This window comes from Oreochromis aureus, linkage group 9 (genome assembly GCF_013358895.1).
Source record: "Oreochromis aureus strain Israel breed Guangdong linkage group 9, ZZ_aureus, whole genome shotgun sequence".
In the NCBI taxonomy this organism is placed as follows: domain Eukaryota; kingdom Metazoa; phylum Chordata; class Actinopteri; order Cichliformes; family Cichlidae; genus Oreochromis; species Oreochromis aureus.
This window is the reverse complement of record NC_052950.1, coordinates 9,817,401-9,925,059: the sequence shown is the minus strand read 5'-3', so window position 1 is coordinate 9,925,059 and position 107,659 is coordinate 9,817,401. Positions and strand designations below refer to the sequence as shown.

The window sequence follows — 107,659 nt, the reverse complement described above, 5'->3', positions numbered from 1 at the left end:
GAAGTGGAAACACCTGGGGAACAAAGCTGACACAAATGAACACGATGCTACAGAGGAAGCAAAACTAAACACACTGAATATGAAAACACCAAAATCTCCAACATAAAACAGGAAACATAATGAGACGTAGACATGACAACACGAGCGTTGGTGGTTCTCAGTGTCCAGTGCTGGGTGCTAAGGGATGTACCGGCTCACTCCCGGTGGCTGCTTGGCGGGGCCGGGTGCCTGTGGCTCAGTCGGGCCCCTTCCGGGGGCTGGGGGACCCATGACCTCAGGCCTCTGGGCCTGGGGCTTGTCCCAGGCCCAGAGGCCTGTAGTGACGTGCCCATCCACTCTCGAGTGGATGGACACGTCACTACAGGCCTCTGTGGCTTCTGCACCGTGGCTGCTGGGTGACCCCACGTCTGGGGCTCTCAGTTCTTTCCAGGAGGGTGGCATGGTTGTCCCTCCGTTGGTTCTCCTTGGGTTCTCGCACTCTGGGGGACTCTGGATGTCTGGGGCCAGGATCTCCTCCATGCCTGCTTCATGCCCTGTGGAGAAACCTTTTAAATACAAGCGCACTCATCCACACAGGTGCACACACAGGTGTACACACAGGTGTTCGCAGATACAGACTACACCATTCTTGACTGCTACCTCAAAGCACATTGTGTGCTGTCGGTCTTGCATGCTGCATATTTACTGTTACTTACATATATTTAGGTTATTGCAGTGATGTTGTGTGTATTGTGATCCTCTCTTTTTGCTTGTTTTCTCTTTTTTTCCCCTCTCAACAGGTGATCCAGGTGATTTTTTTTAAGTGTCCTCTCTCATTCTCCCTCTTCCCCCTTTATTTTTCTTTCCCTCCCTCTCTTTCTTTCTTTCTCCCTTTCCTATCCCCCACTCATGTCTGTCCCGTCTGTAATAACTTGAAATAAAATAAAATAAACTCTCAGAGATGAGCTGCTCGTTACTAGTCAGGATATTTTGCAGTATGATTGACATCATATCATCTGCAAATGAAATGAAACCCAGTGGAGCCTTCCTTGTGGACAGGAATCAGGTTTTGGACCACCTTCAAGGGCAGAAAGCAACAACAGGGAATTGGGGCTGAAATTAATAACACTTCTGAGAGAGGAAAAAACCCCAAGACGGTTGCCTGGGATGTGATTAAAAATAATAAATAGCTTAATAACTATGACAGTTATGCTAATTACATTTTGTCTTGAACCCGGGAGAAATTAATCTTGACTAACTCTGGCCCTGTCTTAACACACACGTCTGGCTGCATGCAACATTTAAAGTCTGATCATTGTAAAAAACAAACAAACAACAACAAAAAAACTGCATTGTCTTGTTATGATAGATTACAGTTCAAAGTTATGCCCGACCTGTTATCTTTCAGCCTGTATGTCTCAGCCCAATCTGACAGCAAAATGCGCAAAAGCTAGGTCAACAATACACAGCATAGCATTTTCAATTTTACAATTTTACAAGCTGTAAATTATGAGCTGGCTACATTTTTTAGGGTTTGTATAGAAACAGACCCATCTTTATGAGTTAAATTTGTAAAATGTTTTGCAGTGTTGTGAAAGGGTATTTTAAACCATTTAAATCCTAATTCAAGGTAGTTTGGGAGGTAAAAACTTTAAAAGCTTTAGTAAGACTCTTACATTAGCTTACTGTGTGCTGCAGCTACAGGGGGAACACACTCTTTAGCCTCATTTGGAAATTCTCTGCCAGTGTACTAGAAAGAAGAGTCCATCTATTAGTCATCCCCATTGTTGTGGACCATTTGATCGCTGTGCAGTTGCAGTGAAAGTTTGGGTCATAACTCTGCTAGAGCTGCCCTTTGTCACTGATTCTAGTTATAATTTTTATAAGCAGAATTTCTAGGCCTACCCAAGCAGTAGAGGGTTTCTGTTATGGTGGGCTCAAAAACTCATCTCTGCTTTTTGCAAATGATGTTGTACTGTTGGTACAGTTACCAACCTCCAGCTTGCACTGGAGTGGTTCACAGCTGAGTTTGAAGTGGCAGGAATGAAAATCAAGACCGATGGATTGATTGGTGTGTCGTCCCCAGTGGTGTGGATGCTGTAGTGGTCTGCTGTGGTGAACAGAGAGAAAAACATGAAAGCAAAGTTGTCAGTTTACTAGTCGATCAATATCCCCACCCTTAGCTATAACCACAAGAGATGACCCAAGAATGAGACTGTAAATACAAGCAGCAGACATCAGTTTTCCTCATGGGTAAGGTGAGGAGCTCGGTCATTCAGATTTAAAGTTACTACTGCGCTACTCCTCTACAGTTAATGTGCATCAGGCATTTGTCCAGGATGCATCCTAGTCAGAACTCTATTTCTTTGTTCATATAATTGGTAGACCACAGTAATTTTAGCCTGCCCCTTTCTCCCCCAACACTATTAGTCTCATGCTGACACTAGTAGTGTCAAAGTCAGCTAGCTGGTGGGTACAGTCATTCCAAAATTCATGAAACCGACAGAGGGACAAAAATAGGGATGCCCATCTGTTATGAACTTTGCCATTTTTTTGTTCAGCCAAATTAGGAGTAAAACATTGCGGCACTGAAATGAATAAATAAATAAATAAATACTTTTTTTAAAACTCCTGCTCTCATTTTGTCAGTGTTTTTATAGTTACACAGTGCAATTGCCCACACTAATGTAATTTAGCCATTTGATTACAAAGCATGGCATTGCAGAAGAGCACTGGATGAGTTCAGCAACCTTGTGGCTGGTCTTTATCGCACTCATAATAACAGAGGAGAGAGTAATTCCACTGATAATGAAAAGTGACTCAATATATTCACCATGCTACTTGCCATTCTGTGCACACTTTGCTCCGTGTGTCACTTTTTGGAGTAAATTAATCATTCCAGCTGTTATTTACATCCAGTGTGTCCACTTTTGTATCAGCCAAATTATTGTCATAAATCTCACTAATTCTGGAGACTCTCCAGCTTGGAGAAGTCATGGGTCTGCATGAGCCCAACCTCATCAAAACTTCAAGTCTAGAGATGTTTTCTCTTCTTGTTTGCCTTGATAAAAGCCAACAGTATTGATATAAGGCTTTACATGAGTTTAATGAGCCCTTTGTTCCTGTGAAATATCCCTGATGATTAAGCACACAACTAAATAAGCTTACCGAAACACTATAAATGCAAATTTGGGTGGCTACAATGCAAATAGTGTTCATTTCCTCGTGTAGAAAGCCACATCCTAACTTGTTTCTTTCTTAATTAGAAGAGAAGCCTGATATTTTTCTTTTCTAATTGATAGAAGCAAACAAAAGTTCGCAGTTGAGAACACAGGAAAGGCTCCCTGACAAACATGTCTTACATTAGACACATGCCCTACTTGCTTACTGCATATACCAGGCCAGGGCAGGTAGTGCGGGTCTCCAGCTTCGATTCTTCTGAGCAAACCTTAATATTTTGTACACGTTTGAGAAATATTTAGTAACAGATTTACATGCATCCAACCTACTGCTGCAATCTGCATGTAATTAGTATAAAATTTACTCAGGCAGCAGCCAAATTCACAGTCAGCCACTGGGACTGCCCTCTAGATGCATTCTTAGTAAAGGAGAGCTCAAATGATGCCGATTAGTGCTGGGAATTGACTGAGATCAACAATGTCAGAAAAAATGATAATGGTGGTGCTGCACAGTGGTAATGATGAAATGAAATTCACGAGTTTTCAAATTCTTTAAAAAAAAAGTGACTTTTTTTCTTCTGTCTTGTGTTTATAGAAGGATACTTTAAAAGCATAAAAAAGTCAATAAGCGTCCAGTTTTAAATATAATTCCTGTAAAACTGTTTTGATGTCAAGGCTGATCCAAGCAGCTAAAATATATCATTAAAATGTAAGAAGAATCTTTGAATCCTAGAAATCTTATTTTCGCAGTCATCTAATGCCCAATAAAAAGACATTGATGTAGCTTTAAACTATAGTTAGCACTACCCATATGAATAAGAAAGCAGAAAAAAATGTTTTAAAGTTGATATTTTGATGCATTTTATAGTAATGGTAAAAAGAAAGCACATCATCTGTCAGTTTCAAGGATTTACACTTCACGACATAGTAACAACAACACTTAACATATTGCACTGTGTCATTACTTATTTAACAAAAATTAAGCCAAAAAGCAGAAGCTGTGTGTGAAAAATACAGTACATGCCATCATGCAGTAGCTTGTAGAACCACTTTTAACAGCAATAACTTGAAGTAATTATTTATCAGCATCTCGCATCATTGTGGAGGAATCCTGGCCTTCTTCTTTCCAGCATTGCTTAAGTTCACTGAGGTTTGCAGTTTTTCATCTATCCACCGCTCACAAGGTCTCTCCACAGGATTTCAGCAGGTTTGAGGTCTGGACTTTGAGTGGGACACTGACACACATTTCCTTTTCAGGCCTTCTGTTGTAGATTTGTTGCTGTGCTTGGGATCACTGTCCTGTTGCATGACCCCAGTGTCAGCCACCCTTAGCTGGCAGACAGATGGTCTCACATTTGAGTCTAGAATATTTTGATATACAGAGGAGTTCATTGTTGACTCAATAACTGCAAGATACCCGGGTCCTGTAACTGCAAAACATACACAAGTCATCCATCACTTATCACCGTGCTTATCAGGTGTTTACAAAGATATGCTGTGTTGGGTATTCACCGAACATGATGTTGTGCATTATGGCAACACATAAGGGCGATTGTAGCTCAAGAGTTGGCAGTTCGTCCTGTAATCGTAAGGTTGCTGGTTCGAGCCCCGGCTCGGACAGTCTCGGTCGTTGTGTCCTTGGGCAAGACACTTCACCCGTTGCCTACTGGTGGTGGTCAGAGGGCCTGGTGGCGCCAGTGTCCGACAGCCTCGTCAGCACGCCCCAGGGTGGCTGTGGCTACAATGTAGCTTGCCATCACCAGTGTGTGAATGGGTGAATGACTGAATGTAGTGTAAAGTGCTTTGGGGTCCTTAGGGACTAAGTAAAAGTGCTATACAAATACAGGGGGGAAAAAAAAAAATCTCTACTGTAGCCTCGCCTGTCCAAAGGACATTGTTCCAGAAGTCTTGTGGTCTGTTCAGATCCAACTTTGCAAATCTAAGATGTGCTGCCATATTCCTTTTAGAGAAAAGAGGCTTTCTCTTGGTAACCCTTCAGTTCAGTTAAATTTTATTTTATTAACATAGCATCAAATCACAACAATGTGCTTTATATTGTAAGGTGCTTTATACTGCAAAAACAGAGTAACAACAGAGAAAACTCCAATAATCAGATGACCTCCTATGAACAAGCTTTTCGTGACAGTTTGAAGGAGAAACTTAGTTTTACCAAGAAGAAACCTTCGGCAGAATCACAGCCAGTATTCAGGGTCACCTGATCCAGCCCTAACTATAAGCTTTATCTAAGAGGAAAGTTTTAACCCTAATTTTAAAAGTAGAGAGGGTGTCTGTCCCCTGAATCCAAACTGGGAGCTGGTTCCAAAGAAGAGGGGCCTGTAAGCTGAAGGCTCTGCTTCCAATAGGCTATTATTTACTTACTTTTACCCGAGGACTATGCATGGCATTAAATCTTTCCAAATGAGCTATACTTTTTAATGTCTTTTTCTAATTGTACTGGCATGAATTTTAACATTCTAATTGAGGTTTTTAAAGTTTGAGATTTAGATCTTTGGGTTCTTTCCAATTTGTCATTGCATGGTCTACCCTGAGGGTGAATTGTTCTCCGATCTTTGTTAATGTCAATCATCGCTGGCATTGTGTTAACACACACCTGAATGCTCCAGACGAAGAAACTGCAAGCTTTTAGTGTTGGTACCTTTGATCCACTTTAAAGACCTGCAAAGCCCAAGTTAGGAGGTTTGATGGGTATCAAGAGTCAGTCAAGAGACCATGGTTTGTCCCCTGGTTGGTGCTCTGTTTTACATTGAGATTTTGCTTGGTTCCAATCCCTGATTCATTTTATTTTCACTTACTCTTGATTTTGCTTCTACCAGCTACTTTGATTTAAGCACTAAAGAGTACTTGGTTAGAGTGTGAGAGAGGGAAAGATTTGATTTGAATTCACACTAGAAACCTTTTAGCATTCATGAATGACAAATTGGGAGTGGCAGCCTTGCCTCACTAATGCCATGACCTGCGTATTTCATAGTTAACTAAAAACTGGGTAGGCCACTGAAAATATTCAATGGCTATTGTAACATTTCTCTAAAACCGTAAATGTCTATCTGACAGTGTTTGCAGAAAACATTAAGAGAAAAAAAGTAGTTGGATTCAATATTATGAATATGAATGTCTTAGTTACGGTGAAACTACCGTGGTTGTTTCTTTTCAGATAAAAGGAGTGGATCTGAGATTGTTATCTACAGAGCCACACACACACACACACACACACACACATATGTATATATATATATATATATATATATATATATATATATATATATATATATATATATATATATATATATATATATATATATATATATATATATATATATATATATATATATATATATATATATATATATATATATATATATATATATATGAGGAGAGTACACTGAGGTGTACTCTCAGTGGCAAGGAACAATAACAGAACAGCACCACCAAGGCTGGAGGCGGAGCAATACTGGAAGAGCATATGGGAGAAGGACGCAACCCATAACGGCAATGCTCAGTGGCTAGTGGATCTGAGGGCAGACCATAGCGACCTCCTGAACAGGGTCCAGTAACCATCACAGTGGCAGATATCCAAGAAAGGGTCTCCAGTATGAAGAGTTGGACAGCACCAGGGCCCGACATGGTTCACGCCTACTGGCTGAAGAAGCTGACTGCACTCCACGAGGCGTCTGGCAGCACAAAATAACCAGCTGCTAGTTAACGAGAGACACCCGGAATGGCTAACCGAAGGTCGGACGGTCCTGATCCCCAAGGACCCCAAGAAGGACGGTCCCATCCAACTACCGACCAATAACCTGCCTCAGTACTACATGGAAGCTCCTGTCAGGCATCATATCGGCTAAGATGAACAGGCACATGGGTCAATACATGAGCGGGGCACAGAAAGGGATTGGCAAGAATACCAGAGGCGCAAAACACCAGCTACTGGTAGACAGAACAGTCAGCCGAGACTGCAAGACCAGACTGACCAACCTGTGCACAGCCTGGATTGATTACAAGAAGGCCTATGACTCAATGCCCCACAGCTGGATACTGGAATGCCTAGAATTGTACAAGATCAACAGGACCCTAAGAGCCTTCATCAGGAACTCAATGGGGATGTGGCGTACAACACTAGAGGCCAACCCAAGCCCATAGCACAAGTCACCATCAAGTGCGGGATCTACCAAGGAGATGCTCTGTCCCCACTGCTGTTCTGCATAGGCCTGAACCCCTCAGTGAGATCATTAACAAGACTGGCTACGGATACCGACTACGAAACGGAGCTGTTGTCAGCCACCTCCTGTACATGGATGACATCAAGCTGTATGCCAAGAGTGAACGAGACATCGATTCACTGATACACACTACCAGGATATACAGCAATGACATTGGAATGTCGTTCGGACTGGAGAAGTGTAGTCGGATGGTAACAAAAAGAGGGAAGGTAGTCAGAACTGAGGGGATTGAACTACCAGAAGGCAACATTGCAGACATAGAGGACAGTTACAAGTACCTGGGGATCCCGCAAGCAAATGGGAACCATGAAGAGGGCGCTAGGAAAGCTGCAACCACCAAGTACCTGCAGAGGGTCAGGCAAGTCCTGAGGAGTCAGCTGAACGGTAAGAACAAGATCCGGGCCATCAACACCACGCCCTGCCCGTGATCAGGTACCCTGCTGGGGTAATAGGCTGGCCAAAGGAGGAGATAGAAGCCACTGACATAAAGACAAGAAAGCTCCTTACCATGCATGGAGGGTTTCACCCCAAGTCCAGCACCCTGAGGCTGTATGCTAAGCGGAAGGAAGGGGCCGGGACTGGTGAGTGTCAGCACCACAGTCCAGGATGAGACAAGAAACATCCACGAATACATCACGAAGATGGCCCCAACTGACAGCGTACTCAGTGAATACCTCAGGCAGCAGAAACCCAAGAAAGAGGAGGAAGGCGAGGAACCATCATGGAAGGACAGGCCCTGCACGGTATGTACCACCGGCAGATAGAGGAGGTGGCTGATATCCAGAAATCCTACCAGTGGCTGGACAAAGCTGGACTGAAAGACAGCACAGAGGCACTAATCATGGCAGCACAAGAACAAGCTCTGAGTACAAGATCCATAGAGGCTGGGGTCTATCACACCAGGCAAGACCCCAGGTGCAGGCTGTGTAAAGATGCCACAGAGACAATCCAGCACATAACAGCAGGGTGCAAGATGCTAGCAGGCAAGGCATACATGGAGCGCCATAACCAAGTGGCCGGCATAGTGTACAGGAACATCTGTGCCGAGTATAACCTGGAAGTCCCGAGGTCAAAATGGGAGATGCCCCCAAGGGTGGTGGAGAATGACCGAGCTAAGATCCTGTGGGACTTCCAGATGCAGACGGACAAAATGGTGGTGGCTAACCAACCGGACATAGTGGTGGTAGACAAACAGAAGAAGACGGCTGTAGTGATCGATGTAGCGGTTCGAATGACAGCAATATCAGGAAGAAGGAACACGAGAAGCTGGAGAAATACCAAGGGCTCAGAGAAGAGCTCGAGAGGATGTGGAGGGTGAAGGTGACGGTGGTCCCCGTGGTAATCGGAGCACTAGGTGCGGTGACTCCCAAGCTAGGCGAGTGGCTCCAGCAGATCCCGGGAACAACATCGGAGATCTCTGTCCAGAAGAGCGCAGTCCTGGGAACAGCTAAGATACTGCATGAGGACCCTCAAGCTCCCAGGCCTCTGGTAGAGGACCCGAGCTTGAAGGATAAACCGCCCGCAGGGGCGTGCTGGGTGTTTTTTTTTTTATATATACATATAGCGAGAGAGAGAGAAAGAGAGAGAGAGATTAAAAACACACACATACACACAATACTTTTTTTCTCTGAAAACAAAAACCTTTGAACTGTTCTGCATGCATCAACTCAGAATGATGTACAATAATGCTGGACTACCTAACATGCTGAAGCATTACATCTCCCTAGGCTGTAATGCTGTCATTGTGAATCTAATCCAAAGATCCAATAGATGTGAAGTCAGAGTCCATAATTGTATTTATTTGTGGAAATCAGCTTGAAACTTCGTATGCATGTGTGTAACTTTCCTGTATCAGTACTGGATTTGGACACCATGGCCCAATGGCATCCTGTGCTAATTCTTTAAAGTCCTTATATGCCGAGAGACTCGTTAAATGCTTTGACTTCCAGCCAAAATATGTCAATCACCTGAGAAGCCTGTTGAAGGCATTTTTCTACTCCAGCCCCTCAATCTGTCAGAAGCGGGTAAGGAAACACTCTATCTTCCTGTGTCCTCTGTCTCCACAAAAAGCACTTGTCCACAGTTTTCATTTCCATTTGAACAAGTAGAACAAAGTGCATATCAAGGCTATTTGAGTTATTCTTACACATCTTACCCACTACCCCTGATAAATACTAGAGTTTAACATTCAGTGCATGCCTACATCACGGTGTTGTGAATCCTCTTTATTCAGAAACCTATCTCATTTATTCTGCCAGCACCACCCATCAGCCAGAGCTTGATGATAACAATTTCAGTGACAAAGCCCCATTATTAAGATCCCCACAGGTATGCAAATAAGACAGAACAATAGCACATGTGAAACAAAGAAGAAAGTTCAAAAGGTAACATGCTGCACTGGACATAACATTCTGCATGGTGCAAAAGTCCAAGAAGCAATCATAGCTTCTTCAGCTGAAACCACTATCGTATAAAGCACTATCATCACGATTTCTGCAAATGAAGGTAAAAGGAGATTCATTTTGTGGTTTAAGTTCAGGGGCTAATGTGCAATGAGCTCACTGAATCAGATCAAATCAACAGAGTGACCCACTGTAACTTTCTGAAACACAAAAACTGTCGTTATGAAAAAGCATAAAAGATTTTTACCACAGTCACATTTTTGCTATTATTTAGAAAAACGCAAAAATCTGGGTGTACAAATAGTCGCAAAATTGCATCATATAATGAAGGTAGCTGCTCCAAACTAGCCTTTCTATGATCAAAGTTTAAAGTTGCAATGGTTTTGATTGGAGACTTGGGGAAGCTGTAGCACAAGCACTAATAAAACATCCACAGTTCCAGCTGTATGTTTTGTTCTTGTGGCATGTTTCTCATGTATATTCTGGGTTTCTAAGAACAAAATCACTTGACTTTGGGTCCCTGTATTGTAGCATTTGCTTGTAGCCTGTCTTCATCAGCCTGCTCCTCCCACATGCAGTACAGAAATAGTGAAGCATTCTAAAAATCACTTGCTCTCCTGCTTCGATTTGTTTAGAGCAAGGCTTCCTCCCAAACCGCAACCACTTCGATTACACTAACCTCTGATTTAACAGCTTTGACCTCAGTAAATGTTATGACAGCGAGGGTTGCTGTATACTGTACAGGCAGGCAAAGTTGGAAAGCTTTGCCCACAATGTGAAAATACTAAACTGACCCTCTCTGCAACAAAAAAACATCATCCAAGTATTTGGACTTGACCTGTGTCTTATTAAAAGAGATAAATAGGCTCAAAACATACAGATTCTGACACTAGAGGGCTTTTAAATAATGAAATAATAAATGTGATCTCATCTTTACAGTTTGTGCTGCAGATTTTATGTTAGAAAAAAGCTGCAAATAAATAAGCTATGGAAACATAGAAACGCAATGAAGACTGTCCGTTAAAACATGGAATAGGGGGAGTTTGTCCATTTTTAATAGGTCTGTTCATTCGCTTACTAGTATAGAACATGATGCGGTGGGCTGTATAATTTTCTTGTTGCAAACGCCTGTGTTTTCAGCAAGCTCATTTGCATTCATGTGTGCTACAGCAACAAGCTATGGTTTACCAAAGAGCTCAGACAAGAGAAGACACACTGAGGGAGCTCACAAGGCAGAAAATTGAGAGGAATATAGAGCAGCAAGCATCCAGTTCAACAAGGAAATAAGAATACAAGGACTCTTCTCTACCCAAATCAAACCACAGACGCTATCTGCAGGATGCACTTTAAGGGGGCGATTAATACTGTTTTGTCTTCATAATAATATTTCCATGTCGTGCCGTCAATGATTGTCAGTATTTGCCCTCTGAATTTAAAGTGCCAAAAGAGTTTCTGTGACAAATATGTGTTCAGTAGTAACAAGGATTAGGAGAGTGCAACGCTGCGGTGTGAGGTCCTAAGCTGTGTCCGGCTGTCACTCTTACTATACTCTGCAGGCTCAGAAAGGATTTATGACAATGTAGGAAACATAAAACAACATCACAGATTGTTAACGGTTTGATCTTTTAGCCATGCTCATGCCCATTCTAGACATTTTGGCATGGACATAATTGCCATTATACAAGCCTTACCGTCTTTCAAATCTTACTGGATCCATAAAAGTTTTCTTTTAAAACCGCAGTAAAAAGCCAGTGTACACCCTTTGCCAGTCTTTTGAGCTTTGGTTCCTTTTTGAACGGCCTCAGATCTTCTATTTTCATTTTTTGCGTTTTATCTATTGAATTGAGTCATTAAGCTCACAGGGTATAGCAACTTAAGTTTGGTATTTTTACAAATGGGAAAACATGGAGTGAATTTAGAGGACTGCATTGTATTTCAGCAAGCAGTGATAGGGATGGTCTCAAAAATGGCTATTGGTTATCAGAGCAGCAGTTTTGTGTCCCCATGCTGCTGCAACACAACAAAAGTTATCAAATGAATCTAACTGAGACGTATCAGAGAATCTGAAATTTAACTGTACCAACCCACTGTGTGCATGGCTCTGCGTCCTCACTGTTCTGTGGAAAACATGAGAATAAGGATAAAAAAAGAACTGGTTGAAATTATCCGGCTTTATACAAATTCCAAGGACGCCTGCTTGTTAGTATGAATGCTATTGTACGACATACTGTAATTATAACAACTGTGAGTTCTGAGCTACAGAAATTATACTGTGTGAATGTGGTGCTGTATATTCTTATGTCTTAAATAGATTAAAAAGATTGGCAGTATATCTGTGGATTCTGTGATAGTCAACACCTATACAAAAAAAATGACGCTCTCTGTTTGAACCAAAAAGAACAAAAAGGCTCTCTCACTTGTGTACGAGCACAACAGACTACTGCTGTGCCCGGCACTTCTTTGCCTTCACCTCTGTCCCTATCTCATTTCTCCTCCTCCTCTGCCACAAAACAACCCAATTGTGAAGATGCTGGCTCGAACAAAAAGACCCGGGGCTCAATAGAGGTTACGCAGGTGCTGTACCAGCTTTGGTATTCTAAAGGAATGTCTAGACCATAAACATGAAAAATTCCCGTCAGCTTCCAAGCACTCGCGGCCTCAATCTCTAATAAATATAACGAGATCACAGGCTGTCTGTTGGGCTATGGACCTCAGGTTAGGGTTTACAATAGTGAATCCTCTCATTCCTCACTGAATTCCTCAAGCTGCCATATCTCATCAGTCTGGGATCCTCAGTGCATCCCAGAGCTCATTTTGTGATGAAATGTTGTAATTTACTTTCTTGGTTGGGCCACATTTTTACCCCACCTACCTCATCTACTTCTATTGCAGTTCCTGATTTCCTATATTCTCTCAAATTACTTCTCGGGTCTCCATGATAGAGAGTGATAGCAAGTTCTTCTCTGTGTAGAAGAGAAGTGATAGTGAAAAGAGAAAAAGGACACACAGTTGCAGCAATTTGTTTGAATTACAAAGAAAGCTGCTGAAGAGTGTTTGGTTTTTCACATGCTGATGATAACAAAGCACAGAAAAAGTTGCTGCGAATGCATATTTTATTTTAAGATGTCAACAATCACAGTTTCACCCGTGGGGAGCTAGATGAAGAGGCGCAACCATTTTTTTCATTCAATAAAAATAATTTCATTATTGTTTACGTGATATTGGCTAAATTTAAGACCTATTTTATCTTATCATAAACAATTTAAAACTAATCATATTATGCCCCCTAAAATAAAATGAAGTCCAGTGGGAGTCATTCTATTAATCTGGACTGGAGTGGTGGAGCAGCCCACTTAGAGCAGGTGCTTCTTTAAATACTGATGGGTGCTCAAAAAATTCATTGTGTCACCCACCAGTATGATTCAGCCTCCTCCCAGGTAAGACTGTGGAAGCAGTATTTAAATAATTTTTATGTTAGTCTGCTCAGAGCCGGCCGTAGTCAAACATAATAATGATGACAGGAAGCCAGAAGTGCCAAACTTTTGTTTGTACTCGAGCATTCCTGGGACCTGTAAACTCAGAGCGTGAGCTTTTCTTAGAGGATGCAAAAATATGCTGATCTGAGGTAGCTGAGCAGCAAACTTTCTGAAAAAAAACGGTAAAATACCTGCAGTTTGCAGAAATTCGCCTGATATTTCAGTTTTCTTCACACTGGAAAATCCACAAGATCTTGTAAAAAATTGCTATCTGGCCTAGTGCTCCTGTCCTTTCAAATGTTCACGACATTCAAATTCTTACAAGTGCTTACAAGGCACAGCCTGCATTTCAAACTTTAAAAGTTACTTTAAAATAAATGCTTATTGTGCATATATGTTTCATTTTGTCTTGACTCATGATTGCTGAATGTTTTACAAAAGTAACTATTTTCAAATAATGACTCAAGTGACCTTATCTTTCTTTGAAAGCTGTTTTTTTTTCAACATGTAGTATCATTTTTAACAGTTTTATTGTCAGTAACTCAGATTTAAAGGAGAAGAACCCCAGTTTGACAATGGTAACCTTTTAGGGGTTAATTTAGTGACACTGACAAAATTAAAGTAATTAACTGAAGAGTTTATTTAATGGGAGAAAAAAAAGCAGAGAAGTTTTTCTCTGCTTTTGTTTGGGACTTTTTTTTTTTTACTTTTTATTGCTAAACTTTCATATTAAACTTAAGAATCCCTGATATATATTTTAAATTTGTGAATTGTAACAGTTAGTTTTTTCAGTATCTGGATGCTGTTAGCTGAATGTATTGAACAGAAAGGCTGGACTTGTTTTTTAGTGTTAAATAGTTGGCTCGTTAGCGAAACTGTTGTTTTGCTGTCAGGTATTTGCTCTTTAAACATCACTTTGATATTCAATTGTTACAAACAGTAATATAGTAATAGTTTTGTATATTTGGTTTATAAAGATCACCCATCATATTCGTAAAGATGAAGATTTTCTTTCAAAAGACTCCCTTTTCTTGCTAACTGTGGTTGCATCAGTGTGGCATCATCCCTTCCCTGCTGAACCGTCTTCCTAACAACACCCATGCTCTTCCTAAACTGAGGAGCTGACAGTCTGAAGTCACTTTCATGACTTTTTTTTCCCAACAGTATCGGCAGGTTGGTGACTGTCGGATGTTGAGAAAAAGAGACAATTCAAAAAATGGCAAAATGTCATATGTTTCATGCTTTGAAAGAGTTAAGCATTCAAAATCTCCTTGATCTTCACATATAACCCAGAAAAAACATACGAATTGACTTAATGATGTGCAACATTCATGCCAGTACCACAATGACTTACTAACTTCCTTTGACTTTAAAGTTTTGCATTGTCCTCACTTTTAAACAGCACATCCTGTCTGCAACACACCGCATGCAAAGCTTTTTAAGCTTTCTGCTGCACCCAGTGTTTCAGTGTTATGTAACTGTTCTCCAGTGTGTCAGCATTTGGCACCAATTAACCAGGTTTATTTGTCCGTGTGTCTATTGTGCCTGGTGAGTAAAAGTGTTTCTGAATCCACTGTGGAATTGTGAGTGGGTTTATGGAGTGTGAAAATTGTGATTCCAGTTTGATCGTTTAACATCGCTGCATTAAATGACTGCTGTGACTTTTTATGATAATTACAGGATTGTGAAATTTAACACCCACTATAGAAGTGAGACACCTATGCAAGATGTTACAATGGGCTTTTCAATAAATGGCTCAAAAAAGCTCTCCTAATGTAACAGTTTACCACTATGTGAGTTGTTAAGAAATGTTAAGTGGTGAATCGCTTGAGTATCCTTTATTTTATTATCTATTAGACTGCATTTGTGTGCGATGTGATGCATTTAGCATTGTTTTTCTGATTTATAGGCATCTTCTGATCAGCAAGGAGGGCAAAACATTAATTTTCAAGCTAAGCTTTGGCTGATAAACAGAGTTGATGAGGTCTTACAAAGACCGAGTACTTTGAAGGCCCTGGCTTATCAGCAGCAGGTAAAGCAATGACAAATATTTCTAAAATAAAACATTTTAAAGGACATTTTACAGACTGAATTTCATAAAATGCTTCCAATTTGATTACATTTTCTTCATATAGCGTCAAATAACAACAGCAGTCGCCTCAAGGCACTTTCTGTAACTACAGTAACAGAAAAAACACCCAAAGAAATCAAGCAACACCCCCCTCCCCTTGGTCACAGTGGGAAAGAAAAACTCCTTTTTGAAAGGAAGAAAAAAAAGAGTACCTCTTCTTTCTGCTGCCATCCCTACTCATGTTTATTGTCGCTTGACAGACTGTTTATTCTTGTAACAGATCTGATCTTGAAATGTGTGTTAAATTAAATCCTAAGCATTAAATCCTGAGGTCAAACACTCAGGTTAAACACAAACTTAACAACGTAATGTATGCGGTACAGTGCAGTGAGGAATGCTCAGACTTCTATATTGGAGAGACCAAACAGCCACTCCATAAACGCATGGCACAACATAGAAGAGCCACCTCCACAGGACAAGACTCAGCAGTCCATCTGCATCTAAAGGACAAAGGCCACTCTTTCGAGGACGCCAATGTTCACATTTTGGACAGAGAAGATAGACGGTTTGAAAGAGGAGTGAAAGAAGCCATCTATGTCCACCGTGAACGACCATCTTTGAACAGACACCAACTGTCTGTCATCTATAATCCAGTTTTGAGATCCCTTCCCAGACGCCTTAACGCCCACTCACATCCTGGGCCAGCTGACCTCAGGAAATCACATGATAGGGTGGGGCTAGGTTTCACAATGGTTTCACCCCAAACCTTGGCTGATTGTGACCTACACCCATTTTCACTCCTTGGCTCGTGTGATTAGGTAGAGGATCAATAGGAGGTCCATGAACCCCTTGGGGGACACTCCCATAGAGCTTAAAAATCTGGGACTTTGAACCAGTTGCTCTTAGAACTGAAGAAGCTTCTCAGATGAGAGGTGAAACATCTTCAAGATAATTAAAGGAGTCCAGACGCTTTTCTTTCCAAGCTTCTTAGACTGTATATGATAAAGTGACTGTGACATTTTCAAATATGAAATTACTGCAGTTCTAAGGGTTTCTTATAGAGGTATTCCAGCTTTGACCATCAAAAAAGAAAAGAACGAGTCTTGTATTGCCTTCCATCCAAACTTCAGTGGACTCACCTTACATCGTATGCTTCCTGCATTAACCAAGATAGCAAGTTCAGTGACAGAGCTGCACTTCCAGACTTACAGAACAAACAGTAAAGCAAGCAAAGGCCAGTAACAGTTTAAAAAAAAGTTAGCCCATATACACACCCAACTCCAGATCATTTATCCAGGAATTAAATAAACACTCCACCGCCTCTGCCCATCTTTTCAGTCTGGTGGCTCATTCTATCCATTTCTGTTACTTGCTACATTTTGCAAGAATGCACTTTGAATGGAGTATATGGCAATGAAAAATACAGTTTGGTATACCTTTGAGGTGCATATTGAGCAGTTACAGTAAAGATCACAGCACAGGTTTTGAGGACTGAGCTCAAGGGGCAAAGCAGCATATGTGGTCCCAAACAGGGTATATGGGGAAATCGAACAGCCAGCCTGCTCAGTATGAACGTTATCTTAAAGTGCCACTCCTCCCTGATTATTATGGAGCTGAGACTTTTCCCCATAAGATAATCTATATGCTGAAGATTGAAATGACTGAGAGAATTGTGGGCTGAAGTGACATTTTTAAGGGTCAGCCATAAAAGAAGAGGAATTTCTGAGCTAGAGAAAAATCATTACTCTCCTGGTCTATGCTCCCTTATCATGCTACAACAGCCACACGGCTTAGAAAGAGAAAGAAACAAATGCAGAGTTGGAGAAAGACCCTTCTTGTGTTTTTATGCACGTCAGGTGTTGAGGCTGTAGCTCAAATTTCATCTCACCAGTCCTCCTTCTCATATAAATGACTAATTTAAGCCAAAAATTTAGAAGCTGCTAGTACAGGAAAATAAATTTGATGCCACGGATACAGCTGAAATCATCAGAAATTAACATCTACAGTAAGTTAAGCAGTGTGGGTCATAGTACAAACTCCATTTGTAAGCCAAAAAAACCCCCCAGTATGTATATTTATGCATCAGAGGCCTCAGGAGTTACTACATCCCATATCATGGATTTCAAAAAACAAAAAGAAAAAACATCTCTTCATCTTCCAAGCTAATAAATCACCTGTGTAGTTTCAACAGAATCCACACTACACGCAAGGAAGCTAAAGGCATGAGACAAACAAGAAAGAGCCTTTTCCATCATTCTTTTCTGAGGCAGGCATGGCTTTGCCTTTAGGCAACGCTTTGTCTTTGCCTCTTTCTTTCCCACATCTGACAATCCTCGAAGGATTGGTGTGCATGAAAAAGTAAGGATCTGATTTAACTTATAGCATACTGCTATGCGTACAGTCTCTCTGAAAGACACTCACGCGTGACAGCTGTGTGAGAACAGCAGGCGACTTCTATTTGTGATAAAAACATTTAAAAAAGCATACAGTTATAATGGTATGCCACAACAGAGCATCGTGTCATTATGGATTCACTGTGCGCAATTCCCTATCAGTGGCAACTCCAAACAGAATGGCACATTGGTCATGGCAGTATATGCAAGCTATTTCTCACTTGAACCTTCTCATTAGCTGCCCATGGTAGTGCAGGAACTGATGCTTAGAAACTCCAGGGAATGGTTTTCATTTGCACGTTCCATGTTAGCTGCTACTCTGTTCAGTGGCTCGGTTTGAAAATTCATGTGAAATGACAGTTCAGCCACAGGTTCCTCTCTCTGCTGGATAACAATCACTTTTGGGATGCGCACAGATCATTTAGCTCCAGGCTAGGTCACCTGCATCCTATATACATAAAGCTTTAATCTGACTTCACTGGGAGAACAGGTCACCTTTACTGTCAAACTCTCTTTATCTCTGGAATAATGCTGGGAGGAGTTTGGTTTGATGAGATATGAAGGCACATCTTTGAAGTATTTAGGTAAATGTAGGTTTTTCATTATAGCTTTTTTAAACCTGAAAAGAGAATCAGTTTTAAAACATGAGCTTTTTCAGGCTTCCCGAGAGTGTTAGATGTATTGAGTTTACATTTCCAACAACCCCTCTAACAAGTCTGTAGTTATCTAAAGCAAGAATTTTAGATAAAGATTAAAGTCGCTTTTAGAAAAGAAATTCAGCACATGGTCAGGCTGGCAGGTGGAAATTACAAAATACCTCATACCTCAAAAGAATTCAAATTAGTAAAGAAATATGCAATCAAATTCTGCTCACTGCTCAAACAGCATCCGTGCAACAGGTCAAGGGTTTGAATCCAGGCAAATGCCGTGGTTGCTCGCAGTAAAACAACTACAGTGCAGCAAAAACAAGCTGCAAACGGAAACATCAAACATCAAAATGCAATAGGGCCATATCATTTGCAATGCAAATGTGACATGTTTTAAAGCATTATGTTTATGGATCAGGTTAAAATACTGCAGGTAGGGAGCTACAAACTTATTAGAAGTGAAAAAGACAGTGGAATATAAAGGAGGAGGGAGGCACTGCAAACGACCTACTATAATTGCCTTTAATTGGCACCTTTTGTCAGTCACTTTGCTCTACAACTTCACATCTGTTACAAACAGAAACTTCTGTAAAAGATAATTAGTGTGGTCAAGATAGTCTGCAGCAGGTCAGATTAATGGCAGTAAACAGAACGACCAGGTTTTTCTGGCCAGGAGGAAAATTTAGTTTGTTGCTTCCTGCTGTTTGTAAGAGTCTTTTTTCTGACCTTATTACATACGAGCAGCCATCATATACAGAATTTTGCAAATTTAACTCCTAATGAAAAAAGAATGGATCTAACTTACCCCCACAACCCCAAGACATCTAACAGAAAATGACAAAGTGTGCTTTCCTATGCTTTATACAGACAGTCTGACACAGAGAGTGACAAAGCAACGACAAAGTCAGTTTTAAGAACTTTTTCAGCTGACTGATTCGATTTTTTTTCCTCATTGATTTTTTCCTCACATCTACAGGTGTGTAGTTAAGATCTGTTTCCAATATGCACTCGGTCTGACCCATCAGTATTGAAGCAATTACATCAGTATTTAGTACATGATTACATAAGGACATAATGACAGGCATTACAGCTCGTCTGAGCTCATTAGTAGATGGGTTTTAGTTTAGCTCTGTATTGGTTTTCACCTCTCTTTTGCCAAATCTTTCATTACGTTCAGCAGGTTGTTGCATATGTTGCCTGTGTGCTGCTTACTGCTGGCAGGTTATGCAGAGTAGGTTAGTCCCATTTTTTTCATTTAAATTAGCTGCCTGCTGAGAGAGCAACAAGCTTGAGCTAAAAATCACAATGACATTTACAATCCTTTACAGTTAATTTATGACAAATGGACTGATGGCAAAGAGAAGACACACACAGTCTTTGTTGGCTAGACTATTTGTGATGCAGTTGTGCCCAGTGTCATATTTACAAGTTCTTTTACATTGCTTCAAATATTGGCTGTGACACAAACGTGTCTCATTTGTTAAATGCCTGTGATGTTGAGACCCTCCCGTCCTTTTTGTGCAATCCACCCAGGTTTTGTGTTTTTCTGTCCCTCCTCTACACTCTCTGTGTTTTGCTTGTTGTGTCTGTGCTTGAGGGCGGGAGTCAACCTGGGTTCCCTCCCTTGTCACCCGCCTGTTCCTGATGAGCTCATCCTCCACCACTAAAGCTAGTGGCCGGCTTTCAGTCTTACCTTGATCGAACTACTCTATTTCTTCTCTGATGCGTGGTGAGAGTTTCAGTATTTCTGTGTGGATTTTACCTTCCTCCCTGGCCCCTGGGCCATCATTACTCCTTTCTTTGTTTTTGGATTTGTGCTTGTGTAAAATAACCTGTTGAGCTTTTTAAGTCCCGCTATTGAGTCCTGCCCTGCCACACTGGCCGTGACACGTGGCCTTGACTACTCTCTCTCCTCATGTCGCTTCCTCGCCTTTCTGCTAGTATCTCTGGTGGGAGGATCTAGGACATGAGGGAGGAGTCGAGAAATGGAATAGGTTGAAGAGGTTGTGGAGTTTAGGGAATGAGAAAAGGGGGAATCACAAAGGAGGAAAGACAGACAGGAAGCAAAAGCACAGAAAGGGAAGTAAAACAAAGACAATTATGCATAGCGAAGAGAAGACGGGAAAACATCCTGGAAACAATTACACAAAATATTAGAAGCATAAGAAAAGACTATCAATAAAATAAAAATAGGCCCCAAAACTCAATAAAAACTTGGGAGAACACAACACTACAGGGATACCATATTAATGGACAGTAGCGGATGTCTAGGTGTATTCACTTGTTCTGGCTGTCATGGTATGAGGCATATCTGTTGCTTTAACTGAAATATGCCCCTGCACCAGCAGCCCAGCCTTGTGGGCTTTATATTCATAACCATATCCTGGCTTGAAGATAAGTGTCAAACACTTTGACAGTGTGTCAAGTAGAAGAACCCAGTGTGATGAACTCCCACACCCCAAAGACATACCATGGGCCTTTCATCTTGGGGAAAAAAATCAATAGTGTGTGTCTGCTGTGAATTTGCAGCTTCCTGAGTAAACCATGGGTGGACATTGTTTTCTGTCGTGGCTAGGGACAGTACAGTTGAATCAATCCCCCACCCCCCGGCACAGAACAGCCTCGGGCTATTAGATGGGGAGCTCTTACTGTCAGACCCCAAGGGTTAACAGTGCTGACAACAGCACTCGAGCACTTTGAATCAGATGCTCAGATTAGTCTTTAAACTGTTGTGTATAACTAAGTTCAGCTAAAATGTTGAGGAAAGGCTAACAATTAGCATGCTAATCAGCGCTGTCGGAGCTTCACTTTGTACTCTACTCTTGCTGACATTATCACAGCACAGCAGAATTCATAAAGCATGTTGGTCAGAGCCTCAGCTGCTGCCATAGCTTCAGTGCAGTAAGCTCAAGCAAGACTTTTGGATTCTCTAAATATATACACTAACAGTGACTTAATTGCATGTTGACTTTTTGGAGAAAGTGTGATGAAATCCAGAGTAATCTTGAGAGTCTCCTGGATGTTTACAAGGTGCAGTGAATAGTTCATTTGCTGGTCAATTTTTTTCTTTCAATCGCACATATTTTTGAAGTTTATAATGAGGGCACAGGGGGAAATGATACTAATCTAGCAATATAGATCAAATAAAAAACAAAGAATTTAGAATCATATGAAAACCCAGTTTGAATTAAACGAGTCACTGAGACAGCTGTGCATAAAAAAGCCTTGCTGCATTTACTTTACCCGGTGAAACTATCCCAGCTGCTCTGTCAGAGTAGAAAGAGCACCTAACTGTTAACAGTGTGTTTCTCATTCAAAACCAACTCTGCCAGTGAAAATCCCATTACCCAACAATGTATTGTCCAGGTGTTCCAATAAAGCCCTCAAAAATCTGAATTAAAACATACTGAAATGATTTTTAGAGAATTAACAATATAAAAGAAAATAACTGAGGAACATGAGGGAAGATTGCAGAAACATTTATAATGTAATCATACACTGAATCATTTTCACCAAATGAATTCCTTCATAGTCTTTACTGCATCTATTACATGTGCAGTGCTGGGGGTCATTACTTAAACAAAGTAATGCAGTACACATTTATTACTTGTCTTAAATGTAATGCAGTACATTACTTAATTACTAATTGGAGAAAATAATGAATTACACTTCTTCTTACATTACCTTAAAACAAAGCCCTATTCTAATGAAGACACACATACAATCTGTCTTTTAGTGTTTGCATATGAATTTAAAAAATGACAACACAGAGAAAAATTTGAATAGCAGCCCAAACAAACCAGACTTCAAAGTGATTGCCACAGTGCCTGTACTTCGGAAACATGTAAGGGTAGAAACAGAGGCTACAGTCCTGCAAACCTGACTGCTCATCACTGCCTTTGTGGCCTGTTGGAGTTCAGCGTCTGCCTGCTGATGATTGCAAAGAGCCAAAGTTTCGATATGCACACTTTGCATTTGATCATGCTTTTGTCCTTGCTTGTAATGAAAATAAACGTAATGTCCATGTCTCTATTGCTCAAAAGTTATAGACCAATGCACTTGAACTGAAACCAGCAGATTAGAATACGTGTAAACAGCATTAGAAAGGGATGTGTGTTTGATTTTTTGTGTGTTTTATCTTTTTTCAGATAAGTAAAGAGCTTTTGTAACACAAGTAACAACATGATCATTACTGTAATGTAATTACTGAGATCAGTACAGTAACATGTTAAATTCATGCATTACTGACTAATTACACCCAACACTGGACATGTGTCTGGACAAACATGCAGCTTATGCAGTTGGCAGAGGTATACAAGACAGATTATCACAGTTGTTTTTGTGTGGCAGAACATTTAGCAGCAACAGTTAAAGACTTTCAAGAACTGATAGATGCGGTGCACTTATAATTTGTGCTCTCATAACATCAAGCAAGCGGTGTTCAAAAGCCACCTTTACAAACAGCCTCCTGAAAGTTTGGTCACTTCTGGCATGAATAATGGCCCAGTGCTGCATCCAGTTCTTCCAGTTCTCCACCACCGATGGAGTGGTTTGGGACTGGATCACCAGATTCTGCTGTTGACAAAGTCAAGTATCCTTGTGTGACACTCTGATCAAATTTCTCACGGTGCTCCAGCTCCTTGCATGGCTCACTGCTATTGGTGCGGATTTATTTATTTCCTTATTATGGACTATTTCAAATTAATGGAAGCTAATGACTGCCAGGCAGGTAGAACAGAGAATTTGGGAATATGCTTTGGAAAATGTTTGACAGCACTGTGTGCAATTTCTAGTTAATGGGCCAAAATATGCAAAACCACTCGTGCATTTTTTTTAATTCACAAGCCTGCCTCCTTATTAGTGCAAACAACATCATCACATTATAAAGATGTGTTGACATTTCTATTAAACTTTTAGTCAGCAGTTTGCATTTATTGCCTCAGGATTTGAGGCACATTCTGGGTACATAAACAATACATAAAACAAGCATCCAATATTCCCCACTCAGTACTGGAACAGCTGTGGAAGAATATAAGATACATCTTTAAAAATGCATTTTATGACACTAGAAAATGATTTCTGTTTTAAAATATGTAACAGAATCATATGATGATTACAAAGAAATGGGTATGGCAATAAAGCTGTAAAGTGGGGGTATATAATCCAGGGAAAAACTGGACATGCATTCCAGATCCAACAAAAACACATGTACATTATTTTTATTTAAAAATAATAATAATTTTCTTTCTTTTTCCTTTCTTTTACAATAAAGAATGAAGATCATCTAAAACCACATAAAGGCATTTTGTAAGCTAGGGGTAATGTGAAATAGTTTGGAAAAGCATAAGATACAAAAAAGAAGACTTCAAAAGGTGACTTCCGTGGCCTTATGTAAAAAGGTGTGGCTACACCTTATTACAGAAACATTGAAAAAGCAGCAATATGTCAAAAAATGCATACATGCCAAGTTTTCAGATAATAGCTGTTGGGAAATCACCTTGTTGATGCAAAAATGCTATTTTATGCCTGTCAACCTGTTTGGGATGCTTTATTCTTAGATTCAGATGAAGAAACATAGAGAAATTACATGTTTTGTGACAGGCTGCTAATAAAAACTTAAAGAAACAATTTAAAGTGAGCTTTTTGCTAAGCTGTCTCTTATGTATAGACATGACACTCTTTCATCTCTTGAGTAGGATGCCTTTTTTATGCTTGAATAGCTCACGGGTCAGTGTTAAGTGGCTTAACAAACAAACCAAAGGAAACACAAAACAATCTTCTGAAAATGGTTTGGTACAAGTGAAAAAGTAGCCCATGTCCAAAGAAAATCCAACCTTCATAAAGCCGGAGAACTATTGCTCAAGACCACTTTTAAAAATTATAAGAACGTCTGGATCCTTAGAAGCAAAATACAAAGAAGGTCCTTTTTGCACAGAACTATAAATAGTCTTTTCTTTAGTCTTCTTGATACAATGACAGGAACATTGTTCCTATTCATGTTAAAGGGGAAATAATCATTAAAAAGCAAAAGTAGTGATTTTACAAGTTAATGTTTGGTAATCTTCACAGCTATCTCTAGGCTGGGTGTGGTCAGTAGTCAGCAAGATGTACACCAATCAAGTCAAACTATATAATTAATGTCATATGTTGCAATGAAAGAAAAGTATGATTTCATGAAGACTTAAAACAGAGATCACTGTTTTCAACCAAGTCCTCAGATCCAATGGAAGAGCATACCATAAACACTGATCTAAAAGTCCTGCTCGATGTATTTTTCTCACCACATTTATTTATCTGTAATTCTACAATCACATGATTCACCGTTCAACAGGAGAAAGAATTTTTAAAGGTAGTGTTAAAACAGTGTGGCTGAATAAAAGATTGACTTGAGTAGTAAAAATGCGGCATCAAAAACACGTGTTTATCACAGCAGCAGTCATGTCACGGCTGAATAAAGAAAATCATTGTGAAGTCACAGAGGAAGCCATCTGTTCAGACAGCATCTGCAATTTTCCCCAAACGTTTTAGCTGGGACACAAGCAGGTGGCAGGTTCTTGACAAAGTATCACCGTGTGATACTTTTTAATTGCGACGAAACTTTTCAAATCGAAAAATCTCCCATTGAAAACGTGAAGGCAACATTTATGTGTCTTCACCAGCTTCAACGTTTTCTGTTTTTAATTCATACAAATCCTCCAATTGTCTCCTAGCTGTTTTCCACAGCCCGCTCTAATCTCCTTGGCACGCAATTATCGATTTTTATCTGTAATTTGTCTTTTTCTTCAAATACTTTGTCCTTGTCTTGTCTCTTATCCCCTCTAATAGAATTCTGAAGTTACCCATTAAGGTGCTCTTGTTTTTCCGGTTGTTATCTGATGTTTCTAGCTGCCTCTCTGCCTTCATATGTGCTTCACTCTTTCCAAATCAGCTTGTCGTTTCCTCTCAGATTTCTATTCTTTTTCTCGTTGTTTGACGTAATCCGTGGTATTCAGTCTGGGCTTTCTCTGTCAGTCTGAACATTTTGTGCCAGTGGCTTTCACTTTCCCATGTCTGCCTCAGCTGTTCCACTTTCCTGCTCTTCTGGTCCTGACCTTTACCACACACTAATGGTTATTGCCCAGAAGGTCATTTCTATTTCCTCATTTTGATTTGAGGGGTTTCTTTCTTGCAGTTTAACACCTGGATTTTCTCCCAGGTAGCTCTTAGTTAACAAGGAGGAGCAGAACATCTCAGTGCCTGCCAACATGCTCAGTAAGCCCTCCGAGGTCGAGGTCTTGGATTTGATTTTATCCCAGTCCTTCTGATTATTGGGAGACATTTTGGTCCGTGCTTGTGTTGTAAACTGAGAAAAAGAAAATAATGTCACAGTGACTGTAGCGTATTTTATCTTTCCTTTTCTTTTTTTTATTTCACTGAAGTTTTGAAAACCAGAAATGAGATTCCTTTTAATCTGAGATGATTGTTGTTCAGTTGTTTTTCATATCTGCTGCACAGAGAGATTAGTGTGCCTGATATATTGTACAGCCGACTGCAAAATTGCAATGAACACTCAAAGTCACACATCTCTGCCCTTTTTCTTTTTTTAAAGAAGAATATCCCACTGGTGGAAATGGCAGTTATCAAACTGTGCCTGTTCAGCAAAACTTTATGTACATGGCAGGAACTCATTTAGGAAAAACTAAACTCCCATTTTATGATCTGTACTAGTTATGTGGTTAACTCGTTTGTATTACAGTATATCTGTATTGTTATAATACCGTGATAGCCTACATATTCTGCCTTCTCTATATATTGTCCTAAATGTCCTGCACAGTTGTTTGGTCAGAACAGATACACTCAGCAAGACAAAACAGACAATTGGTGCAGTGTTACATTCACCAAGACTTTACAGGAATGAGACAGTAATGTTCACATCCCTGCACAGATTGCTTCTATCTGTTCTTCAGTTTTTCTTTTTAGACAAGTGATTCAAAAGCTGTGTTTCACAATGACCATGGCCACTAAGAGCCAGTAAGGCAGGATAGATACCCTGTGTCTAAGCTGTTGTCATCGTCCGCGATTAGGCTTGTGCAGTAGTGTGTCTACGCTGCCCTGCACTAATAAGTGAAACTGAGCTAGTCATGATGGCCTTGGAGCTGATACGTATTTCATGTCAAATGTCAAAATACCTGGACATGGAGTTTTTGTGTTGAGTAATTTTAAAGATGAGGTTTAAAGAAATGGAAATGGGAATAAGGTTTTCACATGCATAAAAACCAGACACATTTCGCTGACATCAGTTTTTAACATTCGGTACTTTGCTTTAGATTGTGTACTACCAATATCAAAATGTTAATCTTATTGTGTTAATCTACAGATCTGCATTTCAGAGAGTCCTGATTACAGGATGAATAACTCATGCCAGTGTACTGATGATCTAAAAAGGCATTCAATTTGCAATTGTAAGAATATAAAAATAAGTTACAGGCATGGGTGGCTTGTGATACTGAATAAAACTGTTGCTGAAGGGGTTTTTTGACTGAGAAGCAAGCATTTGAAAATGCCTAATAAAATGTCAGATTTTCGGACAGAGAAGCTTTTTCACCCCCCGAAAAAGGGCAGGTCACAAAGGGATTTTTGAAAGTCAGAAATGTCGGCACTTGGGCAGGTAATCACCGAGTTGCTGTTATGAAGCGACAGCTCCACCAAACACAGCTGAATGCATTGTTGCCATTTCATTGATGGCAACATCAAAATCTTTACTGAAATGGGGCTTTGAGTGAATTTTGAAAGCTAAAAAAAGTGCAGAGGATGTAGTGCAGTTGAAGTAACAAATAACAAAAATTTTAAAAATGTAATCGTGGTACTGTAAATTAAGTTCATAAACGTAAAGAGAGGATGAATAATGTATTCCAAACTTAAAATATGGTATTACACTGTGAAACAAAGAAAAACAGAGGTCACTGGGGGATTTGTCACTGTGCATGCTCAGATATGTGCTGAAGTTCATTCTAATGTTCAAAAAGACATTTAAGTCGAGACCCCAATAAGACATGGAGAGAGTTAGAGCCATAACTTAATTCTCTTCCTGATTGGTGTTTGTGCAAAACTGAACTCTTTCAGTAGTGTGTCACAGAGAGAGAGAGAAGATTTAAAGCCAGCAAAGTGAGTGTTAAGGATCCAGTGGTAACTACTTGGCACCTTAAAGTTAATAATATCCGAGTGATAATTTACTGCAATGTCAAAATTAAACAAAATAAATAAAAGCCTTGTGTGCACACAGCCAGCAACACAAACCAAAAGCATAGCTCCTCTGAGAAGTGACAAACAAAACAACATGATCTCCAAAAATCTCATGCAAGCAGAGGAAAAACAGGACCCCGGGGCTCCTCTACTGTATACAGGCTGCCATAGAACTTTTATAATAGCTGCCAGTGCAGCTGACTGCTTTACCATCTGTCTGGACAATGAAGATGACGTTACTTGAGTAAAACTAATGAAAACAATGATGTGTGAGGCTGCGGTGACACATTGTAATATGTTGACTGATTACTCGGGATCTCTTCCGCAGCAGTGGTAATATCTTTTCCCTGTAGCACTGACAAGGCAACAAAAAGCAGCAGTGACATCCCTCCTTATGAGAGCCTCATAGCTGCAGTTAATGTGGTGAAACATTTACTTCATCTTTGCTGCGATGCAGGCATCAGCGTTGTTAACAACAGACATTGTTGCAGGCTTGATTGTTAACACATTTAAACTTACAGAGTTAGGGTTAGCTAAAAATTACGTGTTTGTGCATGAAAGTGATGGAGCAACTTATATGAGAAAATCTCCTTTTTTTACTTGCAGTGGGAAAAGTGTGATTATTATAATCATTAGTACTAACGGATGCAAAATATCACACATTTTATCAAGACTAGCCCCTTTACCTTCATAATCTCTCAGTGTCAGGTCAAATTAGCTTGTTAGCTAGCTTGTTAGTATTCTACACTTTTTAGCTAACTGAAGGGTGTTAGATAGTTGAAACTTCATATTTATCACCAATATGTTTTGTAGGCTGAGCAAAAATCAATCAAACTGACATTGTGTTGTGGTGAATGACTTACCTGAGAGACTGCAGTGTGCCATTTTCCACACAAATGGATTTTGACGAAGGTCATTTCACAGAATTCTCATTATTTCTTTTTAGCAAGTCATTAGTTTTTCTAAAAAAAAAAAAAAAAATTAAATTAAAGGGTTGTTTTTGCCTTGGAAATTAGTGCACCCAGCCACTTGTGTTCACTCACTTCACTTGATTCTTTGCTGATGGAAAAAATTCAAAGTAAATTTTTTTTCACTGTGCTGCGGAAACAGCTCTGGGTAAAGCATACCCAAAACTAAACGATTAATTCTTCATGATTTTCTATTCTACTTCAAATTCAAACTCATTTGATAGAAATAAAACACAGAGCATAGCTGATAACTTCAGCTCAACTCCTTCAATTCACCTCAGAATTACTTGTCGTCAACTCTACTACCATATGCTCTTAACTCACATATCATTTATATTAATAAAGAAATACTGAGTACTATAAAATTGGAAAATGTATTCTTCTGAAAAACGTTTAATGGTAAAAGTTTAGCTGACGGTCTTTTATACTCTACAGGTTTAATTTTAAAGTTGACAAACTTCATATAACTCGCTTGAAGTTAAATGTAATTAGTCTGTATTTTAAAAAAAAATAAAAATAAAGTCTTATTAGATTTACTTCCACCTCCAGCAGAACTTCTCTTCTCAGACATCAAGAGGAACAATAGGTTGGCTGAGTAGTCTCCCATATGAGTTAGATTCCTCAACACAGACCAGAATCTAAGAAAGACGATCAAACAGAGACACATGAAAGAAAGTGGTTTAAGAATTTAAGAGATCCTGGCTTCATCCAAAAACTGATTCTGCAGGATACCTGTACTACCCAGTGGTAGGCCACTATCTCCCCCTATTGGAGATACACCAGCTTCACTGGAGAACATGATCAAATAATGTGCAGCAGACCTTAATAAACTAATATATTGTCTTTAAACTGTAGATTAGTTTATAGATTGCAATTTGCAGCAGCCACACTGAAGTGTGAAGAGGTGGTTGCAAGAGTGTAACTGCTATAGATTTAATAAATAAATGAATTTTAGCACGCACCAGTTTAAAGCAAAGTAAACCCCTATATATCAGGCATGCCAGATGCTTATTTGAATTCCAGCCCATGCTTCAGTAACCCTTGAAGCACTACCATAAGAGGCTCTCATGAGAGCCAGGTAGGAGAAGTGCTGCAGGCCTCCAACCTTTCTCTAACACTAAATGGATGACTTCAGTTCATAATAGTTAATGTTTCCTGCAAATATGTGGAAGTCTAAGAACGGTCCTTTGACTTTTTGTCTCGTCTGAAGTGTTTTGTTTTTATTTCACTGTTACTTTGCAAAAAGGGACACGTGGTTCATGAAGATATTTCATGTATGAACCATGATGCAAACAGTTTTAGATCTGCATTAAAGTTTCATTATAATATTTGCTGCTAGAGGCATCAAGCACTAACATGCCAGGGTTAGGATATTAATGGTTAATCTCATGTACATTAAAAAAGAACCTCATGTACTAATTTAACACGACAATAAACAGTATTTGATTGTTGTTAGGAAAAAGCAATAGAGAGAGACACTCTGGCTTATCAAATCTCTAAACTTCCAATATTATGCCTCACATAAGCTTTCTCTTTTCAGCATTAAACTTCATAGACTTGGCGGTATGCATGTGCATGCACTGCGTGGACACACAGTGTCTTCTTGCACAGGGTCGCCGCCTCAGGTCTCGACAGAGAAAGTGGAAGGAGACATCCTGCCAGCCACCATCACACCCCCTCACCCAGCAGTGAGCTGATTACATTTAGCTATAGCCTCTAGCTCATTTCCTACTAAACTCCACATCTCAACAAAAAAAAAGAGCCCCAAACTACAATGAGCCGGTGCTCTCGGAGGTTAGAGGGTGATGCAGCCTGATGGAAAAATCAATAATGACCCATGGGATCAGCAGGCGACAGGACCTGATGTAGATTTGGATATTTTTTTTTTAACATAGGAGTCAGCTGCCATGAATAATCTTTAAACAGCTCAGAAACTGCCCATTAAACTCCAAGATAAGCATATTACACTATAATTAAGTCACAACAAATTCTAATAATTTCCCCCTTTAGCGAATTATGCAATATATGATCCCGAGCACCTTTTTTATAAAGATAGATTATGTGTTTGCCTTGAAAGTATCTACCAGACTCTAACCTGTTAACTGGCCATCAGTTTAGCATCTAAAGTTTAATGTGTGGTGCCAAAACAGCTGGGGAGTGTGGAGCATGCAGAACTGGATAAACAGCCACTGTAGGGCCACCAAGAAATACTGACCACACTGACCAGCAGAGGACAGTCTCATCCTACATGGTATAAGGAACTCAAAGTGAGAGTCTGTTCTCTGCAAGTGTTCAATATAATCCCCTAAAACATTATTCCACAAGTTTTCATGTGTGTTTTTCTAATAAGATATCTACTACTGTACAAGTAGCATTTTGGAACATACGCACTTTGTTTGATTGATATTCAGCTTCACATGTTAGTGCTTTACACTTTACCTTGGTTAACCTTTTATTCACTGTAATTGGTATCAGCAGTTTGCAGCCAATCAGTGGGAAAATTCCTGAGAAAAGTGTTGGTATGTGTTGTCAAGGGATGAGAGCACATCAAATAAAATCAAACGCACACCACTGCATAGACTGAATCCATCATTCCTTTGGAAGTTGCTCGTGTGCTCTTTAAAAAAATAATCTAAGACTATTGAGATAATCTAAGGAAAGTTGATGCCTGAAAAAAATCTTCCACTTTCTTTGATTAAGTCAGATTTTCATTCTAGATATTTGAAACTTTCAGTGAAGCACGGCATCAAGGAGAAAGAAAAGATGAAAATGGTGCTGATAGCTACTGAACCTTTATGTCCTCGGTTATAGGTGTATGAGTTTTAATTTGACAACACTGACTGATTTTGGATTTGTGAAAGCATCCTAGATTTATGATTAATATATTTACAAAAAGTTAAATAACATATGTGCCGCATGGTATTATCAAATTACAATGGTTATTCATTTCTACATACCTGCTCAGGGAGTAACAGGCTGTACAAATACAAATACAGATACCAAGTCTTATATTGTACAGTGAATAATCTTTTGATGAATTCTGAACTGTTCATGTTTGACTGAGGCCTTTAGAGTCTGGTTTAGCATCCAATAGCCTTTCCATCCCACAAACCAAATCCCCCTCAAGTATCACAACAACAGAAGTGAGGAGATGTTCTCAACTTGTTTTTTGTGTCTGAATCCACCTTTGAAGGGACAGCTGGAGAAAATGCTGAGTAAACGCGTGTGGAAAAACTACTTAAAAAAGCAGGTTAAAAAAATACCTTACTAAGCAGCCAATGCAATCTCAAAATGTCTCACCAAGGGTGTGCAGGAGGGGGACATGAACCCAAAAACATCTTTCAATTATAGTTCTCACCCACATTTTCCTGTATTCATATTGTGTCACCAAATGCTTCCAAAACTTTTAGCCATAAACACTCAGAAGACTGGATTAAACAGATTCAAGATCTTGGCATGTATTTTATATGTAAGGGGAAGCTGTGCTCACGAGGTAGAGCGGGTCATCTACCAGTCAGAAGGTTGGTGAATCGATTTCCCAGCTCTTCCAGTCTGCATCTTTGGGCAAGATGCTGTACGCTCAGTTGTCCCTGACGCATCCATCAGAGTGTGATTGCCCGTGTGAATGATAGACAAAGTGCTTAAGTATAGAAAAAAGTTAGTATAGAAAAACACTATGGAAGTACCAGTCCATTCAGGTGGTAGGGTAGCTGTAGCTCAGGAGGTAGAGCAGGTCACCTACTGATCGGAAGGTCGGTGGTTCGATCCCTGGCTCCTCCAGTCTGCATGCCAAGTATCCTTGGGCAAGATACTAACCCCAACTTGCTCTCCGATGCAGCCATCGGAGTATGAATGTTGTTAGAAAGCACTAAGTGTAGATAAAGTGCTTTTGAGAATGGGTGTGAATGAGGCATGTTGTATAGAGCGCTTTGAGTACTCCGTGAGAGTAGAAAAGCGCTATATAAGAATCAGTCCATTTACCATTCATTTATTATGGACCTCAGTTGTGTAAACGTAGTATATGTGTTGTGCATACAGCATATAGAGCCGCCTCAGGAGTGTGTGGACAATCAGTAGAAAAATATGCTGTGAAAACATCTTTTATCCTTGTAGAAGTTTGTTGTTGCTATTGCAACAAACTTCTTTTAGTAATATTCAGTTTGGATTCTTTACATTGCAGGTGTTACCAGAAAGAATGCAATGCTTTATTAGAAACCATGAAGTAAAGCCTCACAAAATATTCAGGTGGAGAGACCTTAGAATTCAAACATACTTTTGGAAACAACAAAACACTTAAAAATACTTTCAAAGTGTTAAAGGTTTCACTCTGACAGGATTCAACTGTGAGGATGACTTCACGCTGAAGACCGTTTTTCACCAGAATGTGTGAACTACATACACTCAATTTAGAGTGTGACTCCATAATAATCTACTTTTGCCCTCTTCTTGTGGCACAGCTCAATATTGTATTTCAAGACTTACATGTAGATTGATGAAGTCACAAATATCTTAAATGAATTGACATTTTTCATCAGTATTTCTTTCACAAGGGAGTTATAGTTATTTCTTGCTCTGCCATTTCTGCACTCTTAGCTACTGCAGCAGACCATTTTATCCACAGGAGAATTTCAAGTTTTGTGCCATCTTGTGTATTTTTGAAACTCTGCTGTTCTTGTGCATACTCCACTCCTTGAGCATCTCAGATTCCAGTGGCTACATGAGCCAACATAGACTTATGAGCCAAGAGCGTTCTCCAAAGATACTTTAACAAACAGGGAAAAAACAGAGTGAGAGACAGAGGGAGGTGGGGGGAGGAGGAAGTTGGAGAAAAGAAAATCAAGAGTAAGAGCACGAGCAGGATCTCTAGAGTGCCTCTAGTGATTCTGTGTTCCCAGCATTATCACAGATAAAGAGAGGAAGGGTGAGAGAGACAGAGAGGGAGAGTGTGGTGAAGACTCGGAAGAATAAGGGTCAGTACAGGGTTTGTCTTTGAAAGGAGAGGAGCGATTTCTGCACGTGTGAGAGGGATGTGTGCATGTGTTTTGTTTGCTCATACTAATAGTTAAGGCCATTCTTTCACCGTGTGCACAGAGGACATATCAAAAATAAGCCACCGCCATGAGCCGGACCACCTTCTTTGAGGTAAGCCAATGCACACTTTTACTGCTACTTGAATAAATGACATGGGCAACTGCCACTTCCTGATAGAGTGAGTTACTGAAAGGCACTTGACCAAGGGACTCTACAGAGTGATAAGAGGTGCAGCCGAATTTGGGAACTTGACAAGGCTGAAAATATTACATGTTGTTCTAAAGGGACCAGAAAGTTTATAAAGTCCAAGTTTATTTTCCAGATAAACTCAGGGCTGGAGGTGTTTTTATGATTTTTCTGTAGCCTTCAGCTTTGGCTCAAAGGGCCTGACAAGCTCTAATGAAGAAGCAGACAAGTAATTTGCTGTAAGTGCAGCAGGCCTATGAACTCGAGCTAATTACAACATGATCTGGGAAGTGTGCCATGCTCTCAGAAGCTGTTATTGAAAAAACTGAGTCACAGTGGAAAATATTGAAATAGTTAAGCTTCCAGTCGTTACAGTAAGACAGCCAGAAAATCCACCTTCACACTGATTGAACAGTTTTAAAAATGGTACTGATCCTTTACTTCTGATATATAAGAAAAAAGGAGGTTTTGCAGGATGGAAGCACATTTGCCGTAATGTTTAACTTTCCTTTAACCTCAGGCTGCCTCGAGATTGGCACTACAATATTTAAGAGAGTATCTTTACCATGATGCCTTGGAGGCTTTTCAGATGTACTTCATCCTTCACTCATCAAACTTCATCTTCAACTTCACGAAACAGCCATTTAAGTAGTGGACAGCAATTTGTGTCTATTTTTGTGTAGTGTACAGGGTCAGACACACGTGAAAAATTTAAGACAAACTAAGAGGTGAATCGATTACTGTCCTTGACTGAAAGAGAAACTCTGTCTAGTCTGTCTATCTTATATAACTAAACAGGGCCCTAAGCGCTAGCAGCATGTCTGTTTACTGAGTGAAGGTATGGAGATGTCTAGGAGAGAGAGCAGTGAACTATTTAACACTGTCTGATCAAACAGTTTAAGAAAAAAGTGTCTTTGTGGACCTAGAGAAAGCAGATGATAGGGTCCCACAAGAGGAACTGTGGTACTGCATGAGGAAATTAAAAGTATGTGAGGGTCATGCAGGACATTTATGAAGACAAAGAGACAGTGGTGAGGTGTGCGGTAGAAGTGACAGATGGGTTCAAAGTGAAGCTGGCTCAGAGCCCTTCTTGTTTGCACTGGTGATGGACAGGCTAATAGATGAGGTCAGGCAGGAATGTGTGGACTGTGATGTCACAGTCGGTCACATTATGATCTATAGTGAGATTATGGGGCAGGTGTAATTAGGAATGGGTATCGAAAACCGGTTCTTGTTGAGAACCGGTTCCCACTGTTTCAATTCCTTGGAATCGTTTGCCATTTTTGCAAACGATTCCCTTATCGATTCCAGTCGCCCCGAATGACGTCACCACGTTGCGGAGCGTCGGAGCGTACCTGGCAGGAAACACGGCGCCTACGCGGCTCAAACGCTTAAAAGTTTGTTTATACTTTACCAGAACGGATGACAACAGGGCAACTTGCAATACTTGCAAAGTAGATATTTCATTAAGGGAGGAAACACTACGAATATGCAAAAGCATTTGCTCACAAAACACGCGATGAACTTAAATGAATGTCTTTAATTCCGCTCCGGACTCGTGAATCTCAACCCAGCAGCAGCAGCGGTAACGTTTGCACGTCATCTCCCGTTAATGCGGCAGGTAAATAATCAACTAACAGTGCATGTTATGTTAGCGCGATCTGCTTTATTACAAAACCTGCCATTGTGCATTTAGGTGACCATGATGAGACAGACAGACAGAGTCTGGCTGGCGCTCGCTGGCAGTTGTCGCTGCAGTCTACCGGTAGCGTCTCTTTTCAGGCCCGAATGTCACCGAGCAGTTTAGTTTGTGGTCAAAACCTTGCAGCCATTTGCCACAGCAGATGGTAAGTGAATGTGTTTAATTGTAGGCAGGGACATTACTGGATATTCTTGTGTAATTGCTACAGAATAATTTATGTTATACTTTGTTATTGCTACAGAAGAATATTTATTTTATTATTTTACGTTTACAATTTTCCCCGGGGACCCTGTGACACCCCATTGAAGAGCCGTAGGCTGTGGATCTCTTAAGATCTCACTGTTGGGTTTGTAAGGCCATGTTACTCCTAAATTTCTATCTTGTTGAAAGAGAAGATATAAAACAGTTCTAAGCTAATCAACCTTAGTGTTCTCCTTTTTAAAAACAAGAATCGATAAGAGAATCGATAAAGAATCGAATCGTTAAACAGAATCGAAAATGGAATCGGAATTGTTAAAATCTTATCAATACCCATCCCTAGGTGTAATAGAGTCTGAAGAGGTGGAGGTATACACCGAAGAGAAGAGGAATTAAAGTCAGTAGAAGCAAGACAGAATACATGTGTTTGGATGGGAGGAAGACAGTTCACAACAACAGTAGCCTTGAGGGGATTGTTGTGAACTGGTGCTATATAAATAAAACTGAATTGAACTAAACTGAACAGTGAAGCTATGAAGAGTAGAGGTAGTGAAAGGTTAATGAGTTTAAATACCAGCCATCCAAAACAACAGACAGTGCACATGAGAGGTGAAGAAGACAGTGCAGGCGAGGTGGAGCAGGTGGTGACAAGTATCAGGAGTGATTTGTAGCAGAAGGATGGTAGCAAGAGTGAAAGGGACGGTATAAAGATGGTGGTGAAACCTGCTATGATATATTGTTTGGAGACGGCAGCACTAACAAAAAGAAAGGAGGCCAAGTTGGAAGTGTCAGAGATGATTAGATTTGTGATTAGAGAGGAAAATATTAGCACGACAGCTCAGGCTGAGCAGTTTGGAAACAAAGTTAGAGAAGGACGTGCAGAGGAGGGATAGTGGATATACTTGACAAAGGGTGTTGATTATGGAGCTGCGAGGCAGGAGGAAAAGAGGAAGACCACAGATAAGATTCGGGGATGAAGGAAGACATGCAGAGGGCTGGATGTAACAGAGCAGATGGAGGAGGGTAGGGGGGAGATGAGCAGGTGTGGGGACCCCTAAAGGGAACAGCTAGAAGAAGAAGATTGTGGTTAAGAGTTTTCTTCAGTTTTATCAGTTAGTTATATTAGTCCAAAAACAATATGTTTTTCAAAAAATTTAAAAAGCTGGCAAGCTCAGTTTCTCAGATTTTACCCAGCAAACATAAAATAAGTGTTCATTTAAACATTTACTATACTTATTAAATTTCCCCTGCATCCCCAAGGCCTCTGCTAGCATGTGCATGTTCTGTACAGCCTGTGCTGTCAGCACTGCTACCCGCACAGGAGGACAGGAAATCCTAATGATCGGTTTTACAAAGGCATGACACATCTGAGTGCACAGTGTGCAACCCAACGACACCGTGATGCTCTTTACCAGCATGCTAATACATCAGCGAGTGCCACCAGAATGCAGCTGGGAAAGCTGGCAGATGGAAACCAAAACAATCCCATCTCCCATGATGCCCTTTGCTGAGACATGAGCATGATTTGATTCCAGATCCTGCAAGCATTTGCACACAGCACAAAGAGTGAAAGGGTGAAATAATCATTTTATATGTGGAACACTGAAGTTTGTAGCTAAACTTTTTACTTAAACCTCCGTATGCATTAAATGTCCTATAAAACTTTATTCACTATATCCAAAGAGCAGATGGCTTTTATGTTGAGCTTTTCCTCATCCTCTTTCCTCTGTTGTGACTGTGCACTCAGCAAATCTTCAGATAGCCATTAGTGGGTTATTACACTGTCCAGTAAAGGAACCTATTTAGCTAGGACAGCTCTGCTGAGCAGCACAGTATGGAGTGCTTTCAGGGCAAATTGTGGGCCCACCCACCTACCCTCCTTGCATATGCTATACATCACCACTGACATGGTCTAATTAAGATGAAAACAAATGTGTGCAGAAAGCATATCACTAAGGACAAATGGACACACTTTGGTGCAGACGTGACTACATTTTATTTGAGGTGTTTATATTTTATTCAAATTGTGTTTTTACAGTGATGATTACATTTGCAACAATGTCTACCGTACAGCTGCAAGAAAGCCATGCATAACTAAAAATAGTGATACAATTTAATCTTGTGCTACTGTGATCAACAAAGCTGAAAAGAAATCTTAAATCTGGCTTTTACTCTGTGGGTTATATACATTATAAAGGTGCCTCATTTTCTTTCTTCAGGTGGAAGTTCTTGATGCCAAGACAAGGGAGCAGCTTTGCTTTCTAGATAAGGTATGCTGACATTTTAACACAATTCAAAGGCCCCCAGGATACGTCTTAAGTTTATAATTATGAATAAAAAAGGACATGAAAATGACTTTTCAATCTCACTGACACACAGTGCTTTGTATTTAGTGGTTGAGTGTCACATAAAGTTGAGTTTATAATAACTGTAAACTATCTGTTCCATTAAGGTGGAGCCCCACTCGACAGTAGGAGACATAAAGAGCCTTTTTCACAAATCATGTGAGTGCCTATAATAGTAATGTAGCGCACAAATCAGCCTGTTTAGATTTGTTAGAAGCACATGTTGCTGTAATTTTGTTAGTCTTGCTGTTACCTAGAACCCTGTCAATAAATAGAACAAGACTTGAGTTATACTCTAATTCAATAAAACACAGAAGATCAGTGCTCCTAGTTCTTTATTATCTTTCACTGCATGTTTACTGTAAACAAATCCTTCAGCTTGTGGTTAAACATTATTACACTATCTCTGAATGAAATATCTTACAGCTCCTCCTATTAAATCTCTTCACCAGAGAGCTGTCCTTCTAAAAAAAACCTATTTTTTTATTTACTTCTCTGAAGCCCACAGTGCTTCTGTCATCAGCATGCGTCTGGTCAGAAATGTTACCAAATGTCTGCCGAGCCCAAGGCCATCAGCATCTATCAGAGTAGCAGAGCTCAACGTTATTCCATTGTGATCAATTATTTTGGGGTCTGAGGCCAAAAAACTGTGTGTGCGGTACCAGCTATGTCCAACACTGTGACTGTGTTTGTGTGTGCATACGTGCTCGTTTGATCGGCACAGATCCTCACTGGTATCCAGCAAGACAGGCCCTGAAGCTTGATCCAAGTAAGTGGCTGTGTTGTAAATATAGCATTTACTGTGTGTGTGTGTGTGTGTGTGTGTGTGTGTGTGTGTGTGTGTGTGTGTGTGTGTGTGTGTGTGTGTGTGTGTGTGTGTGTGCATTTTATAGCATTAAACACTACAGAAGGCAATGTAGCCCCAAAGTACCAAGACTGGTAACTCAGTTCAAGTTTCAAACTGTCTAAAATATTTGGACCTCATTACCCACAAGTACCCTTATAGTATGTATGAGGTCTTTGTTCTTCATAAAGGCCAACATCTCTACAAATACTCTTGATTTTAATTAAAACTCATTCATTCATAGATACGTTTGTATCCATCACCTACTGCTGTTTTGCAATGCTACACTTACAAAACTGGGGTGGGACTTAAATACTGTATGTCTAGCTCAGTACATTTGAATCAAGACGTGAATTTGGGTTTTGCAATAAATCAACAAAAACTGGAACGTAGAAATGTTTGGTCTGAGGTTGTGTACTTTCCAGGCCATAAACTTTTAGATACACATGCAAAACTGGATGCCATAATAAAGTCAAAGCTTTAAACAAGAAGCACTGTGAGAGCACAAAGGTCTGCCAAGGAAGCTCACTCTGTGGGCAGTATTTACTTTTAAGGGAATAATTTTGTATATAATACTTTGGTTTCTTTGATTTTTTAAAAACATATTTTAAGAAGTTTGTAGTGCAATAAAAATCAGATAAGGGCAGCATGGCAGATATTTACTTTGATTACACAAACAAGTATTGATTTGTAAATAACGACATGAATAACTCAAGCTTACTGTATAATATTATACTTTCATAAAAAATTTAACACATTTGGAGGTCAGCTTGACAGAAAGGCAGATTTGAAATGTAAAAGTGAGGTCAGAGGTCAAATGTGATATTTAGAATCCCCATATACCGGTATGATGTTCTAAATGTTTTCAATACAAACAAAGGCAAAAGAATTTTTAAGGAAAAGACAAGTTCTAAGGTTTTTTGTCACTTTTCTGACTAATTAGTCATTAAGTTGACCTTGAAGACTTCAGATGACCTCATTGGATATAAGGTACATTTTAGTGGATTGTTAATACGACCCCGCTCTACACCACCAAAAAGTTTTATCACAATAATTTAAACATTTTTGAGCTACCATGTTTGCAGACAGAATCACACCCACATAATCGCTACCAAAAACATCACCTCCATGGCAGAGGTAACGAGGAACACAGTTCCTAGTTACGGTTCCAAAAGTAAGCCTACACCTGACTTCTAAATGTTTCTTTGGTTTCTTTGGTCCTGTCAGTTCAGTATTATTCAGGTGTTCAGAAGAAAAAAAAAAGGGAAAAAAGGGGAAAAAGGGAAAAAAAGAAAGAAAGAAAGAAAGAAAAGAAAAAAGGAAAAAAAAGAAAAAAAGAAAAAAGAAAAAAAAAGTATTATTCAGGTGTGCTCCTGACTTGATGGAGAGCTAAAGGTACACCAGAAAGAGGTCAGAGGTAAATGGTGTGTGATCACCTACAGTTGGATACATTCTGCAAAAGCAGCAGAAATGAAAAACCTTAAAGAGGATCACACATCTTCAGTCCCCAAAGCACTTTTGTAGTGTTGCTGACCACTCAAAGTGCTTTACACTACAAGCCACATTCAGTTTTTTCACACAGCACTTTATACTGCGCACTATGCTGTGCTCTTTCAGCCACACTCATGGCTAATTCAGATTCACCATTGAATCTAACCTGATGTAAATGAAATAAACACAACCTAAACCTCTGTAGGTGCACGCTGTCTAGTGTTTGTCAAGCAAAAAATTTGATTAATCAAAAAGACTAATGTGGACAATTGATGATACGCCACCTCTTAACCCTGAAAATATCCTTGGTTGAATATAGGATCATTCGCTATTGATGAAAGGTTATCCAATAAATTCTGACACATTTATCTTTTCACTCATCGTGTACTTCAATGAGCAGTGAACCATTAATACATTTCAGCGTGCCGCTTCCACTAGCAGCCACACAAGCCCAACCACTCCAGCAGAACAACCATGTCAGCACAGTGGAAACACTGTCACCTCGCAACAAGAAGGTTCATCTTCACAAAGTCATCTTAACTATGAAATCTTTTGTCCATTTCTCCTTTATTGTTTTAAAGACCATTTAATATGCATCACTGGTCCATTCATTTCAGCCCAAATTAAAACTGTAAAGGCAAATACAGCCTAACCTGATGTATGATGTTGGAAGGCTTTAGTCTTGAATATCTGGGATCTTGCTGCTAAGAATTAGACAAGAGAACTTTGGTTAAAATCTATTTGTGTCAGTTGCCCCTCAGGATATTCTAAAAATGCTGTCCAATTAGTAGAGCAAATTATCTGTGGCCGTGCCCCCTGGAGCTTCCAGGTAGAGAGAACATGTGCTGAAAACCTGAAACTCTGCACAGCGCTGCCTGTGTCACTCTGAAGATTTCTGCTATTATGTCCATTTCTCAAGCCCTCTAGAGGCAATGATCTCTGTTGGATAGTAAAAATGTTTTATGGTATTTTTCCAGATGAATTTGTTTGCCTAAAGGTTGTTTTTGTTCTTATACAGAAGGAAAGTCACTCAGAGATGATGAAATCTTACAGAATCTACCAGTGGGGACCACTGCCACCATGTATTTCAAAGATCTTGGTCCACAATTAGGATGGACTATGGTACGATTCATTCAAAAGGCATATTGGCAGTTGTTTTGTTGTTTTTTTTAAATCTGTGACACATTAAAAAAGAAAGTCAATTTTTTTCCATTCTTCTGCTTTCAGGTGTTTCTTGCAGAGTATATCGGGCCCCTTCTGAGCTACCTCCTCTTCTATTTTCGAATACCCTACATTTACTCAAACAGATATGCACTTAGTTCCAGCCCCCACCCTGTTGTCACGTACGTTGAAACTGAAATATCAACTACAGCACAAATTACGACACACCACGGCTAAATCAAAATTGTTCTATGATGAAAACATGCTATTCTAACTGTTATATATATATATATGTATACATGTACTGTTCAAGAGAATGACTTGTTGCCAGAAGCCAGTCTTATCCCTTGGCTCTATCTCTCAGACTGGCCTGCGTCTGTCATACTTTCCACTACACGAAGAGGCTGATAGAGACAATCTTTGTGCATCGTTTCTCACATGGGACCATGCCTCTCAGGACTATAGTCAAGGTGAGGAAACGTCTAAAGTTAAAGAGGAGAGCCTCTGATAATAAGCTCCTCTCTTTCACAGTGTGTGGCCTCATTTTTCCTGTCCTGCACCAGTTTTTGTTTTTTCATGTTTTAATACTTATTTATAGGGACAAGCATGTAGCACGTAGCACTGCCAGTTTCCAATGCCCATCCACACAAGGTCCTTGAATGCACTATAATTCATGAGTGTTATAATAAAGCTAAACAACGCTGGGTTTGGCAATGCAGAATCTAACTTGCAGTCTCTACACAGTATCTTTATGAGGACTGGAACTTCACTGCTCATTTTCACATTAAGTATTTATGTATGTGCTCATTTCTTCTTTCAGAATTGTGCCTATTACTGGGGGTTTTCAGCATGGTTGGCTTACTATATCAACCACCCTCTCTATACGCCTCCATGTAAGTCAGTCCGAGTATGCCACATACAACATGTTTTTGCTTTTTCTCCTGCATTTTCATCATATCAAAGCCAAACTGTCTTTCTCCACAGCATACGGAGAACTGCAAGTCAACTATGCATTAATTCTATTTGTGGTACGTATACTAATAATTACATTGGCATATCACAAATACAGACTCCTGGTTTGTTTATTTCTGCTCTAGATGTGTGAAATGGGCAACTTCTCCATTCACTTGACTCTGAATAAGCTCAGGGGAGATGGTGAGTCGCTGAGCTTTGTTAACATTCATGGATGAAGAAGGTTGTTTAAGCAATCAATTCAAATACTGTAAGATGAAATTATACATATGTAATCCATTCACTGTCCGAATTATTTTTGCAAAATCAGGACCCAAGGGTAGAAGATTTCCTATGCCAAATAAGAACCCCTTCACCTGGCTTTTTTTCTTTGTATCCTGCCCAAACTACACATACGAGGTAACACGCAGCATTCAGAACTGTTTATCTGGCATTCAATTTTCATTCATGCTTGAGCATTTACCTCACTGTCTGTCTGCACACTTGACATACACTGTAGGTTGGAGCTTGGGTGAGCTTTTCTATCATGACCCAGTGTCTGCCAGGTATGAGCTGCATTTCACCTTTTGCTGTCACCAAGTGAGCATGTCCATAAATATATTCCACTGTGGAACTGCATGGTTGATGAGAAAGCCTGCATAGTCCTCTTGGATATCCCCCACATGTTGTATATTTTGTCTTTCAGTGGCATTTTACACATTACTGGGGTTTATTCAGATGACCATCTGGGCCAAAGGAAAGCACAGAGCCTACATCAGGGAATTCAAGGACTATCCCAGTCTCCGAGTGGCTATTATACCTCTGATTCTTTGATAATGGTTAAAGCATGAACCTCTGCGGCATACAAAGAAACAAAGAAGTCTGCTGCTGCTGCTACTATGCAATTTTGTCTACAAATGAATGAGCTGAACTAGGAGGAAACAGAGCAATAATGTGGCTGTTTATGTGTTTAAGGCTTTTAAAAAACCTTTTAAAGTCAGCAATAATAGCAGTGTTTAATATCAACAGAAGATTGGATTTCTTTCTCAAAGGTTGATTTAGCATTGTGATAAAACTCAAGAGTTCTTCCTGTCATATTAGCTACGCTTTAACATTTGGATTTTCTATGTTTGATTCTTTCAGAATATTAAGGAGTGTTTGAGAAACCAGTGAGGAGTGCTCACTGCATATTGGTTTGTTAGCATAGGTTGTATTGCTTTTTATTACGAGATGAAAGTTTTCTAGTTACATGTAAGTGAAAGAAATTGAGCATACTCATCCTCATCATAAAGTGCCTGCGGAAGCAAACGAAGAAATTTGAAATGTCACGGCATCCATTTAAGAGTGCGACATCACTTTTAAGCTCTCAGGAGGAACGCTGATAAAGCAGGTGTTTAATCACGCTAAAGTTAAGCCCTTCTATTGCGTATCTCAGACAGTTTTCTCCAGACAAGTGCAAACTGTACTGACGTTAATGTACAGAGACTTTATCAGGTAGTCATTGATAAGTGCTGCAGTTCTCAAGCCTATATTACCTAATCTCAGGTTAAAACTGTTCTTTTTTTGATTATAAAAGTGAATGCAAGGTCTGAATAAAGGTCCACAGCTTAAAGAAAACACACTTTATTATTTATTATACTCTGTCTCACAGAAACACGTCATCATCTTCTAATGACACTAGGTGCTGCAAACAAATCATGACGACAAAGCGCAAAAATTAAAAATTAATGGCATAAAGAGATCATATTAATGAAATGTATTTAACAGCACAAGAAGGATTTTCCAATGATTATGAGCTGTATTGCACAGATCACCAATAAATCTCATGTTACTTCGAGTAATACCGCATCAATAAGGTGCTAAGCCTTTGCTTCTCTGAGCCCTTACTCCACATATCTAAAGAAGGCAGTGAAAGTGAATCTTGCTTGGCATCTGAAGCAAAAAAATATATATAAACAATCTATGCTTTCTTTACACACCCACATTGAAGTTTTTTTTCATATTTCATCAGTTAAAGGCCTAAAAGGTGAGCAGAACGTGGAACAAATAGCAGGCAGGCACAGAAATGCTCCACAGTTTCCAAAAAGTCAAAGCCCGCTAACATTGTTTACCGGAGAAGCAAAATCGAGCAGCATGCGCTTTTGCCACGAGTGAAATCAGTTTAAGGGATCGACTTCTTCACAGGCTGTGCTGTGAGGTTAGAAGATGCAACAGATCGACTGCAACATTCGAAAGACTCCATCAAACGTGGATTTAAAACACAAAGGACTTCTTTTCCCCAAAAGTTGGAAACCAAAAGTTCATCCTCTTTTGGCATCCAAAAAATGATGCGCCTGTCACTGGTGTCTGTTGGGTTGGGAGGGATTTTTCTGCAGACTGTCTCAAATCAAAAGGTGGCCCGATTATGCCTACTAGCTTTCAGTCCCCTCGAAGTACACACATCAATAGGACTTTGAACACTGGCTGCCAATGACATAAAAAATGATCAGCTCTCTTCCAGCTGAGCTCATTAACTTAATTAAGTTCACCTCCCCAAAGACTTGATGGGTGTGGTATCAATATATCGCTGGGCTCCAGCAGCTTTTGGATGCAATACAATACTTTCATCCTCTCTTGACTGCTGCTTGGCAAAATTCACAAACACCTGCAGGGACAAAGACACACACAAAAAAAGATTTGATCAAAGCAGCAGGTTGACATACGCCATAAAATTAGGAGACATTTTTCAAGCCACAAAATGCTAAAGGAGGTTAAAATAAGACCGAAATGCAAACTCTTGCAACATAATGAAATGGATCTTTTTTCCATTTTATAATTCATTGTGTTGTGTATTTCTGCACCTATTTACCTGGTCAAGAGTGGTTTGTGACACTGAGTAGTCCTCTATTTTGAGTTTCTCTTTATTAGCCAGGACCATCTGAAAGATCCTAGCCAGGGAGGACGAGGAGATCTTGTACTGTAGAGTGTTGTAGTGTTTCTCTCTCTGGATGCAGCCAGGGAAGGTACTTTCCATGAACGCTTCAGCAGGGTTCAGGTCTGGGGCACAACCGGGCTTAGACGCCCTGATCTTCATGGTGACCACGTAGCCATCGCCAAATCTAATGTGTGTAAAAAGACTGGCACTTTTAGTGAAATAGTTACTGGAACGTGGGTGGATAGGAAAGGAGGAAAATGAAAATCAAGTATTTTGTTATATGAATAAATAATAAAGTAAAATGACCAACTTGTATTTGAGGTGTTGAATAGTTCCCAAACACTTGAAGGATCCATTAACCATAATGGCCAAGCGTGTACACAGTGCCTCACATTCCTCCATACTGGAAAGAAAATCATAACAATTAGATGCCGTGCTCACTCATATACAGATGTGTACTCACATAATACAGAGAGACAGGTGAGAAATCAGAGGATGACAACAAGATAAAGTGTCTTTGTATGTTATTTGGCCACTTTATACTGCTAGTATTGCCTCAGCGTAAGTTGTAAAGGGCAGAGGTAATATCTGGGAGTGGGGACTTTAAAGGGGTAGGGTGGGTGGTTTTCCTGTAGAAATTTTTAAGTGACAAAAGTATTATTTCCTGTTTCCTGGTAAGATTTTGTGCATCTGTTTATGGAGTAAGAACTTCTTTACACTGACAAAAGTGGAGCTTCTTTGGAACAGACCAGTGTGGTCTACAGCAGTGGTCCCCAACCCCCAGGCCGAGGACCAGTACCAGTCCGTGAGTTGTTTGATACTGGGCTGCAAGAGATGCGGCTCAGGTGTGAAATTCATGGTTTTCAGGGTTTTTATCGGTTTTTAGCATTATTTTTTTTATCGTTTCTATCGGTAACTCTGTTTCCTTGGGTCTTTTCCCATGTGTTATGAATAAATCTTTTTTTTGGTACCGGTAATGGTTTTATTTTGTTGTATTTATCCGCGACACCTTAAAGGCCGGTCTGTGAAAATATTGTCAGACATAAACCGGTCCGTAGCGCGAAAAAGGTTGGGGACCGCTGGCCTACAGTGTAAAGTGAGTTTGACATCTCTGCTCTGAAGCAACGAAATGTGTCAGCATAATACCCCCACAGCATAATACAGCTGTGGAACGTAAGGGTCAAGCATTCAGATTCTTTTTCTTTTTATGTCACTTATCCGTATGTATTTGTTTATGTTAAAATATATGCTTTACCTGTGTGACGTGAGGACCACGGCTCTTTTGTCCTGAATTACACTCATGATGGAGTTCCACAGAAAGCGTCTGGAGAGAGGGTCCATACCTGTAGTTGGCTCATCCTAAAGTGCAGGAACAATAAACAAATTATCTGAATTATTTCCATTATCTGCTTACTATTCTTATAACTGTAATATCCACTCATAACCCACTAATCCAACCCAGCACTGTTACTGTTGGACTCACCAGCAGCACCAGAGCAGGACAGCCAATCATTGCAATGGCTGTGGAGAGTTTCCTCCTGTTACCTCCGCTGTAGGTCCCTGCACTGTGACCTGCATATTCTGAGAGACCCAGCTTCTGGATGGCCCACTCTGCAACCTAAGTTAGAAGAGGATAAAGTTCCCTGTTTCACAATAATGTCAAACTTCATCCTTCAACTGTCAGACCTAGTTCTGCATCTCGCTGCATCTCACCCTGCTGATCTCAGACTCTGGCACTCCACGAAGGCGGGCGTAGAGGTGTAGGTGTTCTCTGCCTGTCAGCAGCTCATCTATGGCATCAAACTGAGGGCAGTAACCCATGTTCTGATGGACATCCAGGATATTGGTCAAAATGCTGTGAGAGATGTATGCAGATAGGTGAAGTGTATCAAACCTTCTTTTTCACCCAGCGTCACAGAGACTTAAAACAACGGCGATTATCAGCAACTAAATGTATTCGACATCAATGCTCAAATTCAGCACGGAATAACTGCGAGGTACGAACCTGTAACCTGCAACCGAGGCTTCTCCTGAGGTGACATTAATGTCTCCAGTCAACATCTTAAAGGTTGTGGTTTTCCCAGCTCCATTTACCCCCAGGAGACCAAAGCACTGTGGATATTTGGAAGCAGAAAAAGACAGCCTTAAAGATAACATACCATACCATATATCAGTTTAACCAAACCTCTACAAACCTCTCCAGGTGATACTCCGACACAGATTCGGTCTACTGCAGGGATAATTGTTCCTGTGTAAGTCTGGCAAGAGAACATCAGAACAAAAATAAAGCTCAAACAGTTGGTTTGAAATCTTTCTCATCAGTTTTGTTTTTTTGTCCCAATAAAGACAAACACTGACCTTGGACAAGTCTCTCACACGTAAAATGTCATTTGATTTTCCACTCTGATAAATTCGCTGTCTTTCCTCTCCAACATCCACGTCTTCATCCAAAATGTGAGGCTTTGGGCAATCGGGTATCCTGCCAGTGGAAAAAAAAATTGCTACTCAGTCATGGTTTGATTTGGTGTGTTATCTGGAAAATGACTTTCATCACATGTGTAAATTTCAAATAGCATTTATTCATGTGCATCTAACAAGTTTGGTAACACATTTACTTGCCAATTATTCAGGAAGAAGCGATACTGGAAGAGAATATTAATGATGAAATAGACAAATCCCTCAACACCCATGCAGAACAGGTTCTTCCCAATAAAATCCCAGTTATAGGGATCTGGACTGTAGTCCTCACCTGAGAAAATGTAGAAACAACATTCCTATAAATCCTACTTTCCCAGTTGGTGCTTTTCATGTAAGTTTCTCCAGCCTATTTAATGTGGAAAACACTGGAATGCATGAACCGTCAGATACACATCATTAATATTTCATGTTTTGGCTTGAATCTTCAGTTCACATTTGCATAGCAATAATGCGGATTCTGTTCCAGGGGATCTTGTTGCCCAAGCAGTCTTTGCAGTCTGATACAACACTGCAGCTGCTTCGGGTCATGGTGGCAAATGTATGGTACGAGATTTCTGATGACCTCTTTACTAGAAAGAGGTTCACAGTTGTAGGATATTATAGCTACATGTATTTGAGGGGTATGAGTCTGCGTGGTTCATAATTACCAAAGCGGGCATAGACATCACTTATAGCTTGGTTCATAGCCATGTCTATGAGACCTCGGCCCAGGCAGTAATGGGGGAACATCAGCATCACCCTCTTCAACAGCTGGTTGAACCCATACAGAGCCTAGATAGAAACCCAACATGTAATATTGAGTTTGACATTAACATTGGTTGAAAGTGGTAGAAACAAACCCACTGGACTTACTGTGTTGCTCTCAAACAGGTCCAGGATGAAGGTAATGGCACTGCTGTTGATGCCAATGAAGAGGTTGATACATGACAAAGAGACGTAGGCTGTGCTGGGAACACTGAACACGTATGACATGGGGTACATCATGGGTGTCACAGACCAGCTGAGAGAGAACGAGGGAGATTAGAAAGAGGATCAATTAAAAGGAAAGCCCTAAGCTTGATGCCGATGAGATGAAAATGCTGCAATAGATCACATTTTGTGGGGGGTTTTGACAGTATGTGCTCTCAAACTCTTTACCAAATAAACAAAAATGCTGCAAATATTTTTACTTGACATGGTATTTAATGACCCAGCCGGGCAATGTAGTGAAAACCTGATATACATGAGTTTAATAAGAATTCAGTGATGCAGTAGCTCATATTTAGGCAGGATGATAGGAAATATTTACCAGAGGAAGGTTATAAAAACTCTACCCATGTAGACCAAACTCAAAACCAATCAATAATAAAATAATATTAGAATAAATATGTGATAGATATATGCAATATTAGAAAACCAGTCATCTGTGAAATTAATTCAAGAAGTGTGCTTGAAGTTTCCTTTTGATTCAGATCTACTTTCTTTTTGTTTTTGTCTGTATTTCACAAGAATGCAAATCTAATGTAGCTCTTAGAGGAAAGGCTGGAGTTTATGGTGTGACACTTAGTGTAATTACATTAGGTTACTGCAGGACACAAATGTCTATGGAAAACTGGATCACACATCAGAGACTGGCTGCTTCAGATGTCTGTGGCTGTGACAATACCACATTATTACTAGTGACAGCAAGTGACGACTTATTTCTCAGTCGATTAAAAGAGAAGAAAAAGTTAGAATGACGAATCTAAAACTAAGAAACACTCAGATATCGAGCTAAATTTGAGGACTGTTTAATGGGCAGTGTCACGTTCTTCAATAATGTTTCACTGTGTGTCTCGCGTCATTCATTATGAACACTGCACGTTACAGTCCAAACGGTCACAGAAGTAAAAGAATAAACTGATATTAAATATGAAAACACCTTACTACAAAAGATGCTTACAGATTATTAAAATATCACAAATTAACATTAAAAAATGAATAAATTGCAGATGAAAAGTGTTGCGCACAGCGTTGTGCCGTGCATTTTTAATGAAGCACACTGTTCTGCAGGTAATGACAACCAATAAAATAACCACAATAAAAGAGCAAATCTGAAATAACAAGAAACAATAAATCATCCGTCCTTGTCTGAGGAGACAGCCTAAGCAGAGAAACCTAGCCACATCTTCCACCTCGTTTGGGGGAACACCAAGGATTTTTCAGGCCAGCCGAGAGATGTGGCCTGGGAACTTCAGTGTGTTCTGGATCTACCTTGGGTCCTCCTCACCCAGTAGGCGACCACCTCACCTGCCTCCATTCAATATGAAGGAGTAACAGCTCTACTCTGAGCCCCTCCCGAATGACTGAACTCCTCACCCTATCTCTGAGGGAGAGAAAGCTCATTTCTGCCACTTGTCTCCACAATCTTATTATTTTGCCTTCAGAAAATCTCCAAAAATAACAAAAATTTCATGCCTAGATTAACAAGTTATGTTTTTCTACAACGTTGTTTGGGCTGCAGCTCCACCTGGTGGCAGATGGCTGAATAACAGCTAAGACAGAGTTTACTGGCATTGGGCATCAATTAGAATGTTAACAACTGGATTAAATGACTTAAATGTACGTCTGGCACAGACTAGTTTGATCAGTGACAATTATTCATCTAGTCATGCACATCCATAATTATTACACCGTTAGTTACTAAAATCACACATGTAAAACAGTAAACTAAAAAGATTAAAGCTTACCCGTAAAGCATAAGCAGAGCGATTAATGGTTGGAGGTTGGTTGGTGAGGTGTAGCACTTCCTGTCGAAAAAGATGAAAATTTCCACCACCATTGCTGCACTGATGGAATAATTAACCTGAAGAGAGTCACAGAAATACCAGCGTTTACAAAAAGCTACTGACGAATCTTCTTGATTGTACTGAAATCTCAGCCACTGTCACAGTCTTAATGTAATGCTGCTGCACTACCATGTCCCACAGAAAGTTGGCCATCCAGTACACCAGTGGACTAACACCACTGACAAACTGCAGGTGTTTGGCCTGAGTGACCCTCTCCTGGATGAGGTAGAGGACAAAGCTGGCTGGGACAAAGGACATGGCAAAGATGACACAAATGGCCACCACTGCATCCACTGAAGTGGTCAGACTAGGAAAATGAGAGAGAGATGGATGAGTTTCCAAAAATGCTGTCATGTTTAATGTTGTCTTTGTGCAACAAATATCTTTTCTGGCTCTCTTAAAAAGCCCTTGAAATATGATGGGGTGATAACTACTTGGCTGACGTTCACTCACACAGTGATCTCAGAGAGCTGTTCTTTGGTGAGGTTCAGAGGATGGTTGATGACAGTGATTCCATATTCAGCAAGGTTAGCTTCTCTGGGCAGGTTTGCACGGAGGATTGCATTGTTGGCCACGTTCATAAAAGATACCATGGCATGCCAGCCTTTATTGTTATACCACACCTGGGAAAAGGAATAGATGCTGCTGCTGATTCCTAATATCAAACTACAGCATGATCTCTCATATTGTGTAGGCAAGTTAACTATAGAGACAAAGATTTAATTTAATTAACTGACCTTGACATTGTTTTCAGTCTCCATGTACCTAAAGAACGTCCCTATATCCTTTAGCGTTTGTTTTGAATATTTTCCCTGCAAGCACAAATTTGAGACTTAAGAAATAATCACAAAGGAACAAAGTGACAAACATGCAGAAACAGAGATACAGCGCGTGCAATGACTCAGACCCTCCACAGAAAAAAAACATATTATTTGGCTTCAAAGGCTTACCCCTGTTACATTGAGCAGTCGTCCCAGCTGACCTGCTACATCCTGGATGGTCTTTGGCTCCACCCCTAAAACAGGGAGCTGTGCTCCCACTGATATACCCCCGTACCTGGATGCCACACAGAAAATCCCTTTGACAGAGCCTTTCAGTAATCTGCCTGCTTTCACACTTAAATTATTACCTTATTTCAACCACTAGGGGGAGAACCACACCACTACACATAACACAACGTCTATGAGGTGCACTTCAACCATGTCAGACATTTCCACTATTTGGACTGAAATGTATTTTTCAATAAATTAGTTTGATTCAAATTTAAATTACCTTTGTTCATTCACCCAGTATTTGCTTTTCAAGCTGAAAAAAAAAATCAGATGCAGAAATTAGATATTGTTTTCACCCTGGAGTATATTAAAACAACTGGTAAGAACTTGTCCAAAACACCTGGTTCTGATGATTCTGGGGTAGGTTTTCACCAGGTAGTCTGAAATATTCCTGCCCGTTAGGTCCATGAGGACATCTCCTGTTGACTGGATCCTCTGAGGAATAGGAACAGGATTTCTCTGTTAACACTTATCAGCAGCAGTGGATCAAATGCAGATGTAATTCCACTTATGGATCTTAGCGTTGTACTTATATAATTGCATGCACATAATGTGGTCATGTTCAGTATCAGTTACGTAACCTACCTGTGGAGGTGGCAGCCCTCCAGCTCCATCAGCACACACAGGAAGCATGGTGAGTTTTGTAGGTGTGCTGCACTGGCATTGTGGAGATGGTCTCAGGGAGTTCCACTCTGTGCCGGCCAACATTTCTATGAGGGCAGGGTTGACCAAGGGCATCTCCCATTCTGTGGTGATGTTGTTACATGGGAAATCTCTTCCAACGGAGGAAAGGAACTAATGTTAAACAAAAAACACACAAAAGACAGTGCAAGAGCCGCTAGTTCTGTTAAGTTGACTTACTCCAGCGGTTCATCCGCCATGCACCGAGTCCCAAAGCCAGGCTTGTCCAACAACACCTCACCGAAGTACCTCATCTGAGCATCTGGAGGGCGCTCATTACTAAAATGTAATGAATACAAAATAGCAAAAATCTGAAAATTCTGTCCATTTACACATTTTACACAAACATTTGTTAAAAGATGTTTTATTTGAGCCAGACTGATCAACCCCATTGAACAGGTACATCTCCTCATAACAGCTAAACCTTTCATGATGGGCTAGTGCACACCTGAAGAAGGTGTATTGTTGTCCATACATCCATGGGCTGAGGGTCAGGCTCGGATACTCTCCAAAAGGTGGAACGATCAGAGTGAATGTCAGTGCCAGGAAAACAAAACTGGCCGGCAGGACAATCTACCAAAGACAGAGACACAAAAACCAATCTTACGCACCTGAAACACATAGTGTATTTTGCTTGCTGCCACAGCCGTCCAAGGCAATGGTATTTCCTAAAATAATAATAATGATAATAATAACGTCTTTTATTAAGATATCATAAAATAAGAAGGTTACCTGGGCAATGAAGTCTTTGTAAGAGCGTGTGGCATGATGCAACCTCTTGATTACCAGAGCAAAGAATTGTTTGGTGGTCAGACAGAGGCCTCTGACCTGGTAAGATCCTCTGCCTGCACTGCCTTCCAAGGTGTCACATGTACTCTGGCCATTGGACTCTGAAATAAAAGCTTAAATTAAAAATGACTTCCACCAGAGATCTCAATGCTAAATTACAGACGCCAATGAGCTAGCCAAGCATCTTTAGTCTTCACTGTGACCGAAAAGCATTTGCCAGCAGTGCTCATTAGCCTGACTTTGGCTTGCCTAATAGCAAAGCTGAAGCTCTCTGCATTACACTGTGCCAGGAATAGCTTTTGCCAAAATAGTAATAAGAAATAAGTCTCAAATGTTAGAGTTTCATCAGTTGACTGATAGGATTTTCTGGTCTGGTGAGGTTCTAGGTAGATGAAAACAAATGCTATGAGCAGAAACAAACAGCTAGCATGGCTTTGTGTGTTAGCCTTTTCAAATCTACTAATGGAGAAGTTATGTACCAGAGCAATTAATGGTCACTTCCTTTTTTTGTTGTTTGCCAAACTAAGATGTATAAGATATTTCTGAGCTTTTGAAACCTTTTTTTACAAATGTTTTGTCAGCTTTTTCACATTTTTTTTTTTATATATGCTAGGCTAACTAGCTGTTAGTAAGTACTTTAATTTTTACCATACAGAAATCTCATTATGTCATTTCCTTTTTAGTGTAACCTTCACAATAACTGTTGTTTTCCTCACAACAGCAGCTACTAGCCAGAGCTTTGAGCTTAAAGACGCTGTCACCTTTTAGTGGTTCCATATCAACAGCGACTCTGTTGAATCCACAGAGACTAGCTCGAGAAATCTGTTGCCATGATTTGTTGTCTGAGAGAGTTAAAGGATGGATACGAAGGACATAAAACATGATTATGGGTCGACTGAGAAAACAGGGCAACAACAGTCAGAACTGTAAGGCTCCAATCAGGCTTTGATAAATCAACAGGAAGAAAAGAAGTGGTGAAAAGAAAATTCTGCCTTAGATTGAGCTCTTTCTGCAGTTTGTTCATGCTTTACCTTGAAAACATTTCCTCTTGGTTGCATTCCCATCTTCAGTGACCTTCAGAAAGATCTGCAAAAAAAATCAGTTTTATCCATTTTAATTTCAGGACATAAAACCAAGAAACTTTAATGGGAAAGAAAAAACGTATAAAATGTATCTTTTTACAAAGACAGTCAGGCAGTGACAGACTGCCAGTTTTTGAAGTTATAATAATTATTTTTTGCTTGTTTATTTCTAGTTCTAGTTCTAGAGTCACAATGTTAATTTGCAAATGTAAATGACTATTTATTTTATTCCTATTATTGTAACTGCATGATACTACTGCTTTTACTTTCAGGGTTATTTCTTCTACACACCTCCTCCAGAGACGTGTCAGACACACCAAAGCTGCTGAGGCCGATGTCCAAGAGAGTTTCCTCCAACTCCCTGAAGAGGCTAGCATAGGCCCTGGGCTGGAAGTTACGATTGGGCAGAAGAAAGGTGAGCTCCTGGCCAATAGCCTCGATCAGACGGGCCTGGGGCACATGATGATGGACCAAGGCTGTGATGCTTTCCATGTTACCTGCAGATGAGGGGAAGAAATCTATTTTGCCTTTTATCAGCCTTTTACACATTATTCTTTGCATGTAATCTGTTACTCAGTGCACTTAATTCTCACACTAACTAATAATAATGATTTAATTTTATAGGTCACAGTATTTCACAGTGAATACAAGGTGTTTCTAGGTGTGTTGTCAGCAGATACAGTAACCAGAGTGACTGCAATCCATTGTAAAGGTATTATTCATCAACATGACAAAGGGAGTGTGCCCTATAGTCTTAATAATTAGATTAATAGCCTAAAAACAGGTTCAGCCAAAATGACAATAGTGTCAGCATAACGAAGTGATCTCTGGTACCAATAACATAATGAATTAATGGGCAGCTTTTCCCACGGTAAGTCCTCTAAATGTGACTTACCATCCATCTGTCTGTCAGGGGTGTGACTCTCCTCCCGGTTCGCTTTAAATGTCGAACATTTTGAGCACGTACACGAGCAATCCTCTGTGCAGTCACAGTTAGGCTGAAGGACACCATAACAAGAAATTAATGAGAAATCGCTGCGTTGCTCAAGTGTTAAATATACCCCAGAAAAATAAGACATCCCACTGTGTTTTCTTTGTAATGTTGGGGGTTTTACAAATGTTATAAGGAGGCAGGAACTTAACTTTAAACCAGGTTTACTTTAATTTACAAAACTACAACATCTATATCTTTAAAGAGGATGATGCACAAATATACAACAGGTTCCCGCTTCCTTAGTTCCCACCTTGAGAGTGTCATGCTTCATGCGGCGTACAAGAGTGAGGTAGAATCCAGCACCAAAACAGTTCTTTAAGAAGATTGGGGAACCGCAGCAGTACAGGCGACCCTGAGAGATGATAGCCACGCGGTCGCTCAGCAGGTCAGCCTCGTCCATGTGATGGGTGGACATGATCACTGTGCGCCCTGCAAACAGCACAGAGAGAGAGAGAATTTAATAGGGAGAGGCTGAATAATGGAAAGATGCGTTTGATTTAAGAAAAGCTTTTCAAAGCTGAGTAATAACTCGTTTTTATTATGGAGATTTCAGTGGAGCTGGCCTGATTGTGGTGTCATAAATCCTTCCCGCCCAAGAATATATTAAACACAGTCATCCATTTTATACTGGAGGCATCTGTCAGTTGTAATAGAAAATATATCATTTATTATATATTCCACTTTAAAGTTTTCATTCAGAAAGGTTCAAGTTTATGAGGCGTCAGGTATGCCAGAAAAGTGTAATACGTGCTGTTGGTAGTGGTTTTGTTGCTATAATGATTTGTGCAGGATCTAAGCTTAATTATTTGTGGCCCGTCTAGACAAACCAGTCAGATTTATTCATCGTCTAACCTCTACAGGCCATGTTGTGTAACAGGTCGAGCTAAGTGTGTTTAATGATTTTCATTTTAGATTTCTTCTAATGTGAATACTCGGGTTGGGTAATTAATTCTCTGTATGAACACTCTTTTACCCAGAATATTTTCGTGTAACACATAATAATGTTTTCTTAGTACAATTCAACTGGCTTACTGGTTTTTAAAATATTTATACCAATACTCCTCTAAAATCAGTAAGGATCAGTGTTACCTGCACGGTATTTGAGTAGCAGGTCCCAGATAGAACGTCTGGAGTAGGGATCCACCCCAGATGTGGGCTCGTCCAGGATCACCACCTTGGCCCCGCCAACAAAAGCCAGAGCAACAGACAGCTTCCTCTGCATGCCCCCTTGAACAGAACACCATCATTTATTGATGGGGAGTACATTATTCTGTGTGTATAGTCTGCATTACAGTGAGTTTTGATAGATTTAGGCGTACATCTGCTTCCAAACACACCTGAAAGGTTCTGGGTCAGTTCATCTCTCTTGTGAGGAAGACCCAGATCCTGCAGCATGTTCTCCACCTCCTCCTCAGCCTCTGCTATTGGACGGCCTTTCAGCAGAGAGTAGAAGAGGATGTGCTCTGCCACAGTCATACTGATAAAGAGCAAGAGAAAGACAAGGAAACAGGGATCCAGCTATACAGTACGGTGCTGTCTTTATATCCGTTTGCTCATGTAACATGTCCAAAAACTACTTTTGTTATCAATATGTGAGGAAGTACATACTACTGAAAAAGGACGTTGTGTTGAGGACACATTCCCAGAGACTGTCGGATGGTGTCCATGTCCGTGCGGATGTCTTTCCCATAAATGGTGGCTGTCCCTGAGGTGGGAGGATACATACCAGTCAAGACAGACCTAGGAGAGACAGAAAAGAAGAAAACTGATATTAGTATATTTTCTTTGGTCTATAGATATACATCGATGGGCATCTATGTACTGTTTGGCATACATAGTGGTGGTCTTTCCAGCTCCATTGTGCCCCAGAAGGGCAGTAATCTGGCTCTCATAGAAACTGATGGTGAGGCCGTCCACAGCCGGTCTGAAGCAACTACTGAACATCTTGACCAGGTCTTTGATGCAGACACCCTTTACTAGATCATCTGGCTCTGCCTCGAAGTAAGGCTGCTCTGTGGACACCAAAGACACATTTCATCTCTTTCATTTGTCTAGATATGGAGTTAATAATGAAAAAGAAAAGAAAACTACTGAATTCAACTAAACAAAGTACCAGAGTATATTTTTTTCAGTAAATAACAAAAATGTAATATTTCCCAAATGAAAGCAGGAAGGAACATATGAGCTCAGCCAACTGGAATGCCATACAGTGCAAAGGAAACGTTTCCATCACTTATTAACTAAGCATAAACCTGAAGGGTTAGCCGTGTACGTTCACAAATGTCAGCAAGTGCAAACACATACAAGGACACTGAGTTCCCACACAGTTAATGTTGACAGTGATAAATGGAAAATGAGGGGCAAAGTGAATGCAATGAAAGAGAGCCCTAATCCTGCATTGAAATCAGCTGTTTGCCTGGAGAAACATTACATAAGTCATAAAATACATAATAACTGTACCAGCAAAAATGCACCTGATGGGAGGAAGCTAGTTCACTTCACTCATGTATGAAAACACAGACATGTATGTTGATTTATCAAGTTATTATCATCATATCACTGTATATAGTGATAAAAATCATATCAATATGAATAATAGTGACACTAAAGATGGTAGTGGATTCATACTAGCGTAACAGGATAGGGTTCAGTAGCCTTGTGAATGGTGTTGAATAAATTATGTTTTCTTGGAAGTGAAAAAACACACCTGCAATGTAAACAACATACATACAGCAGATTTTGATAATCCTGATACCCTTTGTAGTTTATAAAGTAAGTTTCATTCAGATTGATTAATGTGTTTAGAGGGAACAGACTTGTATACATGCTACGATCATTATAGTAAGATGTGAAAATATGCTGTAATTTGTTCTTTAAATTGAGAAAGTAGCAGACAGTTAAATGTAGAAGCTTGTTGTATTTTTATACACTGGGGTAAAGCTGCTCCATCCGTTATACCGTCTCTCTCCTGGTTCTTTTCGGGCTCGTTCTCCTTCCCCAGCCTCTCACGCTGGTCGTGATGCTCACAGGAAGGTGGATCCTCTATACCCTTGGTTTTCTCTGGGCTATTCTCCTGATCATGGATTCCATCTTCTTCTTTTGTTTGCTCTCCTTGCTCTTTGTTTGCAAGATTATCAAAGCCTTTTTTATCCAACTCCATTCTGGTGTTGCCTTTGGGAAATGAGATTTAAATTAGTTTGTTGCTGGATGACAAAAACAATATATTAGATTTATGACTGTTTCTTATCTGTCTGCAATATCCACTGTCAAACAAATTAACCCTCCCACGAAAAAGCATCCGGAGATGTAAAGTAGCAAACGTACCTGAAGCTGGAGCCACAGTATTGAGCCAATAACAGGGCAGAAAGGGGAAGTAAAATGGACGGCCAATTCCATATTGTCCTATGATGAAAATAAATCATATTAAATAAATGAACACAATTATTTTTAATGAAATAGCTGTAACGAGACCCTTCAATATTCTCCTACACACTAACCAGGGAATACATTGTCCAGGTACCACGCCAGAACCCCATAGAGGACTGTGTCCAGGCCCATCATGCAGATGGAGGTGAGGAAGGAGAACTCGTCCCCCTCCAGGGGGCTTGTCTGGATGTTATCCCACTGAAGACCCAGACCCTGCTCCTCATACCTTGACAAATACTCTGTCCCGAACCCAAATGCCACTTGAGACAGTAGACTCTGAGAAAGGAATCAGTGCTAAGATTATCTTTGCTTGACATTTAAAGCAAGTCTGTCAACCATCTATAGTCTCATATGTTATTCCTATTGTCTGTTCCTAAGTCTGCATCAGGGTTAAAAGTAAGGAAACACAAATAGCTGTGGTTGGTACACATACTGTGATTAAGTATTAATGATGCTAATAAGCTAATCCTGTTCTATAACTAAAACTAAATAACAGTCATTATTAGTAAGCATGCTTTCAACTTGAGACACCCACCACCAGGAGCTTCATGTCTTTGGTGATGCGGTCTTGCCAGGCGAAGCAGAAAATGTGTGGAAGGTAAAGGGTGAAGTAAATGATACCACAGCAAGCAGCTGCCAAGTTTGCCTGGTTGAAGAAGACACTGAGAAGGAAGCACTGCATGATGGTGGCCGTGGTGAAGGTGAGCAGAAACAGGAAGAGGATGATCGGGTTGCTGTAGTTCAACACCCTGCCTCCCTGTAATTAAGGCAAAAAAAGTGCATGAATGATGTTTTCATGCTCAGTGTGCTTGTACACTGGAAGAAAAAATTGTCTTTAATATAAATATTTGATGGCTTGGGTAAGTGAAAGACTAATTTATTTCCCCAAAACCAAATTTACTGGGTTTTAAGTCATGTTATGAAGATTTTGAGAATATAAGATAAGAAGAGCTAATAAATAATCACCACAAAAACAAGAAATACTAATGAATTTTCACACATAATTTGGAAGTTTTAATATTTATTTTTTGTTTTTTACACAATACTCCCACTAGATGTCACAACAGCCCATTTTACAATAATGTGCCTGCTGTGTAACTAGCTGTCTACACGAGAGAACTTGTGGCTTAGAAGTGTTAATTATTCACCGGCACATTACTGCAAAGGCACTGACATAATTCCCATGATATCACAGTATTCACAGTTATTTCATTAATGATTTATGGGGTCAGTGAGAAACTATTATCCATTTATTATTTCAAGGTAAAACATTTGTAATGATTCACAGTGTAAGTGATGATTTACTGGTGCGTTATATAACAGATGCACTGACTTAATCCGTGTATTGCTTCTGGTAAAATGCCAGATTGCGGTGCAAAACTAAATGGTTAAATTGCAACTTCATGCAAATAAGGAGAGAGGTGTTGGTAATCAGATATTTGCTTGGATGAGTTGAATAAAAGCCCAGACACAAAAGGAGCTTCTAGAAAAAGCTAAGCTCTTTTTTCTCACCATGATGATGGCCGTAAGAAGAGCTGTGCTAGTGCCCATCACAATAAAGCTGTCAATAAACCAGGTGGACCAAATGACACCGTTGGTGACCCCTATGGCCTTTAGGGTCTCCTTCAACCGCAGTTCCTTCTCCAGAACAATGCTCTTTGCAATCATGGACACAGAGTAGACCCAGGCCAGTACCATGAAGATGGGGAAACAGCGATTGAGAGTCAGCATGAAGCTTTAAAGGAAGACAAAGAGGGCAAAAGTGATGAGGGAGAAATGTGCAGTGATTGTTGCATACATCTCACAAGTTGTCAGCTTTCCTGCCAAGACAGATCAGTTTTGGCACATGGACAGATAATTCATTGCTATACCTTGAAAATAAAAGCTATGACTGTTTAATGAGATTTAATTGCATTCTTTAATTATAATAATTCCACTAACAGATCATCCACGTAACAAGGGTAGGGCATCTGCTGTAGGTAAACACCCAGCGGCCGCTCCTTTCCTGTCTGTGTCTTGATGATGGCGTGCTCTATTATGTCCTGCAGGTAAGCGAAGCCACCCCAAACGTAACGGAGGTCATCCATAGGATCAGCTCTGGGGCCTGGATCCCAGTACCTGAGGAATACACGCATATTTAGCTCCTACATGTTTACTGTGCGACACTAAATACATCATTTAAGTAGAATTTCATCCTAACCTGTCTTTGACCTTATTGGTGCGTTCCACTGCATCAATATCCATACGGATCTTGAACTTAACATGAGGCGGGGGATTAGTAGTCCAAGAGTACATATTTACAAAGACGAGGCCTGCCCAGAACTTTCTGTCCTCCAGCATGCCTAACGCCCGATACGTAACAGTATCCTCATCAGGCAGAGCCACAAATTTATCCAGAATCACACACTGGAAGCGAGAGAGGGAACAGAAGAGAAACAGATTTTTAAAAAGTGCCCAGTCATCAACTCAAAAACTCAAAATAAGTTTGCTAACAGGGCAGTGTCGTCAATGCTTGAGTTTACCAGAGGATTCAATGAACATTTATCAAAAATTAAGTTCAGTTCAATTTTACTTATATAGCACCAAATCACAAGAACAGTTGGCTCAAGGCACTTTACATTGTAAGGTAAAGATACCAACAATCAGACGACACCCTATAAGCAAGCATTTGGTGACAGTGGGAAGGGAAAAACTCCCTTTTAACAGGAGGAAACCTCCACCAGCAATAAATAATGATGATTAAATGCAAAATGGTGTATAAACACTTTGTATTTAATCCTAACCTGTCTTTATGGTCAATAAGGTTTGGAACTTTGTTAAGTTAAGCCAAATGAACATTTACCAAATTAATAAAAACGTACAGGATAAACTGTTAGCTGGTGTAAAAGTCTTCAGTAAAAGTTATAAGAAGACAAAAGGGAAAAAATGACTGAAAATCATGACTGTCTTTACAAAAATGAAAATTTTAATCTGCAGGTGGTGCTAGAGAAAAGTGAATTACCAGAGTCGTCTTGAATTCAATCAGTTTGGAGAACTACGAATATCAAAACTTCATTTGTGGCTGTTCCATAGTGCCAGACAAATACTGCCATTACTCAAACCAAACCTAACAGAATGGCTCGAATGTTAAAGACAATAGAGGCTAGTGAGTCATAAAGACGTGTGTATCTTCACACATGTGCAGTGCATTGCAGTGGTTGTCTCTTCACTGAAAACCGTGTCTGATACAGCGATTCACTGTAAGTGGGAGGGCCTGGTTTCAAAATCTTGCCAGAGCAAAAATATTTACCCCTTTGTGTGCAGACACACATATGCATCCACGTATATTCATCTACAGTATGCATTTATAAACCCATTATCCAGAACACGTACTGAAAAATACTCCAAATCCAAAAGACCTCCCCTTCATTTAATCGAGCATCCAACTAACAACACTGCAGCCCAACTGGGTGGTGAGATATGCATGCGTGCCACCAACCTGACTCAGCCAGCCATCAAGCTCACGTTCATTGTTGCCTCTTTATAAAGGATGGTGGACAGAGTGACAGCTGTATCTAATCGGCCTCAATCGTTCCCACTCTCCCTGTCACACAGAAGTGCTGTAAGCTTCAACTTGGACAAAAACACGGAGCACCAACCATCTACCCAACCATGCCCCCAGATACCCCAGTGTCACCCCCAAGTGTGATAGGCCTCTCATCGTGCTCAGCCTGTACAGGGAAATGGGTAACTTTGTTTCAAACACTCATAGTGGAGGGCACTCACAAGAGATGGTCTGTGATGCTTTTCTTTTATTTCACCCTCCTCTCAATCAGCAGTAAACAAAAGAGACTTGACAGCCAGTTTGTTGCCCTGGCTCAGGCCCACCTGGGTGGATTTCCATGTCTTTGGACAGGGGGACAAATTACAGTTCCCAGAGACACTATCTAAATGTTCAGATCATGTCAAGGGTTGCATTGAGCACGTAGCAGTTAGGTAACCAGGGCACTAAATCAGCGGGTGACAGGACCTGTGAATAATTGGATTATGTCATGAAAAGGCCTGTCACCGTTTCAGGTGAAGTGAAAATTGCACAACAGTCTGCACTCTTACTGTCATAGTCAGACAGGTGAAAAGGTTAAAAAAAACACTTTACAAAAATTATTCTGACACTTTGGATTCATCTCGAAATGCCAAGCTCCCTTTGACTAGTCAGTATAATTCCACACACTGATACACGCTTCACAAAAAAGAAGACTGGTACTGGAGAGGCGACCGCAGGAAGAAAATGCTAAATCCCACACAAAAAAAAGCAACAGCCACTCACATCCCCATACTGGTTAAGCATCCGAATCACCCGGTCTGTAAGGTTGAAGATGTCCCGCCAGTCAAAATCAGGCACGTCATCTGGGCGTTCCTCTGGGGGGCCGTTGTGCAGGAAGTTGAGGATGTGTTTGGAGGAGAAAGGCGCCATCTCCAGACTCCGGTCGATGAAATCCATCACAGAAGGATTACGGATGGTGTCCTGAAATGAAAGGAAGAAGGGTCAACACACTTAACTATTTTTTTCCCCACTAACAGCATCAAGAACCTTTTCTTTTTCTTTTTTAAGAAGATGTGGTTAAGTGACCAGTAGGAACACAATAATCCTGCCAAGACAAGAACAAAGGATGCAATAATGTTACTGTTATCTAAAGTTATTAGACTGATAGGTACTAGATTGTTGAAGACAGGTCACTTTATTAGGACATTAATATTTTGTTAATCTATTCTGTGGTTATCTTTTGATGTTAAATGAGCCTCAATCACTGACACCTTTTCATTCACACGCTATCCTACCCGGATCATCTTGACTTGGACTCCATCTTGGAAGAAAGCCCAGATCTGAGGAGCAACTTCTTCCCAGGCCTTCCCCATAGTCCTCAGCCTCTCCAGCTCCTCAAAGGTAGTGTTAGCCTACGGGAGACATGCAAATGAGCATGTCAGTAGTTGGAAAGCGTTAGCCAAAGCAAGGCAAAACTATTCAAACTGTTCCCCATATCTTAATGAAAAACAATCAGTAACATAGAAACAGGTACAAACACAACCCCAGTTCAAACAATATACAGAAAAAATGAACAAGTTCATTGAATCCGCACGTGTGTACACAACATTCAGACATTCAAACACACACTCTGTCACAGATCTCCTAATCTCCCGCTACATACCATTCCCACATTAAACTCCCTGTGAAAACAGGATCAGCAAAGACAACACACACATTCTCACACAAAGAATTCCTGTCGGCCTGTATAGATAACCGGCAACTGTGCAACAAATATTTACCACACGCTTATCGTTAAAACCCTGAATGTGCGTATGGGTACGCTACAGTGCTTTGTGTGGCACACACCCAAGGCTGGCTACTTCAGCATTCAGCCGTGTGCAGTGGGGGATGAAAGCACTCAAGAGTACACCCAATTAAACGCCTTCCCCTTGTGTGTGTCTGATTTTGGGTGACAATGGGGACAATGGAGCCGGGGTGACAATGGAGGCTGTTGGTGACAACTGGCTGAATGCATTCAGCCTGCCCAGTGAATCCCAGTCAGGTTCCCACAAGTGAGTGCTTCCTCAGCCCATGAGGCAGTTTGAAAACAGGAGGCAAAAGGGGAGAACAAGGGAGCCAGGGGGGATTACTTAGTTCCATAATTTTATCAAAGGAAGCAATCAAAGTATCTTTTGAGTAGCTGACATGCAACTTTGAATATGAATATCTATACAGACACAGCAGCACATATGATGCATCTAATATAAGAGACACTGTAAAGATAAAAATGGATGTTGATTGTGCCCTCACAGAATAAATATGCCTCTATCTATGCTTTCCAGTAAAAAGAAGGCCCTGAAGTATGTGACTTTGCACTTTAAGATAAATTCTTACAGTGTAACAAATGAAAAATAAGCACAGTAATGGCAGGATACAGTACAGACAAGACCTACATGGCTTACATAAAACAAGGGCAGTCACATAAAGCGTGACAACATATGTTTAAGCGCATGGTTCTTCGCTTTCTTATGAAACACGCTGATGCATGACAGGAGCTGAGAGCATGACAACAAAGAGCCTATAGAAGCTATGTTTTCAGTCTTGTAAAGTAATGAATTATCCCCTTGCTCATTACATTCCTAGACCAATCAAGATCGCAATCTGAGAGAAGAGGAAAACAAAGAGGTCATTAAAGGTTGGGAAGGGGGAAACGCACGTTTTTGTGTGTCTCTTTTGTATCCGATCACACATCCTTAAGGAGACACTTTGTTGCTTACACAACAGTTAAAAAGGCCACGGCGCCATTAGACTGTGCCGTGGTTTCACCATAGCCGATCAGCTTGTGCTCTTGCATTGCGATCAAACCATCCATGACCGCTACCAACCCACCCCCGCCCCTCAAAGGCCTTTGACCAACACGTATCTACATCTAGACACAAAAGGTTGGACATGACTTGATGAAAGCTGATCCCTTTTTGAGGGTAAATGCATTGTTCACTACAGTGGACGCTGCTCCAAAAGACAAACAAAGACATGGAGGTTACTGAGTAAAACAAATCATCTACAGGGGGTTATCTGTGCTACAAGAAATGTTAGATTTTTTAATTTTAAAATTTTTAGATAATATAACTATGTCTCTTCACTTGGTTCAGGCCTGTTTACTAACAAGTTATTTCAGTATTCATTGTTAAAATGTACAAAATGTGCAATAAATCCCTCACGTATTGCCAAGTATCAGAGTTGGAATCTACCAGGCATTAAATACATCAAGCTATGCTTCAACATGCTGACTGTATGGCACCTGGTTTATGTGAATCGATACAACATACCTGCTATAATTGAAATCTCTAAAGTGCATCTGGCTGAATTATAATAAAATATCTCAACTGTTGCTGCCAAAGTCCTCCTGTCAGCCATCCTAAAACACCTCCAAGCACTTATTTGGGCAATTATTTTGAACTGCTCAAATAGGTGCATTTATTAGCCAAACATACTTTACTTTAAATGGATATAAAGCTGGATATAAAAACTGCATAAAAACACACAGAATCACCAGTCAGAGCTCATTCAAAACTATTTCAAAGCTGTTTTTATTCCATAGAACAAGGTTTTGGTTTGACACCATGAGCTCCACCTGTCATCTCCTAAATGCCGCTTACATTTCGTATGATCTTTCTGACAGCTGGAGAGTCAGGGGCATAGAGGATCCGTCCCATCAGCATGGGCTTCACAGAGTTCCACACAATCCTGGTGGCAGGGTTGGACTCCAGTTCTTTCATCAGGTCATTGCAGAAAGGAGCTGAAGGGAAAGATTATTTGTTATGTAAAAGCTGTTGCAATATAGGTCAAGCTAGGCACTTAAACAGGACCCTATCAAAGACAGCATGGCACAAAGAATTATTTGGAAACCAATTATAGAGTGCATAATTATTTTTATGCTCATCTAAATGTGTTGCGTAGGTTGGGCAGGGTGGAGATCGAATTAAAATTTGCTGATGAAGATGAGAGTAGCCAGTTTTTCATTCATCCAGCCATGCATCAATCCATCCATTGTTTTAGCCCATGATCCAGCTGACAATGGGCAATCCACATGCAGAGACTGTGAAAGTAAAGAAATGCTGGTGCAACTTCCTCTACTTCCAAACTGCATAAAGCAGGAACACGATTGAGAGGCTGAAAACTCCAGCAACACTGGCTTTATGCAGATCAACTTTATAGTAGGTGATGATCTAATAAAAAAGCCTTTCATCATGGTCATCACATTGCTGGAGTTCTCGCCTCCACAGCATGAAGAGAAAAAAGTACTGGGAGACCATGTGCTAAATCCACAGAGGATCTGAGCCCAGTTCTCCAAGAAACTTCCATATTTGTATATGGGTTTTAAGAGAATTTGCAAATCAGCAAAGTGGGTTAAAATCACAACTCTTATACAAAACTAGAGGGTTTGCAAATTAAAGGTTACTCCCCAAAAAAAACGGCAGCAGTCTCAAGAACAGTACTTTTAGGTTGGTCTACTATATAATCTGTCATACAAGGTAATACAGATGTATATGGTGTACTCACTGGTGCTGTTATCATATGTGTAACGGTCCTGTGCCCACCCAGTGCCGATACCCAGGAAGGCTTTGTAGTTATTGTCTTCATACCAGTTAAAGGAGGTGACTCGGGAGAAAGCCCCCTCAGTGTACCCGCATACAAGGCTGGAGGCGGCAGCCATCACTTCCCTGAAAGACAGATTTTTCTGGAAGAGAGGAGTCACGACCTGGATGAGCTCCCTGAAGCTACTCTTCTGGAACAACTGCAGAGAGATAAGAAGAATCATTCAAGCTTCAACAAACAAAAAAAGAAAATGAAAACCTTTCAGATATAATCTAGCAGTTATCTAATGATAAAGATATGTTGAGCGGAAATCTATAAATAGGCTGGTGTAAATGTGTTTTTTAGACATCCAGTTTCTGTCATAGGTGTAAACAGTATGCACGTGATGGGAAAAAGTATACACCTTCAGGTGTTTTCAGCTCCATTGCCAGAGTGTACACAATCAGGCACTAGCCATGCAGTCTGCCTTTACAAACATTTGTTAAAGCCCTTCTTCCCTCCGAGATATTCCATGATCAGCTGTAAACAGTAAATGGAAGTGCATAAAAGTGGCCAGATGTTCCAAACCTCATCTCGCACTACTATCATCACAAAAATTGTGTGCCAGGAGCTTCCTGGCTGAGCAGCTCCTGTAGGTGTAATGTGTACTTTTCTCCATATATTTTATCCTCTTATTACAGGGTCAGCACAGCTACTAAAACACTGCATTAAAAATATCCTCGAGATTATGTGTAACCCGGCTGCAGTCTTCTACATCTTCCATATTAACTTGTTAAACGTTTTAGTGTCTGAGATATTAAATTACTTAAAACTGACATGTGCAATATTATAAAAAAATGATTTCTACAGATCTTAATACATACAATAAATATAAAAAAGAGAAAAGGGACTCTGTTATATCAAGCTACCCTCTACAGAGGACTAAATATCCAGTATATCCTTTACACACGATTAGCATACGTATCAAAATTAGTCAGTTATTATATATCTAAATAACAGCTGGCAAGTGCATGACTAAACAATTATTGGAACTTTTGAGAAATATTTAATGTCTAATTTTAAAAAAGAAGAAAGAATGAGTTTATTTTAATGCCTTCCACTTGGATCATACGCTCTCTATAGTCCTGAGAGAGACAAGTGTCTCGCCAACAGGATGCCAGACTGTCAGTTTCAATGAATGTCCCATGGAAACATCCACAACAAACAAAACAGTATTTCCACATACAGACATAAATGGTAATATAAATACACCACAAATGGTAGTTTGTGAGCACGCCTAATTCTAACTTTAAGTCACACTTGTACAATAAATTTGGCTCTTCCGCAGCTAAAGCCTGCTAAGGTAAAAAAAAAAAAAAATGTTTTTTTCTAATGACAGCAATTAAAATAAGTGAAAAATCATGTTCATAGACTTTTTAGTGAGAAAAACACATACGCTAACACGTTCATTCATCACCAGGGTTTTTTAACCTATGTCCATTGGAGACTTTTACCTGTTCTTGCAGCCTTAGTCTTTTTTGCTTTGTTTGGGGGGCGTTTTTCCAGTGAATGGTCCCATAATGATGATCTATCTGCTTTTGCTGTTTCTGGGGGGCTAAAATGCCATGTTCTGAATTTAGCCTTCCTTATACGCACTAGATAATATCCCCCTACTGTGTTTGCGTAAAAAGCCAGGCCAGAGGAAGCAACTGTTTCCTGACAACTAAAAATAGCGGGCGGTGAACTTTTGAATTGAGCTGCTGGAGCCGGAGCTTACCTCTTTCAGTTTGTCCGAGGCAGAGGAGACAACCCGGACCCAGAAGTGAATGTCGATGCCTTTTGAGTGATTGTCCAGTACAAGAGGAAGCTAATGAGAAATACAAATGAATGAACATTTTCTGCCTTTGCATTCATACAAAAGCTGTAAACTTCCAGTATTGTGCTTCTCAAAATGAACACCTTTCCCATAAAGCCACTGTCTTATGAGGACATGGTGATATTATGTGATGCAAACAGAATTTTGGAAACCATCTGTAAAACCCTTCTCTGATGTTCACCTGAGTACTACTTTCTACCAAGGATCTTGCTGGTTTGCCCAGAGAGCTTCCAGAAAGTTCACAACACAATAGGCTAAAGGTTCAGGAAGCAGAAGAAGGCCAAGACACAGAATCACCAGTGGAAACATCCTTCCGCTTTGACATATGTTCCTATCTCAGTGCACGCGGACACTAAATGGGAGGATGTGTGATTTGAGTGAAATTCGTTTCCAAAGCCAGGCAGTAATATTTTAAGCTATTCCTGTGCCTGAAGTCAAACTACACAACAAACAATGGAGGATAAGGTTAAAAATAATGGTATTAAGAGTGCACAGGGTAGCAAGAACACAAAGATTGAGGCTTAAAAGAATTAGCGGACAGACAGGTTCATACAGTTAAGCTCACTTGGCCTAGTCCCATATTCCTGCACCTGGATGAATATAAGGCAGAGGGCGGCCATTGTTTTCAACTGCTTTTTTGTGGTTTGTGTTTACTCTCACTCTTACTTGCACTGCTTTCTAAAGAAAGCGCTGTCTCTAAACTAAACTAATCAAAGAAAGAGACTAAGTCTGTCTAGCTGGCCAAAGCTTGCTGCTTTACAAACTGTTTGCATCACTGCTGCCTACTTAGAGCACGTTGATAGACACTTCATTTTTATGAGGCAATTACAGCTCATCAAATACAGAAGGAAACATTAAAGCCATCTTTCACTACACAAAGCAGTGTATTTGACATTCCTGGGGAACGACGCCTTGTTTACTTTGCATTTTGCATTTCCCAGAGAATTTTTGTTTTGCCCCACCTCATGAGTCATAGCTCTAATAAAAATACTAACATCTGTTTATCCTTTGCATCTCCTGACTTTGAACAGGAGGTATGTCAGGAGACAATAGGCGTGTGTCAGCTTGTTGGGTTTTGATCTGGAGGACAAACTATGAATGCAGTGCAATCAGAGTCTAAAACACAAAACGTGCTAAAGCACGATGGGACATACTGAGCTGAAGGTGGATAATCATGCATCATGGTAAACATGGTGGTACCTCTTACTGTTTTTCTCCTGTAGTTTTTACAATATACTAGAAACTCGTGGTACAATCTAGTCATGTTACTTGATTACTTCATTTACTTCATATTTTACTCAAGTGTGTTTTTGTTGGTTGCAAACTACATGTATGTAATAATCAGAAACACAGCACAGCTTACATTTGGCAGTTTATGATACTGTTTGATAACTGTTTTTGAAATCATATCCTGGCAAATCCTACACTGACCTTTGCCAGCTTGACCTCAAGTCGCTTAGCCAGCAAATGGCTGACTTACACTATGAAGATCCGAATGAATTTTTAAACATGGCAAGATCCCAAACCAGATGTATCCAAACACAGCTCTGTACGGCCTTTTCCTATTCATGAACCAACCGGATAACTGCCACATTGTGGTATTAAGTGTATCCATTCAGTGCACAATAGATAGTTTAGTCAAGGGTATAAAGATGTAATTACAGACTGAGTGCTCCCAGTTTAACTGAGCCAGAATGAAATTTAAATTGTGCAACTATTTTTCAAAAGGTAAGCCAGTGATCCTTGGTGATTGCCATATCAGCTCTCTAAAATCACAAATAAAACCAACACTCACCAGTCGGAAAAGTTTGAAAAAGTCGACATTGGCGTAGAATTTGTCCTCGATGATCTGCAGTCGCTGCGGAGTGAGGATGCACATGGCGTTGCGAACTGCGTAGAGTCCTCGACGGCTGGGGAAAATGAGGAATCGCTCGAGCAAGTTGAGGCTGCACGCAATGTCTTTTAAATGCAAGTCTGGGACTCCAAAAGCAAACTGGAAAAACGCAGATTTATATGGATTCAGATGACATCAGCAAAGACAGAAGCAATCTGATGTGTATGTTACTGCTCTGTGACGTCTTTTGTCTGTTAGCTTTTATTCAACCCTTGAATTAAACAGCTGTATATTGTCGTGATGCATGCTTAATCGTCCAGGTAACCAAGTCCCAGAAAGTTGATTCTGTTCATCTGGACATCCAAGTGGCATCTTCAGTCTCAGCTGGCTGCAAGTTTCCCCAGCTTTATAAACAGTACATTTGCATAATGACTGAAACTGGTAACTACCTTATTTTTCTTCCTTTACTGTGTCATATTACCATTTGTGTTCCATACTGTACTCCACCAGAATCCTTGCCTTGGTGGTATGAAGAGATATCAGTGTCTTGACTTCTTAATGGTAAAATGTCACACTGTGTACCCTTGGCTATGTGCGTGTGTTTATGCATGTGTGTGAGCGCCCGTGTACCTGTTCAGGCCTGATTTGGGCATTAACTAGATGATACACTACAGACTCGGTCAGAGGAATGTCTCTGAGGAGGAATGACGTCAGAGTCTCGTCATCCTTCAGGATAGTCTCCACTTTTACCCCTCGACCTGTAGACAAACAGAGGCAGTTCGTGTAATGGAAAAAGCATAAGAACGGTTTCATGTCTTTAACTGTCTTTAACCTTTCACAGTGAATGACTGTCATGGCTAGATAGATGACTGTTCGCTGTTTGATATGGAACTGGATAAACTGGATAAGTTGGAAAAAGCTTAGTTTCATAGTAACACATATTGGGCAAGTTGTGACAAATGTGTTTCATTAAATGACACAATTTCCAGTTGCCTGTCTGTGCATGAATGAAGGCTGCATTGCCAGGCAAAGTGCTGTTTTGGCTTTTATCCATGCTGTGCCCCTGATGAACATGGTTAGAGATGAACTTCTTGGAAATGACTCTAAACACAAATTAAACAAACAAAGCCAAAACGTGTGTGTGTGTGTGTGTGTGTGTGTGTGTGTGTGTGTGGGTGGGTTATTGATATCATTAAAGAAAAATACTAGCAGTAAATGCTGAATCAAGACAAGTCTAAATATGTTTTAGCCAAGAGGTTTAATCTCAAATATTTCCTTATTTTTCCCCCTTTTTCTTTTCTCCTCCTCTGTCTCTTTTTTTCCCCGTTCCTGATCACTTCTGCCACTCCCTGCTGTCAACTCTGGAATTCCTAAAATGCACATATACTAATGTGAATAACAAATACATAAAATGAAATCAAACGTGAAAAAGAGTAATAAGAGAAGCCAATTGAGCAGGGGTGTCAAACATAAGGCATGGGAGCCAGAATCAGCTCGGCAAAGACTCCAATGGCTTTGGACAAAGTGAATGAGAGGAATCTTGGAGTTTTAACTATATTTTCATAGATTTTATAGCATTTTCCTATTGATTAAGACTCCCTCCCATATCCATTTACATTATGCCCAAGTAATTAAGTAGCAGATAAACAACAAAATGACAGAAAAGTTATTGTTTTTCACTATCTGAGCAGTAAAAGACAAAAAAACCAGGATATTTTCTTTCAATTGACAAAAACTTTCTTTTTCATAGTTACAGGAGAGTAGAGGAATAATTCTACAGCAACATTTCTTCGTTGTGTAGAAAGTCTGTACTGTTGAAACTGCACTGATTTTTCCTATATTAAGACATCTTAGAGATTAAATGTATCTTTACACTGACACAAAGGCGAGTTTTACTCATCCAGCCCACTTAACATCAAAATGAGCTGTATGTGGCCCACAATGTAAAATCCAAAGCAAATATGTTTGGCACAACAGTGCATGTGGATCATGATTCTGTTTGCTAATAATGCCAGACATGTGAAAAAGAGGTCAGACAATTTTCCTGCTTAATATCCATGAGTCACAATCGTCACTTACATAACTTTATTCTCAATATGATTTAGTTTTCTTTCCCGGGGCTCATGGGAACACGAGCAGAATGTGGATGTGTACCTCTGTTAGCTCTGTTAGTCCATCTACATATTTCTGCATGAAAGTGGCAGCACAGAGAGCAGCCAGACATAATCATTCAAAGCCTGGAATGCACTCAGCTCCATTCCACTCCCATCATAAAGGTTTATTTTGCCAGTAGGGAAGCATGGCATATGTACAGTGTACACGTATATATGAACAGAGCAGTGCTGCAAACAGGCCCTTGAGATGGGATCAGTGTGGGAGTGTTGATGGGTGGTATATGAATTGCTTTCCCACCAAATAAACAACGTGCTAGCAGCAAAAGTAAGCAGCTTACTCTGCGAGCCGGTCTTAAACCGATGTGATGTAATCGTGTTACTCCACGCAGACACCACAGACAGACTGATGGGAAAGAATGTGAGGTGTGATGTAAACTGCGATTACCAGGCGACGGGTTTAACTTTTAAAAGATCAACAACTTATGTGTCACAATACCTCTAAAAAAGGCAAAAGCACCTGAAGCACCAGATACCTGTGTTGTATGATCTGCAAGAGGCACGACTGATTTAATGTTAATTGTATTCATGGTGTATATAGAGATTTAAATAAACTACTGATTTTAAACTATTGTTGGGTAATTCAGAAAAAAGCTTTTATTCCACTGCTTTAATGAAAGAACTTTAGAAATAAACCTTTCTGACACATGGATTTGCTACTAAAGCCTTCTGCTGGATGTTGCTGAAAGCCCAGAGCACTGACCTGAGACTTTTTCAGGATGAGTGCGCAGCGTGTCCATGAAGTTACTCATAGCATTGAGCTCCCTCCATAGGCGACCAAGCTGCAAAAACTCTGGGTCCATAAAAAGAAGCTCTTGGGCATCTGAATAGAACCGAGCCAATCTGAGGAGGAAGGCCATAATATTAACAATTATTATTAAGGCCAAATACCTAGATTCATCTCTTCCACTCTACTACATAATTTTGCCTCTTCATCTTAGATCAGACACCTAATAGGAATCCAAAACTGTTCTCACTGCCGGCCTACAGTCGATGCTTACATGGAGTTGTTGTAGTTGGACACCAGGCCAGGAGATTCACCGCGGGTGGGGTATTGAAAACAAGGGTTGTTGGCATTACAGAAGATTCCTTGGATCCAGGGCAGGACCCCAGTGGAGGGCATGGCTTTATTGGGGAAATGACCTGAGGCAGATGAGAAACTGTTGGCTTTCTGTGCTTTGCACAAGTCTTTGGCATATGTACAGTACATTTATGAATTGGACTCGTTACAGAGGATATTGTTTTTCCTGTCTCAGCGGGCTGTGCTAATATTTTCCAGCGAAGAACTGTTTGCTCACATTCATGTTGGCGATAAAGTGGATTTACTTTTCGTAGCCACACCAGTCCCATGAACAGCATAACAGGCCACAAGATCTCCATGAACAAACGTACCTGGTTAAAACATACAACATCTTTTAAATGAGCAGTTTTTCCAGTTTTAGTTATGGTTCTATCAATCTGACAAATTCTCCACTCTTACCAACCTCAGTTTGGGACAAAATCAGTAAAGATGCATTTGTTTTTAAGTATATTCTGGGCTCGCATTTAAAAAAAAGACTTATACTGCATAATATGTATAAAAAAAATTAAAGATATATTTAGTAATGTGTGAACTGGTGTTGTCAGTTGTAAAGAAAAAGCTCTGGAGGCATGCTAGCTGAGCCTTTACTGGGACAACTGGAGTGTGGAGCTTTTACCCTTTGCCTCCTGCGGATGGTCCAGTTCTTCCACAGCAGGAGTCTGACCTGTCTTCCTGCCCCCATGGTGCCTCCTTTTTACCCCCGCAGGGGCTGGCTGTAGCCAGTAAATCTGTATTGAACCAGACCATAAAACATCTTACGGGCCAAGTAAGGCTAACTTTTGTCTTACAAAACTACTCATGACTCTAAAATGCAATTTGCATTTGAAAGGCCAAATTTTGTCGATGAACTCACAAGTCGGTCCATTCATCTGGTGAGAACTCCATGTGAAAGCTAGCAGTAGCTTAGTAATGAGGTTAATGAGCTCAAGACCTTCACATGGTCAGATTTACAATTATAGACTTGTCAAACGTTCTTTCGCTACAATTTCTGGTTAACGCCAATTCCCCAAAATAAAAATAAAATAAAACTCATCAAACCCCGCACTCTGTGCACGCGCACCATACATTTAATCCAGCTTAGTTCCAATCATGATGACATTCTCTGTCTATCCAGTCAGTTTCCACATACTTCCACCATAATCCAAAGCACACAGTGCAACTATAACTTGTCACTTACCTCAGAAGAGCAGCTGTACTGTAGACTGATCGCCAATAACAACAAAATAACTCTGCATAGTCTACAGACTGTTTGCTGTGGTTGCAAACACAGCTTGTTTCCAGACCTCCAGAATAGTTAAGCAGATTGGTTTAATCTCCTTTCTCGGTGCTGGGAGCCTGCTAACACCTCTCTGCCATTTGTAGAGGCCTGCATGACCCAGCCACCTGGCATTAACAGTGCGGTATAATCCTACCACTATTATAATCCTATCACTCTAACATTTTCCTTACATTTTAACAAAAACTTGAATCTCTATTCACAGATTATCATCCTGCACAAACTGCATGAACTCGGTTTATTGCATTACAAAGATTAAATTAATATTCCTGTAAAAAAAAAAAAAAAAAGGGAAAAAAAGCATTATGCATGACACACAAAAGACCATCACTGTTGTAAGTTGTCAGATATATTTTAATAAGTTACAAAAGGGTGTTTGTTTTATGTACCTGTTTTCTTACACTGAACTTTCAACACTGTGCCAGGCTTGTACATTACCATGAAAAACAGATACCATTTAAATAAATGATGCACTTCCCATTACTTACAAAGAAAGCATAAGATTCAGGTTATTGATAAAACTACTCAATTTGTAAAAAAAAACAAAACAAACAAAAAAAAAACAAAGAAAAAAAGCTTTGGCTATTAAAAAAAATGTACATATATTAAAATTAAGAAGAATAATGCCATGTCAGAATCCTGTAGCATTTCTAAAAGCTTTTCAGACACATTTAACACCACGCAGTACAAAAACGAGTGGATTTATACCCTTTGTAAGTGATGCTTCATTACATGACCAAATGCAAATACAGACATCCTGTACATCACGTAACAGATGTTGTTAAATTGCTTCATACAAAAAAATATTAGCAACGTTTTTAATTACAAACTACATGTAACAGCTTAAAACACTCTTCAACGGTGCAGGCAGAAGGCTGATGGTGAAAGAGCGTTATCAGGTAAGTGCACCACATATCTCCATGACTGTATGTAGTATTGTTACGCCTCGAGGGCTTTTTTGGTATAGAAACATACATACGTGAACCTGTAAGAATTTTACACAAAATATTCAAACAAAAATAAATTGCACAGATCCAAAAAATTATAAATATCCTGGCTGTGTGCCAGAGTATACTGAGCAAGTGATTGGCAAATGTATGATTTGTGAATCAAAATTTACAGCATTATAAGTGCATTTTTTTTCTTTTGAGGATGAAAGATATCATAATACTTACAATAAATCTACACACAGTGCCAGTCATACATCTGCTCATTTTCTCTACAGAGTCAATGCAGATGTTTCTGTGTGTTCCTCCTAACGTGACACACATTGTGATTCTCGGAGCTCTAACAGCAATGTCTTTTAGTGGCTTAAACAAAATGTGCCTCTCTGTGTTCCACCTCTGGAAGACGCCTGGGTCTTAGTCTCTGGTACACTGGTTTTGCCTGGTTTTGGTCCATTTCCTCAGGGCTACAGCTGGGAGACTGAGATATGGCTGTCTGTTCAATCTCAACGTCCTCCTCAAGGGGCTCATCTACAGACACCTCTATCTCAATGCCTATTTCCCCCTCCTCATCCTCCTCCTCATCATCCTCCTCTTCATCTTCTTCCTCAGCACTGTTAGCTTGTGCACAGTTCTGCAGGACTTTAGCTTTGCTTCCCGATGGGGGCTTATAGAAGGTTCCTGGGGGAGGCTGAAGAGTTCTGGGGGCTCTGAAAGTTGTTGCAATGGGGCTATACTTTGTGACATTATCTTCCCTTTTTATAGTCCTGTTGGGTCGCACTGCGACTGTGTAAGTAGTTCCAAGGGAGAGGGTTGATGGCACAGAGGTTGACAAGCTGTTTGCTTCCACTGCTGCACTCTCTGTGGATGAGCTGGCCCCAATTTTGACAGTTCTTGAGGCAACTTCATGTTTGTACTGTTTATCCCAAGTTCTGCGTAATGTCTGGGTGTCGATAAAGGTACTCCGGAAATGTGTGGCCGCTCTTGTTTTTGTATTCTCAGTCTCGTCCACTTCTTCGATGGACTGGTCGCAACCGCTTCCCTTCCTGTCATCTTGGTCAGTGGCGTTCCGGGAGTTATTCTCGTCTATTTGGCTTCGGTTAAGTATCCGTTCGGCCGGCATGCTAAACGGCCGTGATGAAAGCTTGTTGCGAGGGTGTCGAAGCTGAACCCTGGTGACTGTGATATGATGAGAACGACACAGGCCTCTCTCCCCAGATTTTGCGACTTCAGGGACACTTGACGACAAACTGAGAGTCTCTGAATCAGTTTCATCAGCTTTAAAAAGAGGACAAATAAAAGCTTTTAAAAATAAAGAACGCTAAAATAACAACATGATTGTTATTTTAATAATTATCTGTTACTGTGACAATACTGACCAGGTTCAAAATTGCTTCCATCAAGGCTTGGCATCCTCTCCTGAACCTCAGTCAATAAGTGTGAAGAAGGAATTATGGACGAATGCCTTTTAAACACTTTTGAGCTCGACTGCAAGGCAAAGACAGACAATAAGAACAGAAAACAACCCCCCAGCGTACCACATGCTAAACAAGAAGAATTCTGTATACAGTTTATACACTTTATCACTCTATATAGATAACAGAATAGCTCTTTATTATCATTGTACATTTACAACATCCTGTGTCATTCATGTAACGTAGTGTTGGCAAATCAATTACCTCTTTAATGTCTCCCAGTGACTTGGAGTGCCTGATCAGCTGCTGCTCTTTGTCCTGTTGCGTAAGGCGAGTATTAGTGCGGGTCTGGGCATCAACCTCTGTGGGCGAGGTGCCACTTACAGGACTCAGAGGTGTGTCAAAGACCATCTGGTAATGTCTGATCAGGAGCTCCACAATGAGCGCCTGATAGGGGTAATCCACCAGAGAAGAAAGAGAAACTTCAGCATCGGCCTGCCTTGGCTTGATCAGCGTTGGGCCAAAGATGATCCCCAGGTTGCTGGCTGTCATCTTGTTCTCCTCTGATTGCTCCGTCACCCTGGAAGGGGAATGAAACGGATAAGAAATGATCATTTCTACTATTATTAAAAAAAAGGAGAAACACTTCCATATGTTCTCTTTAATGGGATGCCCAGAAATCCATTCAGCCCTCCCTACCGGTGAAGATGCTCTATGAGGAACTGCAGTGTCTTGTAATTAGCTGGTGGGAGCTGTCTTAGCAGATCCTTGATCTTGAACAGGACTCGATTGAGCTCGACGCTAACCTGCGCAGGGGTCGCAGTGGTGGGATTAACTCTCTGTGCTTCGAGTTCCTCCACAATGATACTCTGGCTCTCCTTGGCCAAACCAATAAAGTCGTTATAATAGCGGAAGAGGATGAGTGGCTCTGGAAGCTGGAAAGTACAGAGGAAGAATTAGATAAACAAATGAAACAAAGATGATAATAAACAGCGGCAACCAAAATATGGACATAAATACACAAGTGGTACAGAATTAGAAATGAGATAAGCACCCTGGTGATAAGCAGCAGGAATTATGTGCCAAAAATAAGCAGACAAATGCACATTTTTAGTATTACTGCAGTTTGTGATCCAAAGCCTACTTTAGCCATCTCCTTCACGGGGTGAAAGCTGAAATATCTCATTATGTTAATGACCAAAAGCAACCCACCTGTCTCAGGTAGAGTTTGAGTACATTGCTAATGTCGTGGGGAGAAAGATCAGAAAGCTCCACCAGGTCCTTGCCGTTCTCAAATGCCTGGCACAGCTTCTCTACTCGAGACTTGGCACCATTCACACGGTAGATCCCCTTCAGAGCAGACACACAAAATGAATATTACATACAAGCTTTTGGAATCAATATGAAGAAACTGAGCAAACATATGAGCAGGATACTAACAAGATCAGCCAAAGAAAAAAAAATGGGAGAACACTTATTTCTCATTTAAAAAAAGGGTTTTGGTCTTGTTTGATAAAATGTAACGGAAACAGAAACCAATAATTGTCAAATAATTTAAACACCATAACAAATGTTGAAGGTGAAGTGGAGGACTTGTTTTTCTAATTTCACTTTCAATCTGCAAAAGACTGCATGAACAAATAGCTTTGAAGGAAGTTTCTCAAATAATGTATGTTAGCAGTATCAATAAAGATTCAGAGAAGCCAGAGAAATCTTTGTACACACAGGACAAGGCTGAAAATCAACACCGAGTGCCCATGACCTTTGGGCCTTCAGCCTGCACAGCATTAAAAACAACTCTGATGGAAATCACTATGAAAAAAACCAAAAGCTTTCATCACTAAATCCACAAAAACTATTTTTTTGCCAACACAGTTTTAGAAAAACATATTTTTGCATATGTTTCTAGTACACTCATTTTTTACATATTAGATAAATTCCCTCAACACATTTTGATTAGTCCTGACAACAATGACAGCCTTTCACAGCACAGCCACTTTTATGGTCACAGTATTGAATGCTTTATAAGTGAACTTTAATGCCAGTGCCAGCAGATCTATGTTTCATGAAAATGAATGATCAATTTATTTGTAACCAAACCACTAAAACACCTTTTATAAGTACCTTGATGCTGAGGGCTCTATTCTCAATTTCCGACGTGCACTTCCGTATGATGAAAGGTATGCCATCCTGGCTGTTCTTAGCTGACTGTGTGAAGTCAATGCCAAATAGGTGAAGCCTTCCCTGGAGCTTCTTATGGCCACACTGGATAGCCAGAGTTTCCAGACACTTTTTATGGCACGCCAAGGAACACTGCAAACACAGTGACACATATCTCAGTTATAACAGGGAAAGAGTAAAACATTTCTAAGAAAATCCTGAACAGTTTTAACTATATGTCAACAAAAACAGCGGAACAACTGACGAAAAAACACGTCCTCACAAAGTAGCTATTTTTGCTAATTAGCCCAAAAACAAAGTCCGAGAAGCAAACGAGGAAAGCTTCACATCTAGTGACCCTCTGAACCAGTCACACTGAATCATTCCAAGACTCTGCAGTGAGCTGCATTCCTATGTCAGTTTCTTCTCAATATGTCTACCAGCGTTGCATAACCTCTTTTAAAAGCGTTTCTCCAACCAAGAGCCACTCTTATTGTCTTCTTCAGTGTATCTAATACATATGGACAGAAACTTGATCTAAAATCAACAGTGGACAGAGGGTGCACAGGGATGATGGAAAGGACTCCTCAGAAGACGAACAAAAGGTCCTCAGTTTCTAGCGCCCATTCCCCCAACTGAGACCAGTTACTCAATTTGGTCACAGAGGAGAGCTTGCGGCCAGTTTCAACTTTTCCCTTTATTTCCTCATCCAAACATGCTGATGAGGGGAGAGGTGGCTTTTCTCTTTTGTTTCTGCTTGATTTTTTTGCTGGCCATGAGTGATAAAGAAGCTGTTGTGAGCCTCTGGCAATCTTTATCGTGAATTTGTAATACTCTGAATGCTGTGGGCCGCAAACAGAAAGGAATAATACAAATAATAAAAGAAAGGAATCCAAGGTTACCTCCTCACACTCCGCTCCATGAAACACCACCAGGCTGTCACACTCACGACACTTGGAGGGTGCTCGAAGCTTTCTCAGCTTGTGGGTTTGGGCCGCCTTAGACATCTGAGTGTTTCTAAAGGGTCCTGGAGAGCTCGCCGTTTCGATTACCATTTCATTTAAACCTGCAGGAGCAAAGGAGCATTGTTACAAATGTAAATATGCCTATAAGTGTAACGAACATATAAGAGTACTTTTAAAAAAAAAAGAAGGAAAAAATAAACACAAAACCCTTATACAAATAAAAGTGACTTACCATTATCAGAAGGCGAGGGAGGCTCTCTCTCATCCAAGTCATCAGCAGACGACATGGTACCAGTGGAGGGGGTTCTGGGTAATCTCCTCTTGAAGTCTCCTGAACAGTAAGGTAGGACACACCAAAAAGTCCACATCTTTACAGTCACGCCAGGACACTCTGTTTTCCCCCTGTCTCCTATGCTCTACATCTCAGCGGTGAAACTGAGAAGCAACACGGCGATTGGACAAATTTAAAGTAGCAAATGAAAAGGCGGGCTTAACAACTTGTTGGTCACCGAAACCAGCAGGTTATTGTTGGTGGTGAATTAACACCTGGATTGGCTGATGAGTGAGGGGGTTGAATACTGATCAGAGCCTTTTCAGAATGTTTTTGATCTTCTGATGAGCTCAATAGCAGGTTAATCAGAGATAAGTGCTGACATTGTTCACACTCTGGGGGCTGGGAGAGCTTTGTGGAGACTCCAATACACAATTTAACACCGTCTACCAACACCCCACTAACTTTCTCCAGTCCAGACCCACCCAAAACAACTAGCCATGTCTTACACACATGTTTGGTAAAATCAATTTAACAGGAAATTGTTTGATGTTCTCCAAGGTTACTACAAACCTGGTGGCTAAATTTGTCACTGTAACATATAAAATGGACACAGTGCTATTTAGAGTTTTCAATGTAAGGTCCGTGAGAGGAACACATAAAATAACAGCAATTATAGTTACGTTCTTCTTTGCAAATGGCTTTTTGCATTCTGATAATAGTAGCACCGAACGCTCAGAGCACTGCATTTTAAGAAAGTGCATGCAAATGGGCAAAACAAACCAACCCAGGAAAACATTTTAGCATTAAAAAAAGAACAAAAAAGTAGGACCATTGCAGAAGTACGGAAAAACAAAGGATGCCACCAAAAACAGAAGGGTGGTGCATATACAGAAAAATATCATTACAAAAAAGCCCCCACAAAAAAAAACAAAAAAACAAGAACTACAACAACAAACTACAGGAAACTGTAGCACAAAACACACATGTTGTTGCACAGCAATCAGGGAACACAGAGAAACCGTTGCAACATTCTTATGTGTGTACGTTGCAGAGTGCAACAAAGAGGCATGACTGCCTCTTAACTCTGAGATTACATACCAACAAACCTGGGTGAACATCAAGTTCGCTAGGAAAAAAAAAGAGATGCGTGCTGCCCTGAGGTGCTCTCAAGACAGTCAGTCCTGAAAAATGTGCCATCATTGGCTATGGGTGGTGCTTTTAACCGTGATGAAAGACTGACACAAATGAGTTTGATGTTGTGCAACTGTGGAGGGAAAACCCAGCGTGCTGCCTTTATTATCTGGACAAAAAACATACCGACAGGAAGTGAATGTGATTTTCTTTCTTTCTTTTTTGATAGCTCGAGTGTGACGGCATGCAAAGATTTACCCAGCAGATAGACACGGCATTCGTAGTTGTTAGCTAAATGTCTCACTGTTAAATAGCTATTGAGTGCGGTGTCGCACTAAATCAGTTCTGCTAGTGATCATTTTAGGGGGACTTCATAATCTTCATAATCCTACCTGGGCTTGCAGTCGGCGAGTCCATGGACCGGGACTCACTGCTCCCTCCAGCACTTTCCGAATCACTGCACATCCCTCCACCCTGATTGGCCGAGGTCCAGGGACGAAATGGCGCCTGAATTTTAAGTGCTTGTTCAAAAACACAACATTAAAAGATAAGAAATCCCATGTTAGCTGCATGCTATAAAACTGTATTTCTCAGTTGATTACAGATCATAAAAATCAGTTGAAGAACATGTTTCTAATTATGTCATAAACACTTAAAAAAATGACATTAATTTCAAGTAACAAATTGATTGCATTAATTAAACTACTTTTTTATTTCCACATCTATTTATCTATGGTTACCTAAATGGGCCTAAAGGTAATGAGGCCAACACCTGCACACACTACCAAAAAAACAAAACACAGGGAAGTTGGCTACAGTTTAAATCTTCAACCTGGTCACCCGTCTTTCATATTTCAAAATATTTACTTGCTAGGCGATGAGCAAACTGTTGTGTACCTCCCTCAGCAACAATGTAGTCGAGTGCAAAACTGTCTCTAGTGCAGGTTTCCGTCTTTGTTGCACAGGTATTTACTCAGTGAGATTAGTAAGCTGTGTAAAAGTTTTTGTACTTTCTTTCAGGATGTCATGATATTGACCCCGTTTCTGCTGATTGCATTTATAGAAGAAATAGTGAAAATACTAAACGTGTACCTTGGATGTCAGTGCTACCGTTGGAGCGTCTTTCAGCAATCTTGGGGTGTTGGGAGTTGATGGGGCTGTCCACATCATCTCCAACAAGGAGGTCAGAGGTCACAGATGCCTGTGACAGGTTACTGTGGGAGGAGTGGCTGCCACTCAGTGAGCGCTTATTGAAAGGCATCCTAGGGTGTAAAAAGACATCAATTTGCATTATTTACTTGTAGATCAAAGTATCTCTCTCCCCCCCCCCGCCATAAGGGACTATTACACCCCAACATTTATCCCCAGAATAGGGAAGTTCTCAAAGAGCAAAGCTTTCAGCTTTCTGGCTGCCAAATTATACTGTTAGTCCCCATACTAAGTATAAATATCTAATACCTACAGTATTATATTTCAGGATTCCTGTGTAGCAGTAAGACCACTGACTTCAAGACAATTTTAAGCTCAGTCAACATCCACATTTCCTTCTCTGCTGATGGAACAAATTTCCACTTACAACTGTAAATCTCATCAGTTTTGATAAGATCCACAAATGATCAGCCAATCAAAGACACCAGTTATAAGTATAATGACAACTAACTGACACAGATAAGCTTGGGAATGGCATGTGATGCCATCCATTGTTAGGCTAAGTATCCAGCTGCATCTAACAATATACAATAAGTAGGTCACGGGTCTATATTTAACCTTTTGGTGGCCACTGCAGTGGGTGCATGTGAGAGCATATGAGTGCCGGTGTGTGGGCCTAAGTTTCATTTCCTCTTTCCCAAGCTGAATTCTTTTGATCAGAGGGATCAGAGGTGGGTGTGGTGGAGGCAGGAGAGCGGGGGTCGTGGAGGGAGAAAACTAACTGAGAACAAAGCACACTTTTATTTCCATCTGTCTGGTATTTGTGTGTGTGACCCAAAACCCACGTCAACAAAACTCTTTGAAAAGGGAAACCATCTATTTTTAACCATAGCCTTCAAAAGAAGTCGATACTACATTTGCCTAATTATGAAGTGACCAATGTGTGTGTCATCTTGGTCAATCAGACTTTGTGTGTACATGAGTTTAATGGTGCTGAAAATCTTCAAAGAGCAATGCTTCCCCTTGTGTGAGTAATGCGCAGCAGTGACCCCTAGAGAAATTAGGCCAGCCATAAATGACTGCCAAATGTAGAGACAGTGGCACAGCTCAAAATAAGAAATAAGAAAAAGTGGGCATACATTTGGTAAATAAACTAATTAATCTTTTGATTTTGTTGTGGGTTTTTTTTGCTGTGGCTTCTCCACCCGAAAACTAATGCTAGAGGAAACCCTGACGGGGTTTAGTAAACTGATGGTAAGCCCACTGGCCCAGCTCCTTTCTCCCGTGACCACAGTCATTTCCGCAGGAAGCCCCGGCCAGCGCGTTGTCACGACTGTTTCAGATTTTCCAAAGCAAGCTGTCTGACTCTGGAACTCCACCTATCACCGCTAAAGTATGTGCAGTCTCAGACAGTAATAGCTACAGTACTATATTTATTTAAAACAGTTTGTTTAACGTCAGTGAAAATTTACAGTTCCAACAGTGAAAATTTGAGGTGTTGAAACAATTATTTGTCAAGACAAAATGTAGAGGCAAAAGCATTCAATTCAATTCACATAGCTCCAGGAAAACCCCAACCGGTCTCAGCAGATGGCCGCCCCTCCCTGAGCCTGGTTCTGCCGGAGGTTTCTTCCTGTTAAAAGGGAGTTTTTCCTTCCCACTGTCGCCAAAGTGCTTGCTCATAGGGGGTCATATGATTGTTGGGTTTTTCTCTGTATTTATTATTGTGCTATCTACTGTACAATATAAAGCGCCTTGAGGCGACTTTTGTTGTGATTTGGCGCTATATAAATAAAATTGAATTGAATTGAATTGAATTGAATTGAAAACATGGTTAATATAAACAGAATTGGTCCCAGCACAGTACCCTGCAGAACTCCATTGCATGCATCCTACTAAAAATATGACAAACCTTCTAAATGATGCTGAAATTAAAAGGCTCTTAGAGCTAAATTTTTAAATAAATAAATAAATAACCCCCCCCATAACAAGTAAAAAACACATTTTTCCTTTAGATAGGTAAGGTAATTTGATTACCTTAAAAAAGCATCACATTTTAATTTAATTCAAATGTCCAAATAGCTGAACTAAATTTAAACACCTGTTTAAAATGACAAGCTCTTCACATTCACATTCAGACAGCAACCAAGAGGAAGTGACATCTCACCCTGTGTTTTGTGTGACAGGTGAATCCAACGAGTGACACTCAAGTCGAGGCGCATCCGTAGGTAAACTCCTGACAAAGTCGATGTAGCGCTGGCCAGGCTCGTACAGCTTGGCATTTTCACACAGAGTCTGGTGGTTGACAGGTAGAGACACAACCTGGGCCTGCTGAAGCTGGAACCAGTTGACGGTCACCTGAAACAGGGACATATCATTCCAGTGAATGATGATTCAGCAACTTTGAGCCAGTGTTAACTTATCGGTCGAGGTGTGCATTATTTCTACCATTCAGCCTGGTTTCAGTTTAAACGAACATGTCTTTAAAGACTTAACGTATTTCAACTTACAGCCTTGAGGGTGAGGTCACACTGGGAGACCATCTCTCGGATCTGAGTGATGATCTCATTCTTGGTGTTGACCAGTTCGACTCTCTTCACCCCCACATCAACCTGACAAGCTTTGCAGTGATCTTTGGCCTCCTCGGCCTGCCAACAGAAAGAACATAAATCATTGAAATTTCCAATTATAGTGATGGATTCAAATCTGAGGAAAAAACTAGGAAATATACGAACTTTAATGACTAAAAGCTGATTGTCATGTTCCAAACAGAGACTAATCATTTGTTCCTGAATGGCAACTGAAGGCTTTATAATCACAAGAAACAAATTCACTGATATCTAAAATGGATAAGTTAGACTGATTAGGCTACAGGTGATGCTCTACCTTCTGCAGCGCCTCCTCCTCCAGCCTACGCCTTTTTTCTAGCTGTTTTGCTGCTGCCGCTCCCCCTCCCCCTCCAGTCTGCTCCTCCTCCAACCGACTCGTCGACACCTTGGCCTTCTCGTATTCATCCTGTCGCTGGGTCTGCAGGAGCCGGGCCTTCCTCAGAGCCGTGTCTGCTTCGTGCTGCAGATGTACACATATTAGTTTGAGTCACACACAGATGCATGCTGTGCACAACGCAAATGCAACCACAGAAAAAGATGGCTTTTAAGTTTTTGATAACATGCAATAATTGCTATAAAGATACAATTCACAAACAGATTTGCAGAGATAATTCCTGTTCAGTAACATTTCTATTATGGTGTCCAACTACAGAGTTTAGGACTTTGACTGGTGACATTACTTTCATGTTTAATAGCAGGTCATTTACAAATAACTAACATACTTTCATAACTAGTCACTGGATTGGTGTCTCTCAAGCCGTCATACGTGCAACAGAGCACTTGTCTTGGCAGGTTGAAAACAAACTATTTGTCTGGATTTGTATATCGGGCTGAGTCACTTCAAGAGCATTGTTGGGCTGAGACCCCAGGTCAATGAAGCTTTTGATTCAGTGTGCATTTGTGTGTGGTCCTCTTAAAAGTGCAACCTCTGGGACTGTCGACTCACCATTTTCTTTTGCTCTCTCTGCCACTGCTCCTTGACCTCTTTTCGCAGTTTGTCCAGCTCATTTTTTCTGGCCAGGAGAGGCTGGAAAGAAACACAGAAAATCCACACCACACCCACCACACACACAAAGCAGTAAGACCACTTGTTTCCATCATACAACCCAAGAAAAAGCTAGATTCCATCAATGCAGCAGTTACCTGCATGAATTTGTTGCTTTGGAGTATTGCTGCAGTTTGAAGAATCAGCTGGCTATACTCGATGTCATTTTTGAAAGCTGTCATGTAGATCTCACGGAAAGGCATGAATTCCTTGAACGAGGCAGAAGAGGTTTAAATCTCAATCCCTAACATGTGTGAGATGTACACGATGCCGATGTAAGTCAAGTTAAACTGTAGCATCAACCTACCTGTTGACTAGCAAGCGTCTTAGCAGTCTCAGCCATCTTGGCGTAACTCTTTGCACACTCAATATCTGCAAAAGGACATCAAGATTCAAACAGGTTCAAATAGATTAAACAAACATAACAACACAACATGCTTTCTGCTGGCTCAAAAATGTATATTTTATTTAAGAATCTTTTATTTTGAATTAACAATTGGATCTCAAACTAAATTTTAAGGCATTAATGCTTTCTAAATCAACAGCACATTGTCCTTAATTCTGATAAAAGATAAATCAGTAAAAAAAAAAAGTGTTTGCAGTGTGTTTAAGAAAAGGAGCTGATAAAATATGGACTGTACAGCTTGACTGAGCGCTCTGTGTCACAGGATAAGTGAAACCATTCATTAACCAATCTACCAAACAAAAGTTTGCACACTACAAACTCAACCTTGAGCATGAACAAGACTTCATTGTTTCACGTCCAGCTCAGGTGATCACCATGGTTTCCCTGGGAACTAGCCTTTAATAAATCACTACACTGTCCACTCACTAAAATGATGTGTTTAGCTAGAAAACGTGCAGCACAGTTATCATTGACATTTCCCAGTGATCTTGTAATGGAGCTACTTTTAAGATCAAGTGGACAAATTAACTACTAAGATGGCTGAGACTCCATTAGTGTAGCTTTGCATGATTCAAGTTCATATTCATTAATGCTGAAAATTATTATTCATCATATAATGCCCCTTTTGAAGCCCCTCGGCTCATCTACTGTCCAGAACAAGACGTTTTAGTTCCCATCGTCATAAAAAGCTAATGAAATGATCTCGTATGGCAACTAAAGAGTCAAGCACACGACCATGGTCCATGACACCAACCCATGACATCATTTTGGATTCTCATGAGGTACTTAGGTGTTACTTAGTGACTTACTACTTAGCTGCTGCCTCCTAACAGTACTACAGAATTGGTCTTATGAATCCATCGGTGTCATAACTCACCCATATTGAGACGCTTCTCCACCCATGCCAGCAGCTCTTTGGTATACTTGGACCACGCCTTGGCGTAGGCCAGTGCTGACTCCACTCCGCTGTCCTGCCGCTGCAGTGTCCTGTCAACCTCTTCGGCCCGAACTGGTGGAGAAGACTCTTTGATGAGCCACGAAGAAAAAACAATTCAAAAAGAAAAAAAATCACATGAGGAAGCGTGTGCAACATGATCTCCACCAACCAACCAACCCACATCGAACATGGCTCGATGGACTAGGTGCATGTTTAGCAACATCTATGACTGTGAGTCAGCAGGAAAAAGCCCATGCTGACCTTGAGTTAGCAAGATGTGGGCTAATGCCATTTGAAGGGAAGTAATGATGACAGCAGAATGACCACATGCATTAATACAAGAATAAGGTGACTGGACATAACTGTAGACAGACCCACAGACACAGACATGCCAGAGAGAGGGCAAAAAACCCACCAGAAAAAAGAATCAGTCTCTCCCCACCCCTGAAACTTCCACACTGAAGAACAGTACAGTACAGTAGCTGTGTGTCAGTGATCTGCCTTACCTGGCGGATCATCTTTCTCAAGACCGGATCCTCCAGATTCCACAGAGAGGTTCTCAAAAGACTGAAAAACAAACCAAAAAAAATGTTTTTGAATAAATAAATACGAGACATGGGGGAGGTGCACGAAGGGCGAACTTCCTTGTCAAAGCAGAGGACGCTCGGCTAAAACGCTTAAAAAAGGCTTATCAGAAACTTGGCTTCCTCCTTACATCAGTTACAAAACCTGCAGTGGGAAAACAACAAAGCATGACATCAATTCATCATTTGAAGAGGCCATTTCAGAATCATGCTTCAACCTGCAGGTATGTTGCTTCACCCCTGATCTCCGCTGGGCAACTTTTCATATCTTATTTTTGACAATTCAGGGCCAGAAGCCAACATCGTACCCTTAACAGGAGAGTCAGTGAACTGATGATGAATGTATGTTTAATAACGGAGCCCATATTCTAAGGTACGAGTTTCATTTTAAATCTTAAATGCAGTTCTGGAGGATGTTTATCAGGAAATTAATGCATCACTTTTAAATATTGCACTTCTCTTACCCTGCTTCTCTTAGTCAGGGGGAGCCCCAACACTGATCCATTCTCTACATCTCCCATAAGGAAGTCAGACACTCTGAAGAAAAATGAAACAAAATAAAAGAACAGTTGAGTAAAGAATGAAAAGCACAAAAAGAAATACACACAAAAACACGACTTAAATTATGTTCGGGGGGTTTATTTAGCAAAAAAAGGGGTTTTTATCTGCACTCACAAAAAACAACTTATAGTATCCTTCTTTTATTTTTCCTTAGCTCTTATTCTCTCTTTTTACACAAGATTAATAAATATCGGCTGGCCTCCATCAGCTGCGTGCATATGCAAACTAATTGAACGCAGTAACAAACATCATCGACTGAAATGAGCCGTGGAAGGAGCAATCAGAGTAATGACATCATACTCACACATTGCCAAAGGTGAATGCCAATGTGTCGATAGCGGCGTAGATCTCTCCGAAATGCTTATGTTTGTTGTCTTCGTTCACCTCCTTAAAGTTCACTCCTGTCAAATTATGGTGAAGTAAGACTGAGTCAACTTTCTGTAACAACCCCAAATCCTGCATACTGAAGACATCCTGTGTTTAAGGGCACAATCACAAGATATGATTCATCATCCTGTGCATGACGTTAAGAACAGAGTGAATGAAAATCTCTTCTGACTCAGACTGTACTCCTCAAAAGCTCTGAGAGCTAGAGGACCGTTTGTGTGTAGACCTTTTAGAATTGAGCAATCCCTCTGAGGCATCCAAAAACAACTTTATGTTAAATCAGTGAAGATAAGCAAAGACTGTAAGTGTGTATATTTGGTTGTAATCTGCTCTTGCAGTAGTTTCCTGCTGAAAATCTAAACACAGTGATGACTGAGGACAGAATGGAGGAAAAACACCAGTGTAAATACGGCTGTAATCAGTCTTCACAATAAACTTCCTGGCCGGACTGAGCAGAGGGAAAATAAACCAGGAGAGAGATGCTCAGAAATGAGACCAAACACCCAGCAATAAATCAGTGATGTCACTGGTCACTCAGTCTTTCCTTTCCAATAGAACAATGGAGATTTCTAGAGTTCAAAGACTTTCAGACATTTTAAATAGAAAACTAACAGAGTTCACTTGTTTTCTATTAGCTAAGATCAAAACCTACATCAATGTCTTGAATTTTGAACATTAATCCCAAGATGGGACAACTTCAGAATTTCTTGAACTTTAATAACTTCTCAAATCCTGAACGAAAACTAGCCTAAACTTCATCCACACCTAGAGTCCTATATCTTCCACCCAGTCTCTTAGTATCTGTTTCACATAATGCAAACCACCTACCAACGCCAACTATAGACCTTCCCAGTCTTCTCAACTGCTATTACATATTACCTCGTACCTCAAAATGTTTTCAGAAGGTGTTGCTAAAGAAGCACACAAGTGACAAAACCAGCAATTACCTACCTCAAAACAAGTTTCTTTCCCGCCTTGTCCTAAACAGATATAAGCCTTGTTGATCATGGCAATCAACACCTACTTAAGACTTCTTGTGAAAAGCCTTAAACAGGACACCAAAATACTTGCAAATTTAGCTGGTCCAAGAAAAGGACTCCTTTGACCAACACAAGGAAAGATTCACCACTGAAAATAAATAAAATAAATCCAATGGGGGGGGAAAAAGTCTTCAAATGAAATTAAAAATTTGATTTTAACAGGGTCTCTCCAAGCCACCCCCAGCAGTTACCACCATTCAAAGTATACAGCTCTTGTGCTTTCCCATCTCCTCTCCCGCACAGCCCCTACCCCCCCAACAGGACATCCTGAGGCTTGCTGGAATACAATGCCAGTACTTGCTCAGGCCCCAACCAGTGGTCCAAATGTGGAAGTTACATCATCAGAGAAAAATGGTATTGTTTCACTCGAAAAGCATAACACTCTCGAAACATTCATCAGTAGCAGAGTCCTGTGCTGCAATTAAGGAATCGGAAGCTCCAACAGAGAGTAATTGAAGACGTACTGAGGTATGCGAAGGAAACAGAGTATCACAGGGTGGGAGGTTCAATTTTCCACCAAAACAACTCTTTGACGTAGGGTCAGGGTGCACTTAAGTAGAAATCCAAAACAAATTGCTAGTTTTGTCTCATATGTACAGTAAACCTTTACGTTACTGTATGAAACATCAGGCTTGGTGGCTCAAAAACAACGGAGCACAGCTGATAACACACTGGCACTGTCTACATCTCTCTTTTTTGGGGGGTGGGGTATCAAGAAGTGGACAGTTCTGGCCACCTAGTGGTAGAAAGATGTTACAGTACTTCATATAGTTATGGAAAGAACAAGTAATTACTGTGTTATAATATCTAGTATTTACTATAGGAACTTCCTCTGAAATAAAAAAAATAAAAAAAATAATACCATTACTCAGAACTATTTAAAAAAATACTTATGAATCTTTCTAATGATTAATGCAACATAATCACGAGCATTAATAACAATGTTTTTACAGAATGATTACTAAGCTCTCAAATCCAAGCCTTCCTCACTGACAAAGTGCTGCTTTTTTGTCTCGCTTGTGCATCGACATGTTTCAGTGCCACATAAACACTCAAGTTACTGCATGAAAGACAGGACTTACAAGCGCTTATTTTTTGTACCACACATATGCACACGCCCAAATGTGTATGGACTCATTCCAAATATTTCAGCTAAAGGTGAAGCCCATTCACATTCACATGCAGAGCCTCCTCAGGCCTCTCCATCATGTCACCATTCCTTACAAGTAAAAGCTTTTTATGCAGCCCCTCTCTGCCCCTCTTTGCAATGCAAATTGAGACGAGGTATACTCTAGGGATTGTTGTGTGGCCGCCAAGTTAAGAACTGACCTGCATGCCAGATCATAATCTTAAAGAATGAGCGACTGAAAAGGATTCCTCTGTGCAGTTCCCACTGGACTGGCAGACAAAGCACAAAGGACACCCGCTTCTCCCTGCATCTTCAAGTATCAGGTACCTGACTCCCAAATATTATTTTCTTAGTCTCTATATGGGGTTTGAAATACACGCTGCTGCATACAAAGCGCTCGAGCGACTTCTGAAGAAATGTGTCACTTTGAAGCTAAAAGACAACTCCAGAGAAGCAATCTCTGGGAAGTTCTTTAAACCAGGATTGGGAAGACTGTATGAGAGACAGGACGTGGTAATAGTGAATGCCCAGCAGAGAAGACTATCAAGGGAGAAGGGAGGATTAGATAAGCAGAGACAGAAAACAGACTAAAGGAAGAGTGGAGGAGTATCTGGCATGTTTTACAGGAAAGCCGAAAGTTATGAGGATGAGCATTTAGGGGGAGCTGGTCATCTTGGCTCACCTTTGACCGTGGCGATGACGGTTCCAGCTGTACTGAGGATATCCACTGAGTTGAGGCTCTGGTGTTTGCTGATAATGGCCTTCAGGACTCGTAGCAGCTCACCGAGACGTTCGTGGACCGCGTGGTGAAGACAGTCCTGGTGCTCTGGAGATTGTCAAGACAGTTAAATAATGCTTATTGCACACATTTTCCACCCAGTAAGAAAGATATGCTCACATTTAGTCCAGACTGATGGGAAAAGGAATCCCTTAGCCGTGTCAGTATGCCACATTTTTTAAACATTTAGTAGGAATATTTTCAATTTGAAACTATATATAGCTTTGGTATTGTACTTAAGGCTCATATTATTCACTTCTTAAACAAATCCCCTAATAAATCAGTAATAATCTCTGCACATTTTAAAGCTGAAGAACTCAGACTCCTGATTTATAGAAATATATGGAACAAATTTGAGAAAGGGCAATTATATTGAACATTTTGGCAACATTCTATCAAATGATAGAACTGACATATTATACAGCTAGTGGATTATCCATTAGCCTTGTTAACCTTTCACCAGTAAGATAAGAGATCATTGGCAGTGTTGCTCCGTCTCAGTGATGACAGGTCATATGCTACATGATACTGTAGAAGCCGGAAAATTACAGGTTTCCAAGGTGCCATTTTATGCTATGAACTGTGTCCGCAGGCCCACTGTGTTTCCAAACAGAAGTGTATCAAACAAAATGGTATCACGTTTTATAAACCCGGAACAGATTAGACCTAGGACCCACCAATTTACATACTGGTGACAAGATAACTATGTGACATTCCACCTTTATTGGTTAAAAACATGGCACGGTTTGAGTTCTCCTAGTAGCCTGTCCTGGCGATTGCACCATAAAGTGGAGGACGGCAGAAATGCAACACACGAATCCAACTGCTATGTGCATAAATAAACAAGACCTACTATGGTCTTTTAGCAATCATCAGCCATCCAGCAAGCGAACCAAAGAAAACACGGCATCTCAGGTATGTGGTTCTCTGTACTGCACGTGACTTTACTAACAGTGAGTCACAACCATTAACAAGGGGACAAAATGAACTCTGTTATCATCTAACCTTGAAAACGTGCTCTCGGCTTAGTCAGAGTGAGATCATGAATAGCGCAATGCATTAACTAAGGTAGGTAAGGCTGAGGTATTTTTGCTACTTATTGGTAACATACAGTGGAGTGTGACCAGACTGCTGACACAACATGCATGGGTGGCTTTCTTAGAAATAACCAGTACAAGAGGGTAGACACATCTCCCTCTGTTCCCTCACTCATGCAAACACAATATACACGCATACTCACATAATTACACTTGTGATCTAGATATGCTGAGTCCTAAACTATAATCACACTAAATACACAGGAGGCTGTTTGGGAGGTTGTTTTGATTTCATGTTTTAAATGTCATATGACTTCACTTTAATAGTCGTTTCCAGGTCACATATCTTTGCAGCCAAATACAGGTTAAACGAAAACACACACACAAACATACACACACACACAAACACACACACACAAAAGACACAGTCGGTCAAAGCCACATTTTGTGCTGACGATCACCCCTGGATTACCCTTCATGGAAATGGGGATCAGAAAGACTTTAGCTGTCTCCCGTTTTTTCTTTTATTCGTTAGCTCTCTCTTTTGGAGTGGGACAAATAGTGCCGCCAGTGGGGCTAATAATGCTAGGTCTTTGTGGCCACCGTGACAATACTAGCTGAGGCCTGAAATGTAAATCCAGCCGACTGACCAGTCTGTGACAACTTCACAGTGATCAACAGTTCAGGTAAAACATGTTTGAACAGAACAGCTCTGACATGCAAAAATGTCTATATATTCTGCTGCTTTACTGGGAACTTTATGTCCAGCCGACTAGACTGTTGGGAAATATCATCATAAAGACAACAAGCGGCAACTCAAGTAAACGACAAGCACACACGAACCAATTAACCAGCAAAAGATTGCTTGTAAATAACAAAATAAGCAACTCATTACCAAAAACGATTTCATGAGGTAAGCTCAATCACAACACGGTTTCACTACCACAGTGAAATGGTAGTCCGTGCCAACATGCTTGCTCCTTCTATTTTGCCAAAAGCTTCTCCACAGGACCTGGAATCCCATCTTTATCCATAGCAACCATCTTCATCAGTCTTCATCAGATGCCATGCGCAGCTCCTTCCAGTGCAGAAGACCTGGTGGGTTTTGAGGGCATAAGCCTCTTGTCTTTTTGTTTCACCTGCCCAACTCCACACGAGGCAGGAAAAGGAGCTAGTGGTGAACTTCTGGCACAACCACACATTGTAATAAGTCAGTTCTGCTATACAAAACTTGACAAACTTGAGAAATGTTGTTTTGTAATGGTCCAGCAACTACTCTGTTGCTAAAAGTAACAGTAAAAGTATTTTTTAATGTAGATTTTTGCTATTTTTATCCCTGATGGTAGGGGTTTTCCCACAACCTCTTTCTGTCACTATCTTGTATGATAAGGGTTAACGTTTACAATAAGCTTCAACCCTTAAGCCCTTAATGGGTCCTGGTCAGTTTAGATCCCATTTATGGACATTATCCTTTGAAAGACAACATACACACAATGGACTAAATCATCCCCACAGAGGCAAGATACCCTATTCATCTACCAAGTAACTGGATCCCGAATCCTAAAAGCATCAAGCTTGGGGAGCCTAAAGGTTTATTAAGGACAAGCCTAAAATCATGAATGCCCACAAGACAGAGGGTCTTCCTTTGCAAAGCTCCATGGGCTTCAATCGTCAATGGCGGCTGTGTGGCCTATTGGAAAAAACCTAAATAGAGGCTAATTAGCAAGACATTATGGCTGCATCCACCAGCCCAGCATGACACAGGATAATGTACAGAGACTGATTATTTAACCCCTAAACTGCCATTCTGGTTGGAACACAAAGAAAAGGCTGGTTCCCACTGCAGAGTGCCTTTTAAAAACAACAAATCGGCAGAGGTATTGACAGTGCAGCGATGTTGCAAATAGTTGAAGGATTTCTGAAGACTGGCAAAAAATAAACAAGCCTCTGGGAAGTTGATTCTGTTTCCCCCCGGGAAATCTAAGGACTCTGGAGTGAGGACTTGTTTGAGTACCAAAAACTCCCCATTGTCCCTGGGGCAAATGGCAAACAAGTGGGACTGGTCACCTCATAAGCCTGCTACATGAAGCATTTATGGAACATAAATCACAACAAAGGCTTTCCACAGGAAAGAAGGAGTGGAGTTTATGCTTATCTTTGTCCAAGTGTGACAGTTAGCAGAGGAAAGATTGTAAGGAGTAGTAGGGGAGGAGTTTTAGTTTGATGGGAGCCAGAAAAAAAGGGGTGGGGTGGGGGAGTTGTGTGTTATTTGGGGTAGTACTCTCACTGGGGATTTGTCCCAAATTTACCCCAGCACCCCACATCCCTGCTTCAGAGGGGGTTATGAGGGAGGGAGGGAGGGAGGGAGGGAGGGAGTGAGTGAGTGAGTGAGTGAGTGAGAGACATTCCTGGGCATAATAAGCCCTGGTGAATGAAGCCTGCAGGGGGATCAGACTCTGATCCTGATGAGAAGGAGGCCGCAGATCAGGAGCTGCTCAGAGGCTGCCAGCAACGCATTGCCAGGTTTTTACTTCATTAGCGTCATGGAAACCCAACATTCCAGCCTCTTGTTTGGGAGCGGGGACGGGAGTTGCGGGAGTGAGGAGTGGAGGGGGATCCATAATGAAAACATTGTCGGATCGCTCGCCACTGAGATGACACGTCAACACCAAAACACTGGAGCAGATGCTCTCTTGACACCTTCACGTGATGGACTTCAAGATTTAACATTAAGTTTAGGATGCATACTTCCATTTGATATGATTTATGGTTGGTTTAGGCTATGCAGTATGCCGGAAAGATATGTGGCACATCAGTGAAGCAGTGATGTGGACAGGAATTTCTTGCCCTAGTTGAGTCTGTTTGGTTCTCAAACGAAAAAAGGATTTAAAAATAAAACAAAACCAAAAAAAAAACCATTCAATTTAGACTAAATTAAAACAAACAAACAAACAAAAACCTTCTACTTCACGTTACCCACAATAAAAGAACAACCATATAATAAAACTAGCCGCTTCTGTTGTGCAGCCCCAGTGTCTTTGCTTGATGTGCACCACATGCCAGCTTTCACTTTTTGGGCCTTCAATGATTCGACTCTTTGAGGCACAAAACTTCCACTTGGGTCTGACACAATATGACTTGGCAACATTCCTTTTGCTGCGACCCTAGCTATGCTCATTCATGCATTGCAAATCATGGGAGCAATGTATTATTTATGCTTCAAAACATTTGAGAGGACAGAGGGTGCGCATTGCCACAAAACGAGTGTGAAATCGCTAAACGTGTCACGACCGGGTCTGCGCCGCTCCGATCAGATGGAAGCAGCTCAAGGCAGAGGGGGCTAAATAATATGTTGGACAGGCAACCCATGACTAATGTCAATCAAAACCTCTCCATGTGTCCAATTGAATAAGACCGCAGCAGGACATTCCTTAGACTCAACCCCTAAATAACCAGCTGGCACTTTGGAGTGGCAGTAACTTGAGCATTCATCAAAAGCTACGGTAAGATTTGCTTACCATAGTTTGACCCTTAGGTCTAATAATCAATCACTGTCTGACTCAATAACCTTTTTATTGTAAAGGAGTCATATTTAATTGGCAAGAGTGAAATGCCACTTTCTACCACCTCGCTCGCTCACAGGCAAAAATGACACCGCCAACGTTTCAAACTATTTGCGCGACTATAAGGCAATCCTGTGAAATAGGTCCACTTAACCTTTTACACTCTGCCAGATCACTGCAATGGGTGGCCTATAGATCCCCTTGATATCCCCCCTCTCAAACTTCCTGTGGTCAGCGGCCGTGTTCCACCTCTGTCGACAGACCACCGGCAGCCTACTCTGTGGATTAGCAGATTACACACAGCTGGTTAAAAAAGGCAGGGGGATCCTGCCTACGTTTCTATGCAATGCCAAACCATTCCCTGTTGCTTTACCTTTGAAGCCATTTTTCCCATGGCTGCATGCACAAAGAGCTGTCATTCAAGAGAAGAAGAAAAATACCCTTAGGCTAGACACACAGCACCTTCTACCCAGGTAGGGGGCTTTTTTTTTTGTTCCCACTCTGCTGGCAATTGCCCTTTTCAAGCTTGTTAGCAGTTAAAAAAATAACTAAGAAAACATGCCATCATGGTAACAGAGAGGAGAGCAAGCTATAACCGTATATTGATAACAATTACAAAAATCCAATAACATGTTAGGACAGGTGAAAAATCCCAAGATGTGTTTCTCTTACTACACATTTACCCGTCAGATATTTCCCTCTTTAATCCTTTGAATATAAATGAGATGCCCAGTGTGGAGTGAAGAATTCGTTTTCATCCTCTTTCATTTCTATTTGGAGCCGTCTGTCACAGACGAAAGACAGGCAACCTTTCTCTCTAGATATCCCCCCAGATCATGACCATGCCGCTGTCGCCCACTGTAGGCGCAAAGCCCTGAAGCCTGGCATTCCAACTATGCTTTTTTTTTTTTTAAAGAGAAACTTCAAATCCCCCCACAGTGCAACCTCTAGTTTGCAGCCAAGCAGGCCAGGCATTAGACTGAAGAGAGTACGGGCAAAGGAAAATCTGCAGGACAGATTTGGGAGAGCTGTCCAACAAGTGCACAGATGGGCCCCTTTAGTACACCTGTCAAGGGGCAGAATTGGGTGGTGAGGAGGCTGAGGTTGGGGGCAAACACTGCACTGAGAACAAGAGCACACTGTTTAGCTTTACTAGCATTCTAATCCTGGGAGAATGGGCTTTGTGGGCTAAAAAGCTTTAAAAAAAAGACCCTCAAAACACAGTTACTTTCATAACTGTCAAGGCATTTAATTGACTGAAACAGTACATTTCAGTCAATTAAAAACATTCAAGAATTCCAAGTTTTGTGAACTTAGCACACTGCAAAGGGTCGACTTCAGGGACACTCATTGCTTTGTATAGCTCTAACTTGAACTGCACCGAATATAAAAAAGGAATCTGGGAAAACTATACCAAGCATTTTAACTGAGCACAATGCACTGTTTTGTTTCTTGCAATTAACAGCGTGAGCAGACTCAGAACGTGCACAGGAGCGAAGGCATTCTGGTCTCTAGAGCCAGTGCTAATCTGTCAGTCTTCTGTAAAAGCTTTCAAAGTTATAATACCAAGGAGTTTTCTGTTATGTTAGTCATGACCTATTTCTGTTCTATCAAATGACTGGGACTGGTTTAATTTATGAGCTCTTAAATTCAGTGAATGCTCTCCCATCAGCTCTACTGACAGGTAACAACAGAGCCATGAGCTGTTCACAGCATGGGTTGCACCAAGGTTAGGGTTAGCCTTGCGACAGACAGGCAACCTGTCCAGGGTGTGCCCCACCTGTGATAGGCTCCAGCCCCCTGCAACCCTGAACTGGATAAGCACCATCATGCACCCTCAGCATTAATTTTGGATATCCACGTTTAATGGATGAATAATTTGCACCATAGAGTCTTGATGTCAAATAAATGCTACAAGTTATAAATCTATTGCAGAGGATAATTAATGGGGTTGCATAGTCTCAGTAAATCTTCAGCCTTCAAGTTTAATTAAAAGAGGCAAAAGAAAGTCTTACACAGACAAACAAGGCCTTTAATAAATCTATTATCTGTATTCTGAGTAATATTAATAAGAATAACATGACACTACTATATGCCTGTTTTCACACACATAGAAAACATATTTATAAAATTCATCTTCAGTATCCATTTTTTTTAATATGGGCAAAAACTTTCTACTGTATATATGAAAGAATACCCAAGGGCTGATTCTCTCAAGTACATTCCCTCTTCAGCTCCCACAGTCTATCTAAACCTCTCGAGTCCAGTGTGGGAATCCTGGAGCTTTATCTCGGTGTGTGGCAGACATCGACAGCCTCCTGGAACAAAGCTGCTCCCACAAAAACAGTGCCCATAACTGTAAATCTTTCTGGAGTGTACGAAAGAGAGGGATACGCACAGAGAGGGAGCTTCCTAGGGTTCCAGCTTGAAAACAACTTACAAATCTTCAAGTCAAGTTGGACTATCAAACTCGACAAGTCTGCATGGCTTTGCCACCTGTATACAGCCTGCCTTCAGTGTACACATTGTTGCTGCCAAAAGATAGATAGTCAGCTCAGTGCGCTCTGTACAGGGTGCATCATTACATGTTTTGTTCCCCCAGTCAGAGGGGATAAATCGACCTGCCATATGTCACAAGACTCTGTACTTTAATCCTAGGGAGGGAGGGAGAACAATCCGAAAATCTATCCAACTCTAGCCCATCAACTAATACCAAGACAATAGCTGTGCTTTTAAACAGGGATCCCCCAGAACAATTAAGCTAATGTAATAAATCCAGTTAGGAGACTTAATTTACAAGATAAGTGTCCAGTATGATTAAATCGAGATCCCAGGAATCCCAAACCTTGAATGTAAGTACATATTGGGGAGACTTGTTGTCTTGCACTCAGGATAATTTACAGCAGCTTTAAATACAGGCACAGTAAAAGAACCATAAAAGGAACTTTTTGGAAGCAAGAAGAAGCTTGCATGCATTACATTGGATCCCAGACCCAGAGGGAGAGACTGTCTAAACACAGCATAGCTGTGGCCATTAAGAAAGTCTGGAACGGTTAGTGAAAAGCACAAGAAGGGCTAATTTTAGGCTGGTATTTCACAAGGGGTGATTTGGAATACAAATTACGAAAATAGCATTAGGGCTTTCTCTGAGGACCCAGATCAGAATCACTTTCCCACAAAGCCTTTTCAGCACGGCAGGATATTCAGCTGGCTTTCAAAAAATGACACAAAAATATGGGCACTTACATTATGACATGTGGGAAAATATTTTCACTTCAAAAAAAAAAAAAAAAAAAAGTCCAAAACGCCAATATGCAACTTGATAAACTTACATTAACCATCAATGAACCAGCTGAACCAATTTTTTTTAAGGTGTATTACAGGATGCCGTTACACATTACTCAACACCTGCAGGTCATTTTTAGAAGCCACCTGTTAATCATTAAAATCCAGAACAACACAATCTAAACCTCCGAAAACCCACACTGATTAACAGCGGACACCTACGATTCAAAGGCTGAATTAATGAGGGCAGCCATACGAGTCATCCATTCACCCTGACAGATCATAACCGTGACAAATGATGACGAAGCTGTAATAAAACCCAGTTTTTATGTACGTGCACTGCACCGCAGGCATTCCTAGAAAGAATGATGGCGACTGTGCAATATTTGACAATCAGAGAGCTGCTGAGGGCACGAGCTTCGGACACATCAGCATTCACGTGCTGCACTGAAATCTCACTTCATTTATAATGCATGATTAAAGACTTGGCTTTAAAACCCATTATGGCCCACTTTATCAGCATGTAATTCAAGAGATTCGCTAAACAAGTGTGTGGGGTTTGTTCTACAGCAATGTAGGGTACATGAAACATGAGTGTAGGACAAGCACAATGAACTAAGCAGTGCTGTGGATGCAGATTTTAGTTTAAGATTTTCTATGTGAAGGTGCGTGTTTATAGTAGTTACAATATATCGGCACAAAAGCAGTCCATAGAGAAAAATACAGGGTGTCAAATTAAGGCAGAAACAAGGAACAGATATTTGACCGACAGGGAAACGCCTTGACACCAATGCAGGAAATATATGAAACATCACATTAGCTGCTCTTAATGCCTTGTTACAGCATGCTAATCTGGTTAAAACTGTTCTGTTCAAAGACTGACCAGACAACTAGAAAAGTATCAGAATGACACGATTTACTTTTTGTGCTCGGGTCTTTTCCCTGGTTTTTGTTATTCATCTCCTCCATGCAAAAACCTGCTGGTTTTACACAGCAACAGCACAACTACATTAAAAAAGAAGCTAAAATCAAAGCTGTGTGTATGCAGACGGACTGCTTGTTTAGTCTGCCACCATCTTTAAATTCAGCGGATTTGTAAAGTTGTTAAGCCGACAGCAGCTGTCCACATCTCTCATCCTGTCGGCAATACCTGCAATGTGCAGGAATGAGGCTAAAGAGAACATGTTAAAGCTTTTGTTGCTATTTAGCTTCTGAGATTACAACATAAAATATAAGTCTATTAATAAACCATATTATAGTCTTAAAGATTAAACTAACAGGCTTTATTATGGTGGAGTGAAAACACAAAACTGGCCAGTAAAAGTCCGACTGACCTACACTGAGTGGATTGCTTACTGTTGCAGTTTTCCTTATTGCGCAGCTGACACATGAAATTGGCCATGATCCTCCTCGGTACTCAGAACACAACAACAGCGATGGCACACCTATCGTATCAGGACAGGCACTCCCTCACCTCTAAGATAGACGATGAGAAGCACAACAATGTTCTTCAGAAAAACAAACAACAGTCTGTTGCTTGGAGTTTGTCATTTGTTGTAAGAAGACACATTAGGGGCTAAATAGTTGCTTGACAAATCATATGATGGAAAGACCCTACTTACAGCTGTACACAAACGCCATGAGGGCAACCTCCACAGCTCATCTGCAAAACAATATGTCAAAATAACAATCCCCTCCATCCAATTACTAACATGTCTTTCACAAGCAGCCACTGGACAAGGTCACGCCCCAAAAATATCAGTCACACTGTGAATATGACATGTTGTCAACATTGACCCAACAGCAATCCATGAGGATAAACAGATTTATCCCAGGAATTAGCAAAAGACAATTCAGACATGCGTCACTGACCCACAACTCAAGAGGCACCAAGTACTAATTACCATTTAAGGTTGATGTGCACTGCCAGAAAAATAAAACACAGGCTGAGAAAAGCCCCTGTGGGATCAGTCCTGCGGTCAGCAGCTATTCTGGACTTGGGAAAGAATCGTTTCTGCAAAAAGTTGCCAGTTAGCAGGAGCATGATAGTCTGGAGATGCCTCCTGGGACAATAAGTGTCAGACTCACATCAGTGACTGTGAATACAGGCAGTGTTACAGGCTACAGGGGCTCTGAGCTGACTGTCGCTCATCACTTTGTGTCTGTAAAAAAAAAAAAAAGGAGGCTTCCCTCCAGTTTCAACAAGTGCTGGGGGTAATGAGAGGTTGCCTCTATTGTGCAGCACCACAGAAACAATATGGCCATAAATTTTGGGGGTGGGGTGGGAGGGAGCCTGGGGGTGTTAAATCAAACCCAATCCGAGCACAAGTCAGCGACTTCCAACAATCTGTTAGCACACTCCCTTAATGCCCTGAAGCCCTGAACCTTAACAATGACACGACAAGCAAAAACCACCCTGATACAATCAAGATAAAGACTTATTTCCTGAATCCGGTACATATTGCCAAGTTTGGTAGCCTCTCTTTAAGACCCTGCCCTGTGCTTGCATGGGTTCACGATGTAACAATCAGCCTTTAAACATTACTTCTAACTCTACCTTTTGCTTAAGCCACGATCGACTTTTTTGCCACTTCCCCCAGTAGCAGGCAGATCCATTTTCTGCGCATTAATCTGCCCCGTTTCCCCCAAATCTGCCCTTTCCTGTACTTAGCCAAAATAAGCCTTCTAATGGGGATACTCACATGCTTTGCAATCACGTGTTGGGATCTCAACGACTACACTGGCATGACGGAGCCTGTGCTTACTAGACCTGTAAATGATGTGCAGTTACATAGGCAACGACTGTAATTAGAATTAGGAGACAAACAGAGATTACAAACCGGTTTCTTAACCCCAGTAACCAAAGGCAAAAATATCTACAATGACAGCTATGCAACCGTGATCCACAGCGAGAGCCTGCGCTAGCACTCTATATATTGACTTTGATATATTAAATCTGCTATTAAACTAAATGAAATCACAACTGTCTGTTGATTAGACTCTTCCAAGTCGTCAATCATAGAAAATGTGACGCGGTAAAGGCTTCAAGGTATATTTCCTAAATAAAGTCTCCTCCTGCCCCATAAAGCAGTAGACGTCAGTCGCTCACACATGATGATTTACTGCTTTGATCTGCAGCATGCTGACAGGTCGCTGAAAAGTCTCTCAAGCTGCCCAGCCGGGTCAAGCACCTTTGCTGACCTTTGCTGAAAAAAAACAAAAAAACCACTGGGATTCCTTTTTCCTAAAGCTTGAGTGTCATGGCAGTGCTAATGGAGGGAAAAGGGGACAGCCCCACCACCATATGTACCTTGACCTCATCTTATTAAGACCTGGGGATTAACAAATCTGGGTCTCATCCAAAAGCTAATGCACAACATACCAAAGCAGGAATGGCGTAAACCTGAGTCCGGACCTTACTTCCCTGTAATTTGGCAACTGTCTAAACGAAACGCATTAATAATTGGTTTAGTATTCCATCTAAATTCCTTACTGTCAAAATAGCCCAGCTGGAATGCTGCTGCTGTTGTTTTTTTACATAGCTGTATCACGTTTAAGACAGATCAGAGCGGCGCCAACTTTTTATTCAATTCTCACTGTGTATTTTGTCTGAGACCAATTAAGACACATTATTTTCTACTTTACAGGAAAGATAAGAGCCATAGTGAAAGTGAGATAAGGTAGGTTCACTGACTGCGCAGTCAAGGCCGGGACATGACAAAAACAGGTAAATAGGGTCGGGACTGTGTCCTCTGTGGTGACAGCAAAAGTATGTGCACAAGAGCAGACGGGCAGCTACATTCAGCCATAAAACGCCTTCACCGTTCTAACACTACTCAGCATTTCTGTGCCGTGAGAAGCCCGGCGTTTAAAGACTAATCAAGTGTTTTGGTTTTTTTTATGACTGAAACAGAATAATAAAAAAGCAGAGGAGGTGTGCAGTGTTTAGTTAAGAAACAGGCAAACACGCTACGTCATTGCTAATACGTGGAATACTCATTGGTGTAATTTATTGAAAAAGCCCACATCCACAGCAGGTACACTGTTGTGGAAACAAACCACTCACAGTTACCTCCAAAGACACTTTCATAACAGCAGACAGAGTCCAGATTAAGTGAGCCTTCTGATGCGTGTACACCTAATATGGTAACTAATGTGGTAATAATAACTGAACTGTTCGTTATTATCTATTGTTTAGTCAGGAGAGTGTTTGTGTCACTTTTAATCAGCTGTAGATTTTCCCCTTCCCTTTTTTTTTTTTAAAGGTGGTGGCATATGTGCCGTGATGATTGTATTCTCTTGTTTCTAACATACCTTTGGAGTTGAACACCTCTTTGAGTTGCAGAAGCACGTCAGCAAACTTGCGCACGTCACTGACCAGCTGCATGATGTAGTTTGGGTCGGAGGCGAGGACGTCTGGGTTGTCCAAGCTCACCGAACCACTCTTGGAGGCCCTGGCAGGTCCTGCTGAACTCATGCTGGAGCTGGAGAGTCGGGAAATACCCAGAGAGAGTTTGGTTCCACCACCACCACCACCGCCCGATCCTCCGCCAGAACTTTGGCGCAGCATGGCAGCAAGCATGCCTTTATGATCCAGTGGCCCTCGGGCCTGGTGCCTAGTGTCCTTCAGATCAGCTCCGTTCTCAAACCAAAGACAGGACCCCAGCAGGGATGAAGAACACTCCACAGAGAGAGAAGGTGTCTAATCCTGAAACATGACATTACAATAAGATGACATTACAAAGCTTTTCCACAGCTTCGATACAACCACATGTGAAATCAGGGAGGACATAAACTTTTGACAGCAACATGTACAACAAGACTATTTTTCATCCAGCTTTGCCACTGCTATAAATCTTTTACTAACAATCAGCATACTCAGAAAACATGTCAGGCATTTGTTGATACTCAACAGGTGGATTTTCCACGTTTTCTATGACACTGGCAATCGTGACAGTCTGCAGTGAGCATGAAATGGTCACTGTGTACAGTTCACAAGCAGTGTGGTGCTTTGAACAATGTGGAAAACGGCTGTGATGTGAATTAATCTAAATAATCTGCATTTTCACGCAGTAATCATTTAATTGACAGCATTTACAGCACAGAATATAATGTGACAGAGACAACCAAACTACAGATTACTACTGCTACTACTACAATGTACTGACTAATGTAGCGTTCCTGCACGTTTGGCGCAATAACCACATTCAACACAGCAGTCACGAAATGTTAACGTTCAAATCTGTAGCTATAATGTTATATACAGCCCTGTGTATATTACATTATAGCTACAGGGGGGGATGAATCATCGTGTGTACTTTTATACATTTGAAATTTAAGCCGCTATTCATGTCAGAGTGGCCCCATCTCCACGTCTACACGCAGATCAAGAACAGCACGACGTTTCAAGTTAATTTCAAACAGCGTGGCGATTTTTGACTTATTGCTGACTCAAATAAAGGCCAGATTTAATCCTCGTTAAAGTCAGCGAATCATTATGACAGAGTGGGTAATTCGGCGTCCATAAATCTGAACTAGCAACACTCTCGTCATAAAATCTCGTCTTTTGCTGCCTTCTCCTAGCCAGCCCGCGGCCACCATTTGAGTGAGCAGAATGACTGGAAGACAAAAGTGAAGTTCAGCATAAACTCAATTCATCTTTCGCGTGTTTAACAAGCGCCGAAGTGGTAAAGACACCACTTTGTGTTTGTGTCGTAAAGTTAGTTATCCAACAATAAAGTAAAACAAAAAACAAAAAAAGATAAGGAGTTTGCGTGGATCTAAATAAAAGAAGTGCGACTTAACCCGCACTTTTTAAACACTTCTCTATCCTATTTTGTTAACTTGAAGCATTTACCAGCACACGTGTTCTACAGTAGAAACTCAAAAAAAAGTTCTAATTCATCAAATAAAATCACATACCTGCCGTTAGGTCGTGAAACATCGCAGCCGAAAAAATCCTGAAGCGAAAAAGTGTCCGGTGGGCAGCATTAAAAACACAAAATTAATCCACGGACACCGCTCTGTCCTTATCTTCACAGCTGTGTCCCAAACACTCCAGTGTCCGCCTCAGCTCCTCCGTGTTCCGTCAGCTCTTCTCCCCATGTGATGTAAACTGGAGCTCGGTTGGGGTGTGTGTGTGTGTGTGTGTGTGTGTGACTGACCTCACTGGGATTTTTGTGGTCTCTCCCTTAACAACAGGTGTCTGGGGTTTTAAAGTGGAAAGCAAGCCAAACTAGAAGGCTGAACCGTCCGGTCATTCCTTTCAAAATAAAGGCGTAACTTCAAAACCCATATGTTCTATTATTGTTTTATAAAAACTGTCACCGCTAGGGGCGCTGTCATGCCGTTTAGGTATATGACAGCCAGGTATATTTAATTAATGAGTGACTTCACCTGACTCAGGCGCAGGTGCTCCGCTGGATTTTTGTTTCTATTTTTATCAGAAAGCCTTGGGAAGAAGTAAGTTAAGTATTAAATTGAAGCTAAACATTGGATAAATGAAACTTTGTACCAGTGATGACTTTAAACGATAAGCAGTTTGGACATTATGATAACAGTATGGTGATTTTACCGTCATGGCCACTTTGCTTACAAAACATGGAATTTTTTTTTTTTAAAAATCAAATGCCTGGTGCTAAGCTCTCAGAAAATCAGGAGTGATTAAACCTTTATTCTGAAAATAAAATGGTATCTATTCCAATTGATTTGACATTTTCTGACAAAACTATTTTTGAAATGCCATTCATACGTCGCTGGTTCTAAAATAAAGTAAACACGGAGTATAGGTTAATTGACTCCTTTGCTGATTACCGTATATGGTGTATATACAGGCATGCATGCAGGCAGCAAAGATTTCACTGCCTTCGCCTAGACTGTTTGTGTAAAGGTACTTCTACAGCAAATCTGTATGGCAGACACATTCGGTTTGCACTAGTTTCCCATTTGCAATTTGTTTTTCTTGGATCAGGACGTTTTTTGGACATGGGACATTCCTTTGGGAAAGGCACACCACTCTGTGTCCTTTTAAAGGAGAAGAATGAGTGGGAACTGTGCTTGCAGGACACGGACAAGCTTTCTAAACTGATGCTTGGTGACTTTTAAAATCAGTACTCAGATGATAATAATTATATATTTTAGAGTAATAACTGTTTTTGGGTTTGTTTGTTTGTTTTTTTAGTACAGCCTACCCATAAGGTCGATTTTCCCCATGAAATTGATAGTTGTTTAGA

General features: G+C 40.6%; 3 protein-coding genes and 1 long non-coding RNA gene across 9 annotated transcripts; 1 reads left to right on the top strand and 3 right to left on the bottom strand.

Moving 5' to 3' along the window:
* Nucleotides 1-380: 380 nt before the first annotated feature.
* On the bottom strand, nt 381-29,232 carry LOC120442024. 2 transcript variants are annotated; one of them, XR_005614470.1, is made up of 4 exons: nt 29,119-29,232; nt 28,471-28,569; nt 1,975-2,089; nt 381-533 (listed from the first exon to the last, which is right to left on the bottom strand). It is a non-coding gene; the product is annotated as an uncharacterized LOC120442024 (long non-coding RNA). The 2 variants fall into 2 exon arrangements; XR_005614471.1 differs by having other exon boundaries at nt 29,113-29,214.
* A 4,257-nt stretch (nt 29,233-33,489) lies between these two features.
* LOC116335763 (very-long-chain enoyl-CoA reductase) lies at nt 33,490-44,951 on the top strand. 3 transcript variants are annotated; one of them, XM_039617470.1, is made up of 13 exons: nt 33,490-33,717; nt 37,912-37,962; nt 38,145-38,196; nt 38,762-38,806; nt 41,391-41,494; nt 41,600-41,715; nt 41,898-42,003; nt 42,354-42,426; nt 42,518-42,561; nt 42,631-42,688; nt 42,816-42,904; nt 43,005-43,050; nt 43,191-44,951. In XM_039617470.1, exons 1-13 carry the CDS (start codon nt 33,694-33,696, stop codon nt 43,316-43,318), a joined length of 936 nt encoding a protein of 311 aa, XP_039473404.1. In that variant the 5' UTR covers nt 33,490-33,693; the 3' UTR covers nt 43,319-44,951. The 3 variants fall into 3 exon arrangements, with proteins under 3 accessions (XP_039473404.1, XP_039473405.1, XP_039473406.1); XM_039617471.1 differs by lacking the exon at nt 33,490-33,717 and adding an exon at nt 35,358-35,413; XM_039617472.1 differs by lacking the exon at nt 33,490-33,717 and adding an exon at nt 35,590-35,639.
* A 23-nt stretch (nt 44,952-44,974) lies between these two features.
* On the bottom strand, nt 44,975-75,119 carry abca4a (ATP-binding cassette, sub-family A (ABC1), member 4a). 2 transcript variants are annotated; one of them, XM_039617467.1, is made up of 51 exons: nt 74,930-75,119; nt 74,369-74,480; nt 73,970-74,063; nt 73,673-73,814; nt 73,375-73,514; nt 71,131-71,258; nt 70,462-70,659; nt 68,568-68,657; nt 66,776-67,010; nt 65,872-66,011; nt 63,526-63,642; nt 63,014-63,211; nt 60,908-61,113; nt 60,649-60,825; nt 60,220-60,442; nt 59,243-59,464; nt 58,779-58,983; nt 58,606-58,683; nt 58,240-58,452; nt 57,116-57,293; nt 56,890-57,021; nt 56,619-56,758; nt 56,371-56,508; nt 55,532-55,710; nt 55,183-55,285; nt 54,579-54,784; nt 54,237-54,291; nt 53,967-54,047; nt 53,149-53,306; nt 52,865-52,989; nt 52,597-52,695; nt 52,321-52,510; nt 52,076-52,170; nt 51,956-51,988; nt 51,634-51,739; nt 51,421-51,495; nt 51,137-51,306; nt 50,813-50,990; nt 50,585-50,700; nt 48,729-48,876; nt 48,524-48,647; nt 48,018-48,147; nt 47,757-47,877; nt 47,594-47,656; nt 47,404-47,510; nt 47,112-47,253; nt 46,882-47,016; nt 46,654-46,757; nt 45,709-45,801; nt 45,333-45,582; nt 44,975-45,128 (listed from the first exon to the last, which is right to left on the bottom strand). In XM_039617467.1, exons 2-51 carry the CDS (start codon nt 74,432-74,434, stop codon nt 45,009-45,011), a joined length of 6,966 nt encoding a protein of 2,321 aa, XP_039473401.1. In that variant the 5' UTR covers nt 74,435-74,480; nt 74,930-75,119; the 3' UTR covers nt 44,975-45,008. The 2 variants fall into 2 exon arrangements, with proteins under 2 accessions (XP_039473401.1, XP_039473402.1); XM_039617468.1 differs by lacking the exon at nt 53,967-54,047.
* Nucleotides 75,120-75,364: 245 nt separating this feature from the next.
* On the bottom strand, nt 75,365-106,626 carry arhgap29a (Rho GTPase activating protein 29a). 2 transcript variants are annotated; one of them, XM_031759565.2, is made up of 23 exons: nt 106,350-106,626; nt 104,742-105,135; nt 92,447-92,590; nt 89,513-89,609; nt 89,112-89,184; nt 88,570-88,630; nt 88,004-88,150; nt 87,028-87,092; nt 86,819-86,929; nt 86,622-86,702; nt 85,953-86,135; nt 85,577-85,714; nt 85,234-85,424; nt 83,010-83,179; nt 82,310-82,438; nt 80,745-80,843; nt 80,450-80,613; nt 79,512-79,700; nt 78,600-78,737; nt 78,087-78,322; nt 77,652-77,967; nt 77,352-77,460; nt 75,365-77,250 (listed from the first exon to the last, which is right to left on the bottom strand). In XM_031759565.2, exons 2-23 carry the CDS (start codon nt 105,007-105,009, stop codon nt 76,340-76,342), a joined length of 4,020 nt encoding a protein of 1,339 aa, XP_031615425.1. In that variant the 5' UTR covers nt 105,010-105,135; nt 106,350-106,626; the 3' UTR covers nt 75,365-76,339. The 2 variants fall into 2 exon arrangements, with proteins under 2 accessions (XP_031615425.1, XP_039473191.1); XM_039617257.1 differs by lacking the exons at nt 92,447-92,590; nt 104,742-105,135; nt 106,350-106,626 and adding an exon at nt 90,547-90,869.
* Nucleotides 106,627-107,659: the final 1,033 nt, after the last annotated feature.

Bases quoted from the DNA above. Each gene is read 5' to 3' on its own strand.
- LOC116335763 (XM_039617470.1), top strand. From the start codon at position 33,694: ATGAGCCGGACCACCTTCTTTGAG. The intron at 33,718-37,911 runs GTAAGCCAATGC...TTCTTTCTTCAG, and splicing joins GCCGGACCACCTTCTTTGAG to GTGGAAGTTCTTGATGCCAA. The intron at 41,716-41,897 runs GTACGTTGAAAC...TCTATCTCTCAG, and splicing joins AGCCCCCACCCTGTTGTCAC to ACTGGCCTGCGTCTGTCATA.
- arhgap29a (XM_031759565.2), bottom strand. From the start codon at position 105,009: ATGCTTGCTGCCATGCTGCGCCAAAGTTCTGGCGGAGGATCGGGCGGT. The intron at 83,180-85,233 runs GTGAGATGTCAC...TTTACACCCTAG, and splicing joins CCTGTCACACAAAACACAGG to GATGCCTTTCAATAAGCGCT. The intron at 78,323-78,599 runs GTGGGTTGCTTT...TGTACTTTCCAG, and splicing joins TCAAACTCTACCTGAGACAG to CTTCCAGAGCCACTCATCCT.
- abca4a (XM_039617467.1), bottom strand. From the start codon at position 74,434: ATGGGGGCAGGAAGACAGGTCAGACTCCTGCTGTGGAAGAACTGGACC. The intron at 56,759-56,889 runs GTATGTACTTCC...GCTCTTTATCAG, and splicing joins CACAACGTCCTTTTTCAGTA to TATGACTGTGGCAGAGCACA. The intron at 52,696-52,864 runs GTGTGCACTAGC...ATTACATTTTAG, and splicing joins CAACAATACACCTTCTTCAG to TAATGAGCGCCCTCCAGATG.